This window comes from Oryza glaberrima, chromosome 7, assembly GCF_000147395.1.
Source record: "Oryza glaberrima chromosome 7, OglaRS2, whole genome shotgun sequence".
NCBI classification, from domain to species: domain Eukaryota; kingdom Viridiplantae; phylum Streptophyta; class Magnoliopsida; order Poales; family Poaceae; genus Oryza; species Oryza glaberrima.
Genome location: NC_068332.1, coordinates 5,295,172 through 5,439,350, shown reverse-complemented (window position 1 = coordinate 5,439,350; position 144,179 = coordinate 5,295,172). Strand labels below are relative to the sequence as shown.

Sequence of the window (144,179 nt, the reverse complement as noted above, 5' to 3'; positions counted from 1 at the left end):
TACAAGCACAAACGTTTCTTGAATGCATCGTAAGATTATTGACAACGTGTATAAGCTTAGAGAGCTAGGGTTAATACATATGAATACTAGTTCAAATTAAGGCCATACTCGTTTACAAAAGCGAACTAGCCCAAGGAAGTAGTGCAATGACATAAAGTGGGTGAAGTTTATTTTCAACTGGATAGTAGCTAACGATATCATTTAACTTTGCAATAAATCAGAAAAATGAAAAAAATGAGATACATATAAAAAAACAACGGTATATTTTACCAAATCGATCGACATATTATTGTGCACGTCTTGCCTCCAACACCAAGTGTGTGCAGTTCTAACCATTGGTGGATCAGTTTACCTTTCTTTTTTCTTTTCTAAAATGGCAGGATTGCTAGCTGCTCCGAGGCCTGCTTGTACTCTAGTATATGCACCAAGTGTCATAGTATTTTCTTAGATTATTTTGAGCGATTTGTGGCGTCATTAAGTATTGATCATGATGCCACTTTTTTTTTTAAAAAAAGAACTATTCTGGTCACAACGCAAAAAAAACAAAAGAAAGATTGCACCTCTGAAGATTCAGTAGGACACCAGGTGGCACAAGTAGACGTTCAAACACTGAACCTCAAACATCTTGCATTTTTTTTGAAGGAAGGCAAAAGCTTTGCAGTTGCAGGTGTGTTTTTTTGCATTCACTTTGCTGTTCGATCAAAGAATGCAATGGGCAGTTTGTCACGTACAATACAGTACTGCATGTGTGTTGCCCCACATCTGTGCTTCCAGCCTTCCAGGGCTTGCTTGTCCTGTGTGACACGCTCTGGCTGGTAGCCTGGTATACTACTACCACTAGTACTAGCTAGTAGTAGCACTGTAGCAGATTGGTCGGTCTGCGTATACGTCCTTCCAGGAGGCAGAAGAATCTCTGCATGCCTTGCATGTTGCTGTTGGTTTTAGCTAGGAGTACTACTCAGGGCCTGTTTAGATCCCGGTAAAATTTTACACTATACCACATTAAATGTTTGGACACATATATGGAGTATTAAATATATACGAAAAAAACTAATTACACAGATTGCGTCTAAATTATGAGTCAAATTTTTGAAACCTAATTAGTCCATGATCTGACAATATGGTGCTACAGTAAACATTTGCTAATGACTGATTAATTAGGCTTAATAAATTTGTCTCGCGGTTTACAAGCAGATTCTATACTTTGTTTTATTATTAGTCTACGTTTAATACTTCAAATGTGTGTTCGTATATCCGATGTGACACACCAAAACTTTACACTCCTAGATCTAAACACAACCTAAAGGGTGCAAGCGAGAAGTGCGCGGTAAAACAGCGGAAACGCTAGCGATCGGGCGCCCGCTGCCTCCCGCGCCTCCGCGCCGTCCCTACCACACTTCCCACCACATGCGCCATTGCAAAAAATCAACCACATATTACGGAAACGCTCTACTAAGAGAATGCGTTTGGTTTTTTATTCCACTAATAATGTTTCAACAACTGTATTCGTAATGTTTCACTATGTATGGATCAAATGTTGCAGTGAATTGAAACATACTTTCGCTATTTGCTGAAACATTGTTTTTATATAGAGTGAAACAATGCCTGATTTTTTTTGGAAATCTTTGTTTCATACGTTATAGTGAAATGTTTTTACGAGATGATTTGGTTGTGTTTCAGCTTTTTAAAATATTGAAACATTTTCGATCCACTTAGTGAAATAATTCCGATCTACTTAATAAAATAGCGTCTAATTTTTACTTAAAAAAAAAGTTAAGCGTCCGATCTGTAGGCACCTCCTTAAAGCGACGCGAAACCATGCCCCCTTCCCCTGCCCCTCTCGAGACACACATAAGATGACTTCCTCAGTTGGCAAGCATCAATCTTTCTCTCGCTGGTTTATGTCACTTTTTTTCCGGTAGGCTTTTGTTTTTTTTTTGTCCGTTTGGTTTTTTGTTACCTTTTTTTTATAGATCTCGTCCGATATGCTATACGCACACGTACGCAACGCACCTCCTGTCGCTGCCGGGCCGAACCATACCGTCACCGCCATATCGATATACCTCCAGTGCATTTTCTCCTCTAATTGATTGCAAAAATCGATTCCCTACCCCTCCACCATTTTCCTCATAATTTTCCCTCTCAACTCGGTTTTAATTCCCTGGATTAACCTCATTTGCCGACGATGACCAACGACTAAGATTAAACCCCGAGTTTTACAGATTCGCTCTGATTTTGGAAAAAATAATGGAAAGAGGAGATCGAGTGGATCAAAAGCCCTCAACTAGGGAGATTGAGAAAGATTTGGTTAGATTTGATGGGGAGGATCAAATTTGGCATCGTACGGGTACGGGACTGTCTTCCATTCCAAAGGTTAACGATAGTCGGCTGCACGAGCCAGGCCTGCAGCTCCACTTTTAGGCTGGGTTGAAGAAAGACAGGTCGAGCCGAGGAAGGTAGCGGACTAGGCTAGGGCTGAAAAGGAATCCACTTGTAGGCTGGGTTGAAGAAAGACATGCCGAGCCGAGGAAGGTGGCGGACTGGGTTAGGACTGAAAAGGAAGGAAAGAATGGGCTATCGACTCAAAACTAAGGAGAAATTTTCATTAACTTTTTCAATCATTGTGTTTAGCAATTCCAATGTTTAATATCTGCAGTATCACTAAAAAACGCTTTTACCCGTTGTAACGCACGGATATTTTCTCTCGTAGATTGTACACCCGTACAAGTATATAGTATATATATACTCCTATATAAGTATAGTGGTATACGATTGTAGGTCGCACATGTTTTCTTCTCTTCTCTTGCACGAACAAGTGAAACAAGGAAGGGAAGCAGCTGCATGCGCGTTTCCGAGAGCTGTGGTCCCTTATTTGGCCAGGTTCAGGTGTCAGGCGACGACGACCCTCTGCCACTGCCTCTCCTCCCTAAGGCCATGTACAACGTGTGACCCTAGCTCGTGGTCTCAAACCTCCACATCGGATGCACGCACCCATGGCAGTGGGGACCGTGGCTCTGCAGGCCGATCCCGCGCTTGCAGAAGAACCGCCTGAAGCACCGCGCCTGGGCTCGGGAAGGGCGAAGCCACGGTCCGAGGCCACGCGTTGGCGGAGCTGGAGCCCCGTGCGTCGCCTCGACCGGTCCCTAGATCCGCCGCCACCGCTACTCTCTGCCGCCGACGGTCGCGAAGAAGGAAGGAGGAGAGGAACCGCCGCCGACAGTCGCGAAGAAGGAAGGAGGAGAGGAACCGCCGCTGTTGTGGCCCCTGCCACCAGATCCGGCGAGCCCGCGCCCAGATCCGGTGAGCCCGCGCCCGGATTCGGCGAGCCTGCCGCCGCCAAGCTCGCCACGCCGTCGGCGAGCTCGTCCGCGCCGTCGTGGGGGGAGGAGGACGGCGGCGTCGAGCCATCCGCCGCCACCGCTGCTCAACGTTGCCGCCAGATCCACCACCACTGCTACTCAATGCCACCGCCAGATCCGCCGCCGCTCCCTGCCGCCACCAGAGCTCGAGCGCCGCCGATTGGGAACTCGTGGCGGAGAGGGAAGGGGAGAAGCCGTCTCGCGGCAGAGAGGGGAGGGGAGAAGCCGTCTCGCACCGGAGAGGGGAGGGGAGAAGCTGGCGAGCTCCGCCGTTGAGGGGAGGGATCTCGCCGGCGGGGTGGAGTAGGCGTCGGTGGCGTGTGAGAAGGGGAACAGGAGAGAGAAGGGGGAGAGTAAAAAAGAAATGGGGTGGAAGAGGGGTGGAAGAGGACAGTGGGTTCTTATGGTGTTTAGGGGTGCATATGTACTTATTTTGGTTGTTATAGGGTCCAAAATATAAAGTTTTAATAGGTTTGATAATAACATACAACACAAAGGCTGACATATAAATAGATAGGGGCTGAAATGGAAAATATGTTTTGGAGTGGTTACCACTGTGGGTTATGTGACCTTTGTGTGGTTCTATCCTACGTGGCACCTTGAGACCACTGTTGCTTGTGGCTTGCATTGTACATGCCCTAATATCCCCCATGCGCCGGTTGGTCACAGCCCCGGCCACGCGCAAGCTAAATTCTACAGTACATACGTGACAAAATATAAGAAACTATAATGGGATATGACATATTTTCTATAACGAATTTAAACATGCAGAAAAAATATCTCATCTAATTAATCGCAAAATTACTACGAAGTGATGAACGTACTGTCTTTTTCTTACCTCGAGTGCGCTAAAAAATTATCCCATAAAAGAAAGCGCATAAAAGAAATTAACCCATCCAGTGCGCTCAAAAAGATGAAGTCGGAGTACTACGGGAAAGTATAAGGTGCAATCACCTAATTCGGTGCAATATTGCAACTCTCATTCTACATCGTTGGATCGAGAAATAGACGTCCGAGATTCGTCCACGTCATCCTGAGTTAAAATTTAACTCGCAGATTCACTCATAAGTTAAAATATAATGAGAGTTAAATTTTAACTCATGGTGACGTGAACGAATCTCGAACGTCCATTTGTCGATCCAACGGTGTAGGATAAAAGTTGCATTATTGCACCGAATTAGGTGATTGCACCGGATACTTCCCCGGAGTACTACACGCTGGAGTGATACTCTCGCATCGCGTCAGGACTCAGGAAGTCAGGAGTAGTGTAATACTGTAAAGCAGACGTGCACTCAAAAGAACTTTACAGTGATCAAGCGGTGTAACGGCCAGCTCACCTATACTCCATATGACTACGAGTTGCTGGTTGGCTAATGGCTATAGGGGTGAAACTTGGCTAGCCTGGCCTGCAGCGACTCTTTGGAAATCCGCATGAGATGTTCGGGTTGATGCATCATGCATGTGCCCCCTGCCCCCTGGCATGCAGCTGGAGTAGGCTGTGTTTAGTTCAGCACAAAGTTTAGATTTTGGTTGAAATTAGAATGATATGACTGAAAAGTTGTGTGTGTATGATAGGTGTTGATGTGATGGAAAAGGACTGAAGTTTGGATCTAAACTTTGGATCTAAACACAGCCGTACTTTAGTGCTTTGGAGAGAAATAAAAATAATAAAATTAGATGATCAACTGCAGCCAGATACGGATCACAAAGTACATGTCCTTTAATTTGGTTCTTTTTTATCATTTTATGTGCTTATTGCATGCACATGTGATACTAACAATTAAGGCGAGTTTTGCAGTTTCCGATCGAGCTAGTAGCTTGTAGTAACTACTAGTAATTGGGGGGGGGGGGGGGGGGGGGGAACTGTTTTAACAGCTCGAGTGGACGTCCACCCATTTATTGCATGTCATCTAAATGGCTATGAAAAATTTTTAAAAAAATTGACAAGATAGATCAATATGTAATATATCACTCCACAAACATGCAAGTTCAAATTCAAATTTTACAAGTTGTAACAAAAATAACAAATTTAATTGTAGATATACATATAGTAATTTGAGTTTTGTTTGTTATTTTTGTTACTACTTATAGAAGTTGAATTTGAACTTGCATGTTTGTGGAGTGATATATTACATATTGATCTATCTTGTCAATTTTTTTAAAAAATTTTCATAGCCATTTAGATGACATGCAATAAACGGGTGGACGTCCACTCGAGCTATCAGTATCCATCTCCGTAATTGGGCTATAATTTGAGCTAATTTTCAAATCTAGCTTCTCTCTAGTACAGTAAAAAGTAAGGCACAAACAGTAGGAAAGAATAAATTGAAAAGCGAAACTGTTTGAATTGCCTGTGTTTGCTTCTTGCATGTACATCTGGGCCCGTTTAGTTCCCCAAATTTTTTTCCAAAAACATCACATCCAATCTTTGGATACATGCATGAAGCATTAAATATAGATAAAAGGAAAAACTAATTGCACAATTACGGAGGAAATCGCGAGACGAATCTTTTAAGTCTAATTAGTCCGTGATTAGCCATAAGTGCTACAGTAACCCACATGTGCTAATGACGGCTTAATTAGTCTCAAAAGATTCGTCTCGCGGTTTCCAGGCGAGTTCTGAAATTAATTTTTTCATTCGTGTCCGAAAATCCTTTTCAACATCCGGTCAAACGTTCAATGTGACAACAAAAAATTTCCTTTTCTCCAACTAAACACACCCTCTAACACACCCTCTGAGTACTCTACTGCTGCAGGCTGCCTGCTGTAGCAGTAGCTAGCTAGCGGACAGGATGGAGAGGAAAAGGAGTATGTACTGTAGCGAGACGTCCTACCTCTCGGTCAAAAAGTGCAATTAAGGATGGCCACTCCTATTCTCTCTGCTGTGGTTTCTACTACAGCAATACCTGTCGTGTGTTGTTGCGTGATGATCGATTTTAAGCATTTTTGCGTGTTTATAGACAGGCACTAAAACACCTTAATTAATCTCATCTTAAAACAAGAGGCACAGATACATGCACCCTTTCGGTTGGTGCTCTGCACCATTCTCTCTCCGTGTGCGTGTGTGTGTGAGAGAGAGGCCGTGTCTCCCTGTGACTGACTAGCTAGCTAGCGCTGAGCAAGAGATTCCGTATATAATTAATTAATGAGATCTTTTACGGTGCTTAGAAGGTACCGTAGGTACCTCTGATCAACTCAAACATCCACCGTTAGGGTGTGTTTAGTTCCACGCAAAAATTGAAAATTTGACTAAAATTAGAAGTTTGAAGAAAAAAATTGGAAGTTTATGTGTGTAGGAAAGTTTTGATGTGATGGAAAAATTGAAAGTTTGAAGAAAAAGTTAGAAACTAAACCAAACCTTAATCATCAAAGGATAAATTAGAAATAAAATTAACATAAAGATGGGTAATTTAGTAATTATTACTATTCTTTAGACATCATAATCAGTCAGTCGATCGGTTGTAGGTCTTGCCTTCCTTCTCGCCTATTCATATACTCCTGTGATGGATGATTCAAAACCAGACTTTATACCGTCTTTGTTTAGAAGCAGTCTCCACAATTAATCATCCGTAAATATTATGAAAATCAGTTAGTCGATCAGTTACGAGCCCTAAAGGGAAACCAAAATTTTATATAGATATATCAGGAAAGATACGCATGCAGATCAATTATTTAGTTCTAATCATGAATTACATGCATGGTTCAATTATCATCCAGTTTTATGGTATTCCCATACTAATGAATTACTTAGTTTCTTCATTTGTTACACGATCAACAATTGGCACTAGCAGATCGATCACCTAGGTGTGAGCTACCGCATGTTGGCACTTGCGGACTGAAGATGGTATGGTCTCTCCGGACTTCGCAGTTCGGCCGTCGGCACGGTTGGAATAATTTTCCAGTTGTTCTTCCTCCTCTATTGAAATATTAGAAACCAAAATTACATATTTAACCTTTTCTAAGTAGTACTTGGCCCTCACTTTTAAATACCTTTGGGTAGGTACCTTTTATTATAAGTCATTAGATTGCAGTCCTTCAACAGATGTGGTGCATTCCAAGCACACTAGAAAGTCTTACTCCATGTACGCACCATGAATGTATTTAATCTATCTATCTATATCTATCTATTATATACTAAGAGTCTATTAAACTTCCTATAAACGCTCCCAAACCGTCAAGTAGCACCCTATGAACACTCTCAAGTCGCCAAGTGGCACCATAATAAATAAGAGAAATATGACCATCTATTTTTACTTAAATTAGTGGACCCATTATTTTGGATGGTTAGATTTACTTAGATCTATTTTATATAAGGAAAAAAGAATACGGAACCAACGTACAAACGTACGTAATAGTCGAACGTATGTACGTATGTACTGTACATACTTCCCTTCTGTCCTTCCATATTTTCATTCATGTGTTATTTTCTATTTCATGAGAAAATAAAAACAAAAATACTTTTACAGGAAAAAAAAACACAAATAGACCAACTACTAGGTACTACTAAATCGCTACGTGGTACTATTAAATAAGAGAAAGTGCTAGAAAATCTTAAAAAATACAAAGCAACAGACCATCGATTTCTACTTAAATTGATGGATTCTTATTGTTAGATTTTTTAATAAAAATATCCCAAACCTCTCTACCTCCCTTCCCACCCCCGTGCAGTGTTAAAATCCATTAAACATTTTATAAACACCTCTAAGCTACTTTATCACTTAAAGACAATCTTAGAAATTTCAAAAAGAAAGACAATTATATACTAAAAGTTCATGAAACATTCTACAAATACTCTTAATTCGCCAAATGGTACCTTACATACGCTCCTAGGTCACCAAGTGACACTCTAATCCAACCATCGATTTTTATTTAAATCGGTGGATCCATTATTATTGTATTAGAAGGTTAGTTTTTTTAGAAGAAAAGCACACATTCCGAACCTCCCGTCACGTACGTACCAACGAGCTATGTTCATGAGAAATTATAATCAAAATTATTTTTACATCTCTCTGTGACTCTAAATATCCTACGAATGTTTCTAAAGTGCTCCGTGGTGCTATTAAATTAAATAAAATACTAGAAAATCTTAAAAAAGAAAAAAACATTTGGCTATCGATTTGTTAGTTTTTTAATAAGAAAAAACCCAAACATCTCTCCCTCCCTCCCATTCCTGTGTGGTGTTAAAATCCATTAAATATCTTATAAATGCCTCTAAGCTGCTATATAACATTCTTAAATTAGAGAAAAATCTTAGAAATTTTGGAAAAAAAAAACACCCAACCATTAGATAATACATAAATCTATGGACACATTATTTTCAATGGATTAATTGGCACATTATTTTAGGTCATTACATATATTTTTCTTTTAAAAAAAGAACACCCTAAACTTTCCTCCCTCCCTCCTTTGCGGTGTACGGTGTTAAAAGTTCATTACACATCTTATAAATGCTCTTAAGATGTTATATCATTCTCTTAAATCAAAGAAAATCCTAATAAAATTCTGACAAGAAAACAAAACATCCGACCATCGGTTTCGACAAAAAACATCTGACACATTATTTTAGTCTGTTAGATTAATCATTTAGAAAAACACCCCAAACTTCCCTCACTCTCTGCCCATGTACAGCGTGCGCCATTCTTTTTTCTCTGTTTTTATCTAAAATTAAAATTATCTATATGGGAACAAAACACAAATGGACCTCCATCTATTAATTATACCATGTTAGGCATCTAACGACTTTCTGCCAACTTAATTAATTTCTCTTGACATGCCTATACAAATTAACATTGATACTTTTAAAATGATGTTTTTAGGACAAAAATAAATATTTTTAAGAAAGATGATCATATCGTCCAAATTACACATATGATCTACGAAGTCACTAATCATAGCAGGTATTTATCTAGTAATATTGACAATAGGGTGAAAATAAAGGTGTGGTTGGTTGAACAGCATACCGGTAAGTATGTGGGTTGTACCTAAGGATTTTAACAGTGGAACAAACTTGCAGTGGCCTTAGCAATAAATCAAGTCAGTTCCATATAGGAATTAATGGCCATGTCCTTTTTTATTATTTTTTTTACTGAACTTGCTACAATACATTATAAAGTCTTGACGTAGAAAAATCTAGAAACGTATTTGTTATAAGACAATACACTTTAGTGATGATTCGCTAAATACATTATGACCATTACTTCAATATCTCAGGAGAGAAAATTTAGAATGTATGCCTTTACCCCATACTAGGTTATGTGTTCTTATATTTTCATCCCAAATTGCAAAGATCAAATCATTTGATGATTCATATAATGAAACTATCCAAAAGAAAAACAAATGGACATGAAATAAATTGAAAATTGGATACATGTTCCTGGATTTAAAACCAATACTTGATAGAAAAATTCAAACATTTTACAAGGGACGGTTAGAATGAAAAATATATATAATTTTAAAATACAATCAAACAAAAAAAATGATATTATTGGATTTCTATTGAGGTTGTAAGATATCCTTTTGGCGAGTTAAAATACCCTAAATTTTATCATAGGAGCCACCTCCATTGTTTCGACACAATATTTTCTCATCAATTCAAAACCACATGATCTCAAGTAATTTTATTTTAGAATTTATATGTTGCAAGGGTAATTATAAAAAATATAACCAGCTTTTAAAGCACACAAAATAAGTTTAATTTTAGTTTAGAACAAAATACAAGATATTTTAATAAAAATCCACCCGCACATAAATATTCATAATAAAATTTCACTCACATTATATAAGAAGGTGCCCGCGCATGTGCGCGGGTTACCTTTCTAGTTATTATGTACTAAAAGTCCATTATACTTCCTACAAACACTCCTAAGCTGCCACGTGGCACTCCTACAAACTCTCCTAAGTCGCCACATGGCATTATCTAATCTCACAGTTGATTTTTACTTAATTGGGGGATCCATTATTTTACACCATTAGATTAGATCTATTATTAAAAAACAATAATTTCCTCATGTTTATAACGTACAACCGCTACAATCGTTCGGCATTTCTACAAACGCTCCTAAGCTGCCACGTGGCACTCCTACAAACTCTTCTAAGTCGCCACATAGCACTATCTAATCTCACCATTGATTTTTACTTAAATTGGTGGATCCGTTATTTTACACCATTAGATTAGATCTATTATTAAAAAAAATAATAATTTCCTCATGTTTATAACATACAACCGCTGCAATCGTTCTGCCGTACGTACGAGTTTATAAGATACAAACGGTAATGTTGTTCTTCTGTATAAACATGATTGAAAACAAAAAAAAAATTAAAAGGTTTCCTAATGTTCGCCGGAAGAAAAAAAAACCATCCGCATGTACATAAAAAAAGACGGAAAAAAACATAACGGTCATCACCAAGAAGGCCTAGGGCTTTGACATGCAGCTTGGAATGTAGGATATACATGTCCTTCAATGGTCCAAAGATCAGAATAGGATTTTGCTCCTTTGAAAATGTGCAGCAACATTCTAAGGTAGTACACATCTCCTTGGTCAGGACAAACATGTGCTATCCTTCCAATTTTCTTGCGGCAATTTTTTCGTGGAGCCCAATATTTACCATTACCATGCCAAGTAAAGTATTCTGGGAACTCTGCATATGTATATGGAGCAGCTTGAGAGTATTCTCTATTTGCAGCAAACCATGCTGTAAGTTTCGTAACACGATTGCGTGGGTTATCCAAGATCTGTTCTATATTATCATCCTCTATGAATGTAACACTATTCTCTAATGGCATATGTACATGGAGACGCTCAATAGCAGGATCAGTATAGTGAATCTCAAACTGAAGCAAACGCCATGCTGCCTCATTCGGCGCTATACATCTACATTCTAAATAGTCATGAATCTCATTAGTTCCAGCACATGCCCGTTTGCGCTTGAGACCAACCCTCGAACAATCAAAACCCTTAGCAACATATTTGAATAGATACTTTTCCATTCCATCACGATTATCTCTTTCCATATTGACATGCGCCTCATATTTGACTAATAAATCGACATTGTGGGGGACAACATGCCGATTATCAAGAGAAATTTCATTTTTGGCAACAATTATATCATTTTTTTGGCTGAGCATACCTTACATGGCCATTTGGCAGGATTGTTGTTTTATCACAATATTCCTTTGGGTAATTCTTTGAGCATTTACTGTCAACCATGCATGAACAATATGGATTTGCATCACCACAAGGTCCATGCATCATGAATGCCGCAACAGCGTCATAACCAACTCGATCAATGGATGGATCTGGAAGCTGTGCCGATATTAGTCTGTCAATATCAGCAGGTGTCAATGGACCACTCTTATCTAACCACGATATGATGTGAACATGTGGAAGTCCATGCTTCTGAAATTCAATTGTGTACACAACTACATAAAAGGAAAAATTATGTGAGAATGACACATACAAAATATTCTAATATATGAAGTGTGTAGTATGTTGTGTCATGATTCATGAACAATTAAATTATTACCTATAGTGACAGGGCCAAAAAAATTTCTTCTTTACGATGTCGTTCATGAAGAGGTGCAGCTTAACATGGAATACATGATTAATAATATCAGGCCTATCAGCTGAGTGTTGCCCAGGGATGGTAGCCAAAGCTTGTGTTACCTCTGACCATAAGGAATCTAGATAGGTGAAAGCAGCAAGCTGCTTGAAAGAAGAATGAGCCACGTCGTCGGAAATTGCAAGCACCATCGGATGAGACTGGTAAAACAAAAGGACCGTTGGATCAATATATGAGAATAGAATCCATTGGGTCAATCTGGAGGCTTCGAGACAAAAGGTCACAAATACCCCATCTTTGAGAACTCACATGTCTAGGATATTTAAGGCTCCCATCGGTTGCCATTTTGTCTAAAATGATTTATTAGGCTTATTAGAAAATTAAAATTAATTTATAAGTAAAATTTTTGTAGATTTGTTCGTAGTGACTTAAAAGCCAACATTAAAAAAATTACGTTAAAAGCATTTTAAAATCAACTTCAAAATCAAGTTCAAAAATTCAAATTTTGGCTTATTCTTTGGCTTTTTAGGCCAAACGATGGGGCTGTAAAACACTACTTCCGATTAATTGATCGACTGATCAAATAAAGAAAAAAATATTGAATGTAGCCTCACCCGTAAATTTCAAGGTAAAAAATATTGTAGTCCTTCCAGTTCTTCGAGGTAAAGAATATTTTCAGTCATGTGAGGTTAATATTTTTTTTCAAGGTTAATAGTCCTTCCAGTCATGTGAGGCTGCAATACTCCATCAATTTTACCTTGATCAATAAAGAAAAAATATTTAATTTATTCATTTACTTTGTTACCTACATCAATCACAACCTTTCATTTTTAATTTTACCTTTTTTTCTTCAGAAATCTGAAAATAGGTAATATTATCTTCATTTTTAAATATATGGTGCCGTTGAATATTTTATATGTGTTTGATCATTCGGATAATTCAATTAATTTTGCAAACATAAAAAAATAAGTCACGCTTAAAAAAAACTTAGATAAATAAATCAAACCGACTCAATTGTAATATATTTTACGATAGAGGCGGTAGTATACTCACCAAACTGACTCTATTGATTGCCCACTCATATAGATAGGTTATGCCGTATCTTAGAGTTGCGCGAAGCGCAACCGAGTGGCTAGTTTGATGTGAAAGTGATAAACAAATCAGGGCAACCATATTTACTACATAGAGCAACTGAATCTAAGTAAGTTTGGTATAAATATCTTGGCCCTCGCTACCTGGCATCTGATGCTTCTGTGATGCCTGAATGGACCATAGTGGATACCTCATTGAATGAAGCTGCTCTATACTTAAGCTGAAATGTCTTGAATCTGTAGTGACTCAGGTGAGATTCTTCCATACAACAATAGGCATCTATGACATAAGCCTGGGTTCCTCTCTTGCAGCTCTCTTGCAGCGCATAGGAGTATTGAAGTCATCAGCTCTGTCATGAAGCCTATATGCAAAGTATTCAACCATAGTAGCCTTCTTTCTCTTGATAGCTTGTGATCGAGCACAACGTCGGTATGTGATATTATTTTAATAAACCGTGTCTTCAGGAAGCAACAGCAAGAAAGAGCGGTATAGAGAAAAATGGCTTACCGAAGAAAATCGAGGATGAAGGCAGCTGTCCGGAGCGAACGTGCTGGCAGATGGCAGCCGCTCGACTAGGGCAACAATCGGGAGCCTTGATGGGTGCGGCCAGTGCGCCGGCAGCCTGACCGATGGAGATAGCTGGACGACGACTATAACCAGCGACAACCACCACGGGGCAACCCTACAATCACAGGCGGTGGGTGGGGAAGAACGCAGGTCGGGGAAGAGAAAGGCAGTCGTCGGCGAACTGGTGATCGATGGGGCGGAGGGGTTGGCGTCAATTTCTCCGATGGATTAGGGATTTCTTTTCATGAATTGAGAATTGATGGGTGTGTGCTATAGAGGGCAAGCAGATGAATTGAGGATTGATGGGTGTGTGATGTGTGGTGGAGAGGGCAAGCATATCGGGTTGGCAAGCGGACGGACAGATGACAGCCACGACAGAGCATCGCATGGCACACGCAGCCGCAGGGGCGTAGCTAGCTGGTAGTCCCGGTGGGCTCGGGACTACCCTAAAATTTGGCCCAGAGACCCCCCACCCCCCAAAAAATTTAGGCCCAAATAGGTTGCTTGGCCCAAATAGCCCAGAAACATTAGGGTTGGAGAGTCCCAGGCACTCAGCGTCTCAGCCAGTTCGCCCAATCGCCCGAGCCCAACGCCGCCAGCCGCCAGCCTCCGTGAGACCGTGACTCCGCGCCGGTGCCCGGCGCCGTCCCCAGCTGGCCGGCTCCCCGCAGTCCGCGCCGACGCTGCGCCATCCCCTCCGGCCTCCCCTCCTTATGCGACTCCCCGCCAGCGCGGCGGCACTGCCACCGCCGTCCCATCCCCTCCTCGCGAGGCCGCGACTCCGCGTCTCCGTGCCGGTGTCGCCACCGCCGTCCGCGCCAGCGCCACACCGTCCTCCCCTCCGGCCTCCCCGCCGTCCGCGCCGACGCCGCTCCGTGCTGCCGTCTCCCCTCCGTGGCTCAGCCCAGGTAACGAATAGCTTCCTAAATGGCTAAATCGATTTGTGAAGTGCGATTAGAGATTAGTGAGTATGTGAATAACTGAGTATGCAATTTATAAATTGTTACTGATTAGTGAATATATGATGATCTATTGAATCATTGCTTAGTCACATATATTGAGAAAGACATCTTCTCCAAAGTTAGTGAGGAAGACATTATACAAACTTTCATGGCTAAGGCCAAGCGTACACTGCGGTAGTGGCTTTGTAATTTTCTATTTATGTGTAAGATCTATATTGATTGTTGAACTTTCTATGTTGTAATATTTGCACATTTTGAACTTGCTTGTTAAATAAGCCGCTTATGGACGTTGGAAGATATTATTTCTATCACATTTTCATAAAATTTGTATTTGTATATCAGTTTTATGGTGCAAGGAAAATTTTACCACGTGACATGAACGTGTGAACTAGGACTACCTAAGGAAAAATTCCTGGCTACGCCACTGCGCAGCCGGAAGGAACTGTTGCACTATAGCAAAATATTGGTCGCTGGTGAAGCAAGTTACTGTTGGTAGTGGCTTAGGAAGACTAAAGATTTAAACTAAAATTTAATATGATTAAGCACGCGCGCACCCAACACACAGCACAGAAAAAGCTCAACTTCCCAGTAATATACCTCCACGTTTACTTTACAAGGACGACATATGCATGTGTGCTAGTCCTACGACTCAAGTACAATTCGTTCCACTTTCTCCGTTTTAATATACGGTCCCATTAATTGTTTGGTATTCATCTTATTCGAAAATTTTAAAGTATACTGTACTTTATGTCAGGTTTTATTTCCCAAATTGTAAATTACTAGCTATTAGCAGTTTTTTTTTAAAAACTTTTGACCGGGTTTTATTACCAAATTTTGCATTTTTAACCGGTGACCCAAACGTCAGCTTCAAATAGTGTTCTTCCTCCTCACTCCATGCTCCCAGCCACATAATATTTTTACGAAAAGTTTTATATTTTTCTTAATTTTTGTTTGAATTGGAGCAATCTTTTTTTATTCTCCTTTTTATTACCTCCAGTCAAATTTTGACATACTATCTCATAAAAAGAACAAAAGAAATACTAGTGGGATCCATACGTTAGTGACCAGAAAAAAAAGTATAGACCCATGTGTCAGCACTTCTTTCTATCCCGCTCTCTCTTGCTCCTCCACTGCCACCGCCGTTCAAGATTGTAACATCATGATTTTTCACCTCCGTTTAAAAACCTAACTTAAATACAAAATTTATTTTCAAAATTAATTTGGCTCTCATTTGAATTTTGGTTGTGCCACTAAAGATCTCAAATCATTCATCCAAAAGTCCACATACAAAGTCCTAGAATTATTAAAGCAAAAATGCTCAACGTCGGGCGACCGGCGCGGGGGAACTCGGATTAGGCGCTCCCCCTCCCTGACGCGCAGTGTCTCCTCCTGGTCCCACCATGTATATCCACCATATACTCCATTGAAACAAATCACCCACATATTTTGGAAACCCTCTATTAAGGGAATTTGGTTTATTTTTTGTTCAAAAAAAATGTTTTACCTAGTGTATTTACAATGTTTTACTATGTATAGATCTAATGTTGCAGTGAACAAAAATATTCCATTACAAAAAATCACCCACATATTTTGGAAACCCTCTATTAAGGGAATTCGTTTTATTTTTTGTTCCACCAAAAATGTTTCACCTAGTGTACTCACAATGTTTCACTATGTATAGATCTAATGTTGCAGTGAACTGAAACATTCTTTCGCTATTTGCTGAAACATTATTTTCATATAAGGTGAAACAACACCTGATTTAAACGAGTGAAACATTTTCGATCTACTTAGTGAAACAATTCCGATATACCTGATGGAACATCGTGCACCATTTAAAAATAATTCAATAATAAGCTAAAATTTTTTTTCGTCGGAATATATCTATGTGTGGTCTTGCTTTGAAGATTTAATTCCAACGAATTTAATGGTGCAATCAGATCATGATTTGGATAAGTAATTTAAGAGAAAAAATCAATTTAAAATAGTTTTGCACGTAAATTGAGCGACATCAGTGCTCGATTTTAACCTCCTCCTATCGGGCGTCCGAGCCGGAGTCGCGTCTTATTAAAGTCCACAGTCCATTTACAGTTATTGTTGAATCCAAATTTCAGTCCAATTCAAATCCCCTTCAATTTCCAAATCCCAAATTCCAGGAAAATAATAATAATAAAAGCATATTCACTTTGGGCTCTAGACTTTCTCCTTTCCTCTCCCTCCCCTAGCCCAGCACCCAGCCACCCAGGCCGACTCATTTTTCTCCCCCTCCCTGGCAGCCTTCGCGCCTGCCCACCACCTGCTCGACAAAATGGGGCGAGACGCACAATGTCGTGCACTGCCGTGCTCAGTGTCGCGTCGTGCCGCTCCGCGACGAACCCGCGGGATGTGCCTCCACCTTCTCCCCGCGTCCCCCGCTGGTAAAGTGGGCCCAGCCGACGACTTCCTCGCACAGTGCCGGCCACTGTCGCATGCGTCATCACGCGGTCCCACGCAGACGTCGCCCAACCCGTCGTCGTGCGACACCTTGCCCCCCCTCCCCCCGCGTCTCGCTTTTTCCCCAACGTTCGTGCCGTGCCAACGACGCTGCTCCCAGTCCATCACCGCGCCTCCTCGGCTCCTCGTGCTCCATCGCTTAGTATGGTCGAGCGCCCACGCCAAAAGTGTTCTACCGCCTCACCGTCACCGCGCCGCGTGCGAGGTAGACCCAGTCTACCATGGACCGACCCCCTGGTGTCACTGAATGTGGGCCTTACAAGGAGTCTTGTTCCAGAATATTCCTTTCCAATAAAAGAAACTACTTTTCCTTTAAACAGAAAATCTTTTAAACTTTGAAAATTCATATTTTGCAAACCGTAAATCCGTTCAACTTTCATAATTTTTCTAAAAATGAGATGTACCTAATGGCACCTCTATTTTGCTTTGTTATGGCTATTTTAGTAGCTTTTGTGCTGTTTTACTCTTTTTCACGTATAGTCGCCGAGCCTGAGGATGATCAGGAGCTGTTTTTCACAAGGAAGAACCATCGCAAGACCAAGGCAAGCCACCTTTGACCATATTGCCTCCTCTCTCTCTCTCTCACTCAGTGCGCCACACACAAACACCGTGCGCTACGAAACTTCATAGCGCGAGTCACGACTTCCCCCACTCCCGGTTTTTCCATTCCATCGCTCCTCCCTGGCGTCCCCGCTCCCACCCCCACGTTCCAACGTCGATAAAAAAATTGCTCACCTGGATTTATCGATTTTTCTCTAGCGCCCCTAAGCTATCCTCTCCAATTTTTTTTTGAGAATTACACAATACAACGTAGACACTCACAACGCACGCGCACTCACCCCTATGAACGCACGCACGCAAACCCTACCCCTATGAGCATCTTCGAAGACTGGGCCGGCAAATCCTGGAGAGATTGACGAAGTCACCACAGGCGCCTCGCTGTCGACGGGTACATCGCCTACCACCGAAAACACAACGCCGTTAAATCCTGGAAAATTCGCTCCCACGGGGAGTCGAACCCAGGACATAGTTGTTTTCAATCTCAGATTTTTTCGTTCGATACACCTGCTGGTTCCCACTAAGAGCGAGTAAAAAAATCACTTTGCTTCTCATGCCGCATGTATCCAGTCACGAGTAAAAAAATCACTGCCCGATTAGATTAGGTCCCGTTAAAAGGATTTAACTTTTTGAACAGCGTCCACACGATATCATATTGAGTAGTTAAAAAGTTACTAGCTCCTGTTCAATATGCATTGATCGGCCAGTAAAAAAATTGCTTTCGTGCTTCCGAAGGCATCCATCTCTCGTTTCCTGTACTTTCCACTTTATTGGGTTCTCCCGTAGATTTGTTAAGTGAAAAAATTACTCCATGTTCTCTGTCCACTTTATCAGAGTTTCATCTAATAGATTTGTCGAGTAAAAAAATTATTGTACCGATTATTTCGACATGGTTAGGGAAAATTATTTAGTGCAAACTACGTACGTAGTGAAAACTTGTAAACTACTATTGGATCTAAAAATGGACGTCTGAGATTTGTACATGTCACCGTAAGTAAAAAATTTTACTCCTAGTAAAATTTTTACTCATGTGTGAATATGCGAGTAAAACTTTTTTTTAAATGTATGTATGTGTGTGTATGTGTATGTGTGTCTATATATATATATATATATATATATATATATTTGCAAAATTGCATTGTTTGTAAATGTGAATGCTTAGGTCACGCATTAAACTGTTTGGCCTTGGTTTGCACGTGTAACCAACGTACCCCACCTATTAGTCGCCCTTATAGATGGTTTATTGAAATAACATGTCATCGGTAGCTCCACAAATATTGTGCCAGCAACTTACCTTACAGGTTTGATCGCCGAGGTAGTTTGGCTTAGCCCTGCTACGATTGTATTGTCATTTGGGAAATATTCAAAACCTGATGTTCCATATCGGTGTGTTTGTGAAATAAAGCTTGACTGCCAACCTTGATGATAAATAGGCTGAGTCTGTATGGTTTACTATGTATTGTCATTAAAGATTGATTTCTTGGGGAATTTCATCCAAGCATCTTATAGTGCGACTACATGGGTATGCTGGGATACCATTAGAAGAGAATTTAGGTAGTCCATGGTTATCTTGTGTGCCACGAGGAGACGAAGTTTGTGCTTGGAGATTTTAGCCCTTCGTTTGCCCTCACCACTATTGTGGCATTTATAGTACCGATAGGTGTAGGAGCATCCTTGTTGTACCCTGAGTAGACGATGACTAGTGATGCCTTAAGCTTGCCATGTGACTCGACCAATTACGTGGCACGGGATTCTCATGAACTAGCTTTGTAAATAATGGATGACATGTGAATCCCTTTTTTTTTCTTTTCTTGTGATTGACACTAGGGACAAACTGGTTTTTTAATTGCAAAGTCGTATAAGCACCACATGTACGCCATGTCAAATGATGACAAGTCAACACATCACGTTAGCTAAAATTGTTCTCGATTTATACTTGGGGGGTGTTTAGATCCTACCCCTAAATTTTACACCCTATCATATCAAACGTTTAAACATCTGCATTGTCGACATTTGATGTCGCGATTCCGGTATTTGCATAGTATGGGGATTGTTGGTACTAGGATATATGCGAGGTTGTAATAAAAGAGATGGGGACGAGGATTTTTATACAGGTTCGGGCCCCTGAATTGTGAAGTAATAACCCTACTCCTATTAGCCGAAGCCGGACGTTGCTCTTATTCACCATAATCACACCAATATAATATTTAGGATAGCCTATCTAACTGTTGTCGATATGGCGGTCTGAAGTTCTGACTCGTAGTCAACAACAGAGTAGCCTTCCTCCTCAAATCCGCATTCGGCGAGATCAAAGAAAGCGCTATGTCTCTCCTGACAGTATCCGTAGACACCGTAGGGGACTAACCATACTTATCTCTGAAGTCGATATCCGACGTCTTGTCTTGGCGCATGTTGGCTTGTATGTTGATCTTGTGTCTTGATCTATTGTTTTGTGTCCCCTCTCCTCTTAGGGGCGGTGTCCCCTTGTCCAAGTAGAACTAGAGAAACCAATATGGATACAATCCGAGTAATCCTTGTCGTTTCCATGTAGAACTCTATTCATCCTTCTTTATGCGGAACTCCTATATCTGAAGGTTGTTTCTGTATAAGACATGGTATGTTGTGGGTCTTGCCGAGATTTAGTCAACTAATATTAGGTATGTGGTATCCATAACCCTGACATACATGAAGTATTAAATATATGCTAAAAAAATAACTAATTGCACAGATTGCGACTGCTTTGCGAGACAAATCTTCATTCATTTTTCCCCCCACCGCTCCCTTGCATGCACCTACTCCCACGCACATGCTGCCTGAGGCCGGTTCAACAGCGGTTTACTCTCCGGTTTATAGCGGTTTTTCATAAAAACCGGCCGGCCTAACCGGTTTATACCGGTTTGATTGCATGTCCGGTCTTTTAACTGGACCGAACCGGCGGAGGCGCTGGTTCCGGTTTTTTCCGGTCCGACCGCTGGTCCGGTCCGGTTTTAATAACTATGCTTAAGGGAAGCGAATGAAATTCAACAGTAGAGAGGTATGTAAAATGGAAAATTTAAGCGAAAACAAAAATCGCTCGCCACAAGCTTTCGTCCCAAATCAAATATGGACTGCCACGTGAGGAGACCGTTCCCAATCAGATCACTCATCGCCAAAAGTAGTTGAGCTTTTTTTTTTTTGGGCATGTGGTTTTGCGATCGAGGGATGGGAATCAGACTAGGCCTACAGTTAAGGGATTCAAAAATAATTTTTTTATTTTTTTCCATGAATAAGTTCATCTGAGGTCCCTTAACTTAACTTGTCAACAAATCCGATTTTCATCCTTCAATCGGAAACTAGATACAACATGTCCCTCAACTATCAAAACTAGTGCAGATGAGGTCCCTCGGTGGTTTTGGCTGACGTGGCACATACGTGACTAATTTGACTTGGTCATCATATGATGTGGCATTGACGTGACACTTACATGGCAATTCGATCCGGAAAAATAATAAACCTCGTGGGACCCACATGTCAGTTTCACATGGATATTAATAAAAATGATGGGACCCACGTGGGCCTCACATGTCATTCTCAGCCCCCTCTTCTTCCTCCTTTCTCCCCATCTCCCTCTCTTTAACTCTCTCCCCTCTCCTCTCTCGCGACGGAGAGGCAGCGGCGCGCGGCGGCGCGTGTTGGCGGAGGCACGGCTTCGGCAGCTATGGGCGGAAGTGGAAGGGGCAGCGGGAGGTGGCCCTGGCTGCGGCGGCCGACGGAGATGAGTTGGGTGTCGGTGCTCATGCCACCACCTCCTCCATTGACCTTGCCGTCGCCGGCGACCTCCCGCCCAAATCCGCCGCCATGCCTCCGATGGTGACCCACTAGCCATGCTCGCTCCCATCCCCCATGGCTTCCGAGCGCCCGCTGCTCGATGCCTCGCTGCCGCCACCGGCATCGTCGATGCTCCCGCCGACGTAGCCAGAGCCACCCATCCGCGCCGACCGCCTCGTGTTCTCCCTCAAGGTGCCCGACCCCTTCCGCCGGGAGCCCAACCCGTCGGTCGCGTCGCAGCGGGATGTGGAGGAGGAGAAGGGGGCGGCGAGGAGTCCCGCACAGTTGTTGTTGGGGAGCCCTCCTCCTCGGCGGCGACGGCGGTGTTGACGGTCGTTATCGACCAGTTTCGACCGTTAATACTACCCAATTAATGAAGACTGGCTATGCTTGCAATGCATTATTCCATAAATAAAATATTCTATTCCACTATATGCTTGGAAAACTAACCATGCAGGAGAAGCTATCTAAATGGAGGATAATCGACAGTACAACAATCGATTAATCAAACAGACACTGTCGAGAATCAGACTTGTGGATAGATGGGCTGAGAACTCAGATATGACATGATCAAATAAGCCCAAAATTCCATGTTCTGAGTTAAGGGATAAATGAGGAATCCACCCGCCGAATTGTGGGTTGATTAGGCCTGGCCAGGGTTCGGCCGAACCACCAGCTAGCCTAATCCAGCCTATTTTCCACCGGCAGTTATCTACAGGTATCCTATGACGGTTGGGAGCAATTCTACCGGTAGAAACCGTCATAAGCAATGACACATGGCATAAGGAGGTGAAAGATGCTCTTGAATGCTTGACCATGCTACTTGTCATGAGGAGAGCAAAGATGCTCCTAGGATGCTTGGAGCATCTCCACACTCCCAAGGCACCTCATGGGCTATAAATACCCCTCCTCTCATTCATTCCCACACACACCTCAAGAAGAAGATCAAGAGCTCTCTCAAGTATTGTTTAGTAGTTCTAGTGCTAGTGGAGTAGGAAATAGAATAGTCTTCATAGTTCTCGAGTCTTCAGGAGATTCCGGGTATGGCTTTAATAGCTTTCCGTATTCCTTTTGTAAGACTTATTGAATTAATAGAATATTCTTCTTTATACAAGTTCGGTATTTTATTCCATTCATATTATTTGAGTACCGACTTTACTTTATACTTGAATCAATATAGTCGTGTAACCAGCTTTCCAGATAGGTGTATTGGTGTGTGTTTAGTGTCCGATTATTCGATTGCTCTATGTCGGTTGCAAGGATGTAGGGTAGTATTTAGTAATGTAAGCATGGTGCTTAGATTATTAGATACCATTAATTGGGGTTATATGCCGCGGATGAGAGGTGGGCCGCTGATGTTGACAGCTCAGTACGGGTATTCCTCCGCGCCCACATATAATCCTAAGTTAATTTCCTGGGGAGGGTACTCCTCCGTATTTAGCCCCGGTTGTATGGTCATGACGGGCTATTGTAAGGAACTCTGCAGACAGGGGTAGCTTCTCGAAACACTAAGAGGACACTGGGTATGGGGCATTGGTTGCATGACTGTATAATAGCGAGTATAGACTAAAGATGTATGTATACTAGAAGTATATGAATGATACTTTTCTTATTCTTTCTCCACTTAGCTTAGACTATATTTTAGTGAGAGTAGTTCTTAGTTCTTTCTTCTGTGTGTCACCCTACCCTTTGAATTGAACTTACCCCCGCATAGACCTTGACGTATATAAGTAATATATAAACTATTAGCATAGTATTCTCTTATCATATCTTCCCTTGGGATAAAATAAATACGATACATTGGAATACTCCCGGGTGAAATGCTACAATGGTATATCCGTGCGCTTGCGGATCACATCTGTAACCATAATATACCAGGATTATTTCTAGTGCTACTGCTGGGAATTACATTTCCAGTAGTGTCGCTAAGAAATACCAATAGGCGGGGGAGGGGGGTTCGCCGGGAACGCCACACATTACTTCAAAAAGCTAAAAGGCGGTGATGGCGACGGGTGACCGTGGAGGTCGGGAAAGGCGAGGTTGACTTCCGGGATGCTGCCACTTGCCGCTGCTCGTCACCCACTGCGCGTGCTTGCCACTAGAGCGCGAAGCATGCGGGCTCAGCAACAGCGGCAGCTCAGGGCCCGCCCGCCACCGCAGCGAGAGCCACTTCCCGCCGCTCCCTCCTCCGCCGCGCCTCCCCCGCCGTGCCTCCACCGCCGCGCGCCGCTCCCTCCTCTCTCGTCGGCCACCACGCGCCGCTACCTTTCCGTCGCAAGAGAGGAGAGGGGAGAGAGAGTTGAAGAGAGGGAGATGGGGAGAGAGGAGGAAGAAGAGGGGGGCTGAGAATGACATGTGGGCCCCATCATTTTTTTCTATTAATTTCTGTGTGAAATTGACATGCGGGTCCCACGAGGTTTATAATTTTTTCGGATCGAATTGCCACGTAAACGCCACGTCAATGCCATATCAGATGAAGACCAAGTCAAATTAGCCACGTAGGCGCGACATCAGCCAAAACATCCGAGGGACCTCATCTGCACTGGTTTTGACAGTTAAGGGACCCGTTGTATCTGGTTTTCCGATTGAAAGATGAAAATCGGATGGAATAAGTTCACCGGAGGTCCCTCAACTTAACAGCGAGATTTTTTTGAGGTCCCTAAACCACAAAACCAGAAATTTTCGCCCCTAAACTCATTCAAACCATTCACCGGAGGTTCCTTAGCAGTATACATTGGTGGTTTCGCTGACATGGCATTCTAGTCAGCAAAAAAATTAAAAAAAATACGTGGGGCCCACATGTCAGCCGCCCTCTCCTCTTTTCCTCTCCTTCTCTTCTCTTCTCTCTTCTCTTCTTCGGTGAGGGGAGGCCAGCGGCGAGCGACAAAAGAGCACGGCAGGCAGGCGGCGCGGAGCAGACGGGCAGATGCGGGCGTGACGGTCGGGATGAAGCGGGAGCGGCGGCGCGCGGGGAGCACGCGGTTGAGCGTGGGAGCGGAGCAGCGGCGGTTGAGCACGACAACGGGCGTCGAGAGCACGGGAGTGGAGCAGTGGGCAGCGGGTGGAGCGACGGTGGGTGAGCGTGGGAGTGGAGCAGCGGCGGTCGAGCGCGGCGATGGGTGCCGGGAGCGCAAGAGCAGAGCGGCGGCGGCATGCGAGAGCAGCAGCGTTCAGTGGGTGCCGGGTGAAGCGGTTTGGGAGGGAGGGGGAGGCGGCCGGCGAGCCCGTCCGAGCTCGCCCGGCCTGTGTGCGAGCCCACCCCGCCGTAGCTTGGTGTGCTGGTGGAGGTGTGCCGCCCCTCTGTCTTGCCCGCGCACGGCTGTCGTGGTGGCCAGCGGTTGCTGCGAGGAAGTCGGCACTGGCGGAGAGGAAGGAGATTGGGATGCCGGCAAGCGCTCGGAGAGGAAGGAGGCGGGTGTCGCACCGCTCCTCTCCCTCGTCGCCGCGCCACACACGCCACTGCTCTCCTCTCACCGGCCACCACGCCGCGCGCTCTCCCCTCGTCGAGCTCGCCGTCGTACCGACCACCTCCTCTCCACGTCTCCCGCGGCCCGCTGTCGCGCTCGCCCGCCGTCGCCCCGCTAGCGAGGTCGAGGCCGCGGCGGCGCGTGGAGCGGCCGACGAGGGGAGAGGCGACCAGCTACGCCGGTGTTAGATAGGGAAGAGGATGTGTAATGTCCCGGCCTAGGGCTTAATAGGATTAATAGAATACTCATGTCAACAAGTTGCAACTTGTTTTTCGGAGGCCGATCTCCAAAGAACTCCAGGGTTAAGCGTGCTTGGCCTGGAGCAATGGGAAATTCTTCCCGGGTGCGCACGAGTGAGGACAAACTGTGCAGAAAAGACTTGTGTTGGTCTATGAGGGCAGTCTATGACCTTTCAAAGCGGCCAGATGTAAGCGGGCTCGACCTGATAGAATACTCATATCAACAAGTTGCAACTTCTTTTCCGGAAGCCGATCTGCAAAAACTCCAGGGTTAAGCGTGCTTGGCCTGGAGCAATTTGGGATGGGTGACCGATCGGGAAATTCTTCCCGGCACGAGTGAGGACAAAGAGTGCAGAAAAGACTTGTGTTGGTCCGATCGGGAAATTCTTCCCGGGTGCGCACAAGTGAGGACAAAGTATGCAAAAAAGACTTGTGTTGGTCTGTGAGGGCAGTCTATGACTTATGAAAGAAGCAGAGCAAGGGGCGAGCGCCACAGCCGCCCCCGCACTCGCCTACCCCTGCCGCTCCTCGCCCGCCGCCGCCATGCTTGCCCGCCGCCGACGTCGCTCTTGCCCGCCGTCGCCACGCTCGCCCGCCGCCGCCGGTGCTCTCGCCCGCCGTTGCCCCGCCGATCTCGGCCCGTCGAAGAAGACGAGAGAAGAGAAGAAAATAAAGGAGAAAAGAGAATAAAGGGGAAGAAAGAAGGGATGTGGGGCCACATTGTTTTCTCTCACTTACATATGGGCCCCATGTATCTTTTTTTAAAAAAATTTGCTGACTAGGATTCCACGTCAGCGAAACCACCAATGTATACTGCTAAGGGACCTCCGGTGAACGGTTTAAATAAGTTTAAGGGTGAATATTTTTGGTTTTGTGGTTGAGGGACCTTAAAAAATCACGCTGTTAAGTTAAGGGACATTTGGTGAACTTATTCCAAATCGGATTCATTGATTAGTTAAGACACCTAACATGAACTTATTCCTTTTTACATTACTAAAAAGGGCTAGAATGGGCCGTTTAAACGGCCCAACCTACGTAACACCGATTCGTGAGGGAAAATAAATAAGAAAAAGAAAAGGAAAGCTGGAAAGAGGAGGGCGGGGAGAGGACTGGGGAGAGGAGAGGGGAGGGCGTCGCGTGGGTCCCGCTGCCGAATACATAAGCGATGCGAGTTATTACTCCCCGCACCGCAATTCCCCAACTCCGCCGTGCAGTACAGAAGAGAAGTGGAGAGAGGAGGGGTCTCGAAATCAAAGTTGGGAGACCGAGCGCGCTCGATGGAGCCCAACATCGTCCGCGCCTACGGCTGCTCCGGTAACCTCGCCGCCGCCGCCGCCCCGCCGGAGTACCGCTGCGTCACGCGCCTCCGCCACCGCCGCCTCCTCACCTTCCTCTGGCTCCACGGCTTCCGATCCACCTTCGAAGCGTACGTATAGAGGCATCATCTTCTTTTTCCCGATCGATAGATTGTTCACGAACCGTGGCGTGGCGTGGCTGCATTTGCAGGATGGCGGAGGAGACGAAGGTGCTAGTGTCGTTGCCGCGCCTGGAGCGCCTCATCACCAGCAGCATGTGGGACGACGCCATCGGCTACATCTGCCGCTTCCTGCCGCCGTCCTCCGGCTCCACCGGCCAGCGCCGCCGCCGCGGGTCGCATCTCAGCGAGGAGGCCCAGACCCTCCTCCTCTTCCTCCACATGCACAAGTCCTTCGCTGACGTCGTCGCCGGCAACAAGGCCGGCGCTGCCTGGTCCGACAAGCACCGCCGCCTCTATGCCCAATCTAGCGGCCTCTCCCCCTACAGCCACGCCGCCAGAATCCGCCGCTCCATCCTCTCCTTCGTCTTGTCGGACCGTACCAGGTACTAGCTACGTCTCCTCTCCTCTTCTCATTTGAGATCATCAATCAGCATACACACACTGGACGGTGATTAGCTTTAATTACTCTCTCCGTTTCTAAATATTTTACATCGTTAACTTTCTAGCACATGTTTGACCGTTCGTATTATTGAACAACTTTTGTGAGATATGTAAAACTATATGTATACATATAAATATATTTAACAATGAATCAAATGATAGGAAAGTAATTAATAATTACTTAAATTTTTTGAATAAGACAAACGGTCAAACATATTTTAAAAAAGTCAACGGCGTCAAATATTTAGAAACGGAGGGAGTAATTAATTTGTTCCGCATATGTCCAGGGAGTCCTTGGACTGGGGGCGCGTTAGAGAGCAAGTAGCGCAGATCGTCCGAAGCTTGCTTCATAGTACTCCAGAGCTCGTCGGATTTGTGGACTTGCCGGGAGGCATGGTGAAGCCGCATAACGTGCTTCCCATTGGCTTCGGGTATGTACTACTGATTACTCTACTCACCAAAATTAATTATTCACTTCTGACTGATTTTAATTCCTTTTTTAGTTTCCGATCCAAGCGTCACGTGAGACAGCAAAGCCACCCCCAAGCATCAACTATTGCCAAGCTCTATCTTGAGATGAAGAGATGGTACAGTACAATTATGCTACTATCTTGAGAGTAATCTTGCTTTCAAAGAAAAAAAAAATCAAATCTTAGTGATGCTCCATTGTTCTGCCTTTGCTTTTCTTTACCCTCTTGTGACATTCACAAACACTTGCATATGTTGCTTTTTGCAGTCTGCCTTCTTCAGGCCAGCCTCAGGGGTTAAGTCTGGGTGGGTATAATTTCCAACTGTTATTGTAAAACAATGCACCTCTTTTATTAGTTTCACTGTTAATTCTGCACCTGTGACAACCGGTAACCACACATATTTCTACACAGAAGGACTGTCAAATAAGGCGAGGAGCTGGATGGCGGATATCCTTGGTAAAATTAAATAGCGTTCGCTCTATATATGCCATCTCTTTGGTTAATTTCCACTTTAGGCCTTATTCGGTTAATCCTCATGAGGAAGGGGTTAGAGGGGATTGGATCCGCTCCAATTCCCCTTCAATCCACTTAGGAAGAGCTTAACCGAACAAGGCCTTATAGGGTTTGATCACCTATTCACACATTTTATGTTATGATGCCATTTGATTTCTATGAACTGTCATAATTAGAATGTACACGATCTGGTCATACTACAGTGTTTGACTTTGAGAAACCACATGTATACAGTATTCATATTCATGTCAACTGTCAAATTGTGTGATCATCAGATTTAAGCTTACGTGCTGGCTGCAAGCGTTCAGAACACCATCAAGGGTATCCACTCCAATCAAGTGAGAAGAAAGGCAAGTTAACAATCGCTTTGTCTACCTAGACACTAATATACTCACACGTCATTTTCTCTCCACTTACTCCATATATCTACTGGCTGTGTGATTTATCGAGTTCTTTTGGTCACATCTAATACTTGCTTGATCCACGTGGGCTCTATATTTTCAACTTTTATCCTCTATTTTCACATTGGATTTGTGGAGATGGCAACCGATTGGTTAATTCTTTGCAGAATTAGAATGAATTAATACTTTGCTAAGTTTATGCTTAGGTTACTCCTGCGCTGAGCTATGCTCCCATAATACCTTGTTGATTGTGCTACATCTTCTGTAACCTTTGTCTGTTTTGTTTAAAATGGTATGGGACAAACAGCTTTTCATTAAGTTTACTATGCTACTATTCAAGTATTCATATCATACTATACTCCTGTGCAGGAGCCAGCAGCATTTTCAGGATTGATGTTTTCTTTGCATTTGATCAGCATATGGCTACCCGCTGCCATCTGTAATAATTTCTGAACTCATTTGCAGGTTCTCTCGTTGCTGGAATCACACAGACTATGTTTAGCACCATAACAACTGATACTGAAAATTCTGGAATTGCTTCAGCGACAAAAACTGGTAACCTTCAACTTCAATTGTGACAAACCTCTATATGCACAATTATTCCCTTGAACTGTTGCACCTGCTGCATGCCATTTCTAACTTCTGAGCTCACTGCAGGTGTTCCTGCCAGTACAGTCTTGCAAACTTTGTTTGGCACCATGATAAGTCCTGGAAAAAAATATGGGATCTCATCAGTGACAAATGCAGGTAAACTAGTTGAACATACTTATTTGTTTTCAAACAAGGGCAATCCTCTATGTTCATAATAAATCCCTAGAAAATGTTGTTAAATGACACAAAATTTTATTAATATGGGCCTATATGCATCAGTGATGCATATTATCTAAAGAATATGCATCAGCGATGATGATATATCTGATCCATGATGGCATTTCATGCCAATCAATGCTTTTGATGTCTCAAGCGGTTGTTGCAAAATTCTGTATTTGTATGCTTTCTTCCAGAAAATTACTATGTGTCTTGGCATGGTAGTTTCGGATTATGTTTGCACACCATTGCATATTCATGGTCACCTGCACTTGCTCATTTTTTTCTCTATAGGTCCTTCTGAAATTTGTTTTGTTTCTTTTATGTACACGGTAGTTTTAGCATTACATTGCATATGAGATTTTCTAAGATTGTGTGCTACAACTAAGTGATGCGCTTTCTTGGTCATCTGCTCATATTTTAACTGTGTCCTGCTAAAAACTATTGGATATCATGAAAAAGTAATGAAAAGCTTATTCACCTATTTGGATGCATTCCCTGTTTAAGAGAACTGAGAACGTTATGCGTAAAATTTCAGACTAGGTAATGCTATTACTTAATCCAGTGATCCTTGTGAGTGTTAATTCTTGGGCAGGCACTGATATGCATTCAAGTCAAGAAGATTGCCATACTGAGAATTATTGCCAGGGTTTCACTCCAAGAAAACATCCAAGGGAAGAAGTGGAACCTGAGGAAGATATTAGCCCTAAAAGGCAACAAACAACTGTGAAGTTTGGTGAAGCAAGTGTGGTAAGATACTAGATTTTTATTTCTTTTCTTTACTATGGTGGGATAAACGAATTAATTTAGGATGTTAACAGTAAAAGACACAAATTTATTAAGGTGCTAGAATAAATTTAGTATCAAATGCATAATTGACTCTCTATAGATCTTTAGATGAAGCATGGTTGTTCTAAGGCAAGTCAACATCCAACAACCGCACAACTGTGGCCTCATAAGTTTATAAGATAGTACTTGAAATTGTATTAATTTCAATATAATAATTTTGTATTAATGCATGTTAGAAATGGTCACTTTGGACTATGCTATGGCATGCGGTCATACCGGTGTCCTTGATTTGTGACAGGACTGTTCTTATGCCATGAATACCAGAGTAATTAAGTTACATTATCACCATTTATTTTGCTGACCATCATACTGGTGTTCTTGATCTGTTATTACGTTGTAGAGTAGCACAACCTACTCTGTCGACTAGTTTCAATTATCAAATGGAGTTTAAAGAACATGATTTCTTTTGGCTAAATTAATATGCATTTTACGAAACGTGAGGAGTGTACAGGAGAGAATTAACATGGGCTATTTTTTATCCTGTATTATGTGACTAATTGAGGTGTGGAATACTTGTTGGAGTGCAGTCATTGATTGGTGTTGCTGAAGCTGAGGGTAAAGCTCGCTTAGTGGAACTCTCCATGTGAATTCGGATGAGCTGCAGCATTGGGGCTGTGCTGGCTGCTTCCTGTGTGAAAAGTAGACAGTCGATGAAGTACTGCCGATTCTGTTGGAACATTAGGTGGTTTTAATCTGCTGCTACTGCTACTGCTACTGCTACCTAGCTGAGGCTTTCATATCTCCTAAAAATAATTATGTTATCCAGCAACTCTAGCTGTTTCTCTAGCTAAGAACTATTCTACTATTAAGTAGACTTGGTCAGACTAAACCACTCTAAGATGAGCGCACGTGCAGTATGTTTGCTTAACTCGTGTAAGACTTATATGTGGCATTACTATATTGTCATTAGTTCCCTATCAAAAAAAAATATCGTCATTAGTTTTATGCATGGATGAGAGTTCGTTTATGTTATTTGGAACTTTGGACGCATGCGTGGTGCAACTCGATCCGGCCTGCAGGTTTCTCTTCAAATAAATTTCATCCAGGAAGGCACGGTTCATATTTCAACGTTTCTTGTTCATTGAAAAGTGATAGTACTGACTACTGAGTAATCTGCAGTACACACTAATCATCAAACTCAACCAGTGCACTCTCGTCGATTTTCTTAGTTTTTTAATTTTTTTCCTGGCTATCTCATTGAATTACATGTCGCCTCTTGCTGCTTGCCTGCATTGGTTTTTATTTCTGGCGTGAAGTATTTGGTTTTTATTTCCCACGAGCAGCACGAACCTTGAAGCGCATCTGACGGCTAGAAAATCAATAGTTTCTCGAACAATGTACTATTTTTTTCTGGAAGTTAGCGACGAATTGCTGCCACAAGTCTTCCCATGAGGAGATTGAGTGGGACGGGAGGTGGACTAGCCATGAGCGAGCAGGTCCTTTTAACGCAGCCGGCAGATAGTTTGCCAGCGCGTTATCGTCTGCATCCGCAGTATAGAGGATTGTGGAGTAGACTTGTAGAAATTCTTCTGAGTCTGTGCTTCCATCGTATTTCTCGATTGCGCCTGGTCGGAACTTCTCGGGCCATCCACATCCCGGAGTGCGGGTGTGAATGCTCTGCACTGACTCCCTGGGATGGAAGGCAGCCCGCGGTCATGACATCGTCGGGGAGGCCGATCCGACGAAGAAGATGACGAAGATGAGGATGAGGAGTCGCTTGGCTCAGGGGCCCGGCTTCTCGAACGACGATTGTGTCCTCGATCTCGACCGGGGTCGGGAGATTGGGAATTTCGATCTCGGCGATTAGCCCCCTGATCTCATTGGTTGTCGTTATTGATGTCGTTGCGGCGGTCACTAGGGGCCTACCGGTCTCGATCTTCGTTAGGGGCGCCTCCTCGACCATCGTTCCTTCCTCGTCGCGAAGGAGAGCGGTGACGGTGTCGTCAGTGAGTAGTGTTATCCCCGCTGAGAGAAGGAGAACGATGTCGATGACGATCGTTATTGTCGCGATCTCTTCTGTCTCTCCAGCGGTCGTCCAAGTGGTCGCGAAGATCGCGTTTCTCGTGACGTGGTGGAGTAGGATCTCGCCTTGGCCGAGGTGATCGGTTTTCGAAAGGTCGTCCTCCGGTGGGGTTTTCTCCCTCCGCTTTGTCGACGGATGGTTCACCGTCTCCTCGGGCGGATCACCTGGCGATGGCTCAACTGCTGCGTCTACAAATACGGCATTGAGGTTGGTCACGGTCTCCCGATTTCTGTGATCAGCAACATATTTTACGGGGTGTGCAAGATCAAGGAGAGATAGTGACGCAGGTGTTTATCCTGGTTCAGGCCCTCAAGATGAGGTAATACCCTATGTTCAGTGTATGTCTTTCTCTGTATCTGAGTGAAAAATGATCCGAGGAGAAGAAGAAGAGAGTCGGGTTATGGAGATGATCCCCCCTATGTATGTCGCCGATGCCCTTTATATAGAGCTAGAGCCGCCAGCGCCATACATGGCACGGTATCCATTATAATCTGGGTACCTACCATCTATTTACAAGAGATAGGATAGACTTCCTTATCCTTTATCTCCTTCTATGTATACAGATATGCCGCATGGGCCTAGGGCACTGGGCCCACCCCATGCGGTGCGGCCCAAGGCTTGTTGTTGGGTACCTGGGTACCGTGTATCCCACAGGCATTGAGGTTGGTCACGGTCTCCCGCAGTCGCGCCGCCCATTGGTCGACATCTGGGTTTATCACCGAATCAAAAGGACTTTCACTCAATATCGCATGCAGGGTTCGTAACTGCTGAGCGGGCGTTCTCGCTGCTGCGGACATACTCGTCTCAGTGTTGCCGACCATGTTTACATCTCGTGGTGACTCCGAAGAGGATTCGTAGTCTTCCAAGAGGTGTAGCATGGACGGCTCGTTTGGATTAGTTCCAACATATCCTACGAACCGATCTGATGTTGTCGCTGCATCCTGTTCCTTGGCAACACACGGAGTTTGAACCCACGGTTGTTGGACACGATGATGCCGCATTTTGAGGATCTGAGAAATATCCTACAGCTTGTCAGATCGTGAGATGTAGATTTATGAATTGGGTAGTAGGTGTTCCCATCGGTGAAGTGCGCTGAATCCCATGTTCCCAACAGGCGTAGAGTTCAGCTTTCACATGGAGTATCACCGGGCAGTCCTCGAGAGTGTGCTTGGATGTCCTATGCATAGGACACCAAGATCTCTACTTTAGGGTGGTCGTCCTTATCGGCTCTGATCTTTTGTATAGAGGACAAAATTCGGCCGCTTGAGGATTCCTTCCAAGTGTTGGGGCCGTCGATGTTCCGTTCTCCACTTGAGTGGGAGGAATTGTCAGCGGGGTGTCGTTTCTCGGAGTCGTAACCATGCCTTTCTCGTTCCCGATAATGATTGGGCCAATCGAGATCAGCGTAACGGTGTAGACCGGAAAGACAATGGATCCGACTTGAGTCCACACCAGCAATGTCGAGCAGAGGCTCCTTGATCGACGCCGGTGTTGGTACTGCTGTCAGGAAGTCTTGAAATCATACCGGTAGATCCTTGAGCACCAAGTCCCCCTGCCTGGCGCACCACTATCGACGAGTGATACTCGCGGACCGGATGAATAGAGTATTGGGGTACGTTGCAACGAGGGTATACGTAGTACGACATCAAGCAGACAAAAGACAAGGATTATACTGGTTCAAGCCCCTTGTCAGGTAATAACCCTAATCTAGTTTGTATGGGATTGATGATGATGAGAACATCTTACAAAGAGAGTAGTCGAAACAGATGGTACCGACGAGATCGTAGTCGATGGATTCGACGAGATCTCCTAGCGAGTTGACTCCGTGTACTCCGGCTTCGTAAACTATGGTGGGTGTGTTGGCGATATAATTGGATGCCTTTCACCCCTCCCAGGGGTCCCTTTTATACCGTGGATCATCTTGACCCCCAATAAAGATCTAAGGGTATTCGATCTGGTATGGCATAATAGAAACTCTATCCCTTCCGAGTAGGACTTTGGAAATCGCTTGACTCATAGAGATATTTTTCATAATTTGCGATGGATTCCAAACGATATTCACGGGAACGATCCGTGTACGTGAAGGTATACCTTATCGGTATATTCCATAAGTCGTAGGATAGGAGGTATACTGTTGGTATTTCTTAATGACATTACTAGAAATATACTTCCCAGCAATGGCGTAGAAATACTCTTGGTATATTATGGTTACTGAGTTCATCCGCAAGCGTATGGATATACCATTGTAGCATTTTACCCGAGAGTATTCCAAGAGTATCGTATTTATTTAATCCCGTGGGAAGATCATGGTAGAGAGAACTTGACTAATAATTTATATGTTACTTGTAATAATCATAGTCTAAGCAGGGGTTAAGATAATTCAAGGGTAGAGTGACACACAAGTAGTAAGTTATTCATTCTCACAACAAAGTATCTAAGCTAAGTGGAAAGAAAAGAGAAAGATAATCTATTCCTATACTTCTAGCATACATAGTATACATACATTCTAGTCATATGATATACTAGCTAATACCCTCTATCCGATGCCCTCCTGGTACTTCGAGAAGCCACCCCTGACTACCGAGTTCCTTACGACAGCCCGTCATGACCATACAACCGGGGCTAAATTGCAAAGTAAGGAAATGAGAAGGTGAACAGAAATTGCAAAGTAAGCAAATGAGAACCAGGCTCATCTACCACCACCGCAAATCTCTACCAACCAACAGCTTTCCAAATAGCACGAATATCAACATCCATACCTATCTTTTTCAGCAGCTCCGGAGAGTATTCTCGCATGTGAGCATACTCCTGGTCACTCAGCATGTAGTTGGCTTGTCTTTCTCGATCATCTACAAGGTCAAGGTCGGTGTCGTTCAGGAGACGTCGCGGAGCTTCGGTGTCCTCCATTGAGATATCAACTGATGAACGAGCGCTAGACTCGTCATGATGGCTTGATGAAGAGCCGGATCCCTTGAACAGACGAGACAATCGCCTCCTCATTCTACACAATGGAGCAAGAACGGACTAACTCGGCGGGGGTTAGAATAGCAAGAGTTTCATCCACCGGTTAGTTTCACCAAAGCAACTTGTATGGATGCAACTAAGTGTTTGAATTTGAGGGAAACTATCAAAGCTTGGATGAACTTGAGAGCAAACTTTAGAGAGGGAATGAAAATGTGTTGAAATGGGGTGGAGTTCCCTCTCCCGGCCGGTTGGCTTAAGTAGTGCACCGACAACTGCCAAAACTGACTTGTGGGGCCCACTAGCCATTGTCTCGAAAAAAGGAGACAACCGACCGTTGTATGGCCGGTTCGACCGAACCAGTGGGTTCGGTCGAACCCCTGGTGGGCCCAACCGGCCCCACTTTCGGCTGTTGGGTTCCAACGGTTAGTGTGGTCGTGGCACAGTGAATTTTCGTTGAAAATTTTATTTTGGTTTGCTCTGAAAAATTTATTTGAAGAATTTCCTCAAAATTCAAAAATCCTAAATGCAATTTTGAAATTCAAACATGTGTTGATGTGAAAATTAAATTGTTGAAAACAAATATGCAGATACATACCAATTTACCTGTTGGCGAAGGTCGCGTCATTTTAGGTCCGACGTGCAAGACCATACCTTCTTTCAGTTTAGTGCGCGGATTTCCCACTCGTCTCCAAAGGTGATGGAGCGCGCATCTTTGGCTTTTCCTTCCACACCTTCTTTGGTTTTGGTGCGGAAGATGGCTTCCTCTAAGCCGGCTGCTCTAGCTTTTTGGCCGGTGTACTTGATTTTACCGGCGTCTTCCAATAGCGGTTCCTGGGCATCGTTGTTTCCTTCTCCAAAAAATTTTGCATGAATTTTACCAGGTTATCCGTCTTGGATGGCTCCACTTCGACCACTTGAATATTCTGCGGGTTTGGCCCGTACTTTATTCTGACCATGGAGCATTGTTCAGTCCTCGGCTGAAACTCAAACTTTTCCTCCTTCTCGTTGATATGGAAACAGATACTTCCCGTCCCCACATCAATGTTGGCCCCTGCGGTGCTAAGGAACGGACGCCCCAACATGAGTGGCGTTTCCTTCCCTGTGTCCATATCCAGTACCACGAAGTCAACCGGGATGAAGAAATCCCGTATCTTGACTGGCACATCCTCCGCTATCCCTGCCAGGTAACGGACTGACGAGTCAGCCTATTGTAGGCGCATCGGTGTTGGTGCCAACACCGTGAAGTTGAGTTTGTCAAAAACTTCTTTAGGCATGACGCTGACACTGGCTCCTAGGTCGCATAAAGCTTTGTCGAATTGCTGTGCCCCGATCGAGCAAGTGATCTTAGGACACCCCGGATCCTTCTTCTTTTCCGGGAGCTTGTGGAGTATAACATTGTTGCATTGCTCCGTCAGCTTGACCACCTCCATTGTTGGGAGCAGTCTTTTGTTGTTGAGAATATCCTTGAGATAATGGGCATATGTTGGCACTTGCATAATATCCAACAATGGCACGTTGATGTGAATATTTTGGATTACTTCAACAAAACGAGCGAACTGCTCGTCCACTGATGGTTTCCTACTCCATTAAGGAAACGACAGCAATTGTGTGTCGCAGTACTCCTGCAGTACAACCTTCTCTAGCTGAACCTCTTTGTCAGCCGAGTCACTAGATGGCGCTTCTCTGGCGATCCAGTTAGTGCCTGCATGGTTAGGATATGGCGGATCACAAGTGGACTTACCTCCCCTCGTTGTGATCGCCTTGACATTTTCAATGGAGGAATCGGGTTGCCCTAGAATCCTCCCAGATTCATTTGCAGGGACTAATGAAGCCAACTGAGCTAATTGGGTTTCTATCATTTTATTGAAGCACAGCTGGTTTTGGAGCGCAGAAGCAAAGCCATCTAGCTTAACATTAATATTCTCTAGGACCTTGTCGTTGGCAGCTAGCTTTTTGCTTAAAGCATCAGTGGTTTTAGCTTGCGCAAAAATGAGATCCTTCAAGGAGGGTTGGTTAGAAAAGTTACCGTTGTTATTTCCTCCTTGATAGTACAGGCGTGGCTGGTTTCACCCCTGACCTTCTTGTGGACGATACCTGTTGTTGTTGTTGCCCATGTAAATTGTCTCCTCACGGGTTTCCGGGCAATCGTTCCTAGAATGACCCGTGCCGCCGCAGAACTCATACGTGACGTGTGAGTCCAAGGCCTTGACGGTGCCTTGTGGCCGTTTGTCATGGTCGTCCAAGCGTTTCATGAGGAGGTCCAGCTTGGCAGCGAGTAGTTCCGTCTCCTTAATGGTATGCATGCCTCGCTGACGGGTTTGGAGTCGTTCCTCGCTCCAACCCATATAAGAGACCATCTACTCTATTAGATCAACGGCTCCCCGAACCGTCTTAGAGAAGAAAGTTCCTCCAGTTGCCGCGTACAGGTGGTCACGGGACATTGGAGTGAGTCCATTATAGAAATTCTACAGGATCAGCCTATCGTCCATCCTATGATGAGGACAGGCGGCCACATACTTATGAAGTCGTTCCCATGCTTCAGGAATGGACTCGTCCCTCGTCTGCTGGAAACTGGAAATCCTTCCACGAAGTGCATTGGTTTTGTCCATCGGGAAGAACTTCGAGAGGAATGACGTAGAGCATTTGTCCCAGGTGTTGACAGCAGCACGGTTGGCATAAAACCACTGCTTCGCTTTCCCGAGAAGGGAAAACAGAAATAGCCGCAGCCTGACGGCGTCTGGACTGACACCCTTTATGGTGTACGTGCTACAGATCTCTAGGAACTGCTGCAGATGAGCATTGGCATCCTCGTTAGGCTTGCCACAGAACGGGCTAGCCTGCGCCATCGTGATGAGGCTGGACTTCATATCAAAATCCACGTCTCCCATGTTGATCTGCGCCCTAATGGTCACATTATCAGCAGAGGGAGTAGCGAACTCGCGAAGGGTCTTGTCAGCCATAGTCTTGAAAGTTGGTGGCGCTGGTATGGCTGGTTTCTTTGTCGGTAGAGTTTTTTGCGGAGCAACGACTCGTGGCTTGATGCTCCGGAAGAAAGCTTCTGGATTTTCTTTGAAGTTTTCCAGCAAGTTGAAACCAGTCATGGACTACAGGCCTGTTTCCACAACAAAAGAGAAAACAACCAAGGTTAGACTGCAAAGGATAGTGATTATACAGAGGTAAATATAAAGTATTAGTTCAGGTAATCTCTATTGTGAATCTTCCCCAGCAACGGCGCCAAAAATGCTTATTGGTATTTCTTATCGACATTACTAGAAATATAGTTCCCAGCAAAGGCGCAAAAATACTCCCGGTATATTATGGTTACAGAGTTTACCCGCAAGCGCACGGATATACCATTGTAGCATTTCACCCGAGAGTATTCCAAGGGTATCGTATTTATTTAATTCCGTGGAAAGATCATGGTAGAGAGAACTTGACTAATAATTTATATGTTACTTGTAATAATCATAGTCTAAGCAGGGGTTAAGATAATTCAAGGGTAGAATGACACACAAGCAGTAAGCTACTCATTCTGACAACAAAGTATCTAAGCTAAGTGGAAAGAAAAGAGAAAGATAATCTATTTCTATACTTCTAGTATACATAGTATACATACATTCTAGGCATCTGATATACTAGCTAATACCCTCTATCCGATGCCCTCATGGTACTTCGAGAAGCCACCCCTGACTGCCGAGTTCCTCACGATAGCCCGTCATGGCCATATAACCGGGGTTAAATACGGAGGAATACCCTTTCCAGGAAATTAAATTAGGACTATATACACGCGCGGAGGAATACTCGTACTGAGCAGTCACCATCAGCGGCCCACCTCTCATCCGCAGCATATAACCCCAAATAATGATATCTCGTAATCTAGACACCACTTCTAAACTACCATATACCACTCTAATATCATCGTCATGACATAGAGTAATTGCATAAACAAACATTATACCTGCACCAAAGCATCTCCCACATAAGCTAGCAGTATATTCAGTATAGCACGAACATAATGTAAAGGAGGCATTCATATACTTGGAAAGTATTTCAATACCTTAAATGTATAAAGAAGAGTATTCTAAATAAATTACAAAGCTTACAAAAGAGGAAAGAAGAGCTACTAGATGATGAGGGATGTTACGTCCCGATCTTCCGATAGGTATTGATAAAGTCGATTTGGGAGGAGTCGCGACACAACTCGATCCGGCTTCTGAACGAACACGCTACTAAGCCCCGCAATCGCAGCACCACGTCTCCTCTGGTTATCAACCGTGCCTAAACCCGGCTGACCTCGCCGAGAAGGCTAATCCCTGCATGTGAATCGAAGAACACAAGCTAGAACAAGATAGATTGCAACACAATTGCATATGAATGATTAAGCACTCGAACTTGGGGTTCCACAAACTGATCTAGCGGCGAAACTGTTCTTGACGGAATAATCTAAGCAAAACCTGACTCTAAATGATGATGGCTACTGAATTAATATGATTAGGACATCCTAGGGTCGCCCTAGGGCGCACACCCCCTTGGGCTAAGCCCACGACACAATTACAAGGCACAAAACTCAAAATTTGATTCGGACTGGATGAGGCATGTGGCTTGTTTTACAGATCCCTAGCAGGTCGGTAAGAATTTTGGTGTGGGACCAAAACCATCTAAAAGTAGACTCCGTAAGCTTTCCAACAAGTACTCATGGGCCCCGAAATTCCTTATAGATCAGCAGCTAGATCCGTTTGAAATTGATACTGTCAAGAGTCCGAATCCAAATCCAAAACGTGTACAACTTTATTTCTTGTCTTCTATGGACCAAAAGTGATGTGGTGAGATGAAAGAAGACTTGGAGAAAGTCTTTGTTTTGTCCCCAATCAACTTCTTTAATCATCCATGCATTCCTTATGCTTGGTCTCTTTTCTTTCGCCCAAGCAAGTACCTCTGCAAACGGAAACACGCAAAACTCATTGTGTAGCAACGTTTGTTCAAATATATAACAAGTAAATCTAATATAGAACATATGAACCTTTGGTTGATTAATATATAAAGTAGCCATGGTTATATCCGAGCTAGTTGTGTCCTCATCATCCTCCCCTTCTTGACTGGAAACCATCCTCGGTTTCACCTTGTCATGGAGCGTATTGAACTTATCTTTATCTTTCACAACATCCGGTGAGGAACATTTATTGATGGCTATATGGTTGGATCCTGAAATCTTGGTACTCGAAAAACCACAACACTCCCCTTGTTACAAACCAACCTGTAACTCATTTAAACAACTAGAGGAACTAGATAGAGAATTACCTATACGCATGCGGTCCTCTAGACAACACATTTCATCATGAAAAGGAGGTATAGTTAAATTCGAACAAATATATACTCGATGCACATTATATTCCTCTTTTCTATTATAATTGCCAATAATATGAAAAATCACATCATAAGGACATGGCAATTCAAATCTAGCAAAGAGTTTCTTCTCTAAACAGTTGAGTGGACAAAGATCATCAAATTGAATATAACCCCAAGTATTTAAAGAAGATAGCAATTTAAACTTTTCATTCTTGCTAGCAATGTGAATAACATGTTTAAACTCAACACATAGTGGTTCTACTATAGAATTAACATATTCATCCACTAGTTGTGGCATGGATATAAGTGATGCATCGCATAACTCTTCTTTATCACAAGAAAATTGTTTTGTGACAAAGGTATTTCAACAATTGTTTCCACTATGGGTTGCTCTAATGTAGCACAAGTAGTGGACATAGTTGGCACATCATAACTATGTATACCTTAGTAGTTGTAGCACCATTATCATTACCTTTTTTCTCATCTTCAGAAATTTTAGGCGCTTGGTCAATTAAACATTCCTCAAGCATGCATGGAGCTATGGATATGTCTTTTTGCTCTTCTTCTTTCTTCTCTTCCTCCTCATCGTCTTCAACACTGGAGGTGTTGATTTAGCCATCTTCAGTAGCAACGTATGCACGTTGACTAGGGCAAACCTTCTACAGATGGCCAAATCCATGGTAGCGGTTGCATCGAATCCTGGGCGTGCGTCCCGTCGAAGCGACAGATGAGCAACTCTTGGTGGATACCTGCGAAGAACCTTTACCTAAATCTGCAAGTCGTGGGGGAGGTGGTTTTGGTGCTGCAGAAACTCTGGACGCAATTGGTCGCTTGCTCGTTGGTGGGGGTGCCCAGAAAGAGATGGGCTTGGGAAGCCTCGAAGGTGGCTTCGCCCGCGGCGTGTACATACTCGCCTTGTTCTTGACATGTTGATCACGCCTCTGCAATTCCTTCTCTGCAAACATAGCAAACTGAAACAACTGGTTGACAATGTTAAATTCCTTATTATCTACTATGTCCTGAATCTCGCGCCTTAATCTCACGTAAAAGCGACAAATGGAATCCTCAGTTCCCTCCACTATGCTACATCGCATCAATCCCTTTTGTAGCTCACCATAGTAATCATGTACAGATTTATCCCCTTGTTCTAAACGCATCAGTTTCTTGCTTAGATCTCTAAGATAGGATGTAGGAACAAATCTATCACGCATAGCTACCTTAAGTTCTTTCCACGTAGTAGGTAAAACTCCATCATCAGCTAACCCAGCCCACCACATGATAGCAAAATCTTTGAACTCACTACTGGCTTGTCGAACTCTATGTTGGTCAGGCACAAGGTGGGCACTAAATTTTTGCTCTACTGTCATCTCCCAATCAAAGTATTTCTCAGCATCATAATAACCCAAAAAAGATGGTATTTTAAACTTAACCTTAGCATAAGGATCATCGGGCACACAATTATTGTTACCTTGTTGGTGGTGGTGATTTGAAATGCCACCCATACCTGAGCGGTTTACGAAGCCGCTTTTATTGATGGCATCTTAGACAGCCTTTGTAATGGCCTCCATCATCTCCTTTGCAAAATCCTGGGAAGTCCTCTCATCATCATCGCCTGCCATTGAAAACACCAAAACAGCAAGAAACGGTGAAGGCTATCCCTAATAATCTACTACGCGGGTGTAGTGGTGCCTCTCAACAACTCTCAGGAATATGGAGCACCTTACCAAGCTCTTACAAGTGTCTTACTAGCAATGCTAAGGACGGTAAAACCGATGGCTGGTTCGTGACACCTTGAAGGACGTGATGTGGTGATTGCAAGGATCAAAGCTGTGCTGACCAGAAGTATATATGTGGAGCTTGGGAGGCACAATATATATTAGCAAAGGGACGCAATTGTGCTAATCAGAAAATATAAAGTTGAATAATAGTTCAAAGTACTAGTCAATGTGCTGGCGTAGCCTAGACTCAACTCTAGCTCAAGCAAGCACCCGACAACACTAAGGACTAGATATGAATAAATGCAGAACTCTGCACTCTAAAAACATACTCAAAGGATGAATGATTTTTTTCTTTCTTGGTGTGGCTTTTTTTTAAGCACCTTTCTGCCTTTTTTTTCTTTTTTTTAGGTGTGGCTTTTTCTTTCTTTTTTTCTTTGCACCTTTCTGCCTTTTCTTTCTTTATTTATTCTTTTTTTACTTTTTTTTTCAACAAGAACTGACAACTGACCTTGAACAGGGACTCAAATGTAAATATGAATATTACATGGACTCAAACGCAAAGTGTAAACCTAAAATTGGATCATCCCAAAAATGGATTGCTCATATCATCTAGGTTCCGTTTTTATAAAAATATCTCAAATCCGCTACTTAACAATTCTATACATAGAACAATACGGGCAGTCACGGATAGATGTGATCTGATCCGGAGTCTCTCCTCACGTGCACAGTACACGCGCACAGTACGGCAACTCCAAAACCATTTGATAAAAATTTCTCCAAATCACAATAATGGAAACCCGATGACGAGACGATTCAATTTTTCAAGGTCCCGGCAACAACCGACGAGATGAAAAACTGGACCCAAAACTGACGTACAGCTCACACACTTGAGTGATGAATCCTAGAGCTAAGTGATGAACATATGCAATACTCAAAACTAAAAATTAAATCTAAAACTAAACCAACACTCGACGCGACGATGCAATCTAAAATTCAACAAAGAAAAATCTAATAGAATAATGCAACGGCTCAAATTGTCTAGGTAAAGAATAAATATTTTTGTGTGGCGATTTTCTGGTTATGGAAAGATAAATTACCTAACAGGCAACCGCGCTTTGATACCAATTGATGAGGGATATTAGGTCTCGATCTTCCGATAGGTATTGATAAACAGTCGATTTGGGCGGAGTCGTGACACAACTCGATCCGGCTTCTAAACGAACATGCTACTAAGCCCCGCAATCGCAGCACCACGTCTCCTCTAGTTATCAATCGTGCCGAAACCCGGTTGACATCGCCGAGAAGGTTAATCCCTGCATGCGAATCGAAGAACACAAGCTAGAACAAGATAGATTGCAACACAATTGCATATGAATGATTAAGCACTCGAACTTGGGGTTCCACAAACCAATCTAGCGGCGAAACTGTTTTTGACAGAATAATCTAAGCAAAACCCGACTCTAAACGATGACGGCTACTGAATTAATATGATTAAGGATGTCCTAGGGTTGCCCTAGGGCACACACCCCCTTGGGCTAAGCCCACGACACAATTACAAGGCCCAAAACTCAAAATCTGATCCGGACTGGATGTGGCATGTGGTTGTTTTGCAGATCCCCGGCAGCTCGGTAGGAATTTTGGTGTGGGACCAAAACTATCTAATAGTAGACTCCGTAAGCTTTCCAACAAGTACTCATGGCCCCAAAATTCCTTATAGATCAGCGGCTAGTTCCGTTTGAAGTTGATACTGTCAGGAGCCGGAATCTGAATCCAAAACGTGTACAACTTTATCTCTTGTCTTCTATGGACCAAAAGTGACGTGGTGAGATGAAAGAAGACTTGGAGAAAGTCTTTGTTTGGTCCCCAATCAACTTCTTTAATCATCCATGCATTCCTTATGCTCAGTCTCTTTTCTTTCTCCCAAGCAAGTACCTCTGCAAACGAAAACACGCAAAACTCATTGTGTAGCAACGTTTGTTCAAATATATAATAAGTAAATCTAATATAGAATATATGAACCTTTGGTTGATTAATACATAAAGTAGCCATGGTTATATCCAAGCTACTTGTATCCTCATCGCTAGAGCCATACCCGAACTCTTCCGAAGGCTTCCGGACTCCTGATTTCTACTCTATTCCTATTCCGCTAGCTAGATAACACTAAACTAATTTGAGAGAATATGAGAGAGCTCTTGCTTGAGGTGTGTGGGTGAAGTGGGAAGGTGAGCTTCTTCAATAGGCAGGTAATGACGGTTATGGCGGTTGGAAAGGTCGGTAATACCCTCCAACCGCCATAGGGAGGCAATCCACACCGTCCATCGCCAACCCTGCATCCGACGGCGGCACGGCGCCGTTCGGCCGAACCAGGGGACAGCCTAATCCAGTCCAATTTCGACTGGCGGCCTCCTCTTCTGTTGCTCACTGCAGACTTGTGAATTTTGGCCCAATTCATCGTGTCGACTTTGAGTTCTTAACCCATTCATACATAAGTCTGATTCTCGACATCGTCCGATTGATTTATCGTCTGAGTTGATGTCGATTATCCTCCACTTTATGATTATTCTCTGCAAAAGGTTAGCGAACCAAATACTAGTGGAATATTATTATTCTAACATGTATATGCATTGCAAGCATAAATATCAATGAGTAAAATGGATGACTTATCGTAAATTGTTTGCATCCGTGGATCAGAAAAACGCGCGGCACACAACAGTCTTTCCGATTCCACCCTTCTTCCTCCAGATACAGCGTCGTTTAAAAAAGATGGAAAAAGTACGAGTTACCCCCCTGAACTATTGTGGTCGTCCGAATAACACCCTGAACCACAAAACCAAACACTCTTCACCCCCAACTATGTAAACCGGACGAATTACCCCCCTCGATCCAATCTGCGGTGGTTTTGGTCTATGTGGCATACGCGTGGCAGTCCAGTTAGCATTTCATTTATTAAAGTGGGACCCACATGTCATATCCTCTCCTACTATTCATCTCTCTCTCCCTCTCTCTCTCTCCTCTCTATCCCCCTCTCTCTCCCTCTTCTCTCTCCAGCCGGTCGAGCGGTGGGGGCGGAGGGGGCGGCAAAGCGGGACGGAGCCGAGGGGCGACGGCGGGGCGGATGGCGGCCGGAGCAGGTGACAGGAGGGGCGGAGCGGCGGCGGATTACACTGCCTTGATTTGTTTCGACCACTTCTAGTGCCGCCGCCCCGACCTCGCCGCCGTCTACGGTCTACCAACCCATGCCGCGCCGCCTCGGCTACAAGACCTCAAGTGGGTCGTTGCCGACAAGACCCACGGCGACGGCGCCACCCGGAGCCAAGCATGACGACGTGTACCTCGCCGCACTGCTGCAGAAGCCCTGATTCATTGCCATTGCCACTAGAATATTTGATGTTGCTGCTGCTCATTATAGGTGGGAACCTGAAAGAGGGCTGCCACTGACGTGATTACTAATTTAATTGTGGAATAAGCTCAAAGAGAAATGCAATGCCGAGGCCCAAGGGAAGCTGGGATTATGCTCAACAATCAGGATGATACACTGATTTGATTTGGGGATGAAATCAATTTTCGACGATAGGGCGGAGCGGAGCGGTAGCTACAGGCTCAGGCTCGGCACCTTTGACGGCGCCGACACCGCCGCGCGCACGACGCCGCCATGCTCGCGCTCCGCGGCCGCGCCGTGTGCCTCAACTTCGTCAACCCCGCCTGGCTGGTCGCCGTGCCGCCCTTGGCTACCCTCCGCAGTGCCGCCGACGTCTCGAGCAGCGGGAGTCGTCGTCGCTGTCTGTGTTTCCACTCGCCATCGACGCCCTGTCCGCCACATCCGCTCCGTCCCGCTTGTCACCCGCTCCGGCCTCGTCCGTCGCCCATCGCCGTCGTCGCCTTGAGCCCCGTCCGCGCGTCGTCACCCCGCGCCCGCGTGCCCGCGTGCTGCCGCCCTCGCGTCGCCTCCTCGCGCCCCGCCCCGCCGAGATGTGCGTGCCGCCGTCCTCACCTCCGTGTGCGTCTCGGCCATGCCGCCGTCCTCGCCGCCGCCTCCGGCCTCGTCCGCGTGCGTGTGCGCCGCCCCCGCCTGCTGCAGTGCACGTGAGAGAGAGAGGGGAAGAGTGAGACAGAGAGTGAGAGAGAGGAGAGAGGAAGAGAGAGAGGGGAACAGTGGAAGAGAATATGACAGGTGGGTCCCACATTTTTTTTATAAATAAAATGCTGACTGGATTGCCACGTGTACGCCACGTAGACGAAAACCACCGTGGATTGAGTCAAGGGGGGTAATTCATCCGGTTTGTATAGTTAGGGGTGAAGAATGTCCGGTTTTATGGTTTAGGTGGGTAATTTAGACGACCGCGCGATAGTTTGGAGGGTAATTCGTACTTTTTCCAAAAAAGATACATGTGTTCCTGTTCCACCCTTCTTCCTTTAGATACAGTGTCGTTTAAAAAGGATACCTGTGGAGAGAACATGAGTGGTGGATAAATTTAGAGAAATCTTCTCCAAGATGTGTTGTTTGGAATGCATTAATCGTGGAAGAAGCTTTGTTATACATCATATGAATGATACGTGTATATGTTTAAATAATATGAAAATGATGTAAAGATAATGATTTGACATTGTTTGAATGTTAAGTTTAAAAATACAATGATATATCATGTTTGGATCTTATTTAAAATACTCTAGATTACTACTCCGTAAAAAAAAAAGACCAATCCAAACAATGGATTTAGATATGAACGTGTCCAGATTCGTTGTTAGGATTGGGTTTTCTTAGGACGAGGGGGTATACTAGTTGCTATAGGTAATGATGTCGTATGTTTGCATATGAATTTATAATACTACTAATTATTAGTGGGTGATGATGTGACACACTTGCATGGTGAGTAGTGAGCTTGCTAGTGGGTGATAATGTGGTACACTTACAGGTGATTTAAAATATTCTAAATAATAATTACTACTCCCTCCATCTACTTTTGATAGACATTTTCAAATCTAAAAAAATTACTTTTGATAGGCATATTTCAATCCAACCACCTATCCTCTTAATGACTTTCTCGGATTTAATACATGACTCTTTATTTTTCCACACAAGATTAGCTATATGGGCATCGAGAAATGTAAATATTAATGAATCGCTTGTTTACGAAGAATAACTAGTAGCATGTTTAAATGGATGATAAGTCATATAATTATTTATCCTTGATTATTGTGCTAAGATGAATATGACTATCAAAAATAGATGGAGAGAGTATTAGATAATGATATGACACACTTACATTCAGGGCCGGCCTTGGGCCTAGGCGGGTTGTGCGACCGCCTAGGGCCCAGGCCGACAAGGGGCCCATCATCACCACCCCACCCCCTACCCCCATGCAGGCCCGGCCGGCCGGCATGCCCAATACTGCTGCTGGTCTCGATGTCACGAGGAAACGAGGAGGCAGGGAGGTCCGCGGCATTCGTCAATCTCGAGAATTGATCGAGGCGTCGAGGGTGTGCAGTGCAACGCGACGTTTCGTGTTATCGCTCCAAATATCGCTCTCTGTTTTATCTCACGTCTTAACGCGGACACGCGCCGATGAACCACCAGGAACGACGACGGCGCGAGCAAACCGACGACACCGACGCCCACGCGCCTGCAGCCACGCCTTGCCCTCGCGGCCTTGCTTTCACGACAATCATGATTAACAGAGCAGACTAGATCAAGGTGAGTCTTCTGATCTTATTTGCATCTATTTATTTCGAAAATTAGGTTATAGCTTTGTTTTCTTTTTGTTGTTTAATTAACTTCATAATTTCAGGTCTTAGAAAATAGAGTGTTGCCTAAGAAGCATCTGTCAGGTTCTCCAAAAGGGAACAAAAGAAAATGACAAGAACAGTTCGTTGAATCACATAAATTCTTTTCAGCTTCAATTTCAAATAATGTTGTTTCCTGCGATACTCTTGAGTCTGAAGATGTCAAAGTGGATGGCTCATGGTTTGGCTATATATATACAACCTTGAGAAGAATATCTTGGACAACATTAATCTCCAAATTGTTCTTCAATATTTTGCTTCTAGAGAGTTCCCAAGAAGTTCTTTTTAAGAAAAACTTGGATATTTGTGGTCTCCTATTTAAGGTAATCGCGCGTTCGTAAAAAATATTTAAGGTAATCACACTACTCTATTTTTCATACTCTTTTACTTGCTAATTATACTATCAATATTTTTTATAGTGAACAAAATGCCATATTGTAATTTGCAACTACTTGATTTATTATTTATTATCATGCTTAAGACAAGTAAAAAATTTCTAACCTTAAGGGCCTATAGCGTTGAGTTTGCCTAGGGCCCTCGAAATGTTAGGACCGGCCCTGCTTACATATTAAGTCTTAGGATTCAGAGTAGAGAAGTTGATGCTTGAAGCAAAGGCAGATGAAGAGGCACCGGGGAAAGTGAAACCTCAGGGCACCTGCCTTTGCTTTTAAGCAGAGTTTACGCTGACCGAACAAATTCTATCAAAGCATTGCACTTACCGAGCAAATTAATGCCGTCCATTACAAAAGTTGCAACTTTCGAACTAGATTAGGTCCCGTTCTTTTCTCTAACAAGAGTTTGATGAGTATTAAAATTTTCGTGGCATGATTTTCAAACTACTAAACGGCGCGTTTCATCGAAAACTTTCTATATAAAAGTTACTGTAAAATATCATATTAATCTATTTTTTAAGTTTGCAATAATTAAAACTCAATCAATCATACGTTAATACCAGATTATTTTACGTAAAAAAAAATCTTAATCTTTATCTTCATCTTCACCAGAAAAGAATGCCACCTTAGTACTATCAGATATTCAGACGAGCAGCCCTAAAGTCATTTATGAGTCTCAAACAGCACCTTCTCATGCATCTGCATAGTCTCAAACAATAATAGATCACTGCTTGTCTGCTCCTGAATGCTTTCTGCCCTTGCTCGTATGGCATTGGCACCTTTTTAAAAGCTACACAGTACCTGTACTTCTGTTATTGCTCTCTGTATTGTATGTACTCCTACTCTAGTTGGTGCCTTTACTCTACCATGCCATGATGATGCATGCAGTTCAGAAGTGATTGCGTGATAAATGATTCTCATTGTTGTACATGTAGACATGTAGGTCCTGGTTAGAGAAGTAGCCTAAAGTTATTTGGAGAGCTATTTTTTACACAAGAAATAGCCCTTCAATGAAATAGCCCTTGAGCTGTTTAGATCCTTGGGCTATTTAGCCTTTAGTGCATTTTCCCAATCATAACTACCCCTTTTCTCTCTCTTTCCACAGGATCTTTTGCGCATTTGTCTTGGTGTGGCCGGCCGTAGTTGTGCAGATGATGGAAATCCTCGCCGGCCGGCGGCGGCTCAGGTGAGGAGAACGAATAACGGCAGCACTACTGGGGGCCGATGTCGCCGCAGGTGACGGCCGCCGCGCCGGCGAGGAGTGGAGGCGGCGGCGTTGGTGGGGGCCGGCGGCGCGGCGGGCGGCGGCCGCTTCGCCGGCGAGGAGTGGAGGCGGCGGTGTTGGTGGGGGCCGGCGGCGCGGAGGGCGACGGCCGCTGCTCCGGCAAGGAGTGGGGATGGCGGCGCTGGTGGGGAGGAGGAATAACGGCGGCGCCTGCGAGGAGTTGGGGCGGCGGCGCTAGTGGGGGCCGGCGGCGCCGCGGGTAACGGCCGCCGTGCCGGCGAGGAGTGCAGGCGGCGGCGGCGGCGAAATGCGAGGCCCCTGCGCGCGCGGATAAGGTCGTGCGGAGAGAGAGGGAGGAGCGGGCAGCTTTTTTCCTTTGGGTTTTCTGATCCCGTGCGCCTATGGGAGAGAGAAAAGCCACTTTTTTGTGGGCCCCACCCAAAATAGCTCGAATTAGCACCTCTTGGGTGGGATAGTTTTTTTAGGTGGGCTATTTCCAAATAGCCCTCAAATAGCTCACCCTTTTGGATTTTTTTTGGCTATTTGGGCTATTTGAGAGAGAGCTAAAAAATATCCCTTGGATCCAAACAGGGCCGTAGTTTAATTTATTAGCTACAACCAAAATTTAAATTTTAAAACTTAATTTTAGAGTTGCTTTGAGGTATTCATTTTGTTATTAAACCAGTAAGAACACATAAAAATTTGAAAAAAAGTACGAATTACCCCTTGAACCACAAAACCGGACATATTAATTAAGCCTCGAACAATTGATACCGGACGAATTACCCCCCCGATTCAATCCTGAGCGGTTTTTATCCTATGTGACATAGATGTGGTGCTGACATTAAAATCCAATTAGCAAAAAGAAATAAAAGAAAATATAGGGCCCACATGTCATATTAAACCACCCTTTCTCTATGTGTATGCTTGGAGGCGAGTGAACGCGGGCGCAGCAGGGAGAAGGGACCAGTCAGCGGTGAGCGGCGGCGGGCGTCGTGGCTCGGTGGCTCCGTCTGTGGCGAGCGCAGATGGGAGGGGGAAGCGCGTGGCAGCGCCGGGCGTCCTGTGCACACGCTCGCCATGGAGTCCTCTTTCTCTGTGTGCTTGGAGGCGAGCAGATGCGGGTGCGGCAGTGTGACTCTGGCCGACGGCGAGTGGCGGGCGCCGCAGCTGGGTGGCTCCGTCTGTGGCGGCCGCAGATGGGAGGGAAGCATGCAGCAGCGGCTGCCGACCAGATCTGGGGACGTCGTGCTCGTCAACGGAGGACATCACCGTGTAGGAGACAGGGGTGGGGAAAATGAGCATGGTGGTCGTTCACAGCGCCGGCGGGGGAGAGTCGCGAGAGGACCTCCGGCGCCGGCGGGGGAGAGTCGCGAGAGGACCTCCGCCGCCAGCAGCAGAGAAGGAAGAAGAAGGAGGGTCGCCGAGGGAGCTCGAGATGGCAGCGGGCTCGTCGATTCCTTCCTGTGAACTCCGTCGTGGGCTGCGCCGCACACCCTCAATGCCCGCTGCCGCCCTCGGGGTCCACTCTCCCGACGGCGCCACAGAGATAGATAGATAGAGAGAGAGAGAGAACGAGGAGGAGAGAGAGACGCCTGCTGTCTCCAATGTCCTTGGCGCTGCCCGCCACGCTCTCCCTGGGGATGACTTGTCGCCCGCCGCCTGCCTGAGCCAAGAAGGAGAGAGAGAGAGAGACACACACACACACACAGAGGGACGATGATGACGACGTAGCCCGTCTCCTCCAACGCCCTTCTCGGTGCCATCCCCACGCTCTGTCGCTGGCCCCCACATGTCGATCACCCATCCGCTCCCCGCGTGCCTCCGCCACCGCCGCCCCCCACTGTCCGTCCACGCGCGCCCAAGAGAGAGAGGGGAAGAGGGGAAGAGAGATAATGATTGGTGGGCCCTATATTTTCTTTTATTTATTTTTGCTAGTTCGATTTCCACGTTGGCGCCACGTGTATGCCACGTAGGATAAAACCGCTCAGGATTGAGTTAGGTGGGTAATTCGTCCGGTATCAATAGTTTGATATTTAATATGTCTGGTTTTGTGGTTCAAGGGGTAATTCGTATTATCGCAATAGTTCAGGGGTCAATTCGTACTTTTTCCTAAAAATTTTTGCTCATAAGCTTACTTCAAACTTGTTCAGTTTGCTACCATTTTCAACATTACCAAGTTTTAGTATTTAAAAATTTTGGTAAGGTAACAATCTAATTAAAGATGTCTCAAATACCATACCATTTCATACGATGCCAAAATTTTATAATTTTCTATAGTCTTCTTCACATAGCTGTACACAAAAATTGTACCTTACCAAAACAAACAACACCCACATACTTCTACTTAACTATTGTTTGGCATTTGCTAAATTTAGATATTGCCAGAGTTTGATAGATTTTTTGTAGCATCAAACTAAATGGGCGCTTTATTTTTCCATTACTGATAATTGAACAATCAGATACTGGCTGCACTCTACACATCGTGCTCAACGCAAGTACACCGGACATATAGTTAATGAGATTAATGTTGTGCTGTTTTCTCAAAAAAAAAAGATTAATGTTGTGCATGGTGCAAATTATGATGCACGATGGAATGGAAACTTGAAAAGGGTATATGATCGAAATGGATAGGTATATGAAACTGCATTTGGCAACACGTACAACATTGCAATCAACAATGATCATGCCGACCTCTTCCATTAATAAGCCAATTAATTAAAGAGTGCCACTCCTACTAGTCAATTGTGTAACCAACTTCATAAAGATATCTCCATGCATGGTCCAGCCTCTGAATTGCTGTTTAACTAGATCAACTTGCTGAATTTTTTTGAGCCATCAGATTTCTGACCCTCTCTCTGCAGTTGTACATGTAAAGCACTGCTACCAGGAGCGCGTCAATGGGCAATTATACGTACGTTAATGCTGATTACATTCTTTCTCTTCTACAGTTAACCAATACTCCATTTATTTCATATTATAAGTCGATTTTACTTTTCTTTAATCAAACTTCTTTAAATTTAACAAAATTTATAGAAAATACAGTACAATTTCCAACATAGGACAAACATATTATCAAATTCAATAAAACTAATTTGATCTGTTTTAGATGTTACATTTTTTTACAAATTTTATTAAACTTGAAAAAAATTTGACTAGAATAAAAATTAAAGCAACCTATAATATTAAACGAAACAAATACAGCACAATACATGATGTGAATGGGATCAAAGTGATTGTGTTTTGACTTTTGGACATGTTGTTGGCCTGTTCGTTTCTTCTGAATGGAGAAGATTATCCAGCGCATACGAAACGAGAAAATTCATTAGCATATAATTAACTAAATATTAACTATTATAAACCTAAAAAGTGATTTATTTGATTTTTTAACAACTTTCATATAATCAATCTATTATATACTAAAAATCCATTAAACTTTCTATAAACGCTCCCAAACCGCCAAGTGGCACCCTATGAACACTCTCAAGTCGCCAAGTGGCACAATAATAAATAAGAGAAATATGACCATCTATTTTTATTTAAATTAGTGGATGGTTAGATTTACTTAGATCTATTTTATAAGGAAAAAAGAATACGGAACCAACGTACAAACGTACGTAATAGTCGAACGTATGTACGTATGTACTGTACATACTTCCCTTCTGTCCTTCCATATTTTCATTCATGTGTTATTTTCTATTTCATGAGAAAATAAAAACAAAAATACTTTTACATGAAAAAAAACACTAATAGACCAACTACTAGGTACTATTAAATTGCTACGTGGTACTATTAAATTAGAGAAAATACTACTAAATCGCTACGTGGTACTATTAAATAGAAAGTGCTAGAAAATCTTAAAAAATACAAAGCAACAGACCATCGATTTCTACTTAAATTGATGGATTCTTATTGTTAGATTTTTTAATAAAAATATCCCAAACCTCTCTACCTCCCTTCCCACCCCCGTGCAGTGTTAAAATCCACTAAACATTTTATAAACACATCTAAGCTACTATATCACTTAAAGACAATCTTAGAAATTTCAAAAAAAAAGACAATTATATACTAAAAGTTCATGAAACATTCTACAAATACTCTTAATTCGCCAAGTGGTACCTTACAAACGCTCCTAGGTCGCCAAGTGACACTCTAATCCAACCATCAATTTTTATTTAAATCGATGGATCCATTATTATTATATTAGAAGGTTAGTTTTTTTAGAAGAAAAGCACACATTCCAAACCTCCCGTCACGTACGTACCAACGAGCTATGTTCATGAGAAATTATAATCAAAATTATTTTTACATCTCTCTGTGACTCTAAATATCCTACGAATGCTTCTAAACTGCTCGTGGTGCTATTAAATTAAATAAAATACTAGAAAATCTTAAAAAAGAACAAAACATTTGGCTATCGATTTGTTAGTTTTTTAATAAGAAAAAACCCAAACATCTCTCCCTCCCTCCCATCCCTGTGCGGTGTTAAAATCCATTAAATATCTTATAAATGTCTCTAAGCTGCTATATAACATTCTTAAATTAGAGAAAAATCTTAGAAATTTTGGGAAAAAAAACACCCAACCATTAGATAATACATAAATCTATGGACACATTATTTTCAATGGATTAATTGGCACATTATTTTAGGTCATTACATATATTTTTCTTTTAAAAAAAGAACACCCTAAACTTTCCTCCCTCCCTCCTTTGCGGCATACGGTGTTAAAAGTTCATTACATATCTTATAAATGCTCTTAAGATGTTATATCATTCTCTTAAATCAAAGAAAATCCTAATAAAATTTTGACAAGAAAACAAAACATCCGACCATCGGTTTCGACAAAAAACATCTGACACATTATTTTAGTCTGTTAGATTAATCATTTAAAAAAACACCCCAAACTTCCCTCACTCCCTGCCCATGTACAGCGTGCGCCATTCTTTTTTCTCTGTTTTTATCTAAAATTAAAATTATCTATATGGGAACAAAACACAAATGGATCATGTTAGGCATCTAACGACTTTCTGCCAACTTAATTAATTTCTCTTGACATGCCTATACAAATTAACATTGATACTTTTAAAATGATGTTTTTAGGACAAAAATAAATATTTTTAAGAAAGATGATCATATCGTCCAAATTACACATATGATCTACGAAGTCACTAATCATAGCAGGTATTCATCTAGCAATATTAACAATAGGGTGAAAATAAAGGTGTAGTTGGTTGAACAGCATACCGGTAAGTATGTGGGTTGTACCTAAGGATTTTAACAGTGGAACAACCATGCAGTGGCCTTAGCAATAAATCAAGTCAGTTCCATATAGGAATTAATGGCCATGTCCTTTTTTATTATTTTTTTATTAAACTTGCTACAATACATTGTAAAGTCTTGACGTAGAAAAATATAGAAACGTATTTGTTATAAGACAATACACTTTAGTGATGATTCGCTAAATACATTATTATGACCATTACTTCAATATCTCAGGAGAGAAAATTTAGAATGTATGTCTTTACCCCATACTAGGTTATGTGTTCTTATATTTTCATCCCAAATTGCAAAGATCAAATCATTTGATGATTCATATAATGAAACTATCCAAAAGAAAAACAAATGGACATGAAATAAATTGAAAATTGGATACATGTTCCTGGATTTAAAACCAATACTTGATAGAAAAATTCAAACATTTTACAAGGGACGGTTAGAATGAAAAATATATATAATTTTAAAATACAATCAAACAAAAAAAATGATATTATTGGATTTCTATTGAGGTTGTAAGATATCCTTTTGGCGAGTTAAAATACCCTAAATTTTATCATAGGAGCCACCTCCATTGTTTCGACACAATATTTTCTCATCAATTTAAAACCACATGATCTCAAGTAATTTTATTTTAGAATTTATATGTTGCAAGGGTAATTATAAAAATATAACCAGCTTTTAAAGCACACAAAATAAGTTTAATTTTAGGTTAGAACAAAATACAAGATATTTTAATAAAAATCCACCCGCATATAAATATTCAATAAAATTTCACTCACATTATATAAGAAGGTGCCCGCGCATGTGCGCGGGCTACCTTTCTAGTTGTTTTAAAAAATACACTATTTAACAATTTAAAAACGTGCTAATGAAAAATGATAAATCAGAAACTAAAAACAGTTTTTTTTTCAACTTCTCCGGTTTCTCGCCAACTGCCTGTGAGAGCAACTCCCCAAACATGCTTACGGACGAATGACGACATGTACTTCATATACGAGTGATGATTACGGATCAGGAATGCCGACATGCAGTCCCATTTCCCATATCCTTTTTTTAATCTTTTATCCAGAAGCTAACACGTACTCCACACGCACAAACACAAGCGCGCATGCTCCATCTCATCACAAATCAATGAAATCAATCTCTCTTTTCAGATTGCCAACCTTTTTATGATTACAACTATATCAAATCAATATCACACTGAGATTATAAAGTCGTTCGAGACCACACACAACACGCGTAGCTACTAGAGCTAGCTGATCATGAGATATACTACAATTCCAAATTTTCCAACGGCAAAGACCACTCACTGCTCTTAATTAGAGACTTTTAGTCGTTTGTGTGTTACACGCTAATTTTAAGCTGTGGCCATCAGAAATTCAGAATACGAGCAGGAGAGGCGCGGCGACGGCGACGGCGGAGGAGAGGAGGAAGAGGAGGAGCGCCACCGCGCGTGCGCCGCCGCCACCAACTCCGTCCACTCCCAACCACCGCAACACGGCCGCACCGCTCTTCTGCGCGCCCGCGGCCGGTGCGCTTGACCCACCTGAGGAACCACAAGACCAAATTAATCATCTTGAATTAGAAGGATTGGATAGTTAATTAAGGCATTGTTTAGTTCCAAACTATTTCTTCAAATTTCCAACTTTTCCGTCGCATAAAAACTTTCCTACACACATAAACTTTTAACTTTTTCATCACATCGTTCCAATTTTAACCAAACTTCCAATTTTAGCGTGAACTAAACACACCCTAACTCCGCCGTCCAAAGAAAACCACAGTAGCCGTAGAGAAATGAATATGATAATAATAAATTTCTTCCGTCTGAACAGGATGTGATGCAATATAGTATGGCGACAACGAATCTGAACAGAAAACTATGCTAGGCTGTTAGTATTATGTAGTGTCCCATATGATTCTAAGTTGCTATATTATGGGACGGAGGTACACTACAAGGAAACAGACCATTAGTTACCAAGGTGGTTGGTAACAATAAGCTACAAGCTGGTTGCTATTGAGTTTTCGCTACCAATGAACTTTGAGATTTAAGTTTTTAATTTTTTATTTTTATTGTGACTGATAAACTAACAAGCTAGGATCCTTGCATAACATAAAAATTTGCACAATTTTAGATGAAGTTGCTAATTTCCTTAAAAAAAATCCACTACAAAGAAGGCCTAAAAAGGGCTGGTCTTTGCAAGATGCAAAACACCACGATCATCTCCGTCACGGGTTGCTAAACAGAATGATCAAAAAGGCATGGCACTACTGCAATAGTGCTGGTCGTGGCACGCTGATTTTTCATGCATGTCGCCTCTCAAGCTAAATGACGCTGACGGATGAGCCACTATTAGGCCACTATTATTGCAACAGTACGTTCCTTTCAGCTTCCATCAAATTAATTTGGCATCTTGTTCAGGATAATAATATAGCCAACTTCCTACTATTAGCTTATCTTAAAACCAACATATATAATAGATTAACTATAAGATTGGCTACGATTTTCTTCTCCTCTCTCTATCTCTCACTTATACATTTAATGTATTTATCTTGGAGCTTGTGATAAGCTAGCTCTTACATAAGAGTCAACATCCTTAATTTTTCACTACCTCTCTCCTCCATCTAATCTTATAGTAGACTTATCGTCCACTATTATACTTGCTCTTAATCGACATGTTCACATCAACAGCTTGGGGAGTTAAATCTCCAAAAGATATTTGGTTGGCTGCACTGCCACCTACTTATGATAGTCAATGAATTTTCTACAGATGTCGCAGTGAGTCTCTGTCACTTGCTGCTACAGTACTACCCTTCTCCTTCTATTTTGGAATTAGTGCTTCTACCGCTGATTGACAAGTTACAACATCAGGTTTCATGGCCATATATACTTCAAAAAGAAAATCTTGATATTTAATTTTGGATCCAAATATCAGTTATTAATTGTATAAGAAATCAGTGAAGTATAGGATTAGGAGAGAAAAAATTATGGGAACTGACCAGGGGATGCACTGGGGCTGCCCTGCATGGCAGCCTGCTGCTTGGCGAACTGTTCGAAGATCTGCGCGTCCTTGGAGTTTGGTGGCAAGTTCAACAGCCCTGCAGATTGCCAATTTACCATCCACAATTACATTCAATTTGCAAAAAAGAAACACCTGTAAATACCAACTAATCCAGTGATAAAGCACTCTGGGCAATCAACAAGGAACATGTAAAAATGTTTAATTAACTAGTACTACAAGTCTACAACATACATGAAATCTTCAGTTAACCAGAAACTTAAAAAAAAATGCCGATCTCGAAAATAACTTGCAGTCTACATACTTCAAGCTTTCCGATTAGTATTGTATATCTGTTCCCTCGAGGATAAATAAACTTTCCCCTTTGTATATGTTACTGTTCATCACTATCTGGTTGGTTTTTTTAATCATAAACGAATAATTGAGTAGCAAAGATAGGAACAAATTATTCACGATTACTTATAACGGATTGTCTACATGATTGTAAGGATAAACTGATTTTTTTTTAAAACAAACTTAATAAATAGCTTATAACAACTGTTGTAACATAGTAAAAGATTTTTTTAATAAAACATATTTCTTTTATACCTGAAGCAAACTATAAAAATCTAAAAAAAGTAGCTATAAATAATGGGCAGCGAGTGCTACCACCACTATTCTAATAATCCGATGAAATAGCTAAAAATAACAAGGCGGCGATAACCAAACTGTACGGTGACCTTTCTTAGATTTTGAAACCACAGTATATCTCGTGGTAACAGTCAAACCGTGGGGTGGCGGTAATTTAACCCAAAACGGTTCAGTGAACCCGGTGCTACCAGTCTACCACCATTGTCACTAGGGACCAAGCAAAGAGTCGAGCTAGCTCGGTCCCAGTCAGACTCTTCAGCTAGCTGCCTAATAGTAGATAGCTAAGTGGCCAAACACCTCGATTAAAATGTACTCATTGACACTATCTCGATCTCAATCATGATGGATGCCGTCACGGACCGATCCACCGACCGCCGCGCATGAGCAAAGGCTGCTAATTTGGCTGCTCATGAAAAATACGAAATGGTTTGTGCTGCGTTGCTATCGCCATGATAGAAGACAACAAATTAAGTGCGATGAATATATTGCGTGCCTGAGCCCTGAAGACGCCGTTTTGCTTATAATTACGACAGTTTATTCAGTGCTTTGAGATATTCATATAATACAGTTAAAAAACTAAGATTGTGAGAGATTAATACGAGAGAACTAAGGAACACATATACTTAATAATTCCATGCGTTTGATCATCAGAAACATGGTTCAGAAAGAAGGAACTATACAATCACACACTCTCTCTCGTCAGTCGTAAATATTTGATGTTCAGAACGAGAGATGAGATCGAAATTTTGAAAATTCTGACCACAGAAAGAAAAAAAAATAACAAGGCACAACCATAAACGACCAGAATTGAGAAACATAATTTGTTTTTGTTTTGTTCAGAATTGAGAACACGAAGAGATGGGTAAAGAGAAGTTGAAGAAGATGTGCGTACTTGGGCAGTCGGAGATGTTGGCGGGGGCGTTGCAGAGCTGGGGGAGGGAGAGCGCCTTGGTGACGTTGATCTTGAGACCGAGGTTTGGGTCGTCGCGGTCCTTGATGAGCACGCACAGGCACTTGCGGCTCGCCGCCAGCACCGCCTTCAGCCCCGAGCAGCAGTCCGGCGTCGGCGCCGCCGCGCCCCCCGACGCGCCGTCCTGCACGAACGTCAGGCACGTCGACAGCGCCATCAGCTTGTCCGCGCACTCCGCCCTGTCCGCCGCGAAATCCCCCCTCACCGCCGACATCGCCATCGCCATCGCCGCCGCCGCCACCACGAGAACCACCGCTCCCCGATGACGATGATGCTCCATGGTGATGGCGGCGAGGGCGAGAGAGAGAGGGGGAGAGAGCGAGCTCGCTGGAGTTGGAGGGGGGAAATATATAGAGGCATGTTGGGGTGTAGGTGTGGTGGTGGGTTGCGTTGCGGCTGTGGATGGATGGCTGCGCGGCGCGGCAAGTGGGAAAGGCCCCGGTTGTGGGTTGGGCGCGTGGTTTTCGGCGTGTCCCGCGCGGCCGCACGCGCGCTGCTTTTCTGCCGGACCGGAACGGGGAACGGGGAATGGTGATGTTCTACTCCCTCCGACCCATGAATTTTGAAGGGATACGACATTTTCTGTAACTATGAATCTGAACTCTAAAACTATGAATTTGGATAGTAAATTTGTCCAGATTCATAGTTCTAGCAAGTATCATATTCCTCCAAAATCTCTAATATTAGCAATTTCTAGGATCCCAAGAAGAAAGTAGTGGAGAGTAAAAATGACCAAAATACTTCTCATTATTGAAAAAAGTAGGAATAGTGATAGGTAGGTAAAGTGTATTTAAGAAATAAAACATCTTGTTTTTTTATGTGCTGAGAGTAGGTAGGGTGGTAGAAGTTGATTTTTTGTGGGACAAAATTTAAACTCTGGAAGTTGAGTTTTTTTATGGAGGGAGTACAGTTTTAGCTTAGATTTTTGTTAACATGCTTTTCGAATTACTAAATAATGTGTTTTCAAGTTTATAATATTTAAAACTCAATTAACCATGCTCTAATGATATTTATTTTCATAACTTTATCTTCAAATTTATTTGAAAAAAAAAAGCTATCCAACTATCAACAAATTTTAAAATAAAAATATACTTACAAGTTTTTTCTTAAAATAAAAGTTATACCTACGTCGCCCCCCTACAACAGGCAACACCCGTTTTACCTATTAACATGGCGACAAAACGGTGTTGTTGTGAGCCGCCTAATGAACAAGAGCGTACATCTGTCAAGTCTCGCAAACCTGGCTAGCTACACCCGCACTATCACTTGATGCATAATAGCAGGTACAATAATAGACGGTAGAAGATCACGTAGGATTTTTTGCTGAGCTGGAGGAGAGAAGGGAAGAGAGAGAGAACGGGCGGGCGACTAATTAGCCGCCTGGCTACACGCACGGCCCGAGGTCGTGGGGTCCGTGGCGATGGCAGGAAAGTGCTACCGTCATCGTGCGCGTACATCCCGCTGCCCTCACCCGCGGCCACCACTGTCCTCTTCCTTCACGGTGGCCACCGTTGCCGGCATCCCTCCCTCCGTTCTAGCCCACATCTGTCGCAGCTGCCGTCCTCGTCTTCCACGGCCGCCTCCGTCGCCCGCGTCCATCTCACCATTGTCGCCCACCTCCGCCGTGGCCGTCGACCGCGTCCTACGCGGCCACTGCCGTCGCTCGTATCCCTCTCACCATCCTCGCATGCATCCGCCGTGAACGCTATCCTCACCCTCCACGGCCGCCGCCGTTGCTCGCGTCCATCGCGCCGTCCTCGCTCGCGTCTGCCGCGGCTGCCATCCTCGTCCTACACAGCCGCCGCCGTCACCCATGTCCATCATGCCGTCCTCGCCCGCATCCGTCGTGGCTACCATCCTCGTCCTCCACGACCACCGTCGTCGCCCCGCGTCCATCTCGACGTCCTCACCCGCATCCACAATGAACGCCGTCCTTGTCCTCCGCGGCTGCTGCCGTCGCCCGCGTCCATCTCGTCGTCCTCGCCCTCCGTCACCCTTGTCCATTGCAGCCACCGCCTTCGCTCGCGTCATCCGGGGACGCCGTCGCCTGTGTCTGCCGCAACCGCCGCCATCTCCCTCGCCCTTACCCGTGTCCGTGTGTAGGGACACTGCCTCATCTTCACCAGCAAGAAGCGAGAAGAAAGAAAACTCAGAAATGGAAGGATGGAACGAGAATAGAGGGGGAAGATGGTGGGGTCATAAAAATAATAAAATATTTATGTTACAGTGAGCATAGGATATCTCTATGGTATATCTTAGCTATAATGTTTGTTACAGATAATATATCCACCTATTACAGCTGGTAATAGGTTTTGTTATTGATCTTGCTCTAAGTGATATAAGTTGTTTTGACCTGGTCAATTAATGGACAATAGGTGTACAAAGGTATATTCTGTAATTATTTTTAAAACGGTATATTCATATAAAATTGTAAAATACACAGTTTGAAAAAAAATAATTATAAGTATTGTTTTACATTTAAAAGTTACGATCCATTTATTTGACATGATTTTTAAAAAATATATGATTTTAAAAAAATCATAGGGAACGATTGATAATCAAGACAAGTAATCCTGAAAACGTTCATAAGCGTGGTAAGGACTAAGGATGGCAATAGAGTGGACTAGTCCAGTACTGAAGGCAGTGAAGGGACTGTCAAGAAGAGGTCTTAGTTAATTAACCATGACTGCTTGATAGTATCTTGTTGCCACTGTAAAATAATGGTACGGTTGATTAGGATGCGTCAACTCAATACTGGGTGAGGATTGTGACGGTGAATGTGTATGTATGTCTTCATCTTTATATGTTCGGAGAAAACTGGCTCAAATACGGGTAGTGAACGTGAGGCCAATTTGGAGTGACTTGCAACAAGTGGTTTAAGGGCCCCTTTGAATCACAGAAATGAAAAAACGGAAGAAAAGAAAAAACATAGGATTCTGATAGAAATGTAAATATAAAACAGAGGATTGTAAAACACAGGAATAACGTAGGAATGACCGTTTGATTGGACCACAGGAAAAACATAAAACTCAAAGGATTTTTTTCCATGAGGTTCTACCTCTTGTTAAAATTCCTCCAAAACTTGTATGGGAAGAGGCATTCCATAGGAATTTTATAGGATTCCATAGGGTTCATTCCTTTAATTGAAAAGGCTTTGTAGGAAAAATTTCTATAGAAATAAAATCCTCTAAAATTCCTATAAATTTCCTTTGAATCAAAGGGGCTTACAGTTTCCTGTGGAGCAATCAACGTTGACAAGACAAGAATTTAGTCTCTACTGTGTGTACTTTCGTAAGATGGTTATAGCTAACAACGTGATGTACACACTAGGTCCATCAAGGCACAAATCCAAGATTTGACATGCGTGTCCATCAATCTTAGGAACTTACTAGTAACAATTAATGGGATACATTGATTCAGATAGAGATTTTGATCAGTCGAAAAATCTAATCATTGTAATAATTGAATGCTAATCTATAAATCATATTGAATAATCCCAGCTGTAGAATCCTACAAATAATCGTTGCTAATTCAAATTTATCTTGTAATTTTCTCTAGTATTTAAAAGTGGGAGTCATCCTCCTCGACCACGTAAAAACATCTTTCCTCTCATGAAAACCTTCCAACCTAAAAAACTTATTTCTAAAAAAAAAACATTGTAAAAAAAAACAGCCTACCCGGCCCAAATCCTTCCACTAAACTTAAATAAAGAAAAAAAAACTTTTGCAATGTACGAGTATATAACTAGTCATTTTAAGAGAGTAGCAGGAATGCAACATCCATAACCTAAGAAACCTGATGGGCTCAATACACAAGGATATACCCCTGTAAGGCCTTGTTTAGATAAAAAAATTTTAGCCAAAAACGCCACTTTAAATATTTAGACACATGCATGAGGTATTAAATATGGGAAAAAAAACCATTTACACAGTTTGCACGTAAATTGCGAGACAAATTTTTTGAGCCTAATTACGCTATGATTTAACAATATGATGCTACATTAAACATCTGCTAATGACGGATTAATTCGGCTTAATAAATTCGTCTCGCAGTTTATAGGCGGAATCTACGTTTAGTACTTCAAATATATATTCGTATACTTTAAAAACTTTACACCCAAAGAACTAAACACACCCTAAATATGAAAATTAAGGCAAAACGACGATCACAACTGCCTCAACCGTCTGTAAACTGTAGTAGTACTAATCAATAAGGTGGCTCGTCTGTTGGCTAGGGCGATATATGGGCAAATCTGTCTTTTATGAAAGAATGACAAAACTTTTGCATGCCTCTAAACACTAACTACCAAAAATTCAATGCAAAAACTTTTACCATTACACGTGGATCTAAACATGCCCATAATGTGTTGCTTTTCGACCTTTCAATATCGTGTTCCTGGTTGTATCCAAGATATTGTAAATGCTATTTTTTTGTGCAATGAATGAACTAGCCTTGATTAAGAAAAAAAATTTGCCCCAACCGTCCTGATGGGAATCGAGTTAATTATGGCCTTCAATTATTTGAACGGAAAAATGTCGCTATTTGTAAAGTAAATTCGTTTGATGGCACCTAAATGCATGTAACTGTCTTAATATCACTAACAAATTTTATTTGGTCCAATCCAAGGGCATCTGTCTCCCTCCTAGTGGTTGCGACTTGCAAATTCGATCGATCTCCAATCAAATCCGTCGCCCACAAACCGATTAATTGAGCCATAATTTCGTGACCGATCTTGGCACGCAGTGATGCAAACCCTATTTGATTGGAAATCGGATGAGTTAGTATAGTTTGGTGATTTGACAAATTAGAAAACTCTGAAACACTCTATTACAGAAGTAATAAGAACAGCAATCGTCGGCAAGGTCCTCTGATTAACTTGGTGATAATAAATATATTATTGGAAGAGCGAAATGAGCATATTAAGTTCCTTGTGGTAGGACGAGTCCACTCGGGTTTAAATTTTAGATTTGACATGGGTGCTCACATTTACGTCCACTCAGGTTTCAATCTTAGATTTAACATGGGTGCTCACATTTACGACTAATTATTCTTTCAGTGGTAGGCGATGTACCCGTCGATAACGAGGCGCATTCTTTCCGTGATAGGTGAGGGTAGGGTGTGCGTGTGTGTTTATAAGGGTGAGCGCGCACGTGTTATGAGCGTTTTCTTTTCTACCGTGTTTCTAAAAAAAATTAGTGGAAGAGATGACAGATTAGAGAGAGGAGGGTAATTTGGTCTAATTTTTTTAATGAACCTCACACGCTCGCGTACACTGACGAATGCAGCGAAGACAATGTGACGAGCACCGTGCCGACGAACTATTCATCGTCCGGCAAAACAAAAGCAAAGCAAGAAACAGAGGATTTGGCGCTGTCATACCGTCGTAGCATTCGATTCCTACGACGTGAGACACGAACTCAGCACGATGGCTCTTGACATGAACAGAACACATATCGGAGCCTACAAGCTACTAGTAGCAGCTAACAAACTATGCAAAATATATATACTCAGCTAGAAACCAGGAGATATATATAACTTGACGCCGCGACAGGATTACATTACACCAACATGAGTTGCCTTGTATGAAGTCAAATCTATGAACCCATTTGTCACTGACAATAATCACACAAGCACCTGGCGTAGAACATTCGTCGAGCACCTGGCGTGCACCCGCGTCTGCTCGGCATCACCTCCGCCTCAATGCCTAATTTTCCTCCTCCACCGTCCACCCTCTACTGGGTAATCCCTTCTCCTAGAGAACTACTTCCATGGTTCCATCTCCATATATTGTACGGTAGCTAAATCTCAGATCAATAATGCAAAGTAGTTGCGAACTCCATCTCGGACTATGGAAAAAGGGTTTTAAGCTCTTATAAGGAGAGCCGATGTTTCCTCGTTTGTTCAATCACTATCTAAATAGTTGTTAAAAATTCTAAAAAAATAATAACATTTATAACATATACATAAACTACTTAAAAAAATCAAGTCAAAACTCAACTCACAAATTGAAATATAAAAAAAAACAAATCTAGCATATGAATATTATTGGTACTATTTACGTCTAAATTTATCTTTATTTTCTTAATGTTTGTAGATCAAATTTGAATATAATTTTTCAGAGTACATACGATACATAGTAGATATTACTTACTCTACGTTGCCCATTTTTTTAGAACTATTTATATTCATCAATTTATTAAGAGAAAAAGATATAAGAGGGAATTAGAATCCTATCCCCGAACGACGAATCAGGCCCAACTAAATCAACATTGGACCTCCAAATATCTGATGTTTGAGTCCATCACGAATTCGAATCACACGCCTACTGCCCATAAAAATCCTCTCGTGCTCTCCCGCGTCGCCACGCAGCGCGCAACCGCCAAATTAAAATCCTCATCGACTCAGCCTCTCCTCTCCTCGCCGTTGGCCATGGCGCTCGTCCCCGCCGCCGCCGCCGCCGCCACAACCGGCGTCGGGGAGGGCGACTTCTGGAACGTCGGCGACGGCGTCGTCTACGTCCTCGATCAGTCCGGCCCGCTGCTCCGAATGGACCTGCTGCTCGGCGTCCTGCGGCGACTCCGGGGCGGCGCCGCTGTGGCGCGCGCCCGCGACGCGTGCCGGTCGTGGCGCGCCGTGCTCTCCGACGATCTCTCCGACCCGATCGTCGACGCCGCGCGCCGCCTCCAGCGGCGGCAGGAGGAGCCGCGCCCCCCGCGCACGCGCAAGCGCAGCGGCAGGCGTGCGAAGGGAGACGGGATCCCGCCGCCGCGACACGGCCGGCGACCTCGCCGGAAGCCCGCGGAGTTTAGGATGGTGTGCCATTGACGAAGAGTTGGAGATAGATCTCGTTTGGCTGATTAGTTTTGGTTTGGTTTAATGTATAATTAGTCGGGTTGATCAAGGATTATTCGCTTGTGTTCTGCATAATACTTAGCTGTTAATGGTGTTTCGTTTGCTTGTCCATCTTCTTTTTTTTAGATAATAAAGAATAAAATTGTCCATCTTCTTGCATGCTCTCTTAGTTTCATATAAGTCGTTTAAATTTTTTTAACTAAATATTTTAATTTTGATGAAGTTAGTAAAAAAAATATTACATCCGTTTCAGGTTATAAAACTTTCTAGCATTGCCCACATTCATATAGACGTTAATGAATTTAGGCACATGGGTAATGCTAGAAAGTCTTATAATATGAAACAGAGGAAGTGTTTAATATAAAACAAATGTATCATCAAAATACATTAAATATTGCTAAATTTAATCTTCCCCGGCTAGAAATAGCTATGGCGAATCTAGGCATTGACAAAGTGCAAGTTCTATATTGACTAGTCCTTCAATCTTGGCAGGGTGGTCGTGCAAGTTCTACATTGACTAGTCCTTCAATCTTGGCAGTGGCCGTCTACTAGAAGCCGTCTCCTAGAGATATGCTTGCTTCTTCCATTTCTCTTTCCATCTTGTAAGAAGCCCACCTCCGGATGGATACGCCCGGCAGGCTCCTTCCATCTGTTAGAGTGCGCAGTCTGGCCCATCAACCATAGTCCACCTATGTTATATTGGGCTTGCTTCACCACAGGCTCATCCGGAGCCACAACTTTAGATCCTGGGCCTATACAATCTAAAAGACTAATCTTATGAGTGAGGATTGGCGTTTCTTCCGCGTTTAGCTACCGATGTCGATTTTGGGTTAGGTTTTTTAACACCATCTTCTCTTTCCATCTTGCAAGAAGCCCAACCCTGGATGGATGCCGGGGGGACTCAGCTTGCTGCTGGCCTCCCTCGTTCCTGCGTGATCCATGTTTTGTGTTTTTGCCGTTAAGTATCTCTCCATACCCATGTTCTATCATGTTTGCTCTCTTCTAATATGTCGATGCGTAAGGCTTTTGTGTGTTTACAAAATAATTAGTTGCATATATTATGTAGTTATGTAGATATTTTACTTATTTTTATTGTAATGCAAGGTTGTATTTTTTGCATTTTTTTAATATACTAGTAAAAGTGCCCATGCGTTCCAACAGGAAGAAAAAACGAGAAAATTGAATTAAAACATATTAAATTCTAATTAATTGCAATACATTTTTTTGGAATATTTGGGTATTTTTTATGTGGGTATGTATATAATTAAATTAATTTATAAGTAAACTAAGTGTGAAAAATAAAATAATATTGTTGGATTTAATTTTTATTAAATTCTCCATATTAATTACACTCTTTGAAATTTTATTGGAATTAAAAGGGCTTAATTGCTAATTTTGATAATACAAACATTATTTAAGTATTTATTTAAATAAAAATCATTCTTTCTCCATGGGCCATTTTCAGCCCATTTTCTTTTTCAATCCACAACCGAGCCGGCCAACTTTTCTCAAGCCGCAAGGGACTAAAGTCTAACTAACATCCCATACTCCTCTCAGTTCCACGTTTGTGATGGACTGCTGGCCCACATGTGGCCAAGTGTCATGGTCCGGTGATGGAGGCTAGCCCGACACTCGATCGATCTGAGCCGTTTGTTTCAATGGACGGCTCATATCGGTTCCAAATTAATCAAAACCCTGATGCAACCCTAACCCTAAATCATTCTCCCCCCACCCCAACCCTATCGCCGGCCGCCTCCTCCTACCTGACGCCACCTCCCTCTCCTCCCGCCCGACGTGGCCTCTTCCCCTCCCCTCACCCCTCCGGCGGCGTTGCTTCCCCTTCACTCTCCCTCCGGTGCCCCTCCGGCGGCGCCGCTTCCCCTTCCCTCTCCCCCCGTCTCACCTACATGGTGCGGTGACGACTGTCCCTCGCCCTCTCCCTCACCCCGTCGGCCTCGACGGCCGTCCCTCCCTGTCGGCCTCTTTGTTTCTATCGGCGACGGCACCCTCTCCACCCTCAAGATCCAGCGGCGTTGACGGCAACGACGCCGGCGGCTTCCTGCGGCGGATCCAACGGCGACGTAGACATCGCCGATCCGGCTTCACCGACGGCGCTGGCAGCTTCCCGTGGATGGATTCGATTTTATTTTTTACCGCGTCACATGTAATCAGATTCGATTTTATTTCTCCCGATTTTTTTCGCCTTTTTTTCACGGACGGATGACGGAAACCCTTCTAATTTTCTAAGCAGTAGAGATAGAGATAGAGATAAATTTTATTATCAACCCTGTCTAAAAGAACACGACGATGCAAAACAGAGTATGAAAAGGTATAGCAAATGTTGTACTGGACTCCGATTTTATCCCCATAAATTTTTCCATATACGTTACGTTTTTTGTATCAATTTTATCCCTTTGTCCTCGGAATCAAAATCCTTATAGTTTACGCGCAGAATGTTCTAGACTCTTCCACTGAGGAATCTGAAAATTCTGAAAATCCCAGATACCCAGTATCCCACATTCCCCATCGCTCTCGAAGCACGTCAGCGATGGCGCCGCCGACGAGACAGCCGCGATCTGGTGGACGGAGGAAGCGACGGATGGCGGCCGCCGGCGATGGCGGTGGCTGCGTCGCGGCCCTGATGCCGGAGGAGATGGTGCGCGAGGTGTTGCTGCGCCTCCCGGCCAAGGCGGCCGCCCGCTTCCGCGCCGTGTGCCGGCCGTGGCGCGCCACGCTCTCGGACCAGCGCTTCGTCGCCGCGCACGCCGCGCGCCGGGGCGCCCTGCTTGTCGCCACCGGCGCCCCGTGCCGTACCAGCCGCGGGTCGGGCGGCCACGTCGACCTCGTGGGCCTCGCCGGCGACGTCGTGCGGCGGACGGGCGCGGAGGAGGGCGTCCTGGAGCTGTCCACGTGCGGCGATCTGGCCTGCGTCGTCGGGACGGACAGGAGGGCGCGCGTCCTCCACCCGGTCACCGGCGCCGGCGCCGACGACCCGCTGCCGCACGACCTCGCCGAGGAGAACAAGCCATGGGCGGGGTGGCGGCTCGAGGAGAGGTTCCACGCGTTCACCCACGCGTTCGGCCGCGCCTCCTCGACGGGCGAGTACAAGGTGCTCCGCGTGGCGAGCCTCTCCCCCGACCTGCGCGTCGAGCAGCTCGTCGAGGTCCTCGCCCTCGACCGCGCCGGCCGCGCCCACGCCGGTGCGAGGTGGAGAGGCATGCCGAGGCCGCCGTTCCACCTCGCCGGCGCCAGCAACGCCGGCATGGCCGTCGTCGCCGGCGTCGTGCACTTCTTGGCAGTTGACATACCCCTCCCCTTCCTCCCCTTCGAGCACGACGACGACGACATCCACCACGGCGCCATTGCTCGCTTCGACCTCGACACCGAGCAATGGAGGCCGCTTCTCCGTGGACCACTCAACATCCATCAGATCCAACAAGACAACGATCTGTCGCCGCCATTGCTGACCTTGACCGAGCTGAAAGGCTTCTTGGTTACAGTTCATCGCGATCGATCTCATCAATCATCATCAATGGATCTTTGGTTTCTGATCGACTCTGAAGAAGAAACCTGGGTCAAAGAATACAAAATTCAGATCCACCTTCGCCCTCGAGAATTCTACGCGCATCCATTGTTGGTGTTGGATGAGAGGATGATCGTGTTCTGCGTGCGACCCAAGGGGAGGGTGATGGTGTATGATCTGGAGACAGGGAAATGCAAGGATTTGGGTGTTGGTGATTGTGTTGAGGTTGGTGTGTACAAGGGATGTTTGTTGAGTTCAGGTAGTGTTGTTGTTGACAATGACAAGGAGCACCATCTCATCAGAAGATAAATAATATCACTTTTAATCTTGTAATCCTTGCTTTTGCTATCATTTTTTTTTACTTATATTTGCTTCCAATTTGTTTTGTGAACTTATCTGTTGGAGTACAAGTGAGAACTGTAAGTCTTTCCTCACCAATTTTCTTGTGAACGCTGTTTCCTCACCAATTTAAGCTTATTGGTTTAAATTGTTTAGTACATGTAACATAATATGGTATCAGAACCAAAGGTTTTGAATTCGAATCTGGCTGGCTACTTGGCTTACAATCTATCTATAAGCCACATGGTGGTGTTTGAATCTTCTAAAGACGAAGATGAAGATGAAGATTAAGTGTTTCACGTAAAACGAGGTGGTAATAATATGTGTTAATTAAGTTTTAATTATTACAAACTTGAAAAATAGATTAATCTGATTATTTAGAACAACTTTCATATAGAAAGTTTCGTACGAAATGTACTGTTTAGCAGTTTGAAAAGCGTGCCACGAAAATCTAAAACTTAATCCATTCTTTTGAGAGGAAACGAACGGGAGTGTAAATCTCTAATAAATTATGAAAATTCCTATAAATTCATCGCACTCATGCTCCTCTCTTCCTTTTCTTTAGCTTATAGTATGGAATCGTCATGGCATATCAAAATTTAAATAATCACAAGTTAAATCATATATCACTAAGTTTATAGAAAAATATACTAATATTTTCAATAGTCAAAATATATTCAATGTTCAATTTAATGAAGTTTGACTAAGAAAAAAATCAAATGAATTATAATACGAAACACAGTCGACTTACATAATTTGGACCATGAGTACAACAGCTTGGTCCGGCTCGGCCCGGCCCACTTAACAGCCTGACACTAATCCTTAAGAGCATGGCCAGCAGATACTCTATCCGGTCTTCCATCCTTAATTTGGCGTATAGAACGGAAAAAGCTGACCAACCCATCCTCCAAAAGTGGCGGATGCGCCAAATTAGGAGAGAGAAAAGGTAAAAATGGAGTGTCTCTCTCCTCACGCCATTTCTCAACAGCCGGGATCCCGCCCCCATCCGGACTTCCACGAGCACCTTCCCTCTGGTGCCACCTCCCCTCCATCGTCGTCATCGCTGGCCGGCGATGTTGAGTCCCTCGTGCCCGTTTTTGGTTGTTTTTTCAGCGGATCGTGGAGAGGGAGAGTGGAGTGAGAGTGGAGCGTACCAGATCTGGAGCTGCGCGGCCACCGTCTGCCATCGTCGCCCTGCCCGCGGCGACCGCCTGCTGCCGCCCCTCGCCCGCCCGACCGCCACCGCCCCTCCCCTGCCCAGCCGCCGCCTCCCCTCGGCCGGCGCCTATCTGCCACCCCGCTGCAAAGTCGTACTAGCAGAGAAGGTAGAGAAGAACAGTAGAAGAGAAGGAGAGAAAATACAGTGGGATGTTACTTGCTTTGATTTTATATTTATTGACCAGAGAAAAGTAATAGGAATAGTGTACAAATTAAATTCATGTTGCTATATTTTTTCTGTGCTTTTATGTTCATTTTATTTATGTTGCTATGATATATCCGTTAAAATTTACTCATTTCGAAATATTATCGTGATAAATAACACCGTTAAAATTAAGTCGTTCAAAATATATCCCTTGTAATACAAATGTAAGGTTAGTTGGAAGATATTACTAAGATATATAAGATATATGATGATGGGATATGGATAATGTAATATAGATAATCTGTCGGAGTTAAAAGAGATATGGATGAGGAATCTTCTTGGGATGATACTCCATAAGGGTATTTGGAGGACCAAATATAGATGCACGCCCAAGCCCCAGTGCCAACTAGGGATGAAAACGGATCGAATACGGTCGGAAACTAGCTATATCATATTCGTTTTCATATTTTTTTCTCGGAGTCGAAATCGGAATCGGAAACCCGGATACGAAAACGGAATCAAATATTATCGAATACAGATACGGAACGAATACGAATCGAAACGAATACGGTAACGAATAATTATCAAAATATCAAGACCCCTCAAAATAAGTTTCTTAAATCGAGGAAGAGATGTAGCCATTAGTTTTCAAAAACAAAACATCAGTATTTTCAAATTTTATCTCTATTTATAAGGGCAAGGGGGAGATAGAAAATGTTATGTTTACTTTTCATACAAATTTATAATTTATGTTATCATGAAACAAATAAATTAATGTGTATCACTGAAATTTTTGCAGGCACATTGAAATTTTTGAAAATTGGTTGAATATTTTAAATTTTGGGTTGAATATTTCAATTGAAAGTTTTTAAAAATTTGAGTGGTTATTTTTCAGAATTGAATTTTTGATTTGTTTGTACATGGATCACTTAAGGACCCGCATGGAAAAATTAATTTTTCCATACGGGTGACTTAAGAAGCCGTATGCAAAAATAAATTTGAAACTTTGAAACTAGTTTATCTCACTCATATGAACTCCAAATTGGATGATTCTTTTTTCTACATGTTTCTAAAATCATAATCTATCAAGTTATTGTGTTATTACTACTATTATTTTGGTCATTTTTTTCTTGTGACTTTGTTTTATCAACTAAAAATTTGAATTTGAAAACTTCAAATAATATTTTGAAGCTGTAATTAATTTGAGCTGAAAAATTCGTGAACATAAAAGTTGTAGAGCTCATCAAGACATACAACTTTTATTTTGGTCATTTCTTCATCCGATAAAGTGATAGTAACATTGTTCACAAAGTTTACATATCTCTCTTATAGTTTATAGAACCAGATGAGACAGATGTAAATTTTGTAAACAATGTTACTATCATTTTGTCGGATGAAGAAACGACCAAAATAAAAGTTATAGATCTTGATGAGTTATACAACTTCGTTGTTGATGACTTTTTCAATTGAAATCATTTAGTATTTCAAAATATTATTTGAAGTTGTCATATTTTGAAATTCAAATTCAAACGGTTCAAACAAAGTCATATTGAAAAATGTCCAAAATAAAAGTTGTAGATGTTGATGCGTTATACAACTTTGTTGTTGAGAAATTTTTCATTTGAAATCAGTTATTACCCAGAATATTATTTGAATTTCTTATATTTTTAAATTCAAATTTTATATAGTTTAATAAAACTCGGATGGAGAAATGACCAAAATAAAAATGGTAGATCTCAATAAATTATACAACTTTGTTTTTGACAACTTTTTCATACGAGTTGATTTTAATGCCTTAAAATTCATTTTAAAGAGCCAGATGTAAAAAAAATTGATTTTTACATTGAAAAAAAATTCACCCTTTTTTCACCCCAACCTTATCTTCTCTTCTCTTGACTTTTCCTCTCCTCTCTCTCTCACTTTCTACTCTCTCTCTCTCTCACTTCCTCATCCACAGCGGTGCCGGGCGGGGCGGCGACGGGCGGCGGCGGCGGGCGGGCGTGCGCGGCGGGCGGCGACGGGCGGCGGCGGGCGGGAGCGGCCGCGGGCTCGAGCGGCGCGCCGCGCGGCGGGCGGCGGCGGCGGGCGGCGGCGGCGGGCGGCGACAGCGGCCTCGACTGCCGCAACCTAGGGAGCGGCTGCGCGACAGCTTCGGTGGGCGGCGACGACGTCGATGGGTGGTAGCGGCAGGCGGCTGCGGCGACGGCCGGCGGTGGGCGGCAGCGGCAGGCGGCGGCGGCGACGGCCGGTGGCGGGCGGCCGCAGCGGCGCGGATCTAGCGCCGGCCACGCGGCGGCCGGCGGTGGGCGGCGCGGCCGGCTAGGGTTCCTTTTTTTTTTGCTAAAAATTATCCCGGATATCCGATGAAAATTCCCGGATAGTTTCCGACCGAATTCGTTTTCATATCCGAGAAAAAAAAATCCGAATTCGTTTCCGAATCCGAGAAATTCCGGATAGTTCCGACCGAATTTTTTCGAATCCGAAAATTAGTCCGGACGGACGGAAACTATCCAAACCAGTTTCATCCCTAGTGCCAACCGCTCAACTCCCCTTCGATTCGGTCCGCGTCGCCCTCTCCGCTGCTGACCTTGCCGCCGGCATCGCCTCCACCCTCCTCCCTGGCCACAATCCGGTGACTCCTCCGTGGTAAACACCCTCTCCTCCTCCTCCTCCTTTTTGTTCTCTCATTGCAAATACACCACGGCTAATGCTGGCCGAGTATATCTGTTACCAGCGGACGAGAAAAAGGAAAACGTGGCACGCCAAACGCACCTACGCACGATGGCCATCCAACGGCGGAGAACGCACGCAACGACCGCGCTCCAAATCCACCCCTGGGCTCCGGCCGGATGACGTGCCAAGCAACGGCAAGGGCCACGACAGCGCAAATCGCCGCCAGAACAGCCATTCCCGGCAAGTTTGTATATAAGAGATATGTTGGGGGTCTCCAAAACCCTACGTATTTCATAGGGCACACCCATGTCGAAATGCTACTTGCTTCCTCATTTCATTCAATATTTCTGAATCGATTTGCGCTTGTTTGTCAACTGATTTGTATTAGATGGGATGGATGCCAAATAAAGGGAGTATATTCGAGACGTTAGATCTTCTCATTGTTTCTAGATATGAATCATCTGAAACGGAATGCTACCGTGTGTCCAAACCAACCCCATCAATCTGCTCTATAGATCGACTTGCCATTAAATGAAATGTTACAATGTACAAAATAAAAGTTATAAATTTTGATGAGTTATATAATTTATTGTTGATGACTTTTTCAGTTCAAATCATTTAGTATTTAAAATATTGTTAGAAGTTGTCATATTTTTAAATTCAAATTCAAACTGTTCAAACAAAGTCATATAAAAAATAACCAAAATAAAAGTTATAGATCTTGATAAGTTAAACAACTTTGTTTTTGACAATTTTTCCATTTGAAATCATTTACTACCCGAAAAAATATTTGAATTTCTTACATTTTAAAATTCAAATTTTATATAGTTTAAACAAACTCGGATAGAGAAATGACCAAAATAAAATTGGTAGATATCACTGAGTTCTACAATTTTGTTTTTGATAACTTTTTCATATGAGTTCATTTAGTATCATGAAATTCAATTCGAAGTTCATTTTTTCCAAGAAGTCTGATTTGCCTTTTTCTTTGGGTTGGACTGGATTATGGGACTTATGTGTAAGTCGGATATCCGATGGAAAATACCGGATAATATCCGACGGATATCACCTATATCATATTCGTTTTCATATCCGAAAAAATTATCCGAATTCGTTTCAGAATTCGAAAATTTCCGGATATATCCGACCGAAACTATCCGAATCCGAAAAAAGGTCCGGTCGGACGGAAATTATCCGAATCACTTTCAACCCTATTAATATATTTTTTTTTGTAAAATTTGTTAGTTGATGTGTATGGTGTGCACATGGGAAATTTATTAGTAGGTTCCCTCGTTCCGGGGCTCAAATTCGCGCAAACAGCCCTAGCGCCCGCGCCAATTCAGTGGGATTAGATAACGTGACCCATTTGGTTAGGCGCAAGTTGTTCCACTAAATGAAATGGTGATGTGGTCATCGTGGTTCTTGCTACCTATACTATACACTTGCTATATATAAGTGTTAACTGGTTGTTGACCAACGAGAAGTCTGCTCTTGATGTACTATCAAATGATGAAAAATAAAATTAAGTAAAATGGCAGAGTCCGTGTATTTATTATTTAAGGCCAACTTGTATTTTGAACCGGGAATAGTATAGCACTAGTAAAGTACCTCACGCTAAGATATAATACCTTTATTTTTTACTTCGTTTACACTGTTGACTTTTTAAAATACGTTTAATTATTTATATTATTTAATAAAATATATAATTATCGTTTATTTTATTGTAACTAGCAAAATATTCGTGTGTTGCACTAGATGAAACCAAAAGAAACAATAATGAGTGTGTGTGGGGGAGAATAAGGCCACCGGGTTAATTCGTGGTCCTTATAGCCAAATCGAATCTTCCAGCACCAACATAAGGAATACGCTCACATGGCATAATTCTTTTTGTTGCAACAAAACCAGTCATGGATGATTATAAGGAAAAGAAATAATACCACCTTAAAATAAAATTATGTATTAGCATATTACTTCCTCCGTTTCATATATATTATAAGATTTTCTAGCATTGCCGAACATCTATATCAATACAGGCAATGCTAGAAAGTCTTATAACCTGAAACAGAGGTAGTATTAAGTTTGAAACCATAATGAGTTTATTTATTTTTGTCATATATTATTATTGTAGTCAGTTGCAATGCATGGTTAGTGGTAAACAAAATTATTTTTTTAATATTGTAAAGAGTAGCCACTGTAGAAGAAATGTTTTTTCTGGCTAGCTATGGGATCAAGCTCACTGCACTCCAATCCCAGAATTGCTTTCATTCTAAAAAAATAAAAATCAGTAGGAAATCACAATAAATTAAAAAAAAGTGATTTGTAGGTGTCCCGGCAGCGCATGAGAAATTGAGAACCGACTGCGGAGGAAAAAAAATCTTGATGTCTCGAGTTGCGCAGGAAGCACGATCTTTTTTTTCCCTATATAAAATAATATATAAAAAAGATATTTCAGTGCTCCAGCCCAAAATTAGTTTTTTTTTACGGGTACAAAAATTAGAGTTTGGGGAGATGCGTGGTTAGGATCACGCCCTTTCAGATAACAATACCCTTCTCGATAGAAACACTCAACTGTAGCAGAGGTTATGAGTAAAATACCACTTAATATCTCATTTAGGCGAGCGATTATTCGACCTAAATTGTTTTGTTGCAATAATTTAATTTGGCAATTGGCCATGGTTACCCTATCAAACGAAGAAGGCCTTCGTATGGTCGTTACATAAAAGTGGCAGTATTTTTGTTTCATCGACGTAAACGGAGGCAATGAACTAAGGTTCCGCAATTTAAAGTTTTCATTTGGTTCCTTCGTAGAAAAATAATTCTAACAAAAGATAATCTTGCTAAAAGGAATGAAGGAGAAACAAACAATGTTGATTTTTTTAATATACAAGAGACAATTCAACACTTATTTCTTGATTGCCATATTGCTCATTTTGCATGTATGGCGATGTGTTTTCTTTGCTTTTAATACCCCCTTCTCCGGAACGCCAAGAAAAATTGGTAGTTAGCTTAGGGAATGCCTAGATCTATGAAAAAACAAGTTTTATTTGGAGCTATTGTGACTATGTTGATCAATTTAGTTTGCCGAAATAATAGAGAATTTAATAGCACAATATTATCTAACCTTTTATAGGTTATCTTTATGTGTTCCAACTAATTCTAATATTGATCAATGACTCTACCATAGGAGGAACATGCTATTATGTGAATCGGTTGGCAAGCGTATTTTGTTCAATTATGAGTGACGTAATATACATTGGCTTAATTGTTAAAATTTGTGTGGTTTCTTTTAGCCTTCCAGGTGTCTTTACTTAGTAGTTGAGGACTTGTCCCTATAGATGACCAAATAGATCGTCTGGCTCGACTTGGCTCGGGCTAGTCCAGACCCGAGAACAATTGGGCCGGCATGGCCCGACCTACATGCCGGGGCTAGCCGTGCTCGCCCACAGGCTACACCAACGACCCAAGCAAGGCCCAATAAGACTCGGACCGTGTCGGCTGGCTCGAAGGCACGAAAGCCCACCGCGCTCCTCCTTGGAATAAGTCTATTTTACCTTCCTCATCTCTTTGCGCCATATCTTATATAGATGGAATAAATCTATTTTGCATACATCGTCTCTTTGGGTTGTGCCTTAATTATATGACTGAAATAAGTATATTTTGTCTCACTGATCATTGGATCGTGCCTTGCCGAGCCAGCCAGACATGACCCAACGGTTGGATCGGGCCGATATGAGCCCAACACCAGTCGGGCTGTATCGTGGTTAGACTAGGCCAAAACCCCGTACGGTGCGCTGGGCCATCGGGTCCGGGCCTTACTCGTCCCACCATTTTTTTTATTAAAGACTTATAGGTTGCGTGTTGACCAGGGATGTACTCCTAGTACATTCCTATATTATTAAAGAATATATATTTCACATCACATGGGCTCATGGGCGTCAATTCAGTGGGATTAGTTTATGTGGCCGATTTGGTTAGCACTAACCGTGCATGTTGCCCCAGTACTTAATTATCCAAAATGTTAATGTAGTCATCGTGTTTCTTGCTACCTACTCCCTCCGTTTCACAATGTAAGTCATTCTAATATTTCACACATTTATATTGATGTTAATGAATCTAGATAGATATATATATGTCTAGATTCATTAACATCAATATGAATGTGAGAAATGCTACAATGACTTATATTATGAAACGGAGGAAGTAGTATACATGTTGATATATAAGTTTAAGCATTAGGTGGTTGTTAACCGGCGAAGTCTGCTCTGAATGTACTATCAAATCAAAAGAAAAATTAATTAATGAAGTAAAATGGAGTATTTTTATCTATATATCTTGTATGCATACACGAAGCCCCCGCATCAAGAATCCTAAGTTATTGGATCGATTACGTTAGTATAAAATTATCTACCATCTTATCAACTAGTTAGTGATCCACAATCATTAGTATGTATGTATGTAGCGAAAACCTGCAAATCACCATTGGATCTAAAAATGGATGCATAAGATTTGATCACGTCACTAACTTCCATATTCAACCTGGGAGTAAAATTTTTACTCTCGATGACGTGGCTAAATTAAATCTTAGGCATTTATTTTTAGATCCAATGGTAGTTTTCATCTTTCCACTGCATATGCGATTTGCACTACATATTTTTCGCGGTATCGGTAATCCTAAGACCATATTAGCATAAAATTATCAACCATTATAACAAGAAATTACTTATCTGCATTTATTAGATGTCTATTCCCTTCTCTCTCTCTGACTTTAATATCTAATGGGGAATGCTACGTGACGGTATCCTGTTCGCATGGGATGATACTTCAGAGGTATCATCCCATCCGAACAGGGTATCAGGCGATAGCTTAGAGGTATCGTCCCGTTCAAACAGGATACCGTCTTGTAGGATTTTTCTATATAATAGAGTTGGACACGGTTATTAAGAAAATTGGTAGAATTATATGGTGGAAGATTGCGATTAGTTGGGATGTAGAGATAGGTGGAAAAACTAAATGGTGGAGATCAGTTGTAATTGGTTGAGAAGAGAATGTTGGTGGAGAAGTTGTTATATTTTGTGACAAATTGAAAATGCTAAAAGTTGTTATATTTTGTGATGGAGGGAGTATACCCAGCAACACCTGCTCAGGAGGAATACAAACTAAAAGGGTGATGAGCACACAATCTAATTGCAATATATCAAGGTTAAACAAGTACGTAATATTATGATTTCATAATAGTACATATTCATGCCATATGAGACTATTTTCACGTAGTGTTGCTTTGAAAACAATAAACCGTGAAGCAATATTTTCACCTAATAATTTTTAATTTTAATCTTCACCGTGATAAATTTAATAAATCCAGCGCAGGGTATTTTATAGTTTATTATTTGTATTTTGAGCTGGGAATAATACCACACTAGTAAGCACCGCAATCGTCTTATATAATTTAGTGATTTGATTGGCATAAATACATCCTCAGTATTTGCCTGGAAACATTACGGTGCGCAGAGCTTAGCTTGTTAGGCTTGACGCGTTCTCTGTAGAAATGGAGAGCGCGGTGGCGAGCTACGCGGAGGGCGTGGGGAAAGCCATTGTGGGGAAGATTGGGCAGCTGGTGAGTGACGAGTTCCGGCTACTCAGCGGCGTCCGCGGTGAGATCGTGTACCTCAGGGACGATGTGGCCATCATGAATGCCCTCCTCCGCATGCTCTCCGAGGCGGACGAGGGTACCGTCGTCCACTTCGTCCGGGAGTGGATGAAGCAGGTGCGCGAGCTCGCCTACGACGCCGAGGACTGCATCGACCTCTTCTTGCTCCGCATCAGCTTCGCCCCGCCGCGCGCCGGTGCGCTCGGCCGCGCCTGGCGGCGGCTCGTCACGATTGGCCCGCGGCACCGCCTCGCCGTCGACATCCAGAACCTTCACGCCCGTGCCCTCGCCATCAGCGAGCGGCGCGTGCGTTACGAAGTCGACGGCCAGGCACTGCGCCCCTCCGTGTGGTTCGTCCCTGCCGCCACCGCGGCGACGATGTCCTCCGCCGCGCACACGCTCCGCCTCCACCCCGCGAACGAATACCCTAGCAAGTTCTTGGGCATCGGCGACCAGGTGCAGCGTTTGTCCGATCTGGTGAAATCGAATAGGCTGACGAGTGACAACAATGAGCCCGACGTTAGTCTCAAGGTGTTCTCCATCGTGGGGTTCGGTGGTCTCGGGAAGACGACGCTTGCCATGGAGGTTTGCCGGAACCTGGAGGAGGAGTTCCCATGCCAGGCAATGGTGTCGGTGTCTCAGGCGTTCGACTCCAGAAAGGACCTCAGTGGATTGCTTAAGCGCATGCTGCAGCAGATCGTGAGGGTTCGAAGGGACCTGCAACTGCAAGAAGAGAAGCCATTGGCTAACATCGACGACGGCGATGCCGACTGGCTAGCGATGAAGCTCAGAGAGCATCTCGCAGACAGGAGGTATGGACGTACTCTTGCGCTGTTAATATGCCCTGCTACTCTCGTGTGGTAATCCTTTACTGCTTCCTTTTTTTAAAAAAAACGGTTTACTCCTTCCGTTATTTCAAAATATAAAAATGCTGTGCATACAAAAGTAACCGTTAGTAGAGAATTAACTAATATAAAGAGCGCAACGCGTTGTATAAGCTAGTAGCGCGCCTCACATCGATGAATTCACAAAATCTATGCGAACGTTCGTTGTCGGTTGATTGAGAGAGATAACACATCTTTTTTCACGCGCACGCTTTCTAAACTACTAAACGGTGCGTTTTTTACAAAAATTTTCTATAGAAAAGTTAGTTTAAAAAAATCATATTAATCTAGTTTTAAGTTAATACTTAATTAATCATGCGCTAATAGCTATATCTCGTTTTACATATTTCTCTTTTCCTCCTCTTAAATAGTGCAGCGTGTGGTTTGGCGTTAACTCTGAACGGTCTATATAAGAGGCGACTACATTGCTAAAAAAATCTAACTCATAAAAATACATGTATGTAATTTCTTCATGATATTAGAAGTAACTATATTGTTATATGAAAGTAACTCTTGACAATATTAAAAGTAACTGCATTGTTCTGTTATTAAAATAGTCACTATTCATGGTATTTGAGGTAACTATGTTGGTACAGGACCTAAGAACAAAGTAAAAAAATTGAATATATTAACTTGTTTTGTGACATATTTTGAGTGGAGTACGATAGTTCAACCGGATCTTTAAAATAATATACGGATTAAAAGATATAAGTGGAAGTGGTTTTATAAAAAGAATACTAGTGCAATGGTGCATGAACTGCATGGTGCTTTCTCGTAGAAACGATGTACATGGGGGAGAGAGAGGGGATGTGGTACTATTTTTGGTAATGACGTTGCTCTGCTTAGTACTAATGAGTGTATGTGCGCATGTCTTTTTTAGAAAGACGCACTCACGTGAGGGAAGGAACAAACCTCTTCTTTTGGAAAGAAGTACGTTGCCGGTTAGCGCTATTACACTAGCGCACCATCTAGTCGCAAAATATAAATCGAGAGCATTCTTGTTTTTGTCCTATCGCGCAACACTGGATTAACGAGCGACGCCGATAATATGCGAGAGAACTACTACTACACGTCTACAGTTTGCTATCAGGTCATGTATGTCTTTTTCTTTCCTTACAGAATTTTCCCTTGAAATACTACTTATGCAATCCGACTACGCTGTTGTATTCATTGTAATAAAATTTTTATAACAAGTTCTCACATGATTATATTCTAATAAAAATATGTATGCATGTTTTAAATTACTTTTATATCATATATGTAAAATATATGTGTGTTTTTTATTAGAATATAATCATGTAAGATCTCGGTATAGAGATTTAATTACATCGAACACAATAGTATAATCGGATTATAGATCAGATAAGTACTTTAAAGAATATTTTGTTTGAAATTTAGATGTTAGGAAGTAGGCGAGGGTATGGGATAAAGTAACCATGAAAGGGAAGAGGAGAGGAAGAGGTGGGTGTTTTCTTTTTTACTTTGGAGAGTGAGGTTGCTGGTTCTGACAATTGTCAGTTCACATTCTCATTGTAGTCGCATCCATATATATATACTATTAGATCCATAACTACCAACCAACACCACTCCATTCAGTGGCGGAGCCAGGATTTCAAAGCTGGGTATTCCCGTCTAAGCGCTGAGCCGCTGGCCGCCCCTGCCCCTCTCGGTCGCCGGCCACCCAACCGGCCTGACCGCCTGAGCTTGGCGGAGTGGTGGGTGCCGGCCGGCGGCCGCCGTGGCAATGGCCTCCCCCTCCGCGGTAGCACGATCTAGCTCCCGCCTCTCCACGCCAGGGAGGGATGGGTACCGGAAGGAGAACGAGAGGGGGGCGTCTCGAAGAGTGGTGGCTAATGTAACACCCCATGAAAAAAAAAGAGCAAGCTAGCAGCCCAGCAGCCTTGGGCCTTGGCCCATGCGTGCAGCCCAACAGCAGCAGCGAGCAAGCAGCAGCCAGCACAGTACCGTCGTGGTACTGTAGCAGTTTAGTCCCACCTCGCTACTTCACGCTGGGATGCCCCAGCTTATAAGGATGAGCAGTCCTGTCTTTGTGACGTTTGTTTAAACCTCTAGCGCGAAAGCGAGTACCAAGACGCAATATGCTACGTGCGTGTAATAGAAGGTATCGTGCTTGAGGCAGACGGGCAGACTTACCCCACTCGTGCCCATGAATTTACCACCAGCCCGCGAGGTAGTTCACGGGCATACTACATGACGCGGGAGGAGGCACTTCCCATGCGGCTCGTGGGCGCCATATGCCCGCAGGCATACCCGTTTACCCAAGCACAATTACACAATTAACAAACTTCAATTACTCCTGTTCAGCCTGTCCTGTTTTGGACTTGGGGATGTACATCGATCTAACGCAAAGGAAAAGAAATCGGTTATAGCTACGTTCGTACATATAGAGTACAAGATATTGGATAGTAGTATAAAAAATCGAGATTCATTTTTCTTTCTTGAACTGAAAAAAATTAAGACTCTGATCGGTCACAGTTTTCCCCCATCGACATTACTCAGGATACTGTCAGCGTAAGGGGGCAAATTAGCTTGGGACTACATGTGTGTATCACAAATGACCGAGCTAAAAGCTTTATCTACCAATTATTTTAGAGACTTAAAAGTTAAAAACTATTTAGTATTTAAACTACCATGGTTGTATAAATAGATAATTCTTTCAAACAAGAAAGATAAAATAAGATAAGCATTGTAGGCTTCATATTTAGGATTATGCAATATAAATATAATCACTAAAGGCCTAATGCATGTTAGCTAAAATAAAATAACAAAGTGATAGTTTGCATTATGCATATTCCTAATGTTTAATCATAAATTTTAGAGTAAAAAATAATTACATTGTGACAACAATCATACCACACTACATAATAATTACACATGCGGAGTTATTTTTCGCAATAAAATTATGTTCCTACTAAGTTACATGGAGTCTCACACACTCACAGGAAACAATAAACTATCTCCCACACTGTGAAATCAATTTAGACCTGAGAAGGCTTTTTATTTGAAATATATATTATGTCACATGCACCCAAGGTATCCATTAATATACAATGAGATAATAAAGTATACAGAGAAAAAAAGCAGGTGCATCTCATCAAAGGATACAGTAAGTTATAAAATATGTAGCCAATTTGCTACATACCAAAAGGAACACCAAAAGTAACTATCAAGTTGTATTGATTGTTGGCAAACAATGATATGGGCACAAAGATTTGTATATTCCATTATTTTCATAACCAATCAATGTGAAATTACAACTTTAAGCCACTTCTCCAACTTTTTTAATTGAATGTACAATTATGTTCATCACACTTCTAAACAAATGATTTCCGCGAGAATACTTTTCACATGTTCCTCAAATGTGCAGCCTTTTGGCTCAGACTCATGGGCTATCTTTAGAAATAACTTTTGTAATATTTTTACACATAATTATTTTAGTGGAGTACTTAACCCACAAGGTAGCGTTGAAGCTTTTACACAGTGAACTATCTTAGTGGAGCACTTACTCCGCAAAAGTAGTATTGAATCAATTTCCTCCCTTGTCTACAGGGAAAAAAAAAGCTCATTTTACATCCTAACGATATTTTATTCTTTTAAACTTCTTATGCTTCTCTACAAACAAGTCATATTTCGCTTTGACACATCAAGAGGCGAAGGTCAATGATAAATGATAATTAAGCGAATACACTATATTCCCGACTTGCATGTAAATGCCTCTAAGGTATCAATACAAAATCAATAGCATTTCTTATAACGATATGATTAAAAATTTCCTACTAATTTTTATTTTAAGACTCATATTGACTAGGTACTTTTCTTAAAAACTAGCTGGGTGGCCCGCGCAATTGCGCGGCTAGCACCCATACAAAATCATATATTTTTTAGTATGATTTAACTTAAAATTTATTAAATAGCTATCTCATTGTCTTAAGACTTTGAAAGACCAAACCTTATCATCCTCATATTTCTAATTATATAGATTTTAAAAGTCACACCAGTTGCTACCCCTTATGTCATCTCCTTTTTTATTTGCTTGCTCGATCTACTACTATTTCTATTCATTCTTCTTGGAACATTTAAAAATTGGATTTTATAGTTTTTAGAGTTTATTGTCACGTTGAGTTTCATTTTTATAATTTCTAGATGTCCTGTCAAACGTTGCTATTATACTCCTCTACGGCCCATCCACTGTCTCTTCTCTTTATTGTCATTGAGATTTTAAAAACGAACATAATTATCGTTTGGATTCATTTTTTACTTTCTAGAAGTCTTGCCAAACCGTCAGCAGCTTTGCCATTGTACTCCTCTACAGCTCGCCCGCTGCCTCCTTTCTTTATTGTCATTGAGATTTTAAAATCGAACATGATTCTCATTGTTTTTTCTTTACTTTTTAGAAATTCCAAACCTGTAAAACTTGGATTTGTAGTTTCATTTTTTATAATTTTTAGAAGTCCTATCAAACGATGCCACTATGCTCCTCTACAGCCCGTCCGCCGCCTACTCTTTATTGTCATTGTGATTCTAAAAATCGAACATAACTATCATTGGCATTCATTTTTTATTTTCTAAAAGACCCATCAACCGTCGGTGGCTCTGCAACTATACTCTTATACACCCACCGCCCGCTGATTCTCCTTTTTTATTGTCATTGGGATTTTAAAAATCGAATATGATTATCAATGGGGTTTATTTTTTTTACTTTCTAGAAGTCCCGGCTACCGCCTTACTCGAGTAGATATAAAGGCCTGTTACTTATAAATTGTATTCCTAATTAAAATCTTATTTTTCTTTTTTTAATTTCAGCTTTTTTAAAAATTTTAGTTAATCTATCTTTTTTATTTCGAATTTTGATTAATCTCGCATTGGGTTCTTATATGAAAACTTCTTTCAATATTGTTTATTTTTAATTCCAAATTTCAGCTAATTTTAAATTATATTCCTACTTGAAATCTTCTTTTTTTTTTTTGCTAATTTCAGATTTATTTATTTTTATTATGAATTTTAATTAATCTCGTATTGGGTTCTTATATGGACTCTCTTTTTAATATTTCTTATTTTTAATTCCGAATTTCAGCTATTTTTAAATTGTATTCCTACTTGTACTCTCATTTCCTTTCCTAATTTTAGATTTTATTTTATTTTTATTTTGAATTTTTATTAATCTCGTATTGGGTTCTTATATAGAAACTTCTTTCAATATTGCTTATTTTTAATTCCGAATTTCAGTTATTTTAAATTGTATTTCTACTTGGATTCTCCTTTCCTTTTCTAATTTTGGATTTTATTTTATTTTTATTTCGAATTTTAATTAATCTCGTATTGGGTTCTTATATGGAAACTTCTTTCAATATTGCTTATTTTTAATTCCGAATTTCAGCTATTTTTAAATTATACTTCTACTTGGACTCTCCTTTTCTTTTTTTTTATTTTTCTCCGATTAATGTGGGAATTTCTAACCTCCACAACGAATGTGGTGCCTCCTTTCAAAGCTGTTTTAATAATATAATAGATAGATAGATAGATACTGTAGGGTCCTACGTATAAGAATCACTATCTAAGATATATATATTTGATCAATTAAAAAAAGGTGATAGCAGGATGGTAAAAATTATATATTTATGAGCAATTAAAGTTTCTCAAGATTTTTTTAAAATACAATGAATATTCAATTAAGAAGGGAAATACCTCACTTTAATTTAAACTCATTTGTTAGACCTGTTTTCGAAACGAAATAAAAACATGCCCGTGCAAATGCGCGGGCTACCTTTCTAGTTGTAGAAACGATAGAATGCTTTGGATTGAAATATTGTGAAATTGATTTGAGAATGATGATTTAGCATGTGGATGTTGAATTTTAGATGGAAATAAATTGTGGATATAATTACTATATGCTTGCATATTGAACCTTGTGTGTTTAGTGGGTTCATGTGGCATGTTTATGTTTTAGGTTTCAGAAGTACAAATAAATATTATGTTTGTATGTTGAACTTTATATGTTTAGTGGGTTAGAACTCTATAGAATGTTTATTTTTTTTACGACACACTCAGCTAAAGCCAACCAATGTGACCCTCGTGTTACACTAAATTTATGCCTAAGTTGCAGCTTTTCACATTGCAAAAGTATAGCTGATGATTAATAAAAAATGAAAGGAAAATCAAGAGACTGACAAATAGCAAAATTGATTTAATCAGGTACCTCATTGTGATTGACGATGTATGGACCATATCATCTTGGGAGGCAATACTAACAAGAATACCAGATAACAAATGCAGTAGCAGAATAATTGTGACCACTCGGATAGAGCATGTTGCGAGGGCATGCAGCCCAGCTAGCCCTGGGGAAGAGTACATCCATCGAATTAAACCCCTTGGATCCGAAGACGCGAAGGAATTGTTTGTTAACAGGGTATTTGGCCCTCAGAAAGATTGCCCGGAGCAGTTTGAAGAAATAATGTACAAGATACTAACAAAATGCAGTGGACTACCGTTGGCTATTGTCTGCATTGCCAGCCTTCTGGGGAGCTATACGTCACCGGGAGGAGTAGAGGTGTGGACGAGAGTTTGCAACTCAACTGGCTCTCTCATGGAGAACAATCCCACATTGGACGGCATGAGACAGATACTAACACTCAGCTACAACCACCTACCTCATCATCTCAAGGCTTGCATGATGTATCTCAGCACTTTCCCAGAGGACTATGCAATTAGCAGAGGTCGTCTGGTCCAAAAATGGATGGCTGAAGGATTGGTCCCCGAGATGCGGGGGCTAACTTCCGCTGAGGTAGCAGAAGCCTACTTTGATGAGCTGCTGAGTAGAAATATGACAACAGCAGTCTCGTATTCAAATGATGGGAGGCCAGATAGTTGCAGTGTGCATGACATGATGCTTGAGGTTATTGTGTCCAAGGCTCTAGAGTCCAACTTTGTCAGCTTGGTAGGAGGTCAATGTGGAAGCATGCCGTATGGCAGTGTTCGTCGTCTGTCCATCCAAAACGATGACATAGGGTCTGGGATCGACAATACAAACTTGAGGCATGTCCGGTCACTGACTGTTTTTCGTCCCGAGGGTCATCGAAAGTTGTTGGATAGATTAGCGGAGTTCTCTCTACTAAGGATGCTTGATCTAGAAGGTTGCAAGGACTTGCGGAACAAGCATATGAAGCACATCTGCCGGTTGTTCCTACTCAAATTCCTGTCTTTGAGTAACACAGATATCACAAAATTGCCAAGTCAGATAAACAAGCTGCAACATTTGCAGACACTTTGGTTATATGACACATTGCTTGACAAGGTCCCAAAATCCTTGGTTGATCTAGAGAATCTTAAACAAGTGGGTTTCTCAAACCGACAAGACTGGAGGAAACTCCTGAGGCTACCCCAACACATTAGTAAAATGAAGGCCATAGAAGAGTTAACTAGGTTCGAACTCTTAAGTGAGGATGCTCAACTTGCCATGGAGATTGGCGACCTTGTACACCTACGATTTCTCAATGTCGTCCTCAATTGCTTTGAGTGCTCTGATGGGCAGCTTCTCACCGAGCTCGCAAAATCCATAGGAAGGTGCTCCCTCTATGAATTGAAAGTGGAGGACATGGAGCCTGATTCAAACAACATGAACTTTCTCCTCAACCTCCCCTCACCACCAAAGTTACTCCGATACCTCTGCATCGGTGGCAACATTGACAGAATCCCAAGTTGGGTGAAGTCACTCACTCACCTTGTCCATGTAGAGTTTTGGTGGATATACCTTCCCAGCGACGAAATATACGGTGCCCTATACAAGCTGCCTAGCCTGACAAAGATCAGCTTGGATAGGTGGTGCTGCAGCGAAGATGAGCTGGTGGCGCGCACCGACTTCAAGTTCCCGCTGCTCAAGGTGCTGTCCTTTGTTCCAGATGAAGGTACGCCACAAGTAGTCCGGTTTGAGGAAGGAACCATGCCAAAGCTGGAGACCCTGGTCATGTATTTCCATGACGAGAAAAGGTCCCTTGAAGGTGTTGAGCACTTGACCAGCCTTAAGGATGTTCGGGTCCGTGGTTCCAGGGATAACCATGAAATGGGAACGGCAGTGATCCAGCTGAAGGAGGAGAACGCGAGACGCCACAGCTCAAATCAGTTCAAAGTTATAGTGGAGTACGAGTGATCTGCTTGTTCGGATTGTGATGCTGCTCATTTGGTGTGTTTCTTTGCTATTTCCCTTTTCCCCCGATTTGCTTTCCAGTTTGTCTGTTTGGCCCACGACTAATGAAGAGAAACCCAGAAAATGCTGCGCAGTTTTGGCAGCACAAAATTGCCCTGCGCTTTTTCTGCTTTGTTTTGTCCTCTGTTCTTTGAGCTCCAGGTGTTTGTCCACGTTGTTGGCAAGTGCTGATAAATTTTTACCAGGAGAGATAACATGGTCAATGTGATGTCGGATTTACACGTCTTCGAACTTAATGATGTACTCTATCTAAAGAATTGGTTTGGGCTATATTGGTTCTGTTTTAATGTGATCTTATATGTAACAACACAGTTCAGTTGACGCCTGGAGCCTGTTTGTGTACTGGACATGCATTTCATGTGTATCTGATGTTTCTTTCGCTATCCTTCCAAGATTTTTCTCTTGCTACATTTTAAGAGATAGTAACTGAGTATATAGTTTCTGATACCAGTCAAAATCTACAACAGAGAAGAGACTTATGCCGTTATGCGGAGGATAACCTAACCACAAGCATGATCACATAAGATTTATCTCCAACAGATTGGTGTGCGTGTTTGGTCTCTAGATCATACCTTTGTAACAAGAGATTTTTTATAGAACAACGGTACCATGCGGTACCAAATGCTGGCCGTTGGATCTATGGGTATTGTTTGGTACCATGAGGTAACAAAATTGTCCCTGATGGGGTATCTCTCGGAGAACAGAGTTGGAAGGGTAAAAACATAACTTCGCGTGCAATAGATGGATTGGGAGGGATGGACCGGGAGGAATCGAACCCTAGAATAGACGGTCGGCGCCAGGATTCCTAGATCGATGCCGCCGCCGACTCCTGGAGGTGAAGTCAGCCGCCGCCGCTGCCAGGAACGACAACATCGACGCCGCAGCAGGACGACTTGAGCTCCGCCGCCACTCACAGCAGTCCGCACATTTTTCTCTCCCAATCCTACCCATGCCGGAATGAACGGTTAAATGCGTACTGGTATCGAGCAGTACCAGTACCGACCGGTACAATTTGCTGGGCCATAAAGACGCTCTTATAACAAAGTACCGGTCTCTAGATCATAAAGTGGCTTACATAATACTATCCTTCCAACATCTAGGATATCTACATATTATTTTGGGTGTTGAGCATGTCAGTTTCTTTTTCACTTTTAGGATATCTACATAAGTTTACCTGAAGGCAAGCTCGACAAGCTCACTCTGCTCATCCTTGGAATAAGTCTATTTTGCCTCCCTTATCTTCTTAGGCCGCGTTTATATAGCTAGAATAAGTCTATATTCCTCCTTCATCTTTTTAGGTTGTGCCTTTATATGGCTGAAATAAGTCTAATTTGCCTCCCTTGTCTTTTTAGGTTGGCCTTTATATGGCTGGAATAAGTCTGTTTGCCTCCCTCATCTCTTTGAGCCGGTTGCCGATGGGCTATGGCCTGTGGGAGCATTGACCGTGCTGGACCGGCACATCGTGCCGAGGAAACACGGCCCAATGATCCATCCGGTTGGGCTGGTACAAGTCCGACAACGTCGAGCCATGCTGTGCCTGGGTCGGGCCAAAACTTCGTGCCATAGACCGGGTTGTCGGGCTGTGGGACTTTTGGCCAACTATAGTAGATGGCAACAACGGCCAACTGGACAATCGGTCAGCAAGGAGTAATCATCAGACTCAGGAACAATGAAAGTCCGAGGCTGGTTTGACCGCCGTTGACTCCGGTCCAACCGCTGTTAGATTCCCTCAGCATGACACTGGAGGGGCGGGTTGTGTACATCTTTTGGTGTATAGGCCAGGTTTTAATGCACTTTCTGAAAAAATGAGGCTAGAGGGGCATAAGTTCGAAAATAGCAACCCTTGCTTGAGTTTAGAAATACCTATAGATAGAAAGAAGGTTAGGTGCATAAGCATGTCAGCCTCCTCTTCTTCCTCTTTCTGCCCCCCCCTCCCCTTCCTTCTCTTTCCTTCTTTTCCCGTTTCCTTCCTTCCCGTTGACCACGCTGATTACAGCGGCGGTCGACGCATGGCGCGCGGTGGCTCAGCGCTGGGCACAGACGACGCGGGGAGGCAGGAAGGCGAAAGGCGGCATGGCGGCATCTGTGCTCCACCAACGCCGACGTTCATCGAGGTGCTCTCCCTCTCCCCGCCGAGGCAGGAAGGCGGAAGGCGGCAAGCGACGGCGACAACGGCTTGGGGGGTGGCGGGGAGCTCGGGGTAGGGATGGCGACGGTGACTGCGCAGAGGCTAGCGACGGTGGCTGTGGCTCGCGACGACGACCCGGGGCATGGAGTGGAGGCGGTGGAGGTCGTGCGGCTGGCCAAATCCGCCGAGGGCGGCGAGGCTCGGCGAAGCTGGTAGCAGCGAGGAGTACAGTACCAACCGTCGCACCGATGGGTCGTTGTTGCGTCGCCATCCCTCGCCACGGCGGCGCTCAAAGCCGATGACGGTTGTGGGGCCCATCGTTTGGCGAGGCATTTTGGTTGGCCAACTCTAGCCAGCCAGCCAGCGAGTTTGGCCAGCCGGATGGCTAGTCTGTTCGACCTCTTTTTTGTGCTTGAATAGCCAAAACTAGCTGGGTGGCCCGCGCAATTGCGCGGCTAGCACCTATATAAAATTATATACTTTTAATATGATTTTACTTAAAATTTATTAAATAGTTATCTCGTTGTCTTAAGATTTTGAAAGACCAAACCTTATCATCCTTGTGTTTCTAATTTTATAGTTTTCAAAAGTCACACCAGTTGCTACCTTTACTTCTGTCATATTATTATTATTATTTATTAGTTTGCTCAATCTACCACTGTTTCTATTCATTCTCCCTGAAACCTTTAAAAATTAGATCTAAAACTTTTTAGAGTTTATTGTCCTGTTGGGCTTCTTTTTTATAATTTCTAAAAGTCCCGTCAAACGCTGCCATTATACTCATGTACGATCGTCCACTGCATCTTCTCTTTATTGTCATTGTTATTTTAAAAATCAAACATAATTATCATTCAGGTTCATTTTTTCTTTACTTTATAGAAGTTCCGCCAAAATGTCAGTGACTTTGTCACTGTACTCCTCTACGGCTCGCCCAATGCCGCCCTTCTTTATTGTCATTGAGATTTTAAAATCAAACATGATTATCATTAGGGTTTATTATTTTTACTTTTAGAAGCCCGAACCTTTAAAAATTGGACCTTATAGTTTTCAGAGTTTATTGTTTCGTTGGGTTTTATTTTTTTATAATTTTTAGAAATCCTGTCAAACGCTGCCACTATACTCCTTTGTGACCCGTCCACCGCATACTCCTTATTGTCATTGGGATTGTAAAAATCGAACGTAACTATCGTTGGAATTCATTTTTTTACTTTCTAGAAGACCCACCAACCATCGGCGGCGACTCTGCCATTGTACCCCTATACGATCCGCCTGCTGCCACTCATTTTTATTGTAATTGAGATTTTAAAAATCAAATATGATTATCATTGGGGTTTATTTTTTTACTTTCTAGAAGTCGCGCCAACCGCCTTGACCGATTCCTTTACGACTTGCCCGTCGTCCTTCCTGTTAATCATCATTAAGATTCTATTTGGTGTTTTATTAATAGTTTTTAAATGTCCCATCAACCGCCACCACTCTGCTCCTCGATAGGCCTGTTACTTAATTAATTCCGTCATGTGTTTTAGATGGTCTTTTCTTTCAATAGTCTTTATTTATTATCACCAATTTTAGTTATTTATAAATTGCATTCCTAGTTTAAATCTTATTTTTCTTTTTCTAATTTCAGAAGTTATTTTATTTTTCGTATTGTGTTCTTTTGATATTTTTTTATTTTCAATTTCAGTTGTATCAAAATTGTATTCCTACTTTAACTCCCTTTTTAATTTGCCTAATTTAGGATTTTATTTTATTTTTTGTTCTAAATTTAATTAATCTACTGTCGGGTTTTTATATGTACTCTTATTTCAATATTACTTATATTTAATTCCGAATTTCAGTTAATTTTAAATTGTATTCCTACTTGAACTTTTCTTTTCTTTTCTTTTTCTAATTTTGATTTTTTTATTTTTTTATTCCGAATTTTAATTAATCTCGTATTGGATTCTTGTATGGACTCTTCTTTCAATATTCCTTATTTTTAATTCCGAATTTCAGTTTATTTTAAAATTGTATTTCTACTTGGACTCTTCTTTTTTTTTTGCTAATTTTGGGTTTTATTTTAATTTTATTCCGAATTTTGATTAATGTTGTACTGGGTTCCTATATGGACTCTTCTTTCAATATTCCTTATTTTTAATTCCGAATTTCAGTTTATTTTTAGGTTGTATTCCTACTTGGACTCTTCTTTTTTTTTTTTGCTAATTTTAGATTTTATTTTAATTTTATTCTGAATTTTGATTAATCTCGTATTGGGTTCCTATATGGACGCTTCTTTAATATTGCTTACTTTTAATTATGAATTTCAGCTATTTTTTGACTGTATTTCTACTTGGACTCTTCTTTTCTTTTTTTCCGATTAATGTGGGAATTTCTAGCCTCCACAGCGAACGTGGTGCCTTCTTTCAAGGCTGTTTTAATAATATAACTAGCTGGGTGGGCCGCGCAATTGCGCGACTAGCATATATGCAAAATTATCTATTTTTAATGTGATTATACTTAAAATTTAACAAATACCTATCTTATTGTCTTAGGTCTCTGAAAGACCGAACCTTATCATTTCTGGTTAAAAGTCACACCAGTCCGCTACCCTATACTCCTTTTGTCACCCTTAATTTATTTACTCGATCATCCACGACTTCTATTCATTATTCTTAAACCTTTAAAAATTGTATCGTATAGTTTTAGAGAGTTTATTCTCATTGAATTTTATTTTTTATAATTTTAGAAAGTGCCTTCAAACATTACCACTGTACTCATCTACAGCTCGGTCGCTGCCTCCCATCTTTATTGTCAGTGGGATATTAAAAGTCGAACATATTTATCATTGGGGTTTTATTTCTTACTTTCTAGAAGTCCCGTCAACTATTTGCGGCTTTGCTACACTACTTCTCTATAGCCCACTCACTACCTTCGCGTTTTATTATCATTGAAATTTTAAAAATCGTGCATGATTGTTATTGGGGTTTATTTTTTTACTCTTCAGAACGGCTTGTCCGTATCTCCCTTATTAGTCATCATTGGTATTTTATTTGGGGATTTATTTATAGTTTTATATGCTCAGTCGCCACCAGCCTACTCCTTTACTGGCATGTTACTTCTCTCTTTATTGTCATTTGTCATTATTGTGTTATAGATGGACTTTTTTTTTGAAAAATTCATATTTTTCATCTGATGTTTTTTTATTTATAAATTTTATTCCTAGTTAAACTTCTCATAATTATTATTTTTATTTTGGAAATTTATTTTATTTTTTATTCTGAATTTTAATTATTTATAAATTATATTCCTAGTTGAACTCTTTTTTTTTCTAATTTTAGAATTTATTTTATTTTTTATTTTGAATATTAGTTAATGTCGTATAGACAATACAGTAAGTTTGCAAAGCTCCAAATTTGATTTCTTTTTTCAGTCCAAATCTATGTTAGTATGGAAGCCTATGTCCAAATTTGATTTCTTTTTTATCTAGAATCCTTATCGTATTCAACCGGAGTTCTATTGATTTATCAACCATACTATCAATTCATATTAACTCGATCGTTACAATTTATATCTAGTATGATCTAATGGTTAATGTTTTTTCTTCATTAACATGGTAATTTTTAGCCTTCAGAGCAAATGTGTTGGATTTTTTTCGAGCTACCTTAACGATATAACATATACTCCCTCCGTAAAAAAAAAAAACCAATCCTGGGTTTGACCTGGATATATGGGTTTTTTTAAGAACGGATAGAGTAGATACATAGATTTTTAGTGGATGGATTCTAATCTAGTTACGCGGCTTAGGACAGTTAGATTGAGCGTCAACGACTTGCTTGGCCGATAGGCACAATGAGCACACTTCTATCTGGTAAACTGATATCCATTTTTTACGGTGGTACACTTCTACTTGGATCCAGCTCATCCACGTCTTGTATTTCTCATCTTTTAGTAAAGGATGCATACTGTATACGTGTGAATTGATCTCTAATTTTTCAGTTCCTTCAGCGTTACATTTTTCAGTTCGATGTAACCTTTTTAAAGAATACATGTTCTTCTGATGGAGATTGTATACTTATGTGATTGCTTTTGTTATTGGTTGGTATTTATTGGGACTTGATTGAAAGCCTTAGTTAGAATCGGACACCAAATTATACCTGGACATATTTATTTTGCTTAGAAGGTGCCATGACATACTTTACCTCATGTACACGTATTTGTTTCCAATTCTAAATAAAAGGATACAAAATCAAAACTTATATGCATATTCCTATAAGTCTATATTCCACGTTACATTTAATATACAACTCTTAAATTTTATTTCTATAAGAACCATTAAGTATATTTGGATTATATACAACTCTTAGTTTCTATTTTTATAAGATCCAGATTTTATATACTACTCTCAACTTCTATTTTTATCGATATAATTGTATTTCATATACAACTATATGAATCAATCTATACCGTTATAATCCGGACCCACCATATGATCAAACGGTTAAGATTTTTTTTCCTTTTCTCTCTTTTTCTCTGATTAATGTGGAAATTTCCAACCCCCACAGTGAGCGTGGTGTCTTCTTCCAAGGTTGTTTTAATAATATAATAGATAGATAGATTTGGCTTGGAAAGGAAAAAAAATGCTCTTATACATCCGCCACCAGCAACAAAGCTCAATGAGTTATCAACACTAAACCGTGGATGATGTCCCACAGATTCAAGTGTTGAGGTGATCATCGTGGTTCTTGCTACCGATACAAGTTGCTATATAAGTTTAAGCGTTAATTGAAGTTGACCGATGAATTCTGCTCTTGATGTAATATCAAATGAAAAGAAAAAAAAGCGTAAGCTAGCTGTCAGAGTTCATGTAGAGAGCATATCGTAGAAGGCCTCAGGATTTAGTATAGCACTAGTAGGTACAGCAGTTGCCTTCAATAATGATTTGATTAGCACAGATATATGCTCAAGTTTTGTCCGGAAACAATACGGATGAACAGAGCCCAGAGCCTCAACAGTCAGACCCTCTTGGCCGAATAGCCGCTTCCAAGGCTCTTAATTAACCTCCTAATTCGCAAAGCTCGTTTGACTTTGCGAGAATGTAGAGTGCGGCGGCAAGCCACGCAGGTGGCCTTGTGACGAGGCTTGGGCAGCTGGTGGCAGCGGAATTCCGGCTACTCAGCGGCGTCCGCGGCGAGGTCGATCGTCTGAGGGACGAGGTGGCCATCATCAACGCCGATCTCCGCCGGCTCTCCGAGGCCGACGAGAGCGCCGTGGACCACTCGGTACGGGAGTGGATGAAGCAGGCGCGCGAGCTCGCCTACGACGCCGAGGACTGCATCGACCTCTTCTTCTTCCTCCGCATCAGCCTCGCCCCGCCGCGCGCCGGTGCTCTCCGCCGTGCCTGGCGCTGGTTTCTCACCATCCGCCCGCGGGCGCGGCACCGCCTCGCCATCGACATCCAGGACGCTCTCGCCCGTGCCGGCCCCCTCGCCATCCGCCTGCACGACCGCAACTTCGTCGTCGACCCGGCACTGCCCCGTTCCGTGTGGTTCGTCCCAGCTTCGACTACGCCCTCCACCGCGCTTAGCAAGCTGGTCGGCGTCGACGACCAGGTGCAGCATTTGTCCGATCTGGTGAAGTCGGAGAGGCTGACGTGTGACAATCAGCCCGACGTGGGTCTCAAGGTGTTCTGCATCGTGGGGTTCGCGGGGCTCGGGAAGACGACGCTTGCCATGGAGGTTTGCAGGAGCCTGGAGGAGGAGTTTGCCTGCCAGGCAATGGTGCCGGTGTCTCAGCTGTTCGACGCCGGCAAGGACCTCGGCAGACTGCTCAAGCAGATTATTAAGAAGGTCGTGAGGGTTACAAGGGATCATAGAGGAAGGGGACTGCAAGAAGAGCAGGAATTGCGTAGCATCGACGAAGATGACGTTGACGAGCTGGCGATGATGCTCGGAGATCGTTTGGATGGCAAGAGGTACACGCACTAGCTACTCGTTGTCTCGTAAGGTTTTAAAATTATCGATAGCTAAAAAATATCTGAGGGTAGCGATAAACGGGATTATCGGATTTATCGGAATTCTATCGATGATCGATAGACAAAATTAGGAAAAAGATTGAACAAAATTTGTTATGAAATCACCTAGATTATATCCAAACCATTTTGTACAAAACCAACACACATATACTCTATGAATGAGATAATATAACATTTTATAGCGCACACAGTAAGCAAATGGAACTGAAAAAAGAGAGAACAAAACTGTAGCTTCGCTTGAATCAAACTCAAAACCTATTGGTTGAAAGCTACAGCTTGTAATCAATGCATCAAAGCAAATTTTATAGTAGCTAGTAACGCTATGTCGTATATATTATAATAGGAAATTCAAAAAGGCCTGAAATTTTTGGATGATATGAGAGATTTTTTCGGAGGATAGCGATATACAGGAAATTCGGATTTATCGGCCACCTTATCAGCAATAATTGAAACCTTTCTTTCGTTGCTTGCTAGCTAAAGCAATACGCTTAGAGTATCTCCAGCAATACCACCTATTTTAGAGCCCCTAAAGGAAAAAAGAGGGCTGCCCCTAATTATTTAAGATCTCAAAAATGCATTCAACTCTAGCAGCAACCCTTATTTCTCAGCCCCTATTTACTTTTCTCTTCTATTTTAAGATAGACTTTATGTTTATGTTCATGCATAGTTTAACACCATGATAATTAAAACATAAATATTTCTAGAGCATGAAATTCAATTATATTTAGATTTACAATTTGAAACATCACAATTCAAACTCAATGCTACATATGTAGTACTCCAATATAATGCAGTGTTGTTCACTGAATAAAATCACTGTCGTCCCAACACGATGCTGTGCTACTGGTACAAATGCAGTGCTGCCCGGAATCCAGATTCTCCAAGTGCAGTCAACAAATCAATGTTCAGTTGACCACTACAACCATAAGTACTACTACTTCACTTCACTATAGCCGCATGGTGCCTACAAGCAGCAGCAGCAGCGCAGTTCTTCAGAAAAATCGACAGGGGGGCGGAGGGCGGTGTGCAGGCGGCGGCCCTTTCGCCGGCGTGCAGAGGCAACGCGGGTGCGGGCGGGCGGCGGGAGGGCGGCTTGCAGGTGGAGGGCGTGGGGGTAGGTGGGACAGCAGGGGGGGCATGAGGGGCGGCGTGAAGGCAGGCAAACGGTGAGAGGACGGAGGGCGTGCGGGTGGTGTGCGGATGGGAGGTGCACAGGCCGACAGCGGGTGGCGTGCGGACGGCAGCGCTGGAGGACGACGGGATGGCGTGCAGATGGCGACATGTGTCTAGTCAGATGGCGAGAGGGCGACGGTCGGAGTCTTTGCGATGACGGGCAACGGAGGTAGGGAAAATCTCACCCTTTGGGGGCAATCTTGCCGAAAGTGCAGGCGATGTCGATGGCAGCCGCCGGAGGAGAACCAGTACGTGCGGGAAGAAGATGAGAGTGGCGGAGTGAAATTGTTCCGCGCCATGAAAAAAACATCGATGGGGGCTGTGCTTGGAGCCCCCAGGAATGGGGGCTTGAGGGCAGGATTTGAGGGCCTCCCCACTTTAGGGGCTCTAATAGGTCCCTGCTAGATCTAGTTATTTTTATCTTAACCCTTAAATACTGTTTAGGGGCTAGGTTTGAGGTCCCTGTTGGAGATGCTCCCCTTCAGCACTTCAGTAGTTCCGTTTCTTTTTTTTAAAGGAATCAGCACGAGACTGTGCTATTTCATTGAATAAAGAGGTAATAAAGTACAACCCTGTGGATAAAAGGAGAAAAAAACTGTACAGGTCAAATTTATTGAGGTCGGAAATCTCTAAGCCTCTTTGCCTCAGCCATTACCCAAGTTCGTGTCTCTTCTTTTATTTTTGCCATGAGGCTTGGGGTCGTCATCTCCTTGTGTTCAAAGACTCACTTGTTACGCTCCTTCCATATTTCCCAGACGACGAGCAGGATTAAAGACCGCAGGCCTTTCTTGGGCACTCCCTTTTTGTTGGCTGTCATTCCCCACCAGTCTTGAACACTCTGGCAGGGGTCCCAGCGGCTCGGGTTTATTTGTTGGTAGCCCACCCAAGCAGTTGTCATGCACCAGATCCTTCTTGAAAATCTACAATGAGCCAAGAGGTGGACTGCAGATTCACTCGTCGTACGACAGAGGGGGCCGGTCCCGGTGTTTGGCCATCCTATTGCCACAAGCCGATCAGAGGTCCAAACTCTATTCTGAATCACAAGCCATGCATAGAACTTGCATTTAGCAGGGGCCCAAGTTCTCCAAATCATCAGGGCGTTGAAGTTACTCCCAGTGGTTCCTAAACATTGCGCTTTGTAAGCCAACGATGCCGAGTATTCTCTAATACTACATATGTTCCATAACAATTTACACTAGGCACTATTCGTTTTGGAACATCAACAAAAATAATGTTGTAATGTCAATCATTTTATAGAAAAAAATACGCTCCCTCTGTTACGCACTTTAAGTTCAACTCTTCATATTCTTGAAATATTTGACTAACAATTAGTCTAATATATATGTAATAAATTTTATTTCATGAAAATAATAACCTTGTATTGAGATTTAAATTTACTTTCCAATGATTATAGTTTTGTAACTAGTTGCTACTAGCATTGTATTGTAGTTTGTGAGATACTAAAATTCAAAACTACTTCCTCCGTTTCGTAATGTAAGATTTTTTTATCATTATCCACATTTATATAGATGTTAATAAATCTAGACATATATATATGTTTAGATTCATTAATATCTATATAAATATAGACAATACTAGAAAATCTTATATTATAAAATGGAGGGAGTAGTTGTAGAGAGCATGTCTAGTCTGACCGCACCTTTTACATTGTGAGGCAGGGATACGTGGTTTTGTGGATCTTGGTAATATGAGGGGAAAAAACAATATAATTAAGCTTAAAGAATGTATCTAGTTTAGTCCGGTTAATAGAAAACGAAGAAACTAATCAAAGTTACTAAATGTACTCTAGACTTGCAGTTTTCCGGACTAGAAATTTTGATTTGATAAACAAGGAAAAAAAGGCAGACAACTCATAAATTGAAAAACTGATTTAATCAGGTACCTCATAGTGATTGACGATGTCTGGTCCATATCAGCTTGGGAAGCGATAATGTCAAGAATGCCAGATAACAAGTGCAGCAGCAGAATCATTGTGACCACTCGCATAGAGCATGTTGCCAGGGCCTGCAGCTCAGCTAGCCTTGAGGAAGAGTACTACATTCATCGAGTTAAGCCCCTCCAATTCCAAGACGCCAAGAAATTACTCATTAACGCAGTATTTGGCCCTCAGCAATATTGTCCAGAGCATTTGGTAGAAATAATGCACAAGATATTAATAAGATGCAATGGACTACCGTTGGCTATTGTCTGCATTGGCAGACTATTGGCAGGCTACAGATCATCGGAGGGTATAGAGATTTGCACGAGAGTTTCCAACTCAATCAGCTCTGCGATGGAGAACAACCCTACCCTCGAGGGCATAAGACAGATCATAACACTGAGTTACAACTACCTGCCTCATCATCTCAGGGCTTGCATGATGTATCTCAGCATTTTCCCGGAGGATTACACTATTGGCAAGAATAGATTGTTGTACAGATGGATTGCCGAAGGCTTAGTTTCCGAGCAACGAGGGCTGACAATCATGGAGGTTGCAGAAGCCTACTTTGACGAGTTGGTGAGAAGGAACATGATTCAGCCACCCCGTGTTGAACCCTACGGCAGGACGGTCAGCTGCCAGGTACATGACATGATGCTTGATATTGTCATATCGAAGGCCTTAGAATCCAACTTTGTCAGCTTGGTAGACGGTCAATGCCAAGGTACATCATATGGCTGTGTTCGCCGTTTATCCATCTAGAGCGATGACATAGGGTCTGCAATCAACTACACAAAATTTAGTCACATCCGTTCACTAACTACCTTTTGCCCCAAAGGTCATCGAAAATTGTTGGATAAACTAGCCAAGTTTACTCTACTGAGGGTTCTCGACCTACAAGATTGTAAGGACTTACAGAACCATCATATGAAGCACGTTTGCCAGCTGTTCCTACTCAAATTCCTGGGCTTGAGTGGAACAGATATTACAGAATTACCTAGCCAGATAAATAAGTTGCGGCATTTGCAGACACTTTGGTTATTTAACACGCTGCTCGACAAGGTCCCAGAATCCTTGGTCGATCTAGAAAAGCTTGAGCGAGTTGGTTTCTCGAATAGGTGTAACTCGAAGATACTACTAAGACTACCTCGGCAAATTAGAAAAATGAAGGCCCTACAACGAATATATAGCTTTGAACTCCATGAGGACGATACTCAACTTGCCAAGGAGATTGGCAACCTTGCACAATTACGAGTTCTTGGTGTCATCCTCAATTGCTCCAATTGCTCCCATAAGCAGGTCCTTACCGAGCTTGCCAAATCCATAGACAGGTGCTCCCTCCATGAGTTGTTTTTGGATGACATGAATTTTCAGGCAAACAACATGAATTTTCTCCTTGAGCTCCCCTCACCGCCAAAGTCCCTCCGGGTACTCTACATCCGTGGTATCATTGACAGAATTCCAGGCTGGGTGCAGTCACTCACGCACCTCATCCTGATAGAGTTATGGTGGATAAACCTTCATATTAACGAGATATACGGTGTCCTATACAAGCTGCCTAGTCTATCAAAGATCATCTTGGGCAGGAGATGTTGCAGTGATGACAAGCTGGTGGTGAGCACAGCCTTCAAGTTCCCATTGCTTAGAGAGCTGTTCTTATTTCCTGATGAAGGCACGCCACGAGTTTTCGGATTTGAGAAAGGAGCCATGCCAAAGCTTGAGACCCTAGTTATGAATTTCCACGGAGAAGGAAGCATTCTAGATGGCATCAAGCACTTGAAGAGCCTTAAGGAGGTGCGGCTCTATGGTTGGAAGAACTATAATTCCCAGCGTAGTGTAGTGGACCAGCTTAAGGCTGAGAGCTTAAGTCGTCAAAAATTACACCAATTCAAAGTTATAGTGACATACAATGATCTGGTGTCCAAATTGTAATGCTGTATATGTGGTTTTTTATTTGGTTATTTTCTAATTTACTCTCCAGTTCGTCTGCTTTGGTAAAAAGATCGCATGGCCAATTATGTTTGGGCTGTGCACGTGTTGTGCTTAGGTATGCAAATTCACGCCAGATAGAGTCCACGTCGTCCAGAAAATGCTCTGCATTTTTGTCAGCACAAATGCACAAAATTGACCCCGTGTTCGCCCTCTGATCTTACTCTGTTTTGTCTTGAGCTCCAGACCTCCAGTTGTCTTCTGATCCATGTGATGTTGGGTTGCAAGTCTTCGAAGTTATCATTGTACTCTATCCAACGAAAGGGTTTGTGTTATATTGGTTAAGTTTTAATATGGTCTTCTATGTAATAAAGAAATGTTTTGATGTGCAAATACATATCATTTTAGGGTCGTCCATGCATTCATGTGTATTTATCTTTTCAACGCTTGCGTTGTTGTGACATGTTTCTTTTGTTATGCGTAAGACTTTTCTATTGGTTAATCGCGAAAAAAAAATAATTCTCTCTTGGGACACTTAAAGAGATACTTACTGTTATAGGACTTATATATAGCGGGTTTGGTTTGGTGTCTAAATTGACCTTATCAATATTTGATAATTTCGATAGTGTTTAGTATATATTTGGATTGAAGCTAAATTTTAGCAAGCCTAGAAATGTTGGTCCTTCAATAGTTAATTTAGGCTATTTCGTTCAATTCAAACACAACTTTACCTTGCCAAAACTAGCCATGCCAACTCTAGCCAACTCTAGTGGATCTGGACCCATGGGAGCGTATCCTGTGCACACAGGCCCTCATGTGTACACACCCGTGTACACCAACTAAAAATTATCACAAAAAATTCTAGGAAAATTCATACATGTACTTTCAGTAGTATTACATCTACGTGCAAGGCCACATCTTTAAATTCATTCTACATAGAGAATAACAAAAAAAAATAAAATTCTGATAAAATTGCAACCTTAAAACTGTCAGTTTTTTTGTTTTTTGTTACGGCTAAAATATAATAAATTTGAGGTTAAGATTTTAACCCTAAGTGTAATACAATTGAAAGTACGTGTATGAGTTTTTCTAGATTTTTTGGTGGCATTTTTTAGTTGGTGTGCACGTGTGTACACGTGAGGGTCTGTGTGCATAGGATATATTGTCCTGGACCCATGCCAATACTTATCAAAATTTAGCATGCAGGAAGAACTCGGCGTCGGTGGTGGAGGCCGTCATCGGCTCATCGCTGATGTTTCAATTCTTCCTCTTACGAAATGCGATGAATATCCACCTCACGATGAGATGTGGCAATAGGAATACGAGTACCGCAGATCGACGGAAGAAACACGGTGACTCTTTACTGCGAGTATTTCCCGAGACAATGTTCATCTTCCCAGATCAAGTGAAAATTTTACTGCGAGGAATTTCATCATACAGTTCAAGATGTGACGAAGGTTAGTGTCCTCAACTTTGGCAGGCGTACAAAGACTACAGCAGCTAGTGCCTCCTTGCTTGGATCAAATTAGTGAAAATTGGAGAAAGTACAAGAGCGAATTTACACTATCTTTAGTTCTTCACGTGCGCGGAGGCGGTGGGTACAACCAGTGGCATAGCTAGGATTGAAAGTAAAAGTGGTTCATCTATATGTAGTATGTTATTAAAAGGGTGATCCGCTATACAATTTTTATTATATTAACTAGCACATATACTATAATTTCAAATTTTTTAGGTGGTCCATAGACCACGGTGCCACCTAGCTGGCTACGCCACTGGGCACGACAAGCATAAGAACACGCTCAAGGCGGGGGAAGACTGCAGGCTTGCAGCGGCGTTCGCCGCCGCAGCTCCGCTCCTGCCTCTGCTTCATGCTCGTCGTCCTAGAGGACCACGCCTCCTCCACGGGGGCCGGCAGCACGACTGCACGAGGAGGCGGAGACAGTAAAAGAAGCCTGCGCTACCACGGGTTGTGCGGATTTGCCCGCGCTCACCCTCGCCGACGTGACCGGTGAGGGGGACGTGGCCGCCGTCGCCGCGCACCTTGATGTGGGACACTCTATGCCTGCAACGTCATCTCGACTCGACTCAACCGGCTCCGCCACCGTCAATTAATTCCTCGGTCACGCGGCAGAGCCGAAGTCGGCGAGGCGCACGCGTGGGGCCCGTCGCCAAAGGCGTCGAGGAGGACAGCGTCCTGCAATTTTTTTTTATTTTTAACCAAACACTCGATATATGGGTCCCATGTTTTATTTATTTAAATGCCACGTCAACATCACATAAGCGCCACGTTAGTTGAGACCACCGTCCAAACCGACTTGAGCTTTATTTGTACTGATTTTGAAAGTTGAGGGACGCGTTATATCTGCTATTGCGGTTTAAAGATGAAAATTGAACTCGTTGTCAAGTTAAGGGACCTGCCTACAAAGATAGGGAAGAGTGGGGAGAAGGGAGAGGGGTACGTAGCCAGGGAAGTGGGGATCATGGCCCACATGTTAGTGTCTTTCTACTGCATTCGAGCCGGGGAGAGAGAGGAGGAAGAATGGAAGATGGTGCTACACTGACATGTGGGGCACATGTCTCACAAGGTTTAGTTTTTGCTTTTGGTGACACGTCACCCAAAACAGCTTACAATACTGTCTTGGGATTATATTTGTACCGGTTTTAAAATATGAGCGATGCATTATATGTGGTATTATGGTTCAGGGATGAATTAAAACTTGGCGTCACGATGAGGGATCTAATGTGAACTTATTCCTTATCCAGTAGTGGAGGTAGTTCCTTTTGTATAAGGATAACAAGTAGTAGGTCCACTACTGCAGGCCCATGAGCCCGGCCTCCCGGGCACCTGCTCAGGCTAACAAGTAGCGTTAATTGAAGTTGACCGATGAATTCTGCTCTCGATGTAACATCAAACGAAAAGAAAAGGAGTAAAGCTAGCTGTCAGAGTTCATGTAGGGAGCATATCTTAGAAGGCCTCAGGATTTAATATAGCACTAGTAATGATTTGATTAGCACAGATATATGACCCTCTTGGCCGAACAGCCGCTTCCAAGGCTCTGAATTAACCTCCTAATTGGCAAGGCTCGTTTGACTTTGCGAGAATGGAGAGTGCGGCGGCGAGCCACGCAGGTGGCCTTGTGGCGAGGCTTGGGCAGCTGGTGACAGCGGAATTCCGGCTGCTCAGCGGCGTCCGCGGCGAGGTCGATCGTCTGAAGGACGAGGTGGCCATCATGAACGCCGTCCTCCGCAGGCTCTCCGAGGTGGAGGAGGGTGCCGTGGACCACTTCGTCCGGGAGTGGATGAATCAGGTGCGCGAGCTCGCCTACGACGCCGAGGACTGCATCGACCTCTTCCTGCTCCGCGTCAGCCACGCCCCGCCGCGCGCCGGAGCGCTCCGCCACGGCTGGCGCCGGCTCGTCACGATTGGCCCCCGGCACCGCCTCGCCGGCGACATCCGGAAGCTTCTCGCCCGTGCCCTCGCCATCAGCGAGCGCCGCGTTCGTTACGATATCGACGGCCAGGCACTGCCCCGCTCCGTGTGGTTCGTCCCAGCTTCGACGACGGTGCCCTCCACCGCGCATGCGCTCCGCCCTAGCAAACTGGTGGGCATCGACGACCAGGTGCAGCATTTGTCCGATCTGGTGAAGTCGGAGAGGCTGACGTGTGACAATCAGCCCGACGTGGGTCTCAAGGTGTTCTGCATCGTGGGGTTCGCGGGGCTCGGGAAGACGACGCTTGCCATGGAGGTTTGCAGGAGCCTGGAGGAGGAGTTTGCCTGCCAGGCAATGGTGCCGGTGTCTCAGGTGTTCGACGCCGGCAAGGACCTCGGCAGACTGCTCAAGCAGATTATTAAGAAGGTCGTGAGGGTTACAAGCGGAAGGGGGCTGCAAGAAGAGCAGGAATTGCGTAACATCGACGAAGATGACGTGGACGAGCTAGCGATGATGCTCGGAGATTGTCTCGATGGCAAGAGGTACACGCACCACCCGTTCCTACTTGCTCGTCTTAACCAATTATAACCATTTCGTATCTCAACGAGGGCTGTTCGGCTGGCTGGGCTGATCACAAACAATTGTGCACAAAGTTGTGGCGGGTTGCATGCAACAGCCGCAGCTGTAGCGTAGCTACCGAACAGCCCCATTAATTTCTACTAAAAATGCTTATATATATATATATAGGGAATATTTGTTAGTTGACTGATTTTTTTTATCCGTCAATCATCTGAACTTAGGAAGCGCATAATCTAAACTTGCACAATTATTTATTTGTTGTTTGTAAAAAGAATACTACAAGAAGTCATATCTCATGATATTTTATAAGAAAATAGATTGTAATTCTAAAAGAAAGAAATATTTTTATCATGAACTAGCACTACTACAACAAAGATTTTTGCGTGCGGTCGATTTTGATTTTTCCGTGTGGATGTTCGGCCCGCACGCACCCAGGGGTGTGGGAAAATCGTAATTTTCGTGTGCGGGCGCTTAAGTCGCCCGCGTGAGAAAATAAAAAATCGAAAAAAAAGAAAAAAAAAACCTCATCCGCCGCCGCTGCCCTAGCCGAGGCCCGCCGCCATCGTCCCCACGGTCGCCGGCTACGGATCCGCCGCCCGCTCCCGTCGCCGGCGCCAGATCCGTAGTCGCCGACCGAAGACGCCCCTCCCCTCCATTGGATCTGCAAGGGGAGGGGAGGGGAGGGGCATCAACTCACATCGATCGTCGACGCCACTGTCGCACCTCCACGCCGGCCGCTAATGCCACCGCACCTCCAGATCCGGCGCGGGCCGCCTCGATCCCACCGCCTCCCTCCACCGGATCTGCAAGGGGAGGAGGGGAGGGACCACGCGCCGCCGGATCTGCAAGGGGAGGGAGGAGGGGCCGCGCACCGCCGTGGTCGCTCGCCACCGCCGTTGTCGCCGCCCTTCTTCCCACCCACAGCCGAGGGAGAGGGAGGGAGGGGCCAAGCGCCGCCGTGGTCACCCGCCGCCGTCGCTGTTGCCGCCCTTCTTCCCGCCCGCAGCCGAGGGAGAGGGAGGGAGGGGTCGAGCACCGCCGCTGTATCGCCTGCCGCCGCCTGCTGTCGCCGTCGGCTGGCCGAGAGAGGAGAGGAGTGGAGTGGAAGAGAGGGAGAGAGTGAGGTGGGAGAGAGGGAGGTAGTGGGCATTGGGCGGAGGGGAGAGGGGCGCGAAGGGTGGGCTATTTTCACTAAAATAGTGTTAACAGGCCCGCACGCGAAAATAAGCCTGTTAACTGACCCGCACACGAAAATTGATTTTCCTGTGTAGGCGATGGCCTGGCGTCGGTCCCCCATTTTCCTGCGTGGTTAAACATACGGTCCGTCTGGAAACAAAAGGGTTCGGCGCCAGGAAAATCTTTCCTGTAGTAGTGTAGACCATAGACTTTGTCATACTAAATGATAATTCTATCATATTCAAACAAAAATTACTTTTTCTCGGTTATATGTGAACTCGCCTATCACCATTCTTCCAAACATACGAGTTAATATGGGTTTTGATTTTTTTTCAGTTATACATCCGATTCACCTATGCATGTTCATGGATAGTATACGATGAAATAATCTATATTGTAAAAATTATTTGTGCTAATTATTATCACTATTTAAGTGAGAATGACATAATTAAAAGGGATATAATATGGTTCCATGTGATATTTTTGATTGTACGTATGTATGTTTTTTCTAGCGAATAGTAGTCTCTCATATGTACTTTTTTTTGGATAAATATTTTTCTCTCATAAGGTAGGTGTGTGTATGTGTATTTATACGATGGATGTGCATACGTTTATGTGGGTGCTCGCAATTCCCTTTTATATACTTAGTAAAAAAATTACTTTGAAGAGATTTGGTGGGATGGCGTGAAGCACCACTGCGGCGGGCGTGGCTTTTTCGACAACCTCACCAAGAGTGGTTGCTACATATATGCATAATTTGAGAAAAACCTTAGAGTTGTAAAAAAAAGAAAGAGAAAACTACTCATTGATCATATGCACACTTCTTCTTCTTCTCGTGTACGTGCGGGAGGGATGGATTAGCCGGTATTTAGGAGCGGGGGATTAGTTGATAGATATATTCTAATGTTTAATAATAATGGAGCCACCAGTCTAAGTGTAAATCAATGGCTAGGCTAGATGTTTTTTCTTTTTTCTTATAATTTTTCTTTCATTTTCCCTATTTTATTAGAGCGTCTTGTGGCATCTTAGGAGTATATGCAGCTGTGTAGGAACACTATTAATAATAGCCATAATCTACTTGTAGCCAACTATTGTTTTATGTGGCTTAGTGTATCTCTACTTACCTATCATTTATTTATGGTTGCTCACTTAGTACATCCTTTATCTTTGGTACTTGATGACACATGTGCTCACTGGATATAAGCTAATTATTAGCTGCACTGTGCATGGATGCATCGTAACCAATATGACTCGGCGATTGGTGAATAGTGATTTCTATATAGAACTTATATACATGGGATTAGTGGGAACATACTATTGATATATTTGGGTATTCCTGATTGACCAAGTATATTATATTACTACATATTAAAAGTTTTAGTACATAAGATTGACTTCTAAAGTGCTTATCTGATTGGCTACTTTGTTATTTATGCTGAGCATGTTTTCCGAACTAAACGGTATGTGTTTTGTGGATACTTTCTATACAAAAGATTTTTTAAAAATCAAATAAACCCATTTTCATGTTTGTAATATTTAATATTTAGTTAATCTTTTGTTGATGACGTGTGTCATTTCACGTGCCCTAGATAAGCTCAGCCAACGATCTAGATCGATTGAAGATTAAGTAGGAGATAAAGTACATCGATACGATGTCGTCAAAAGAATATGTTTCGACGTTAATTTTCTAATTACATATGAAGAAAAAAGCATGATACATGAAAATATATTCTAGATAAATTTAGTAACACTAGATAGATTTTTCTGGACGCGCCCCCTCCCCCCATTTGTTTTCATGCGGTTCGTAAGTGGAACCGCATGGAAAAATATGGGACAGGCTCCGGTATTTTTTAACATATCAGTATTTTTTTGACATATCAGTATTTTTTAATTAGGTAGTGAGTAAATTTTGACATATCAGTATTTTTTTTGACATGTCAGTATTTTTTAATTAGGTAGTGAGTAAATTTTGACATATCAGTATTTTTTAATTAGGTAGTGAGTAAATTTTGAGAATGATACTCACAGTTGAAGTTGTTTTATTTTCGAAAATACAAATCTAATATAACTATATTTGTTCTTAAGTGATACTTCCTCCATCCTAAAATGTTTGACGTCGTTGACTTTTTAAAACATGTTTGACCGTTCGTCTTATTTAAAAAATTTAAGTAATTATTAATTCTTTTCCTATCATTTGATTTATTGTTAAATATACTTTTATATATTCATATAGTTTTACACATTTCACAAAAGTTTTTGAATAAGACAAACGATCAAACATGTTTAAAAAAGTCAACGGCGTCAAACATTTAGGGAAGGAGGGAGTATATCTATAACTTTACTTTATTTATATTTTTCATGGATGTTTCAATGAGATGCAACTAGCTAGAACATATCTTGAAATAGCATATAATTTTACAAAGTATAGTTAAGATGAGCTTCAATTATATTAGATGGTTTTTCAACTGAGTGAGAAATAAAAAAAAAAGGAAAGAGAAGTACGTACAGTTTTTTTTTGGTCGGGGGTGGGTTTCGGGATACATATGTACGTAGATACGGAGAGATGTGGGCCTTTTTAAGATATAAAAGATATAAATTTGATTGTAAATTTTGAAGATAGATCTAATAGGTAAAAATAATGGGTCCACTAGATTAAATAAAAATCGACGGTTGGATGTTTTATTTTTCTTAGAATTCCTAGGATTTATTAGAGTGCCACATGGTGAACTAGGAGCATTTATAGGAGTGCCATGTGATGACTTAGAGGCTGTAGAAAGTTTAATGGACTTTTAGATATAATAGATGCGCTCCAAGTTTTATATTTCTCGTGCATTAACCAATAGTACTCGGTCCATCCAAATTTGATCATCATATTTAGAAATGGTGTCGAGACCAATACAAGAAAACATCATTCCTTAAACTAAGTCTCATTGGTTAAGGTGATGTGTTAGGCATGCAACAATGCCATTTACTCTTTTACAGATAAATGAATAGACATGCAACGATGAAATTTACTCATGCATACATAAACAAACAGACATGCAATAATGTCATTCACTTCTGTACAACTAAACGAATAGATAACAGATGATGATGAATTTATAAAGACCTAAAAATCTTAGGAATCATCAAAAATAGAAATGGAGGGAGTATATGTTATAATGCTCATTAAGATCGCATTTTGGTTTCTCCATTCATGATCCATTCATGAACGAGAAAAAAAAATTACACATCAATATATTAAAAGAAAAGTCATAGAATTGTAACACGTCAAAGTGGTCACTGTGGGAGAAGGCGGGGAAACAGCTCGACAAACAAGAAACTAGGCTTTTTCCTTAGAGTTCTCAACTCATCTCTCTCGTTTTCCACACGTACACACGCTTTTCAAACTGCTAAACAGTACATATTTTGTAAAAAGTTTATATAGGAAAGTTACTTTAAAAAAACATATTAATCTATTTTTTTAATTTTTTTAGCTAATATTTAATTAATCATGCGTTAATCTATCGTTCCATTTTACGTGCGGAGGGGAGGGGTTCCCAACACCTCCAAAATAACACAGCCTAAACCTTGTGAACTCCTAAGCTGAGATCGAAACGAGAAGGTAAAGGCTATGTTATGTGCCTAACAACACCCCCAATAGGATTAGAAGTTGACTCCAGCAATTGCCACCCTTTTTACACAATCCGCTCCATCACCATCGGCACCTGCAACAGAATGCCATCAAAAGCATGAGTGTCCCTTTCCTACCACAAGTGCCAAGTTACTATGATGACGAGGGAGTCACCTAGGTTTCCAGCATTTTTAGTAATTTTGCATAGTATAAAAGCGAGCTTTTATATTGATACTTGAACTTTCGCTTAAAGATCAATTTAGTCCTTAACATTTTGTATTGTCCAAACAAGTCCCTAAAGTCCATTGTGCGATTTAATATAGTCCTTAAACCCTCTAAAAATGCCATGTGTACATGCCACATCATCTATGCATGCAAATTCAATATTTAAATGTCCATTCTACCCTTACGTTTTTATAGGAAATAAAGAAAAACTATTGAGAAAAAACAAAAATAAAAGGTTTTGGCCATTAGAAAAAGATGTAGCATTGGTAACTACAAAAATTTGGCATTTTCCTTTGTTTTATGATTGCTTCTTCTTGTTTTTCTCTTTGTTTTTTGTGTAAAAAATGTAAGGTTAAAATGGACATTTAAATGTTAACTTTACATGCATGAATGATGTGGCATGTCCACGTGGTATTTTAAGTGCGTCCAAGGACTATATTAAGCCGCGTGATAATTTTTAGGGACTTGTTTGGACATTATAAAACATCATGGACTAATTCGATCTCTGAGCAAAAGTTGAAGGACTAAATTGGGTATTCACCTATATATTTATGTACTCAAAGAAAGCAGTATCTCGCTCATGATTCACACAATTAATCAGGGATCATACATTGGTCAAGTGATTGGTTTTTCTTATCTATTAATCTTATTTTAGTTATCTAGTATATCAACACTCGACAGCTCACACATGCATGTCCATCAACGTATAATGATGTAATTTCGATCATTTTATAGAAAAGAAAATTATACTCCATGCACCCCATACTATAAGATGCGCACACATTTTAAGTCTCAACTCTTTCAACCAATAACTAATCTAATACATATGAATTAAATTTTATTTGATGAAAGTAATAACATTTGATTGTCATTTAAATATGCTATCTCATATTATTATAATTTTGTTGCTACAATAAAGGTTTTTTTTAAGAGAAAGGCCCAAAGGCCCGGCTTCTATTGAAAGCCTGGGGGGTTTCTGGGAATTGCTACAATAAATGTTGTTTATCATAAATTAAAAATCAAAAATTAGTTTTGGAGAGAGCGGCAAGTCTGACTACACCTTATATAGTGGGACGGAGGTTGTACGTGCTTTTGTGGATCTTGGTAATATGAGAAAAAAAATCAAATTAAGCATAACAATATATCTAGTTTAATCCAGTAAATAAAAAATGAAGAAACTAATCAAAGTTACTAAATGTAATCTAGAGTTGCAGTTTTTCAGACTACAAAAGTTGATTTGACAAACAAGAAAAAAAAAGCAGACAACTAATAAATTGCAAAACTTACTTAACCAGGTACCTCATTGTGATTGACGATGTATGGTCCATATCAGCTTGGGAAGCGATACTGTCAAGACTGCCAGATAACAAGTGCAACAGTAGAATCATTGTGACCACTCGGATAGAGCATGTTGCCAGGGCCTGCAGCTCAGCCAGCCTTGAGGAAGAGTACTACATTCATCGAGTTAAGCCGCTCCAATTCGAAGATGCCAAGAAATTGTTCATCAATGCAGTATTTGGCCCTCAACAAGATTGCCCAGAACATCTGAAAGATATAATACACAAGATATTAACAAGATGCAGTGGGCTACCGTTGGCTATTGTCTGCATTGGCAGGCTTTTGGCAGGCTACAGATCACCGGAGGGCGCCGTAGAGATGTGGACGAGAGTTTGCAACTCAACTGGCTCTCTGATGGAGAACAATCCCACACTGGACGGCATGAGACATATAATAACACTGAGCTACAACCACCTGCCTCATCATCTCAGGGCTTGCATGATGTATCTCAGTCTCTTCCCAGAGGATTATGTTGTTGACAAGCGTAGGTTGTTGTACAGATGGATTGCCGAAGGCTTAGTTTCCGAGCAACGAGGGCTGACACCCATGGAGGTTGCAGAATCTTACTTTGCCGAGCTGGTGAACAGGCACATGATTCAGCCATCCTGCACTGAAACCTTGGGCACGTTGATGGGATGTAGAGTACACGACATGATGTTGGATATTATTGTGTGCAAGGCCTTAGAGTCCAACTTTGTCAGCTTCGTAGGAGGCCAATGCCGAGATCCATCATATGGTAGTGTTCGTCGTCTGGCCATCCAGAGCGATGACCTAGGGTCCAGCATTGAGAACACAAACTTGAGGCACGTCAGGTCATTGACCACTTTTCGCCCCCAAGGTCATCGAAAGCTCCTAGATCGTCTTGCTGAATTCACTTTACTGAGGGTGCTCGACCTACAGGACTGTAAGGACTTGCAGAACAAACATATGAAGCATGTTTGCCAGCTATTTCTACTCAGATTCTTGTCCTTGAATGGAACAGATATCACAAAATTGCCTAGCCAGATAAATAAGCTGCAACATTTGCAGGCACTTTGGTTAATAGGCACGCTGCTTATCAAGGTCCCAGAATCCTTGGTCGATCTAGAGAAACTTGAGCACCTTGGATTCAAAAACAAGCATGATCGGACAATACTCCTGAGGCTACCCCGCCACATTAGGAAAATGAAGGCGCTACAGTCATTATATAGGTTCGAATTCCGTGAGGACGATGCTCAGCTTGCCGAGGAGATCGGTGATCTTGTACAATTACGAGTTCTCAATGTAGTCCTCAACTGCTCCAATTGCTCCGAAGCAAAGGTTCTCACCGAGCTTGCCAAATCAATGGGAAGGTGCTCCCAGAACCTCTGTAAGTTGTTTCTTGAAGACATGCATTTCAACGCAAATAACATGAATTTTCTCCTCGAGCTCCCCTCGCCACCAAAGTTCCTCCGGGTACTCTACATCGGTGGTACCATCGATAGAACTCCAGACTGGGTGCAGTCACTTACTCAACTTGTTGAGATTGTGTTTTGGTGGACAAACCTTCCTAGTGACGAGATATATGGTGTCCTGTACAAGCTGCCTAACCTGTCAAAGATCATCTTGGGCAAGAGATGCTGCAGCGAAGACAAGCTAGTGGCTAGCGGCGCCTTCAAGTTCCCGCAGCTCAAAGAGTTGATCTTAGGTCCTAATGACGGTAAGCCACGAGTTTTCGGATTTGAGGAAGGAGCCATGCCAAAGCTCGAGACCCTGGAAATGAATTTCCATAAGGAGGATATGATTCTTGATGGTGTCCAACACCTTACGAGCCTCAAGGAGGTGCGGCTCCGTGGTTGGAAGCATAACAGTGCACTGCATAGGGCAGTGGACCAGCTGAAGGCTCATAGCATGAGTCGCCATAGGTCAGAACAGTTAAAAATTATAGTGACATACTTTTAGTGAACTGTTGCTGTCCAAATTGTATATGCAGAGTTCACGCCGTAGCGACTAGCGAGTCCTTGTCGTACGGCATGAACTGGATGTGACGTGCGGGATGATGCATCGCGGAGGTTCCTCGTGGGCAAGTATGGTAGCTTCCATAGACACGATAAGAGTCCGTTTGGATTCCATATAAGCAGTTAAGAGAAAATAAGAAAATGTTGTGCAGTTTTTGCAGCACAAAATTGCCCTGTGTTTGTTCTCTGTTCTTGAAACTCCAGTTTTCGTCCACGGTGTTCGGATGTGCTGATCAGTTGGGTACATTGTTACGTCCTCTAAGAATGAAATAAAACCGTTACAAAAATTATCATTGCGGTAGTCTTAACCCCTGAAAAATCTTCTACCTTGCACTTCATATAATAATTACATAAAACTTGAACTGGTCAAGCTGCTGTGGTGAACAAATTTGTGAGTTGGTCTAGCTTTCTGCCGTACTCTCTCCATTTCAAAATATATGATACCGCTGACTTTTCGCATAACATTTGACCATTTGTCTTATTCAAAAAATTATATAAATATCATATATTTTGTCGTGACTTGTTTTATCATCAAATAATATATAATTTTAACTTGTACTTTACAAGTTTATACCAAATTTTTAAATAAGACAAATGGTCAAACGTTCAGAAGGCCGAACAGGATTGAAGAAGTCTTGAACCTCGCCGACTGGTTCGAATCAGAGTCAGAGAGGGAAATCTTGCCAAAATCATCAGCAAGAAAGTTGAAACCACTGAATCAAAATGTTTGCCCTGGAGGGAAGACGACTCCTAATGATTGCATCATGCTTGTCGACGAAATTCTCGACACACCTCTATCTAGCACGCCAACATGTTCTGTATCAGCAATAATAAAAGGGGTAGTGTACGATGGCTAAAAGTGGATAGATGCAGAGACAAAGGTTTAGACAAGCTCAGGCTCTCTTGATGAGAGGTAATACCTATCTCCTGTTTTGGAATTGTATCTGTCGGGTGTTGTATTGATCTAACAATCTTGGTGTGTGTTCTATGCCCTTGGAGGGCTCTTTGTCCCCTCAATATATGTTAAGGGGCAAGGTTATAAGTAGGAAACCCAACTAGACTCAGCCTAAGCCTCATTTAGTATTACAAAAGGTAACCTAATCGGAGTCTAGGGTCATGCCTTAACCAACAAGGAAACACTAGCAACTAGGTTGTACATAATTACAAATACCAATAGTCATGGCTCGCCTCCTAATAGCAGTGGATATATAGGATGTGTAGGTATCTGGTATATATGTCCATCAGATGATAAGATAATTATGTTCATCTTTGTCACTTCGTTGTTAATTCTATTTTCCCCTTGTAGGTCATTTGAAGTTATGAGAGGGCAACAAGATCTTAGATGAATTGATCCATTGCACCGATGCACAAATTGAAGAGGTGACGGAGGTGTTGACATGCCCGATCAAGCAATTGCCGATTGTTTACCTGGGGCTGCCGCTTTCTGTGCGTAAACTGACGAAAGCACAAATCCAACCGAAGATGGATAGGCTTACCAAAAATCTGGCTGGCTGGAAGCCCAAGCTTTTATCTCCAGATGCCCGCTTAGCCCTGATCAAGCATGTGTTAATGGCGCTCCCACTCTACTTCATGTCCGTCTTGGAACTACCAACCTGGGCAATCAACGAAATCGAAAAGAAATGCCGGGGTTTTCTTTGGAAGGGTGACGAAGATGCTGCAGGCTCGTGCAGCTTGGTGGCTTGGGAGAAGCTTTGCCTCCCTATCAAGCAAGGGGGATTAGGGATCAGAAACCTACGCCTAAGGGGAATTGCGCTTTGCACTCGGTGGATTTGGCTGCCGTGTTGAGCCAGAGCGTCCCTGGACGCGCATTGCACCTCTTTCTGACAGAAAGTCGCTGCACTGCTTTGCCGCTGGTAGCAAAGTATTGCTGGGGAATGGAGCCTCTACCTCGTTTTGGTGCGACAGTTGGTTGCCAGACGGAGGATCAGTGCAGTACAGATCTCCAATTCTTTTCTCTATTGTCAAGCTGAGTGGCATCATGGTGGCTGCCGCCCTCCGTGACAATTCCTGGATTGAAGATGTTAGGGGCGGCCTATCTGTCCAAGCATTGGGGGAATACCTTGCGCTCTAGGACATGGTCGCCGGGATTTCTCTTGACCCAGGAAGTACTGACTCTATGATCTGGAAGGTAGCGCCTAATGGCGACTTCTCAATGCGATCTGCCTACTCTATCCTTTCGGTCGGCAGAACATCCTGCCCGCTCGGCAAGATTATTTGGAAATCTCGCGCGCCAGCAAGATGCAAGTTCTTCACATTCCTTTCTGTCCGCAATGCCTGTTTAACAGCCGATAACCTGCAGAGTCGAGGTTGGAAGCTTGCACCAATTTGTCACCTTTGCTCTGAGGATGGAGAGTCCTGCCAGCACTTCTTCTAGGCTTGCCCCTTCTCACAGCAGGTTTGGGTGCAGGTCCAGGCTTGATTGAGCCTCTCCTGATCGCCGCCATCCTCGGATTTTGCCAGTTGGTGGCTTGCTGCCCAACAGTCTGTTGCGAAGATCGACCGCAAGACGTTCGACGCCGGGGTCATCCTCGTTACATGGTTGATTTGGAAAGAGTGTAACGCACGGGTTTTCGAGGGAGCAGCCTCGTCAGTCACACAACTGTGTGCAATCATGTGTGATGAATGGGAAACATGGAAATCAGCAGGGCTAGTTAGCTCGTTGAGTGTTGCCGCAGCGCCAGCTTTAGGGAGATTATAGCCTTTGTATCTTGCTTAATGTTGTAAAGGTGTTGCTCTGACGCACTGCATTTGTGCCCCCTCCGGGGGGCGGGGGGGGGGGGGGGGTTGTACAGTTTTTCCCCTTTTTCCTTAATATACATCGGTCGGCATTCTTCGCCGTCCTGGCAAAAAAAAAAAAAGAATTGATTCAATGCTGTTATCCAGGGGGGACATTTTGGATTCTTAAGAACTCGTGTTTGAAAGCAAGTTGATGGTGTTTCTAGACAAGGAGATAATGATGAGCTCATTTTTTTGTTCTTTGTTGCATCTTCATTCAAAGTGTACAAAGGAAAGCTCAAAACTCCTTTCTGAGAGCTCAATTCATCAGACCTTTCTTTTGTGGCATGGATTAATGCGTGCTGTTTTTTGCAGCATAGCTAATGTTAGATCTGTTTCATTTGGCCTGTAAGTTAGTTTGGTATTACTTCGGAAAAACTCTTCAATTCAGTTTCTGATATTGGTGGTTCATCAAAGAGGAAGTCTTTGATACAGTTCTTGTTGTGAATCAATCTGCCTGAAACCAATTGAAATGTTGGGGCAGGAAGTAAAGCTTCAGGAAGATACAGTTAATCTTAGTTTTGCTCCATAATACTTTATCGATCAATTGACTTGAAAACGAGAAGGGTAAAGGACAGCCAATCTTGTTTTGAACTCAGGTGTTAGAATTCAGACCACTGGATTTTAAATCTTGCAGGTGAGGTCAAATTTAGCATTTGTGGTGGCATTGTGCCATAAGTTGTATTTTTTTAAAAAAAAATCCTGCAAATGCCTGAATGCTGCAAAATTGCTCCTGAGCAAGCATTAACAACTCGGGCAATTGCTAGTCTCAGCGGTAAGATGATTTGGAGAAATTTGCAAAATATACAATCCAGCTAAGCAATGAAACATCAGGCCACACAAAATTGAGGATAAACTTTAACTATACAAATACATAAACTGATGAATTTCTGGTGAACTGTAACTATACAAACACATAAGTTGATGAATTATACAAAACATAAGTTGATAAATTTCTGGTGTTTCTTTTCCTCAAATGCGTTATATAGTATAGTAGACTAGTAGTACAGAAGAATAGCATATATGAAGCCCCTCCATACTTCAGATAAGAGGCCACCATGATGATATGCTTGGATTGTTCAGGTCCCAGTAGCTCAACAATGATAACAATTGAGATCACCTTGTAGAGAATTAATTCGGCCCAGTAACTCAACAATGATAACAATTGCGATCACCTTGTAGAGATTTGAGCAGCAGCATACTTTGAGTTTGCAGCTGCCAACAGCGCAGCGCCGATCCCTGATCCGTCTTTCGTGTGCTCGATGGCGATACGATTCGATCGCTCAGGTCCCAGTAGCTCAGCCACAGCCTCCTTCATGTACCTCCTGTACTGAGGGTACTTCTCATATAGACCACCGTCCATCGCGACCACTGTTCTTCGTCCGAAAATGTGCCCTCTGGAGTCATTCTCCATCTTCTCAAGGATCCCTACGATTCCTGCCCCGGCCAACCGGCCTCCTCTCCTGATGATGCAGTCGGAGACTTCTACAGTGACTCTCCGTGCCAGCAGAGAAGCTTGGGACACCTGTGGATGTGAATTTTGGGGGTAAATTTTGCATGTTTGGATGTGCTAGCTAGATGCCCTTTGTGATGTGACTGAAACATGAGGAGTAAGTATCTTACGCCGATGACGTCACTCAAGATGGACTCAACTTCTCCAAGATTGTCAGAGGTGTCTTGTTGCATAGCGCATAGATGTGGTGTCCTGTAATTTGGAGTTTTTCACCTTAGCATAATACTTTAATTTAATTGTGATGCTAGAGCATGAGAACTGACCTTAGAACAAATGGTTCAGCAAGTTTCTTGGGGAAGGAATGACCAAAGAGATCAGATACTTCAGCCATCTTGACCAGCACCCTACGGACAATTTCACCTAGATACATCCCGGAAATCGTCTTCTCGAATATCTGCGCATATTGCAATTTGCAAGCACACCAGGATATCAAGATTATGTTTTCAAGAGCAAGAAGAAATATATCCCTCAGAGTCAAGACTGGCTAAATAATCTTGCTTAAATTTTCTACTATGTTTCCTCCTTTCCCTGAGACTCTGTCGTTCTTCTATATAAGTAAACTATGTTTTACTTTTGTCAGTATATAGTATGCACAGTAGGACCTTCCTCTGCTTATCTTAGAAAATAAAAATTGAAAGCATTTTTTTTCACCTGTTCACCAGGATTTATGCTCTCATCATCCATTTCTCTGTCAAATTCAGTCAATGGAAGTCCATCTGAGAAAGCTCCCCACTCAGTGTTAATAATCTGCAGTACAGAGACTTCCATCAAGAAAAATTCCTTAACTTCGTAACACTTTCCATTTGCAATAACTTAATAGAGAATTTGTCTATGTTATGGCATACCGTGTTTCCTGTTTCAAGCTTAAGGTGTTGCAATTTTGGAATAGCTTCAGTTCGTTGAATGTAGCATGCATTGGTGCCAGTGCCCAAAATCACCGCGACCATTACGTCATCGTCCCAATAACGTGCTCCAGCTAAGGTTCCCACAGTATCATTTACCTGTTAAGTGGAATTCCAATAGTTTGGTTATAAATGTATTGTGAAGAGGATATCTTTCCACGAACATTTCTAGCCCATAACCATGGTATTCTCATAGGCTTTTTGCTTACCAAGGCAGAGACACGCATATCAAGGCCTTGCCTCTCCATTGCAGCATTCAGACAAGCAACAACATCTTTCCCAGCCTGTCCAAAACAAAGATTTAACTGACAAAGAAACTAACTTGCTAATTCATAAACCATCATCTGGAAAGTGAGTAAAAGTAGTGTTCTTTGTTCTAGAAGGGATTTTTCACTGTTGTAACTTGTAACTCTTGGCATCAGAAATTCTACAAATGAATCAGTTTTTTTTTCTCCTGAATTCTAGAACGGATGAGTTTCAGACCAATATGGAAAATGTCATATACAGGATATCCTACTAGGATAAAAACGGGACAAGATAAGAATTTGTAGTGCCATACATCATGAATCAAAGAATCATGGAAACTATACATAAAAAATGCATTATGAAATAAAGTCTTACAGTTCCAGAGACAGCAAAACCTTTTGTCCACTTGATCAGAATGCCAGAATCAATAGAAGTCTGATTCACCGGAAAGGAGAATGTGAAGCCTAACTCTCTCTTTCTCCCTTGTGGCAAATGAAACTTATCACCCTCCGTTGCTACAAATCTCGACAGGCCACTCGCGATGAAATCAAACAAATCCTGCTTTGACACAACAATGTTGTCAGGCATTCAGATATACATGTCCCTGCAGCTATTCTGATGAATGCATCACATTTCACAGACTACATAATAGAGTAAGCTCAGAAGAACACAGCTTGTGAAAAATTAACAAACCTCGGTTATACCATGCATGATTTCTCTTGGGATCGAGACTTGCTCAAACTCGGTATCTATAATGCGCTTATCTTTTCCTCCCAATTGTACCCTCAGCACTCTAAAGTTGGTGCCTCCAAGGTCCAGAGCATAAAACAGTCCTGTTTCATTCCTTCAGCACAACAATCATGAAACACAAAATTAACCAGATAAATAATTAACCAAGATTAATTTCCTGAGCTCAAGTTGCAAAGATATACTAGCTGATCAATCTCCACTCTAAACACAATACAAAAAAGAAAAAAAATCAGAAATTCACAAGCCCACTGTGTTGCAGTTCAGAAGTTCAGTTCACACAAAGATCCAGCTGAACAATTAAAATACCACATGATCCACTAACAAAGTAACAATAACTTTATGAACTGCTGATGCATTAACATTGCCTGCAGTAGCTGACGATGTATTAGCAACACCAGCTAGCTAATCTGTAATTAGAGCTAGTTAAGTGTATGTTTAACTGTTTAAGTAGGTTGGTTACCCAGTGGGGAGTGAGTAGACGTGGCTGGGGATCATCTTGAGCTCGCCGGCGCCGTCGTCGGCCAGCCCGGCGCGCATCCCGGAGGCCATGGCGTCCGCCACGCGCCGCAGCACGGGGAGCGGGGCGGCGCACCGCAGCCTCAGGTCGGCAAGGATGGGCGCGATCGCGGACGTCGGGGCCACCGCGGAGCAGCGGACGGCGGCAGCGCCGGAGCCGCCGCCGCGGCTCCTCCCCCGCCTCTGCTGCTGCACGACGGCGATCGCCGCCGGGATCGGCGACGCGATGGCGGCGGCGGCGGACATGCCGAGGAGAAGCTGAAGCTGAGCTGATCGTTGGTAGGGGGAGGAGTGATCGATGGATGTGTCAAGTGGTGGAATCGAATAAAGGTGGCAAGAAATGCTCCTCACTACACGTACTAAAAATAATTCTTACCAACTTTTTATTAACAAAAATCTTCAACTGGAAGTTATAAAAAGTCGAGATTCAACGACACTGTGACACACCAGTGTTTATAAAAAGTTTGTAAAAAAATTTAATACGCTCAGTGTTTCGTACTCTTTCTGTTTCAGATTATAAGGCGTTTTAACTTTGGTAAAAGTTAAATTGTTTTAAGTTTGATTAAGTTTATAGGAAAATATAGTAATATTTATAATACTAAATTAGTTTCATCAAATTAATAATTGAATATATATTCATAACAAATTTATTTTGGGTTAAAATTGTTACTACTTTTTTCTATAAACTTAGTCAAATTTAAAATAGTTTGACTTTGAGTTTGACCAAAGTCAAAACGACTTATAACCTAAAACGGATGGAGTAATATATATTCCAACTTCCATTCTCAAATAATTGGTATTAAATGGTTAGATTCGGAGAGGGGAACTTTATGTTTATGTGCCTTTTTAAATATTTATTATATTTTTTTTGAAATTAAAACAAGTGATTAAAAGTGAAATATGAATAGTGGGTGTGGGTATATTCTCTCCCTCCAGCCACCAGACATCCTTGCAGGTACTAAATCAACGTGACGGTGTGCAATTTATATTTTCATGCTAATAATCCATACAGAATTACGGAGTATGAATCCGTACTGATAATTATGTTAATTTTCTCTGAAATAATATTTTGAGATTCCACGCACACTCTTAATCTCTTCTTCGAGGAACATAACTAATTAAATTACCTTGCAACCGGTTGAAACTTGAAATCAGGGGTTTCAATTTCTCTTGTAATTATCCAACATGCCAATTAAGCTTTCAGATCTCATCTCACATTGCGAGCTTGTGGATGCACGCACTGAAACGACCAACTGTAAAAGTTGTGGATACCACAATCCATGTGGACATGCATGTGATTCACACATGAGATGGACAGCTTAGCAGGGAAACCACTTGTCCATCTCCCTTACAAATCAAACCCATTTTTCCAGACATACAGCTGTCTAAATCATGGTTAGACTTGAAAAAAAATCATTAATATCAAGCCTTCAACAAACCACTTTTAGCAAAGTGAACTTAGCTTAACTAGCTTAACTAATTAGTTTTCTTGTGGTGAAACCAATCCATCCGATTTCAAATCCTAGACTTGCACTGGTGCTCATATTTACTGTTATGCATGTGAATGTGAGTTTATAGGGGTGAGTATGCACCCGTCGTGAGCATCTGCATTTGGAAGGTACCGGGGACCATAGGAGTGGAGACCCCTCCCCGAGAGTAAAGATCTGACCAGAGGGTTTGCAGTGAGGTACGGACAAACTGTAATCAGAAAAGGTTCACCAGGCCCGACCACCTCGCGTAGAGAGGGACACATGAATTTATATAGGTTCAAGTCATCCGGAGGTGTAATACCCTACTCCTGTGTGTCGATGTCCGTTGTCACGTCTACGTGGACACATGAATTTATACTGAGAAGGCAATATGAACTGTGAGAACAATCAGGCCCAAAACCAACTCGTATGGGCCGAACTGATGTGAGGAGAACTCGTGTGTGCTCCTCTTTTATCTCCTTGGGCCTTTTTGCTGCTCTCGAGCACGAGTCGCGAATTATTTTCATTTTTAAATTTTTTTAAAAAAATATTTAGAGAAATAATCTATCATCGTAAAAATTTACAAAAATAGACCCTGTCGCTTTAGTGGAGGGCGACAAGCTGACGTGGTAGACGACAGCTCGACGGCGCCGTGTGCGCATTTTGCGCTTTGGTCTTTGCCGCCCTTACAGAGAGCGGCAAGGGGCGAAATGCAATTTGCCCAGCTGGAAAGAAGCATTTGGCTGGGTTTTTTTGCATATAGGTCCCTTGCCTCCCTCCTAGAGGACCACCCTCATCGGTTGCCTAGAGCTTTGGCTGATAAGCCAAAGTTTGGCTTTTTCCCTTAAGCAAAAGAAAACCCATTGTTTGGCTTATTTGGCTTAATTGGCTTGTTGAGGATTTTCTGTGGCTGGTAGTTCTATAGCTCTTAGCTTGTAGCATTGTGATTGAGAATTAACGTTCCAAAGCATATAGATAAGCACCATCAGTTATGATTTGAGGCGGGCACTTATCAACCGCAATAGTTAAGTACTAAGCTCAGAAATCACAATTAATTAGGAAATCAAATAGGCACATTACATAATCAGTGCATTGGTCACTAATTTGTACCGATATATATTTGGTACGATCAGTGCATTGGTCACTAATTTGTACCGATATATATTTGGTACGCCATATAATCTCTTAGTTCCATCATGTAGTTGTCATCGTCAGGCGGGTTTTCTTCCACATCATCCTCCTCTCGTGAGTGAACATACATCTCATCGAACTCCTTGTCGTTGACGTCTGGATCGTCGTGCACTGTATCCAACACAAAATTGTGCAAAGCAAAACATGCGATGATTATTTTTGTTTGCCGCTTCGTGCTATACGAGGGTATGCCCCTCAAAATCTTCCACTTGTTCTTCAATACCCCAAAGGAACGCTCGATGACATTGCGTAACGAGGCATGTAGATAATTAAACTTCTCTTGCAATCGTTCAGGATTGCGGTCACGAAAATCCGGCACATGATATCTTTCACCCCTATAGGGAGCCATATATCCAGGAGCAAGGGCATATCCAGCATCAACCAAGTAGTACTTATCTACACAACAACACACATGTGTAAACAAGCATGGCAATTGTAACTGGATTGCAAAAGTATACACACATGTACGTACCATGAGGTGGGTGAGGAAAAAGATGAGACTTCTCTCCCCTCACGGCATGTTTGAAGACAGCCATGTCGTGACATCTTCCCTTCATCCCCGCAGCAACAAAAGTGAAACGCATGTCAAAGTCACATACAGCCATTACATTTTGACTAGTATATCCATGCCTACACATGTAGGTCATGCGTTCCTCTTGCGGAACAACGACCGGAATATGGGTGCCATCAATAGCTCCAACACAATTGACAAAATGTGGGAAAAACCTAGCCTGCAGCAACCTTTCATGCACATCGCGAAAATCAGGATCACGCGGTTGGATAATATCCTTTGAAAATTGGAGCATCACCTTCAAAATATGCCTAAATTTTAAGTGGACAGTGTCTGGTGACCTTCGAAAACGCTCGCAAATCTGGCTCTGTGACTGTGCGGTCCCACATGTCCAAAGGAACATCCCTAAAACCTCTTTCGAGTTCACTTCCCGCGTTGAATGCAAGCCATATTGCTTCAATGTGGAGTGTAAAGCATGAAACGCCCGAGGCGTCATTCTAAAGTTCTTGTAACACTCAGAGGGTTTAGACAGTTTAAGCGTTACCCATTGCAAACCTGTCAGCTCCTGAAATGGATACCTCAAGATTTGACTACCATCCCGATGATGACGCTTGCGTCGTTCTTCCTGAATCAACTTATATGCCAACTTAGCACCCTCCAGCACAAGTTTCCAATATTCGCCATCATCGTCGCTGCACTCAGAGGAGTCACTGTCTTCTGAATCACTTGAGCTTGACATTCTAAGCAATGTTAAGAACACTCCATTAGTTCACATGAGACAGTTATTACAACTTCACAAGTACTGGAAAATCAATATCCTAATACATAGATAAAACATGGATAATATTGCTAGCAATAATAAAAGTCGGTACAACACATAATCCATGTGCATGCATGTTTCACTGCACACGGTTCTGCCAAGTCCAATCGATCCACACAAGTCGCTCGTGTGCAGTCTCCATCCTTTGGAACGTTGCTCTCCTGATAGGGCAGCGCAACAACTCAGCTGCCTTAAGAAATGGCTCAGAAGTCCTTGGCAAACCGTCTGCTACCAAAATTTCCAGACAATTGTCCACTTCCTCCTGGGAACGACGCCTCTTCATCAGGCTTGATGACTCACTCCTCTGTGCTACGCCGTCAGATATGCGCTGCAGCTGATACTCAGCGAACGTTTTCTTCACTTTTCTCTTAGGTGGGCTATCGACTACTTGTTCCTTCCCAGCCCTATGGTGACAAGCCGAGCCACGAACAGTCTCGTGCGACATGCCTAAAGGGATGTCCTCAATTCCACGGCTACTATCACTACTGTCCACATCACCTGGACACATCATCTGCCCATCGTCCACCAATTCATCTCCAAAAAGCTGAGTGAGTTCTGCTTCAAACTGCAGTGGCTTATCACGAAACGACTTCACTTCTTTGCCATGCAACTGCACAAATTGACGTGCAAATTATTATAGTCGTACCATATCAAAATAATATGCTACAAAAATAGTTACAGAATAATGCAAAAACCATGTATATGCAACATAGTTCTCATTAGTCCGCAGTCCGCACACGACATGCTAATAGTAAAGTTCATAGCAGCTGTTCTTATGAAAATAACAAATCAATAGACACTTTACATGACATACTATAAACAGCAATATAAATTTTATTGCAAATGAAACCAGAGTAGTAGTATTGTACCCCTTCCATTTTTTTCCACCAAGCCGCATCGTTTATTATCATCCCTGTGGTACTGTCGTACCCTGCACCAGTCTCATTCTTCAACTTCTTCCATAATTCAAAAGTTTTCTTTAGGCTGGTGAACTTGTTCTGAAGTTGTTTTGCCGTTAACTTTTCCTCCGCGTACGTTGCAAAGTCTTTCTTTATGTTTCGCCACCCTAGTCGACTCATATATTGTCCGTCCATGTTCATTTTAGCCTTTTCACGAAGGCATAGATCAAGGAATGCCTTGGTCATTCCTCGAGTCCAATAGGCACGTTCCTGACTCATCTGCATGGGCTGGAGTTAGGGGAGAAGACAAAATGTGTAGTGGGTTGTGTACTCCCAATAATGCATAACCCAGAACAAAGTATTCATACTGCATATATTAATCAACCACAATATTTATGGAAAATCATAGTACTGCATACAAGAACACATGTCCAGGCATACTTGCCTTGCAGCGCTGCAAACGAGCAGTTGTGGAGCGCAGAGCGTACCGCCGTCGATCTATTCCGGAGCACGAGGAGGAAGATGATGGCAGAGGCGTGCACGGGTGATGTTTTTTGCAGTGGGCAGATTTGCAATGAGAAGAAATCACACCCGGCGGTCGTGTCTGGTTGGCATCGCGCTGCCCCTGTCTCGCCAGCGCTGAAGTGTCGAAAGGACTTCACACAGGCACGAGGCGTCTGCAAAATAATTTCGTTCAGGTGATAATCGAGCAAGCGGGTATCCTGCATTACCATTAGAATATTGCATGAGAACACATTCACTACAAGAAAATCAAGCTATTGCCATGGAAATATTACAACAGTAAACAATTCACTGGAAGAAGGATAGTCACAGACAGGCTGTACCATCTCAAATAGGACACTCACATCAGCCATTTTATTCAGTCTAATTCAATTTCGATACGGAGTATCAAAATTAATATTTCTGTTCAACTAATCAGATCAGTGAGTCCAAAAAAGATGGGGGATTAACTTTCTGGAGAAGTTCTCTTGGTCAACAGGTTCAGGCCTAAACTGAAAACTAGATCATAAATGGTTGCAAGTGAAGTTGCTGCCTCTTATTTTCAAGTGATCCAAAATGCAGTATACTTCAAAGATTGAAATAAATGGTCACAATTTAAATCGACATTTTGATTTATAGTGCCAATGACTATAGTACTTAGTAGATTATCTAGGTACTGAACATTTGCTATCTTGTTTGTAGACGATACAAATTTATCATCAGATACGTCTATTTAATTCCTTAAATATATTCGAGCACTAACTAATTTAATTCCTTAAACTGTGTTTTTAGAAGCCAAATCTTCTCTTTTTTTGGTAGCATTATTTCTGCGATTGAACTACTGAGAATTCTGTATGCTGGAAGAACAAGAGCAAGATATCAGTGCATATCAAAGGTACCATACGGTACAAACAGATTTTGGGGGCAATTTAATACAATTAGCATGAAGGCACGGAGAGGATACACACCCCCCTAAATTGCAGACAGGTATAAACTCCAAAAGTAAATTCAGCTAAACTGAAGACTAACCACTTGCGTGATCGACGAGGACACAGGAGGATTGAGCTCTTGGAGTGATGCCGCTACAGATGGAAACGACGATGTGGGCGCCGGGAAGTCTGCCACGTCCTCGGAGAGGTGGGCAGCAGCGAAGGCACCATAAGCGTTGGCGAAACCAACGCCCTGGGAGCACGGCCGTAGACGAGGGAGGCGTCGCCGACACTGGAGAGGGCGCTGGGGACACGCCGTAGACGAAGGAGGTCGTCGACGCCGCCTTGTTGCCGCCACGGGGGAGGGCGTTGGGGGCACTACCGTAGATGAGGGAGGCCGCCACCACCACCACCGGCTAGTCGATCTATGCAAAGAAGCCACCTCCGCCGCCGCACGAAAATGGCACGCCCAGCCAGCGGAAGGACAGATCCACTGGCCGGCCACCTCCTTGGCACCTTCTGGTAAGCTCCCAAATGCCGCTCCTCTGGATCTCCGGCGTCGCACTGTGCGGTGCCGGTAGCTGTCTTCACCTCTCCTCTTCTGCGGGATTGTTTTTTTCACGTGTAGGCACAAGAAAGACCACAGGGTTAGCCTCCACCGACGCTCCAACTTACTTGCGGGCCCCACCTGTATTTGGCTAAAAGTTCTCAGCCCAATAAGTGATTCGATGGGCTTTGGCTGAAAAGCCTCAGCCCAAACATTCCATCCGATGAGGTCCGACGGCAAGAGACCTAGATGAAAAAAAAACCAAGTCAAATGCTTCTTTCCAGCTCTGTTGATAATGGCCCTTCTCGGGCTAGTTTTTTGCGTGGAGGCCCCTTGCCGCCCTAGCAGTGGGCGGCAAGGGTGTTAATGCAAAAAATTCAACTTTTTCAATCGGCCGTCACCGCCCATCGAGCAGCTGTCAGGGACAAGTCCGGCGAGGTTGTTGCGGTTCCAGATAAGAGATGATGCTGTCGTGCGCTTGCGCACCCATCTCGACATGGTGTGATTTACTAGAATGTTACACCCTCTGTGCCTCTGGGCGCTTAACCCAGCCACCGGGGTTACCGTCGCATTGCCCAAGAACCACTCAGATGAAATTGCTGCTGGGAGAGGGATGATGATGTACCATGGCAAAGTCGAGTCTCATGCTTTTGGGAAAATCTCTTCCACTGGAGTGTATAAGGCGCTCCGCATCATCAGATTTTACCAAAGGCAGCTGTGTGAGGTAATTGCCGTTGATGGCAACAACCAAGACATGTGGCGGAAAATGCAGGGGCCCCCAGCAACCATCTGTTGCAGTAAACAGATGAGATGCGTGGTCGTCGATGGGGTGGTGTATTTCATGATGGAATTTTACACGAGTTATTTTGAAATAGTGGTGCTCCCTGTTGAACCAGGCAGCATAGCTTCATTCAACCTCGAGACAGAGAAATGGATGACAGTACAAGGTCCAGAAGTGGTGCACAGGCATGTTCAGGATGGTGACAGCACTTACTCGGAACTTAACTTGCAGTTATCGTTGGCTGATTCAGGTGGCTGCTTAGTTACAGTTCACAATATTCCGCATGAGCTGGATTCTGAGACTGGTATGTGGGTTAAAAAGTTCAGCTTGCCATCTCAGTTTATTATTGTAACTGTGCATCCTTTGCTGGTATTAGATGATGGCAGAGTCTATACTAGGAGTGTAAATAAGGAATTTAGAAGTGAGGATCCAGGAACTGGCACTTGTGCTACTGTGTTTGAGGCTAGCCGTTCAAGTTACAAACACTTTGGTATTTATACAGGAAATCTATTGAGTTCATAGAGTCGTCGCTACTGATTAGGTGAGTACCACCTTACTGTACTTGCTTCTGTTTGCTCAATCTTGCACATGCTGGGAAATTAGTGCAACTTTTGTATGATGTATGCATCAATCCAAAGTTACTTGCATGCTTTCAGAGTACATTATATTAGTATGCTATACTGCTTTGTACTTTTAAATTTTCCATGGTCATGCTAATACCATGTTAAGTACGCTGTATGATACTAGTATGATATATGTTAAGAAGTTCAGTTAGTGAGTTATTGTATAGTCTTCTGTGTTTTTTTTTAGAGCGTTGTTACGGGACAGCGGTCGGTACCGGTACCGCCCGGTACCAAAATCCTGGCCGTTGGATCTGGCCTGATCTAACGGCTGGTAGAGTTTGGTACCGGGCGGTACCAATTCTGTCTCTGTGCAGTACCACGCGGAGAACTGAGGTGAAAAGGCAAAAACGTAACTTCGCGTGCAATAACCGGATCGGGAGGGATGGACGGGCAGCTCGAACCCTAGAAGCGCTGGGATTCTCGATCGATCGACGCCGCCGTCGCCTCCTGGATCTACGCCGCCGACTCTTGGAGGTGAACTCAGCCGTCGCCGCCGCCGCCGCCGGGAACGATGACATCGACGCCGCCGCCTCCGGGAAGGACGACATCGACGCCGCCACCGCCGCCGGGAACGACGAGTTCGCTGCTGCCATCGCCTGCTTCAACATCGCCACCGCTACCGCCGCGGGGAAGGACGACATCGACGCCGCTGCCGCCGGGAAGGACGACATCGACGCCGCCGCCACCAGGAACGACGAGTTCGCTACCGTCGCGGCTTGCTTCAACGCCGCTGCCACTGGGAAGGACGAGTTCGATGCCGCCGCAGCGGCCTGCTTCAACGCATGCCGGAATCCGCCGCTCGCCGCCACTTGATTGCTTCAAGGCATGGCCAGCGCCACTCTCTTCCGATCCTACCCATGCCGGAACGAACGGCAGATGCGTACTGGTACTGAGCGGTACAATTTGCTGGACCATAAAAAATCTCTTTTTTTAAAATGGTGATTTAGTACACATTTTGAGCATAAACTAGCAATATCCAGTGCATATTGTGTAGTACTACAGAGATTGTTCCTTTGCAAGGAATAAATAATGAAAATTAGATTTGGCCACGGACCAGCACTCTTTGTCATTGGGTTCACGCTGTCTGATTTGCAAAAACCTTGTTAATTATTTTTACAAGCAGAACGAGTAGTAGATTTCTGAATCGTCATACAAGAATGGCACCTCTAATGGATGTGTTAGATGCAAGATACAATACTTTGCTCTAGAATAGTTTTTTTTCTTATGATAAGAGTTAAGACTATCATGTATCTGGAGTTTATTGCACTATGATTGCAGTAATTTTGATGATTTTGTTCATCTTTGTAACTTTCTTGTTCACTCATTTCACCTTGTAGGTCACCTGAGGTTGATGGGGGATAACAGATTCCTGATGAATTGGATGCTCTTGGCCGTGACATTTTGGATTCTTAAGAAGAAATCATATTTGAAAAAAAAAAGTAGATGGCATTTCTGCCAGGGGGATAATGATGAGCTCTTTTTTTTTTGCATGTCTCTGTTGAAAAAAAAAGTTTTTAAATAAGACGAATGGTCAAACATGTTTAAAATAGTCAACGGCGTCAAAATATTTATGGATAGAGTGAGTACGAGGGAAGCTTCGAATTCATCTATTGAAAACTGAGGCTTACGTACTGATTGAATGGTCGTTCACATTACTCGGTATGACAGACAGTAGTCGTGTTCAACGGAAAATCACTCTGATGACGATTGGAATGAGTTGTTGAGACCCTTTTCTTGTATGACATGGATTTATGTTGGCCGCTTTTTGTAACGCAATCGCTCTATGAACATTTTGTTCTTGGCTCAGGCTTCCTTTCTATAGCAGATTCCCTGAACTCTTTTTAAGAAATGGCAGGAGGTTCTGCTTAATCAAATTAGCAGGCAAAGATGTTTTTGTACATGCCATTCTTACCAGGAGCTTGACTCTCTTCAAGCTCTGTCTAATGCTGTACTGGGTGATAATTGTTATTTAAAAAATCCTTCTATTTCGCCTCTTGCAGGTGGATACATTTACTGACCATCGAAATGTTAAGGTCTGTTTTGATTCAGTTTTCTGATGCATCAGAAGTGGACAACTGGTAAGATATTAAGATGTGATTAATTGCTCATACGAACAGAAAGTTCTATATACTGAAAGAAAGTTCCTGCAAAAAATCCGTGCTTGTAAGTTCACTATAAATGAAAGAAACCAAGTCGGTTAATTTCTTCTGTCAGAGGAATCCATCTACGAAAACGAAACTTACGTTGACGAGCATTAATTTCATCCTACTATTTGCATAAAGTCGTTGCATCAGGTAAAACTCGAGACAGGAGCACACGATCCCTCAAACTCGAGCTAACGGCATATGCTTAACTCCAGAATTGTTGATATGATTACAGAACATATCGCAATAACGCGATCGATCAGAGATTCAGAGACATGACGAAGACACAGCAAATATCAGCTACACCATTTTTTTTGTTACATTTTCGAGGGACATCAACTACACCTTGATGACACCAAACCGAAACATCATCAGAGCAGTAGAGATCCTAAGTGCCCAGCTTTGTGGTAGCACCTCGTACAATGCCCTGCCAACCTACAAGACAGAAGCAGAAACCAAAATAAATATATGTCAAGCTGAACTCATATGGTCAAGATAAATAGTGCCAACCAGGGCCACAGGCATGTGACATGTCCCAGACCAAGAAAGCCCCATGCCCGTGTTTCCAGGATCAAGAACTCCCACCACAACATTAAAACATTTCCATTCATTACTTAAGTTCTATAGTTTATTCTCAAGTTAAAACCTTTCAGATGTATGACATCACAAGATAAAACAGTGGTCTTTTTAGTTCCCTAATAATGACATAAAGCATAATTGGCATTCCAAGTGTTTATCATACTGCCAACTGAACTTTTTTTCCCTAATAGCTATCTGGGAGACTAACCTTTTTCTCCCCTAGTATCATGCAGTTGAGAAAACAATCGACAAATTTAAGCTAGAGACTCAATTATCAGCATGGACTCATGCTACTAATCTCCATTTATGCAATTCGGTGAAGCGATTTGCAACTTTCAATATTTCTTGGCCACTAAAAACGAGATTAAATCATAGAACAATCCATTTTTATATAAACAGAGCATATGAAAATTTTGATATAACTTATGTTTTTTCTATTTTCATATGCAAAATTATTTTCCGTTTTAAAAATATTGTGATAAAGACTCAAAAGACCTTCCAATTATTTTTTTTATCAACACATTGATAAAATATATGTTTGTTTAAATTAATAACAAACCCTCCTTAGGCGACAACTTTAGCAAGAATTGCCACTTGCCAGCAGTACATAACTACAATACATCTCAATGAGCAGATGATTAAGTGTTTCATTAATCATTGGATTCTTCTCATTTCTGCTATAATTATCATTTATCAAAGTATATAGGCCCATTTGCTAATTGCAGTTGGAGAAACATCTTATTTTCTTGACCTATGGAAGTTTTTAACATCATAAAGAATGATGGATATTTCAATGGAACTGGTCATTTTTCTTGAAATAAATGACAAAATAAAGATGCTGAAACTAAACATGATAAAACACACAAATATAACCAAATTACGGCATGAATATCAATAATGTGATGATGTGAAACCAAACTTTACCTTGTCACACACTCTGTGGACATAATAAACTTCCAGTGAACACACTTGCTCCAGTGTAGATACTAATCTGAATTATATCCGAGGAAGTGTCAGTTACTGGATCATAAATCTGCACAACCCCTTTTGATCCCATCTGCATCGAGAGTACTATCTTTCCCTCATCCGTCACAAGCAAAGGTTGCACTTTCAGATAATCTCCAATCCCATGAAAAACAGCATCAACATTAATCCTATGATCTTTGGACCATGTACCCTTTTCAGAATCAGTTAGAAACCATAGATCCACGGTATAAAATTGATCATTCCAGTGCGATGTACACAAAGTGCCTTTAAGTCCAGATAACATAAGCTGATTGGCAAGGTCATGATAGCTGAGCGTGCCATTGGATTCCTCGAGAATTCTGTTCAACGGCCCTTGGAGGGCCACACTCCACTTCTCCGTCGCAAAGTCGAAGGAAGGCATGCAGCCCCTCTCGAGGAAGGAGGGATCAGAGAAACAGTAATCCAAGATGAAGTAAGCAGCGCCTTTGAACACAACTCCATTGGTGCAGTTCCAACCAAGGTAGCCTGGCGGGTTCGCCGTCTCCCTCCACTCTCCATCCGTGTCGCCGATGGTGATAACCTCGGATAGGTGACGAGAGTTATCAATATTCAGTAAAATCCGGACTAATTTGCACTCCCCCGTGGAAGCTGTCTGACCAAATGCAAACCAGGCCGCAATCGTTGAGGGGTCTGCGCCGCCGCAGCGATGGCTAGGTAAAATTGAAATGGATCCAGTGGTAGGGTTGAGCACGCGGACGCTGTGGTCCTCGCCGGCGACGAGGACACGGTCGGCGGAGCTCCCGCTCACCACCCTGCCTTTCCCCACGCGGAGGATCTGCTTGACAAGGTTGCCGGAGAGGTCGACGAGGTCGACGCAGAGCCTGGGGAAGCCCTGCACGCCGACGGCGAGGAGCGGGGCAGGGTGGCGGGCGGCGTGCGCGGCGATGAAGTGCGGGTCGGTGGTGAAGGCGAGCCACGAGCGGCAGACGGCGCGGAGGCGGCAGATCGGCCCGGCGGGGAGGCGCAGCAGGACGTCGAGCAGCAGCTCCGGCGGCAGGACGCCGTCCACGGCTCCGAGCCCCCACCCCGCCGCCGCCGCCGCCGACGCCATCGCCGGAGCTGGACGAACGGGTAGGTAGGTAGGAGACCTCAAATCAAAAAAAAACCGGATGAGATTTCAACCCATCTTCTCTGCTCAGGGGATTTACCTGAAGCGGAGCTAGCGCGGTGGCCGGTGGTGCAGCCGGAGTCCGGCACGTCGGCGGCGGCGGCTCTCGCCGGAGACTCGGATGAGTCGGGGACTCGGGATGTGTCTCTGCTTTTGCTGGGTCTTATCTCATTCTGAAAAATAACCGTGGGACCCTTCAAAAAATAAAAAATAACCGTAGGGCCCTTAAAAAAAGAAAAAAAATAACTGTGGGACCCCTAAAAGAATAAAATAACCATTGGACCCTTAAAAAAGGAGAAATAACCGTGGGACCCCTGAAAAAGAGAGAAAAACGTGGGCTGGGGCCGGATGTAGTCACAAGAGCACAGTCGCAATTGCGTCGGTTTGATATATACACTCTGAATTTTCTTGGTTTAACGAAAGCCTCAGTTTGAAAGATCAAGTTGAGAATTTGGTACGAAACAAAGGCAGCAGCTGCAAACCAAATTTTTGCAGTTGCAAAATGTTAAGACTCTGCTGAAAAATACAAAAGAAAAAGGGAGAAAACATTTCAGGATTTCAGGAATTCGCAACTAGAAATATCCACCCCATTGACCTTTGTTTGATCTGAAGGTGTATTGCACACAATGCAAAGTGATGGGTTCAAGAATGTCAAAACATAAGCTGGTGTAACTGATTATGATCTGCCAGACAGCATCTTCAGTTAGAAATGGTGAAAGAAAAAAGGAACAAAATTCTGAACAGATACAGAGGTTCAAATTGTCTGGTGATTCAGAGGCCTACTGCATGTTACCTCTGCAGATAAATATGGTCCAAGAGACCAAGATCTTTGTGTGGCTGGAAGTCGATTTCAACACTAGCAACCAGAAATAGCCAATATCTCCCAGGACAGTTTGTGCTACATTTTTCTATGACTGAATAATCTTGTGCTACTCAAACATGCTTAAAAAAAATGAATTCAGACTAGCACTATACCATTGCAGATTTGCAGGTGCGTATATATAGTTGATGATACTACGTAAGTATTACATCTAGCTAGAATCAAAATGTAATGCATTTGCTGCACAGTGCCACTCCATGCAAGTTCAGAGGAATTTTTTTTTTAGAAGGATAGTTCAGAGGAATTAGGCAATCCAGGAGATCTGAATCCGGATGAGTTAACAGTTAACTCATGTACATACAAAAGGGAATACTACTGGATGATGCATCGGTTCAACGAGCAGACATTAATAGGGGGATTTTCTTAACTTGGTGCTAACCAGGTGAAAACCACATTCTTGATCTTAAAAGGGGTAACCACTTATTATTCCCAAACTGTTTCAATTCATTAAGCATAATGTCCTTTTTTATTGTCTTCTCAACTAAATGTTTCCATGTTTCAGTCCTTCAAGTTCAGAATGGGTAAAATTCTTCAGTTCTTTCAAGAAAAGATTTCTTCAGAATTCAGGGGATGGCATTAGGCTGCGAATCCAGAGCATTTTGCAGTGTCAACGTCAGCAATAGCGCAACACTAAAAATCTCAGTTCGAAATTCGAAGCTATTCCAAATAACTTCCAAACTGAATAAAATTGCATCAAACTTTCAAACAGAAAAGGGGAAATTTCCACACGGCTGAGCCCTAGCCTGATCTCCCCGCGCGCGCCCGCGAAGCCGCCGCCTTTAAATAGCCTCCTATCCGTTGCTCACATCCCCATCCCCTCCTCGATTCGAATCGCCTCTCCTCTCTTCCCAACCAAACCCTCCTCCCAAACCCTAGAAATTCCTCTCCTCTCCTGCGGATCGATCCATGGCGGCGGCGGCTGGAGATGGGCTCCCGCCGGGGCTCAGGTTCGAGCCCAAGGACGACGAGCTCGTCGCCCGCTTCCTCCTCGCGCGCATCCAGGGTAAGCCCCTCCCTCTCCACGGCGTCATCCTCGACGCCGATCCCCTCTGCGCGCCGCCATGGAGGCTTCTTGCGGATCATAGCAGGGGCGATGACGCGTTCTTCTTCGCCGAGGCGCGGGCCAAGAACGGCAAGGGGAGCCGGCAGAAGCGCACGGTCGAGGGCGGAGGGTACTGGCAGGGGCAGAGGATGTGCGTCGATGGCGAGAGACTGGTCGTCCCCGATGGTGGCGGCGGCGGCGGCGTGGAGATCGCGTGGCGCAAGTACGTCCTCAGCTACTTCGCGGATGGCGAGAAGGGGAGCTCGGGGTGGGTGATGCACGAGTACGCCATCACGTCGCCGGCTGACCTCGCCTCGTCGGCGATGCGGCTGTACCGCATCCGGTTCAGTGGCCACGGCAAGAAGCGCAAGAGGGAACCGGATTCTCAGAGCGCCCACGACGAACACGGTCGAGCGCGCTGCGCCCCACAGATCGCCATGCCCGAGACTGCTCTGCCCGAGGACAGCGCGCCGCCGCCACAGCCCGTCCATCCTCCTGCTGCGGTGGTGGACTGTGTCTGTGACGTCACCGATCAGGGCTCTTCCCTGGTGTTTCCTGATCAACCCGGGTCAATCTATGAGGATGAGTTGCAGAGCTTTGTGCCTGAGTTCGCCGCGCGCAACCTGTTCGTCTCTTTGCCAGAAGGAAGCCGTGACGTCGTGGCAGAGGCTGCTCTGATCGAGGACTTGGCGCTCTCGCCACAGCCTGTTCCTCCTCCTGCAGAGGTGGTGAACCAAGCTGATGACTCCGATGGCGCTGATCAGGGCTGCTCGAGTGTGTTTGCTGCTCTTCCCGACCTGATAGTCTTGCCACCGGAGGAAGCCTGTGGCAGTGGTGGTGCAGCACCGGCGCCGTCTTGGGCATCATCGCTGGACAACCAAAACGACGACGCACCAGCTTTCTTTGAGTTTCCAGAGAGCATGGATGACATGGTTGGCTGCTTCGACTTCGCCTCCATGGACAACCAGAGCTGCACTAGCGCCGTGTCAGAGATTGCTGTGCTCGAGGAGCCCTTTCTTCCTCCACCTACAATGGTGAACCATGACAATAACTCTGACTCTGACGGCGCCGATCAGAGCTGCTTCGGCGTGGGGGACAACTCTACCCTGGTGTTTTCTGATCTAACCGGGTCAATCGATGAGGATGAGCTTCAGAGTTTTGTGCCTGAGTTCGTCTCTCTGCCACAAGGAAGCTGTGAAGCTGATGCTGAAGCTGACAGCGGTGGTGGCGTAGCACCGGCGCAGTTTGCTGAATTTGGAGGTCCAGAGAGCATGGATGACCCGTTGAACTTTCCAGCAGAAGCCAGTGGCGGCGGCGACCGTGCAGCACCGGCATCATCTTGGGTGTCATCGCAGGACAACCAAAATGATGAGGCGCCAATGTTCTTCGAGCTTCCAGAGAGCCTGGATGACATGGTTGGCTGCTTTGACTTTGCCGCCATGGATGGCCAGAGCTGCACTAGCGCCGTGTCAGGGACTGCTCTGATCGAGGAGCTCGTTCTTCCTCCTGCAGCAATGGTGAACCATCACGATGACTCTGTCTCTGACATCGCCGATCATGGCTGCTCCGGCGCCGTTCCTCCTCCTAATTCAGAAGTGGTGGACCTCCCCAATGACTCTGTCGGCGCCGATCAGAGCTGCTCCGGCATGGTGGACGATTCTCTTTCCGGGTACTATGAGGCTGAGCTGAAGGACGCCAGCGGTGGTGCAGGGTCCATGATGTCGTCGCCGGACAAGCAGAAGGAGCACTCCTCATCGGGTGTCATGGACGTGGAGGCCACTGGTTTTGGAGTTCCAGACAGCATGGATGGCCTGAGCTGCATCGACTTCGCCGAGACGATGGACGACCTGAGCTGCATCGACTTCACCATTGATGATGAGTTGTTTGATCTATGGAGCTAGAGATGGATTAGCAGTGACATTGTCCTTTGTAGAAAGAGATTCTTGTGTAGATAAAGAAGCATAGATGTTTAGGAGCTTAATCCTCTGATGGCTAGTATAGTGGTATTTATTTAGCTAAGCAGATATCATTAGCTGTTGATAGGTTGAGTTAAATGTGCTTAAGTAGCACTAATTGTACTCCTTATTCATGGCAATAAAATATTTACTTGATTCATTTGTTTATGCCAAAAGTGTACTTTGCATGAATTGGATTCAGTTCAGACTCTCAAGTCTGAATTTCAGAAAAGTTCAGAGTTGAGTTGGCTGTTTCTGTTTCATGGTCTGTACATGTCAAGTAATTGTCACAATGTCCTTGACTCCTTGTAGCACAACATTGTCCTGTTTGAATTGAATACAAGCAAGTCTAGCATGGATAAAACCTTTCAGAAGTTCACGGATTGGCAATAGGCTGCAAAGAGTATTTTTCAGTGTCAACATCAGCAATATGTCTAAAATATTCTGCCCAAACTTTGAAACTAGGGACAGTCTAGATTTCAGGCAACTGAAATCTTTGAAAAAATCAGTTACCTTTTATATCCAAACTAAACATCAAGACATTATGTCTCATCAAACTTTCCAAGAAAAGACACTTCCCCTGGTGAAAAGAACAAAATTCTGGACAGACACAATAGGATGGCACAGAAGGAATTATCAAGGAAAAAAGATTCAGAACCCTACAAAACAAGTCAGAAACATTCAGGATTTACAGCCGATATACTACCTCTGGACAGAACTTCAAGTTGGGAACCTCAATACAGAACCGGATTCACTGACATGGAAATACACAGCATCTCAAGTCTACACTGTTGAAGCAGCCTCCAAAACACTTCTTTTTTTTTTAAAGCAAAAGGCAGGAGCTATGCCGTTTGTTATGTGTTAAGAAGAAGGAGAATGATTGTTTTTACAAGTACTGAGGTTACAGGAAAACATAGGCACGAATAGCATTGGTACTGTTACAGCATCAAAAGGCTCTAGTCTATAAATTGGAAAGCTAACTCTCTTTGGTTAATATCCTGGATTACCATGGCTGCCACCTGATTTTCGTTTAGGTGCGTATCCTGGAGCACTCTTCTTTTTCTTTCTCACAATTAGTGCCCAAGCGATCTTCCTTTGATCTTGCAGTTCATAGGAGCAGTTCAGGACAGTCTAGCCAGAGATGGCCTTCAAACCGCCATGAAGAAAGAAGGGATCTTCATCTCCTTTCATCTCTTTTCAGTTGTTGCAATCCACTATTTTGTAATCGCTCTTATGTACTCCTTTATTTTCTAATCTTCTAATATATTCGGCAAATTTTTGCCGCTTTCACTTCAAAAAAAAAATGGAGGCAGAAAAAGATGCTAGTTCTTCCTCTATGGTTATTGTCGCAGGAAAAACAAGCATTCACTGTACAAAAACTGAACAGCAAGACAGTGTGCTAATGATGATACCTTCAAACTCTTAATTTGGTCATCAACAGGAGAATGCAAGGCATTTGTTACTGCATTGTTACATGACAATCAGCCTCTCCTGCAGCCGCTCAGAAAGTATGAAACAACAATCTTGAGCTCACTTATCTGAACTTGACAAAGGAGTGGCAATCGGTTTGACAAACTGCATACCATTCGGATGTAGCAGATCATGGATATGGTTACTTGTTTAACTTGTGTCAGCATCAGTCCACTTCCAGGTAGATTAATTTGTTTCAATGCCCAGAAAATATGGCAGCTCCCATTAATACTTGATTTGAAACTCTGCTGCAATTTTACTGAATTAATGCAGTGGCAGATTGATGGCTGTGAAAACACTTAGGAGTATTAGCACCAACAGTCATTTAGATAAAATGGATTAGCATCAACAGTACTGCGGTATTTAAACATCGGTCAGCTTCTGAATATCTGATTTTTTGAAACCTCAATCAGAAGCATGTTCAGGGGCAACCTCAATCTTCTTCCTGCAGCTGAGACTGAAAACAGAGTGAATCTTATCTCATGTATAGTTTAGGTTAGATACAATTGTATCAGTTGTAACTAATAAAATAAAGTTGTTATCAGGTGATCTAGGCCTGTACTACTCACGTCCAGCAATACAATAGAAGGGAAGCCTGATGATCTGAGGTGTGCAGGATTGCATCAAATTACTCACATGAGGTATTGATCGTACATTATATTGAAGCATGTTCTAACTGCTAATCCTTTTTGAGGAGTACACAGTGACAAGAGATAGTCATCATATATCATGTAGTGAGAAAACAGGACCACAATCCAATACTTTATTATTGAGCAAAATATATGGTATTATTTTTATCTTTTCTTAAGCTAGATTTATCTAACCATAATTAATTAGCCCGTGTTAGTAGAAGTTTATATCGTCATGTATCAATATATCATAAGATTGTTAGTAATAGCTAAGTACACCGATCAACCATACTATGCAGAGACGATAAAATTGTAGTGGGCTTAGTATATCATGAGACTATCGGTTAATGGACAACTCATCTTTAATTATGCTAGAGAAAAAAAAAGTAAATTACAGTTTAAACTATGTATTCTTAAATGTTTTCATATTATATCATCATTTAACCATTCTTTTCATTTACACAACATCTCACTTTACATTTTAATTTGGACCACCTCATTCTATCAAGTCTGGTGACTTTGCAACCATTATGCATACTAACTCTCTTTCTCTCCCCCTTTTTCTTTATCCAGCAAGGAGGAACCCGGATCAAGAGTCTTGCTCTTTATCAGGTCGACTCTTGCTTCCCCGAGTCCCTACAAAGCCTAACACCCCCAACCTCAACGGCGACCATGACAATAGCATGCATGGCGATGGGGGAGGAGAAAAGATATGTCAGTGACTAGAGGGTGCGGTTGCGCATGCAAAGACAGAGAGGAGGAACTATGGTGGCTCAACGAGAAAGAGCAGCGGTGGCGGTGAGTAGAGCGGCAGTTAGTGGTTGTTGGTGGTCTGAGTAGTTTGTTGTCAACACAATCCTCAAATGAGTTTATTGCATTTTTTTCTCTGAGTGCTGCTGTTATGTGGGCCACCGGTCATTATAAAGAAATAGCTAATTTTATAGTAGTAAAAGAAATGGAGATCTTCAGTGGCGATGAAAAAGGTTCAGAAACGGACAGAAACCACTTTTGTCGTTTTTGTTTCCCTATTTTTTTCGAAATCGGAATTGAAAACCACGGATACAAAAGCATAATCAAATATTATCGAATACGAGTCAGAGCGAATAGGGTAATGGATATTTATCAGAAAATAAAATTCGAACTTCTCAAATCAATGAAGAGCTGTAGTTCAATATCTTTTCTAAAGCAATAAATCGATATTTCTAAATTTTTATCAATTAATAATTATACAACTAGTTGTACACTTTATTTTGTTGGAAGAAAAGAACTATATTCATCTGTCACTACAATTATAAGTACTATCTTGTAGTTACAAGTACTAGCACATAGTATAAATCTAAATAATTGAAGTAGAAAAGTTTGAAAATCAGTTGTATATGAGAAATACTTTGTTTCTGATTCGGAGAAAGAAAAATCTGGATTCGTTTCCGACAGATATTAGTATTATCACATTAGTTTTTGTTTCCGTTTCGGAAAGTTTCCGAAAAAATTTCCAAACCGTTTTCATCTTCCCTTGGCGTAAGAGAAGATCTCCCGTCTCCGTCTCCTCCGCTCCTTGCGCGGCAAGACGAGTCGCGGCTGAATTAATCTCCATCTGGCGAGCATCCACATCCTCTTTCGGATTCTTCCCTCTCTCCCACCGGTACTACTTTTGCCTGGAATTTTGCTTGCGTTCGTGAACCCTAGCTTCTCCTGTAGATTGGGAAGAAGCTCCTCTCAATTTCAGAGCCTTAACCTTAATCTCAATTTCACAGTTTGTTTTTTGTTCCCCAAAAAGTTTGGGGGTTCAACTGAAGAACTCCCATGTCCCCAGTTGGATCCGCCCCTGGCAGCAGCAGCAGCAGCAATCTCATGCGCACTTTTAGTCCGAGAGAAGTTGAGGACCAATTCCACATATACAGACTGAAAGATGAGATTGCAGCAGTTGTTGCCACGATCGACAAGATCTACAGCCACCTGCAGCTTGACAAGGGTTCATTGGAGAAGAAGAACGGATTTTGCTTTGGCCTTTTGGATCCCGTCACCAACATCCTCATCAACGGCGCCATCTCTGAATTGTCTCCTGCTACTGCAGCTCAGGCGGTAGTAGGAGGAGGAGGAGAGAAAGCTAAGGACCTGAACAACAATGCTGCTCCGCGGGTGGAAGCAGGAGGAGGATCAAGAAAACGACGACGAAGAGGGGACAATGCTGCTGATCTGAGCCAGCGTTCGCTTGACGGTCTCACCGCCTTCCTCACCTGCCTCTTCCCCTACCTCCCGGATGCCGAGGCACGGCTATACCTCGACGCCGCGGACGCTGACCCAATTGTGGCCTCGCTTCTCATCATCAGAAGGCGCGGAATCCGGGAGTTCGACCTCAGCTCCCAGCCCACCGAGGCAGCGGTTGAGGTCGCCCTCAGATGCGCCGCGGTCGTCGCCAAGCACCCCGATCCGCGGAGCCTCGTGCTAGGGTGGAAGCAGCTCTCGCCTGTCGTGGAGGCGCTCTTCGGCTCTGCGCCATCGTCACCACGCGAGACGACGATGCACGTAGCGCGTCGCGTACTACGTCGCCTACACAAGGATAATGCGGCAGCTGATCCTGTCCTTCGGCTGGAAGGATCGTGGGAACTCGCCAAGAGGCGGCTTACGCGAGAAAGATTGATGGGAATTTATGCAGGGCCCAAATGGCTGCCTCCTGCCCGGGCACACATGAAGCGAGTGCTGCTTGCAACAATCCATGGATTCTACCTGCAGGCGATGGGCAGGCTGCCAACCTCGGAGCTGTGCGATTCGTATCACCGCAGCATGCTCATGGGTGGCCACTGCTACGGTCCACTGGACCCTGTCTCCAACATCATTGTCAACACCATCTGGTACGAGCACAACTTCCCGGCAAGCAAACAGTTTCCAGTGGCCATGATTAGCACCACGATGCTGTCGTGCATTGTAGCTCGATCGCTCTACGGCCTCGTGTCCTTCCTGTGCACTCGATACCGAGGCCTCACACCTGACCTAGCCATGCAGCGCCTGCTGGTGACCGGGGTTAACTTGAAAGCTGCTGATCCCAACCTTTCTCCTACGCCTAGTGCTACTAGTAGAAAAAAGCGTCTGGACTTTTCAGATTGTGCTCAAGTTCTTGACAATCCTGACACTTCTCATATTCAGCACTCTGTGGTTGAAGAAAGCACCCCTTCTGCCGGTGTTGATGAATCATATATTGCCGCGGCCACCGCCGGGTTTCATGGCTACCCTCTTGCGCAGCAAGAGTTCCTTGCATCGCCAACTGGTTTACTGAGTAAACTTGAGCTTGTCTCAGAGGTTCTGCATATCCAGGTTTGCGTCCCAGGATCACAGTCTGCCTCGGATGGCCCACTCTCCCCACAGAAGCTTAGTTTGCTTCGCACGATATTACAACGGTGTCCCTCCTCTACTGGCAAGCTGCACCAACAACAGAATGTAGCATGTAGAAAGGTAAAAAAGAGAGACTATAATCACATATGTCAATGCAGGAATAGGTTCTGGGGTCAGCATGCCCGAGTCACCAGCATGGTGAGAGATGCATTGGACAAATTCAACAATACCATGGTTGGTTTCTCCCCCTACACTCCTTTACTCATTCCATAGTTTTCACTTTGTGTATTCTGTGTATTTGTGCTATGCCGTGTTTCCAATCTAACACTCTTCATACTCGTGGTTGAAGGAGGATCACCCGTTTGAACTTCATTTCATCTGTGGTGTCAATGAGCTGGTATCTGGCCCGGTGCGCAGCTTGGGTGAGAAAGTTGGAGACTACAATCCATGGACTCGTGACAAATATTATCACACCCATATCAACTTTCTAGCAGTTTGCAAAGCCCGCTTATATGATCCTCCAACGCTCTTCTTTGCTGAATGTGGCAAAGATGGTGCTGATACTTGTTGGTGTGTCCCTGTGATTCCACAGAAACCA

At 43.0% G+C, this 144,179-nt stretch overlaps 7 protein-coding genes, 1 non-coding gene and 1 pseudogene across 8 annotated transcripts; 6 read left to right on the top strand and 3 right to left on the bottom strand.

Moving 5' to 3' along the window:
• Positions 1-26,246: 26,246 nt before the first annotated feature.
• On the top strand, positions 26,247-31,005 carry LOC127778869 (uncharacterized). Its single transcript, XM_052305511.1, has 11 exons — positions 26,247-26,529; positions 26,610-26,963; positions 27,309-27,452; positions 27,525-27,608; positions 27,758-27,795; positions 27,903-27,947; positions 28,280-28,354; positions 28,871-28,960; positions 29,063-29,152; positions 29,808-29,962; positions 30,589-31,005. Exons 1-11 carry the CDS (start codon positions 26,381-26,383, stop codon positions 30,646-30,648), a joined length of 1,284 nt encoding a protein of 427 aa, XP_052161471.1. The 5' UTR covers positions 26,247-26,380; the 3' UTR covers positions 30,649-31,005.
• Positions 31,006-37,535: 6,530 nt separating this feature from the next.
• On the top strand, positions 37,536-37,642 carry LOC127780983 (small nucleolar RNA R71). The gene has a single exon (XR_008018873.1). It is a non-coding gene; the product is annotated as a small nucleolar RNA R71 (small nucleolar RNA).
• An 18,278-nt stretch (positions 37,643-55,920) lies between these two features.
• LOC127778321 (non-specific lipid transfer protein GPI-anchored 14-like) lies at positions 55,921-59,741 on the bottom strand. The gene is made up of 3 exons (XM_052304906.1): positions 59,328-59,741; positions 57,786-57,884; positions 55,921-56,334 (listed from the first exon to the last, which is right to left on the bottom strand). Exons 1-3 carry the CDS (start codon positions 59,683-59,685, stop codon positions 56,168-56,170), a joined length of 624 nt encoding a protein of 207 aa, XP_052160866.1. The 5' UTR covers positions 59,686-59,741; the 3' UTR covers positions 55,921-56,167.
• A 6,093-nt stretch (positions 59,742-65,834) lies between these two features.
• On the top strand, positions 65,835-70,205 carry LOC127779322 (uncharacterized). Its single transcript, XM_052306055.1, has 2 exons — positions 65,835-66,218; positions 68,710-70,205. Exons 1-2 carry the CDS (start codon positions 65,835-65,837, stop codon positions 70,087-70,089), a joined length of 1,764 nt encoding a protein of 587 aa, XP_052162015.1. The 3' UTR covers positions 70,090-70,205.
• A 9,495-nt stretch (positions 70,206-79,700) lies between these two features.
• On the top strand, positions 79,701-88,850 carry LOC127780772 (disease resistance protein Pik-2-like). Its single transcript, XM_052307734.1, has 2 exons — positions 79,701-80,614; positions 86,900-88,850. Exons 1-2 carry the CDS (start codon positions 79,701-79,703, stop codon positions 88,848-88,850), a joined length of 2,865 nt encoding a protein of 954 aa, XP_052163694.1.
• Positions 88,851-96,107: 7,257 nt separating this feature from the next.
• On the top strand, positions 96,108-102,192 carry LOC127780697 (disease resistance protein Pik-2-like; annotated as a pseudogene).
• A 2,995-nt stretch (positions 102,193-105,187) lies between these two features.
• Positions 105,188-114,454, top strand: LOC127779321 (disease resistance protein Pik-2-like). The gene is made up of 3 exons (XM_052306054.1): positions 105,188-106,059; positions 112,406-114,331; positions 114,400-114,454. Exons 1-3 carry the CDS (start codon positions 105,188-105,190, stop codon positions 114,452-114,454), a joined length of 2,853 nt encoding a protein of 950 aa, XP_052162014.1.
• A 3,586-nt stretch (positions 114,455-118,040) lies between these two features.
• On the bottom strand, positions 118,041-121,453 carry LOC127778474 (hexokinase-4, chloroplastic). The gene is made up of 9 exons (XM_052305078.1): positions 121,092-121,453; positions 120,575-120,725; positions 120,257-120,439; positions 119,845-119,919; positions 119,579-119,734; positions 119,385-119,480; positions 118,997-119,127; positions 118,844-118,925; positions 118,041-118,745 (listed from the first exon to the last, which is right to left on the bottom strand). Exons 1-9 carry the CDS (start codon positions 121,391-121,393, stop codon positions 118,392-118,394), a joined length of 1,530 nt encoding a protein of 509 aa, XP_052161038.1. The 5' UTR covers positions 121,394-121,453; the 3' UTR covers positions 118,041-118,391.
• Positions 121,454-131,748: 10,295 nt separating this feature from the next.
• On the bottom strand, positions 131,749-134,431 carry LOC127780081 (F-box protein CPR1-like). The gene is made up of 3 exons (XM_052307034.1): positions 134,316-134,431; positions 133,066-134,226; positions 131,749-131,997 (listed from the first exon to the last, which is right to left on the bottom strand). The coding sequence occupies exon 2, from the start codon at positions 134,216-134,218 to the stop codon at positions 133,070-133,072; it is 1,149 nt and encodes a 382-aa protein (XP_052162994.1). The 5' UTR covers positions 134,219-134,226; positions 134,316-134,431; the 3' UTR covers positions 131,749-131,997; positions 133,066-133,069.
• Between the last annotated feature and the right edge of the window lie 9,748 nt (positions 134,432-144,179).

What these genes read in the sequence shown, in the direction of transcription:
- LOC127778869 (XM_052305511.1), top strand. Translation starts at nt 26,381, where the DNA reads ATGGAGCCCAACATCGTCCGCGCCTACGGCTGCTCCGGTAACCTCGCC. An exon ending in GCCTCAGGGGTTAAGTCTGG is followed by an intron (nt 27,796 to 27,902) that starts GTGGGTATAATT and finishes ATTTCTACACAG; the next exon opens with AAGGACTGTCAAATAAGGCG. An exon ending in CCAATCAAGTGAGAAGAAAG is followed by an intron (nt 28,355 to 28,870) that starts GCAAGTTAACAA and finishes ACTCATTTGCAG; the next exon opens with GTTCTCTCGTTGCTGGAATC.
- LOC127778321 (XM_052304906.1), bottom strand. Translation starts at nt 59,685, where the DNA reads ATGGAGCATCATCGTCATCGGGGAGCGGTGGTTCTCGTGGTGGCGGCG. An exon ending in CAACATCTCCGACTGCCCAA is followed by an intron (nt 57,885 to 59,327) that starts GTACGCACATCT and finishes GGCAATCTGCAG; the next exon opens with GGCTGTTGAACTTGCCACCA. An exon ending in CAGCCCCAGTGCATCCCCTG is followed by an intron (nt 56,335 to 57,785) that starts GTCAGTTCCCAT and finishes GTGGTTCCTCAG; the next exon opens with GTGGGTCAAGCGCACCGGCC.
- LOC127779322 (XM_052306055.1), top strand. Translation starts at nt 65,835, where the DNA reads ATGGCGCTCGTCCCCGCCGCCGCCGCCGCCGCCACAACCGGCGTCGGG. An exon ending in AGCCCGCGGAGTTTAGGATG is followed by an intron (nt 66,219 to 68,709) that starts GTGTGCCATTGA and finishes GTTTACGCGCAG; the next exon opens with AATGTTCTAGACTCTTCCAC.
- LOC127780772 (XM_052307734.1), top strand. Translation starts at nt 79,701, where the DNA reads ATGGAGAGCGCGGTGGCGAGCTACGCGGAGGGCGTGGGGAAAGCCATT. An exon ending in GAGCATCTCGCAGACAGGAG is followed by an intron (nt 80,615 to 86,899) that starts GTATGGACGTAC and finishes TGATTTAATCAG; the next exon opens with GTACCTCATTGTGATTGACG.
- LOC127779321 (XM_052306054.1), top strand. Translation starts at nt 105,188, where the DNA reads ATGGAGAGTGCGGCGGCGAGCCACGCAGGTGGCCTTGTGGCGAGGCTT. An exon ending in GATTGTCTCGATGGCAAGAG is followed by an intron (nt 106,060 to 112,405) that starts GTACACGCACCA and finishes TTACTTAACCAG; the next exon opens with GTACCTCATTGTGATTGACG. An exon ending in CATAGCATGAGTCGCCATAG is followed by an intron (nt 114,332 to 114,399) that starts GTCAGAACAGTT and finishes TTGTATATGCAG; the next exon opens with AGTTCACGCCGTAGCGACTA.
- LOC127778474 (XM_052305078.1), bottom strand. Translation starts at nt 121,393, where the DNA reads ATGTCCGCCGCCGCCGCCATCGCGTCGCCGATCCCGGCGGCGATCGCC. An exon ending in GTCTACTCACTCCCCACTGG is followed by an intron (nt 120,726 to 121,091) that starts GTAACCAACCTA and finishes GTTGTGCTGAAG; the next exon opens with GAATGAAACAGGACTGTTTT. An exon ending in GCTGAACCATTTGTTCTAAG is followed by an intron (nt 118,926 to 118,996) that starts GTCAGTTCTCAT and finishes TCCAAATTACAG; the next exon opens with GACACCACATCTATGCGCTA.
- LOC127780081 (XM_052307034.1), bottom strand. Translation starts at nt 134,218, where the DNA reads ATGGCGTCGGCGGCGGCGGCGGCGGGGTGGGGGCTCGGAGCCGTGGAC.